Source organism: Pinus tabuliformis, chromosome 9, assembly GCF_031772625.1.
Source record: "Pinus tabuliformis cultivar Carrire ecotype Pingquan chromosome 9, CPIR1, whole genome shotgun sequence".
NCBI classification, from domain to species: Eukaryota; Viridiplantae; Streptophyta; class Pinopsida; order Pinales; family Pinaceae; genus Pinus; species Pinus tabuliformis.
The window spans coordinates 1,001,887,415-1,002,031,593 of record NC_142307.1 but is presented as its reverse complement, the minus strand read 5'-3'; positions in this window follow the sequence as shown (position 1 = coordinate 1,002,031,593).

Genomic DNA, 144,179 nt, shown 5'->3' with positions numbered 1-144,179 from the left:
AATCCTGCATGCAATCTCATGCACCTTGCACGCTCCATGATTGTTCTGTTCATCCTTTCTGACACGCCATTTTCTTGTGGTGTTCTTGGAACTGTCTTCTCTCTGCGAATTCCATGTTCTGAACAGTACCTATCAAACTCTTTGCTGCAATATTCCCCTCCATTTTCTGATCTAAGACACTTCAATTTCTTTCCTGTCTCAATCTCAACCAAATCTTTCCATTTCTTGAAAGTATCAAATACATTAGATTTATTCTTAATATAATAAATCCAAGCTTTTCTAGTTGCATCACCAATAAAAGTAACATAATAACGAGAGTCACCGAGAGATGATACCTGAGCAGGTCCCCATACATCTGTATGCACAAGCTCTAATTTTTCGCTCTTCTTTTCTTTCCCAACTCTGAGAAATCTGACTCTCTTCTGTTTTCCATAAATGCAATTCTCACAGAAATCCAAATCAACATTCTTCAAACCCGACAACAAATTCCTTGAATGAAGAATCTTTATCCCCTTTTCACTCATGTGTCTAAGCCTATGATGCCATAATGCTGCATCTGCTCCTTTGGAAGTTAAAGCATTAACAAAGTTAGAAATACCATTGCATAAATACAATGTACCAACCTTTTCGCCTTTTTCTATTACCAAGGCTCCTTTGGTGACCTTCCAAACTTTATCTGTGAAAGTTCTCACACAACCTTCACCGCCTAACTACCCTGTTGAAATTAGATTTTTCTTTAGATCTGGAACATTCCTTACCTCCTTTAATAGCCATTGATTTCCATTCTGCTGTTTTACAAGAACCTTACCCATTCCAACGATTTTATAGGGTTTATCATCACCCAGACGAACTTGTCCAAAATCTCCTTGAACATAGTCATGAAAGTATTTCTTATCAGGTGTGGCATGGAATGAAGCCCCTGAATCTACCACCCAGGAATCAGTAATATTTTCGAAAGAATTAATCAAAGCATCTTGTAACACCTCACTTGTCACATTTGCTTCATGATTGTTTTCTTGCTGTGCATCTCCTTCTTTTCCCTTCTGAGATCTACAGTCTTTCTTTAGGTGTCCTTTCTTTCCACATTTCCAGAACACTATCCCCGATCTGGACTTGGATCTGCCTTTCCTTTATTTACTGCGATATCCTGAGCTCTTTCCTCTTTTCATTTTTCTTCCTCTAGACTCTGCACTCAAATCATTTCCCGATGTCTCACCGGAGCTTTTCCATCACATTTCCTCGCTAAGGATAGCATCAACAACATCATCAAACTTTAAAGTACTAGATCCAGAAATGCAGTTACTAATGGCCATTACCATACCATTCCAACTTTCTAGTAATGAGCATAAGAATAACAGAGCTCTAACTTCATCATCAAAGTTTACCCCTACAGAACTTAACTGACTTGTAACTGTATTAAAATCATTTAAATGGTTTGCAACAGATCCACCTTTCGACATATTCATATTAAATAACCGTTTCATAAGAAATACCTTGTTTGAGGTTGAGGGTTTTTCATATAGTTTCAATAACGTCTGCATCAAACCCTCTATCGTGGTTTCATTCGAAATGTTGAAGGCGACTGAAGCATCAAGGCACAACCGTATTGTTCCGAGTGCCTTTCTATCGAGAAGGTTCCATTCTTCGTCTTTCATACCCGTCGGCATCTTTGTTTTTCCGCCCAATGGTAGGTATAGATCTTTCTGATACAGATAATCTTCCATCTGCATCTTCCACAGTGAGAAGTTTTGGCCGTTAAATTTCTCGACCCTAAACGGACCATCTTCCGCCATTGCTCCCACTCGAACCAGGAACCTTATTTCCTGCGAGTTTATCAGCCAAATAGACCTTCGTCTCTGATATCGGTTGTTAGAAAATTATATATTACGGAGCAATGGAACACATAAAATATTGCAGAAATATAAACACAGAGAACGCATAAAACAAGAGAGACACATATATACGTCGTTCACAGAGTTTGGGCTACGTCCACCCCGAACAGCCAGTCCTTCCTTTCTATTATCCAACAAAATGAAGAGACACAACCTACAGCAAATCCGCTGTAATATCCTCTGTTTTCTCTCACAGTCTCACCTCTCAGTTTCTCGCTCACAGAATACACCTCTATATCTCAGCCTCAAATACAATGCCCTCATACAAAGAGAGGGGTTGCCTTCTAGGGCAAAAAACCCTAAACTAAACATAAGTTCTACCGTCAGATCATCTGCCTAATGAACGGCCCGGATTGACTAGAAATTACTATACTTTTACAAGGAAAATTTACATTTGTTTTTAGCTTCGGGGGCGCTGCCCTCGAGGCCCCACCGGGGGACCGCTGGCCCCCGAACCCCTGCGGGGGGGACAAGTCCCCCCCGTACCCCCCCCCCCGCATGGAGGGGTTTACAAACTTCCTGGGGTATGCATCCGGCTGAAACAGAGACCTCTAAACAATCATGCTCCACACACAACACTTGAAAAGGAAGGAAAAAGCATATTGGAACGTGAAGCATTTACAGAACCGAGAAGTCGACTGTTATGAAACCAGCGCACAAAAAGATAGAAAAGAGAGATCCACGCCTTAGAATTCAGCCTCTTCGAGGGGGCAACGTCCTCTACATTACATAAATGAACAATTCTTGGATGATACAAATGACAAAACCTCCTTACTATATATAGGAGTCTAGGGAATCACAATATAATCCAGCCGACCTAACAATAATAATATAAAGCCACAAAAATAGCAATAGAGGGATTCTATGGGGCACAGAAATAACAATATGGGGGTAATAGGGGCACAACAATATAAATAAGGGGTATAACTACAATAGTAATGGGGTAATCACTAGTATTATAGGGACCCAACATGCCCCTCTCCTTCAAAAAAGTGGTGTCCTCAACGCTTGAGTAGTTCTGGATACTTCTGCATAAAATTCTCATCCTCCCATGTGGAATCTTCAGCGGATAAGTTATTCCACTTGATAAGATACTCTGAAATTGATTGATTTCGTAGCTGTCGAGTTCTTGTTTCTGTGACTACTTCCCGTTCCAATATAATTTTTCCTTCCTCGTCGAGTCTGGCAATATTGTTTGAATTGGGAGCTTGTCACCTATAACCTTCTTTAAACATGAAACATGGAAAACTGGGTGTAATCGAGAAGCTGCAGGAAGCTCCAATTTGTATGCCATAGTACCAATCTTTTGCAACACCTTGTATGGACCATAATACTTTGGTGATAATTTATTATCCTTCTTAGCTTGCTTTAGGGACATTTGCTTATATGGTTGTAGCCGTAGGAATACACAATCACCTACATCAAAACTTCTTTCGCTGCGATGTTGATCTACCTGTTGTTTCATTCTATTTTGTGCCAATACGAGGTTATCCTTTAAGAGTTGGAGGACTTGTTGTTGATGTTCAATGTGATGTTCAACTGCCTGAACCTTAGAATTTTCTCTTAAATATGATGTGATGGATGGTGGTTGATACCCATAAAGTGCCATAAATGGGGTCATTTTTGTTGCTGTATGGAAGGAAGTGTTATACCACCATTCAGCCAGAGGAAACCATTTGACCCATTGTGTCTGCTTATCAGATACAAAGAAACGAAGATATCCTTCCAAACATTTGTTTACTATCTCAGTTTTCCCATCAGATTGAGGATGATAAGATGAGCTATGAGCTAACTGAGTACCAAGACAAGAAAATAATTCTGTCCAAAAATTTCCAGTGAAAATGGGATCTCTGTCACTTACAATAATCTTTGGGTTTCCATGTAGCTTTTGAACTGTTTCCATAAATGCAGTAGAAACTGTACTGGCTTTAAATGGATGTGATAATGCACAAAAGTGTGCATACTTGGTAAGTCTGTCAACTACCACCATGATGACACTCTTTCCCTCAGACTTGGGTAAACCTGTGATAAAATCCATTGAAACCTCCTCCCAACGTTGGCTTGGAATGGATAAAGGTTGTAATAGACCCGGTGTCTTAATTGTTTCAACTTTATTTTGCTGGCAAACCAAACATTCTGCCACAAACTTTTGAATATCTGATTTAAGGCCATCCCAAAAAAATTCATTCTTAACCCTGTGGTAATTTTTTAAAAATCCTGAGTGCCCTCCTAAGGAAGAAGTGTGCAATTCCATAAGAATCTTTTGTTTTAGCTGGGAATTCTTACAGAGGTATAAGCGATCTTTGTACCATAACGAATCATTTTTCTAGCTAAATGTATCAGAAGTACTGGAATCTTGTTGTAGCTTTCGAATAAGTGCCCACACTTCTTCGTCATTCTTCCATTCCTCCCTTGCTTCATTTATCCAATCTGGTTGGATAATAGAAATGGCACACAACAATGCTTCCACATCCTCATCCTTTCTTGAGAGTGCATCTGCCACCACATTTTGCTTCGCTTTTTTGTAGATGATTTCAAAGTCATAACCCAACATCTTTGTGACCCACTTTTGTTGCTCTTCAGAGGATAATCTTTGTTCTAAAAAGTATTTAAGGCTATCATGATCCGTTTTTACCTTGAAGTGTCTTCCCATTAGGTAGGGTCACCATTTCTTAAGTGCATGGAGTATTGCCAACATTTCCTTCTCATAAATAGCTTTGCTTAAAAACTTTCCCTTGATTGGACGACTTTCAAAAGCAATGGGTCTTTCATCTTACATTAGAACAGCACCAATTCCATTCCCTGAAGCATCACATTCCACAATAAAGGTTTTTGTGAAGTCCAGTGTAGCTAAGACTGGTGCTTGGCACATTTCCTATTTAAGATGTTCAAAGGTCTTTGTTGCTTCTGGAGTCCATGAAAATGAATCTTTCTTCAATAATGTTGTTAGAGGTGCTGTTATTCTCCCATAATTCTTAACAAACTTGCGATAATACCCTGTCAACCCAAGAAATCCTCGGAGATGCTTTATGGATGTGGGGATTTTCCATTCCTTAATGGCTTTAATTTTGCTAGGGTCTACCTTAACTCCTTCATGAGATACAATCTGTCCCAAATATTCCACCTCCTGGACTCCAAAGGAACATTTGGATCTTTTTGCATATAATTGTTTCTCCTCCAATAGTTGTAGCACCCTGTCAACATGTTCAACATGATCCTTCCAAGACTTGCTGTAGATTAGTATATCATCAAAAAATACTAACACAAATTTTCTAAGGAATGGTTTGAAAATTGAATTCATCAAACCTTGAAATGTTGAAGGTGCATTGGTAAGGCCAAAAGGCATGACCAAAAATTCATAATGACCCTCATGAGTTCTAAATTTCGTTTTCGAAATGTCTTCAACCTTCATTCTGATTTGATGATATCCCGAACGAAGATCCAACTTGGTGAAGTAAATTGATCCATGCAATTCATCCAGTAATTCATCAATAACAGGAATGGGGAACTTATCTTTAATAGTGAGCTTGTTGAGCTCCCTATAATCCGGACACATGTGCCATGATCCATCCTTCTTGTGCACCAATACTACTGGAGCTGAGAAAGAACTTTGACTCGGTTGAATTATACCAACCTCTAGCATTTCTGCAACCATACGTTCAATTTCACTTTTTTGGACATAGGGATATTTGTACGGCCTGATGTTTGGAGGAACACTTCCTGGAATCAGATGAATAGCATGATCATGATCACGCATAGGTGGGAGACCCTTGGGAGTCTCAAATACCTTGGAATGATTGTCCAGGACTTTTTGGAGATCTGGAGAAATAGATGATTCCAATGTGGAAACATCTAGCGAGCATAATTGTGCAATTACACCTCTTTGCTCCTTCTTTAGAAGCTTTGTCATACCATGAGATCTGATTATCTTTCCTGGTTTCCCTGCAATACCCCTTAATTCAACTTCCTTTCCTTCCGTAGAAAATTTGATGAAAAGTTCTTGAAAATTAAAAGCTATTGTACCCAAGGGTTGTAGCCATTGGACTCCTAGTACCACATCCGCACCTCCCATTGGAATGGAAAGCATTGGGCTAGTCAATACATATTCTCCCATGGATAGCTTGATATTATGGCACTTTCCAGAGCAATTTATTGTTCCTCCATTTGCAATCATCACTTGACACTCTGGTGCTGGATATAGGAAGCAATTCATTTCTTTTGCTACCCTACAATGAATAAAATTGTGGGTGCTTCCTGAATCAATCAACACTATTACCTTTTTCTTCTTGATTTGTCCTTCTATCTTGATGGTTTGAGGAGTGGTAATTCTTTTTAGACTGGTTTAGTAGAGCGAACTTGTACGACGTGCCATGAGTAACTGTTTCAACCTTTGAATCTTAAACACACACAAAGGAAACTACAGTCCGTCCTCTTTCTATACCTTCTTACGAAATTTCAATCCGATCCCCAGAGAGAAAGTTATGACGATTTTCCCCAGGTCACCTATTTTGAATGTAATTCAGGAGTCTGCAAAAAGGCCAACTTCCTCAGATCATATCTCCGCAAATATCGTGCGAAAAGCTCTGAAATTTGGGCCCAAGGTTCAGTACGATTTCTTCTAAAATGGTTTTTTTTTTATGACTTTTGAAACGTCACAGAGAAAAGGTTATAGTGAAAATGCCACGATGACCTGTTTGGAGCAGCGAAAACCCTAGAATCCAAAGCTCTGATACCAAATGTTATGAAACCAGCTCACAAAAAGATAGAAAAGAGAGATCCACACCTTAGAATTCAGCCTCTTCGAGGGGGAAACCTCCTTTACATTACATAAATGAACAATTCTTGGATGATACAAATGAAAAAACCTCCTTTCTGTATATAGGAGTCTAGAGAATCACAATATAATCCAGTCGACCTAACAATAATAATATAAAGCCACAAAAATAACAATAGAGGGATTCTATGGGGCACAGAAATAACAATATGGGGGTAATAGGGGCAAAACAATATAAATAAGGGGTATAACTACAATAGTAATGGGGTAATCACTAGTATTATAGGGACCCAACATCGACAGCTACGAAATCGATCAAATTCAAAGCATCTCATCAAGTGGAAGAACTTACTTGTTGAAGATTTCACATGGAAGGACAAGAATTTTATACAGAAGCATCAATAACTACTCAAGCATTAAGGACGACACTTTTTGAAGGAGAGGGGCATGTTAGGCCCCTATACTACCAGTGTAACCCCTTATTGTTTTTAGTACAACCCCCTTATTATATTGTTGTACCCATGTAGTCCGCATATTGTTATTATTGTGCCCCATAGAAGCCCACTATTCTTATTATTGTGCCCTTACATTATTATTGTTATGTCGGCTCTTATTATATTATGATCCCTTAGACTCCTATATATAGAAAGGAGGTCTTGTCATTTGTATCATCCAAGAATTGTTCATTTATGTAATGTAAAGGAGGTTGCCCCCTCAAAGAGGCTAAATTCTAAGGCATTGATCTATCTTTTCTATCTTTTGGTGAGCTGGTTTCATAACATATTTGGATTGCATTTGATATATGAGATAAAACATGACCAATGTCACAGTATTGTGACCATGTTTGTAAACAATAGCCAATGAAGAACTGCAAATCAAACACTGAGCTAGAATCACTAAAGAGAAACAAAACTCTAATGAATCAGACTAGACTAACTGTGAAAGCATGGAATGATGTAAAGGAGATCTACTTTATCGAATTGGAAAATGAATGATGCTTGAACTCAGTTGCTAAGAAAATATTGTTACTCTGAACTATTGCAGCTTCACTCAATGCAAAAGTAAAAACAAGAACGAGATTGATAAGCTACGAAATAACCACACTATGAAATGAAATGACTAAATTATACTAGGTAGAAAGCAAATGAAATGATCAAGTTATGATAGGTATAAAGAAAATGAAATTATTGATTCAGATGTTAATTTAATTGTGAACTCCATGTGGTGTAGGTAAATTCTCAGTGCGGACACAAATAATTCCTCTGGCACGAGAGAGCGGGTCGAGCCAAAAATAAACAATCTATGGAAAATCTCCTTAATCTAGAATCAATTAAGAGGGACTACCTCTTAGAACGTTATTCCGTTTGGTGATAATCCTTCTTCCTCACTCCAACTATCTTTTGTTTCCTTCCTTTGAATACCTGAAACAAGCAAAAAACAACAACAACAAACGTGATAGCATACAATATTGTATTCAACCTACTTAATAGGTCAAGGAAAATTAAGCCATAAAGATGTAAAATGAAGCTTCATGTAGAAAATCAATCAATAGTTGCATTTATATAAATCAGAAAGAGATTACAGTCGGTGCCTTGCCATTGCTGGTCTCCTCTGACATATTCAGGTTCCCACACTTCTGCTAGCACTTCATGGATAGCCACAACAATATAAGTTTTCAGGCCTCTTTCCCTCTAGTCTCAAACCAAACGAAAATCACATTGTTCTCCCTCCAACATACACTAGAAAGCTACAAGCTATAGATGACTTGGTGATTATTCAAACTTGCTCCAAAACTCCAACTAGCTTTTGCTTGGGAAAAAGAGAGGCTTATATAGCTTGGATGGATGGGAGATGGTTCCTCTAATCATTGAAGAAGGTATTATCTCTTGAGGTTGTTCAATCCTAATAGGGGAAGGGAGCCCAAACTAATTTCCTTGGCTCTATCCAGCCCAACCATCTACCAGACTTCCGTTACGAAGCTTATAAACATGGAAGCTTTGGATCCTTATTTAAAAAACCTTCCAAAAGAGTATCGACATGACTGGAAAAGGGCTCAGTTGAGCCAAATAGCGTGAGGTCTAGTTTTAACCTCTGTAAATTGGTGCGAGGAGAATACTGGTCAGTAGTGTTGGTCTTGTAAAATGAGATAGAAGGAAGATTCTTGGGAAATGATGTAAAGGGGAATTATTCTGCTCATGAAAAGGGACATACTGGGAGTTTCTTCATGATGGGAAAGCATGTCAGGTACACTATAGAGGTCTTCTAGGATCATAGATGGGAAGTACAAGGATAGTGACAAATTGTTGTTCAACAGATGCCCCCTAAAGCATGAAGGCCAGACTAGAGTGAGGGGTAAAATGCTTTACAAGTTGAAGTGGGGAACCAGAGTGCATCATCAGAAAACCTACAAGCAAGCATAGAAGCATATACATCACTGAAAACTCTGAATAATGATACATGAATCATGGTATGGATGCATCCATCCAGAGAATGATCATGTAAATGGATCCAAGGCATGGGCACAACCATCCAGTAAAAAGGATCATAACGAAACCAAGGTATGGTCGCAGCCATCTAATAATGAGAAGGATCACATATAACAACTCATGGTATGTTTAGAGAGTTTGAAAAAGACATGAAAATAAAACTCCACATGGTCTCTTTCCATAAATTTGTCTCTCAAGCCAAAAAGGGTAGAAAACGATACTTGAGAGAACTGCTTGACCATTTCAATCAAGGAGTAACTTTTTTATAAATAGTGGATCCCAACCTAAAAAAGGGGTAAACAACATTTCATAGCCTTTAATGAGTTCAAAACGATAAGAGCTTGACAACCTTTTCGTGTTTAAAGAGTCAGAAAAGAGCTTGAAAGCAAAACCCCCATTTTATTCTCTTTATGAGTCAAAAAGGGAGAAATACTCGGTGATATTTTCATTTGAGTTTTACGAGTCGAGAAAAGATCTTAAACATGACTCTAGTACCATCATCGACAATATTTCATGTTTCGCTGCAGAAAAAGGTAAATGCATTATCAAGTTCTCAGGCAAAATTGGTAAAAAATACTCAAAAACCCTAATATTTCATGAAAAAATGAATAAAATGAGGAAAAAGTGATTATTATTTTTTACCATTTACCATTTTACCTTTGTGTGAAGATCTTTTTACCCACTTGTACCCTAATTTTTCCAGAGCAAATTGTGGGAGATCCGAGAGGTCATTCGTCGAGCCGTTAGTGTTAGGTAAGAGCCAAGACCTTAAGCTACATGTTCATACTTATTTCACCTATTTTTATCCAATTTTTGGATTTCATGAGGAGGTTTTGGAAAAACTTTTTTGCCCTCGGTTAGCACGATTTCTGGGCATGAAATTGCGCCGATCGGGGATTGCTAACATTGCCAACCTTGCCATCAGTGCCATTGTTTTTAAAATAGTCACGTCGTCGCCATGAACAAATAATTTTCATGTTTTTGCTCAATTCGACTATTTGAATCCAAAATTTTTTGGCCAAAGATGATCATTGACTTGATTATATGGTTTTTGCAGAGAAAAAATCATGAAAAATGGTGGATTAGAAGGAACATGAGCATGAGGATATTGACACACAAGCATTGGCTTACCCAAATTGCTTGGATGCTTTAAGGAACTGTGGGATCCTCTAATTATTTCTTACACCAGGTCTATGGGCTCAACTCAAGTTGCTATGGTACCTGATCAATCTTTGGGACGTGAATCACGAAATTTTCATCATTGGTGACCAAGAGCTAGAGTTGGAAACTTCAGACATTTATTTTATCACGGGACTGTCCTAGAGAGGGGAGCCAGTCAATCTATATGGGTCGAGGCCGATTGGGGCAAGTGTGACCATGCTACTTGCCGAACATTGCCCAGAACCTCTCAAATCAAAAAGTGGCAAGATCAAGATTATGATTGTTCAGGATCTTGTGTTGAGAGTGTTATTATTGACCATCAACAGAGTGGCTGGGTCCCAAGCGCCACATAAGACCAACAATTTGAAGTTTCAATATTCTATCGACTCCACAACATCCACTATCTTCAACTTGGTGGAAGCTATGAAAATCAACATGAAGCACCAACTATCAAAAGCTAAGGCAAGAAACCTGAAGTAGTTTTGCTTCGGGTCTGTGCTAGTGACCTTCTTCCTAGAGCGGGTTCCATTGTTCCAATACCAACTAACTGAGGTGGAACCATCGATGCCACGAGACCCACGGATGGTCCGTTCGAGTGAGTTGATGCCTAGGGTTATGGGGGACCAACAGATGTCCTATAAGCCCACCTTTTTCTCATGGCTACGATGACAACTGGTCGTAGTGGAGGATTGGCCTTACAGTTGTACCGAATTATGCAGAGATCTAGATATGATGCTCCTAAAGGGGGAGAATTATGATGATGGAGGTAAAAAACAAACAATTTTAAAATTTTTGATGTTTTTTTATTGTTTTTGAGATATATGTGTTCATGACATTTTGATTTTATGAATGCAGATGTTGGACCAGAACGCCCTACCGAGATGTCCCTGATTTCTAGGTGCATCACTCGACAATTGGATGTCACTCCTGACTAGGAGGGAAGCGACAACGAGGAGGATATTGTGTGGAATCTCAAAGGTTTGACCCATGGGATCCCATAGTACACCTGGATGGGTGATGTCCAACGCTAGTACCAGAGGCATACGCTAGGGGTGTCAGATCAGATCCATCGAATGCTGACTCGCGTAGTCTGAGCAGTTACATGTTATCATGAGCATCATGTTGTTTAGTGCATAGGTCTAGCATTCCACATTTTTTAGGCCTACAAGCCACTGATATATAAGGCCTATGAGCCACCGATGTATTTTGAACACACATATAATTTTTTGGGGTTTCGATGTATGAAAAACATTACCAGCACACACATATATATATGTTGTACTTCGTTGCTTACTATGGTACAAATGCTTTTTTTTGAGTTTTCACATGTTTCACAAATGTCTATCCAACACATATTTAGCTAATGCATCTATTAATGTATTCATGTGTCTAGGAATATGATGCTATGCAATGTAATCAAAATTTCTTCCTAGTAGATGAATACATAGATATATTCTAGATATATGAGGGTTTCTAATGGAATTTTTCCCGTTGAGTTAAAGGACGACATGCTGTGAATCAAGGTTGACAACCAATTCCCGGATGCCAAGAGCGATAGCTTTTGAAAATTATTTGATAACTGCGCTATACTCAACAATGTTATTAGTTGTTTGACCTAGACATATACCATGAAGGTCAATCAACTCCCCATCGGGGTCATAAATGGCCCATGCCATGGATGATAGTTTCTAGGTACTACGGAAGGCACCATCAGCAAAATCGATGTGAGGAAACACCGACATCTACAAGGCAGGTCAAAAACATAATAAGCAGGAAAGCTGCTTGCAAAATAACACACCAAACCACATTGTACAAAAATGAATAACGAACTATTGTACAAAAGTAACCATGAAAGATGACCTAAGCATAGTACTTTTTGAGAGAGTCCATGCTTGGACTCGAGTAAGCAATCAACCAAGATGAAAACTATAGTTTTACCATTGACATGATGAGTAAGCGTTGACTCAGCCAAATAATAGAGTAGAACTCATATAAGGTTGTGCCCCCATGCCCCCTGGGTGAGGGAGTGCTACGAGTCAGATGCCAACCCTATTGCAATAATGGGCAATCAGTAAAAGCTCAGGGAGGGAGAAAAAACATGAATCCATGAAGAGATAAAGGTGTCCTCGTAAAAAACTCTTGATAATGTGAGGAGAAAATGACATGTCAATAAGTAGCGGAGAAGAGAACTTCTCAAGACACATAGAGATGATTGTCGGGCCAGGAAATAATGAGGAACGATGATGAGTTTCATTCCAAGGTACTTCCTCCAGAGACATTACTTCCATGATACTCTCACCAAAAAGAAAAGTCTCGAATAAGGGATCAGGAGATTCTGAAGAACCAAGCCACGGGGATTGAGAATACGCTTCGAGAGATGTTCTCAAAACAGGATGATCAGAGGATACTTAAGGTGAAGTTGAAAAAATTTCCATGTAATCAATTTCGGTGGGACTTAACAACATAAACTCACCTCATGTATCAACAAGATCTGGTGAAGGAATGACCCAAGGACTTGGTAGAAATCATGTTGATAGAGGCAACATGAGGAGGTGGGTGTAGAAATATGCCCATCAAGGCAGGAGCTTTGAGAAGTCCTACAACCACACTCTCATAAGGAGCACCGATGTGCTTGACATACAGAGCATTGCCATACGAGGAGGAAGAGGCAAAGAAGTATAGTTGGTCAACTGTGACTATCTTCCATTGATGGGGAAAATGAATCACGTGGAAAAGGGAGGAGGCTAGAGTATGAATGTGTTGAGGGCCCTGAAATCGGGTCAACAACAAGGGGGATACCCACCCGGTCCGGAACTTGGTTGGCAGCTCCTTGTCCGTTTGGTATAGCGGGTCCGACTGGGGATAATGGGACCAGTTTCCCAATGTAAGGGGTGTGTGTGTGTGTGTAGAGTTTGATGATGCTGATCTAGAAGTATTTTAAGCTAATTTAATTCTAACTTCTAAACTGAATATATGCTATTGTAATCTAACAAAAACAACACATCTAATCTACGCTAAACCGGGGTAGATTTCCTCTGTTATGCGATCTAAAAAGATTTCGAACAATAACTAGTAGTAAAGATCATTCAGCTATCATAAGAATAGAAATCAATTAAGATAAACCATTCTGCATAAAAAGTTATTCATATGTCAAGCACAAATAAATGACTCCAACGTACAGAAGTGCCAAATGGTAGCCCACACATTCATACATTAACATATAAACAACTCAGCTGCATATCACTCTAAGAATATAAGCAGAAATTGGTCAAGAGATAAAAGTACCATTTATGACTGATTTCACTCACAAACTTCAAGCAATAACGATTTATCCCTACTTGTTCTAATATCTACTAAGAGTACAGAAGTGCAACATCAGTAGCAGACATTAAAATGCAAATATAAATAAATCTCGATCCATCCATTCATCAAAAACCCCCTCCGAGGGTGCAAAAGTGCATGTTCTGAGGACACATTTTTTGACAAATTTCCGGACCCTTCTCCAAATGCCATGAGAAGGGTTAAATACTACTAACTAATTAATCTTAATTACACAAATTTAGGAAACGACTTCAAATGACCGCCCTTTTACTAAAACAAATTTATTTCTAAAAATTGAATCTAATTTCTAACCGTTTCTGTATCTGCTCCTTAGTGCTGTAAGAAATGAAACGTTCACCTGGAAAGAGTCGGTTGGTTGTCTTTTCCTTTAGTTCGAGCGATAAAAGTAGAAATAACAAGAGCTGGCACCTCTTTCTGACAAACTAGAAGATATTTTCAAAAATCTTCCTCTGGCTGGGTGTATTCGTTGTGTGTATACTTAGTATAACCCAGATTTCTTTCAAACTGATTGTGTTGTTGCTATTTCGGTTTCCGGCCATGCGAATGACTCAATGAGTTAGGGATTTCGTTGCTTGAACAATCTTCTGTATTGAAAATTGCTTCCATTCTTTGTTCCAGGCTTTTCTGGAGCGTACTCCCTCTTTAGCGTTTTTCTTTTTGCTTTACCCAGTCTGAGCTTCAGGATCTTTTGTAAACATGCTGCTTTTGTGCGCCTTTGACTCTGAGTCTTGGATAGTCTATTTCCATCAGTATCTGTTGAGTGATACTCTGGAATCCGCGGTCCTGTAGCATGCGGCAACCATTTGCGAAGGCATCTCCTCTCTGTTCTCCTAGTATTGGCGCTTTGCCCTTTTCCTTAGATGTTTCCTGCATATTGATTTATATTAGTTTCTGCCTTACAATTTACGCAAAGGAAAAGAGAAATGACAAAAAGATTGACATGAAAGCTTTAAGTTCTAATGAATGCATAATCATGACACTCATAATGACTTGACTCTTCGAAAAACGTGACACAATCATTCTTGGATACTCAGGCGTATAATCATTAATTTCCCTTAAGGTGCGCGCTCAATTTTGGGTTTACGGACTATGTCGAGGAAATCTTGCGATGAGTGGTTTCTGCGATTCGCATCGCAGTATCAAGGATTGCGATGTCAAGAAGTGTCATCGCAGGAATTGATAGTCTCATTCATCGCAGATCGCAGATCGCAAGATCGCAGATTGTAAGATCGCAGATCGCAGATCGCAAGATCGGAGATCGCGTTTTTCATTCAATCACTGTGTGCTGCTTATGCGATGTTGCGATATGTGACGTCGCATATTGGTCGTCGAAGATTCCTTAAGTTTCTCATTTAAGGGCACTTTCAATATATGCGATGCAATGAATTTCGCGTCGCTTCTTCGCATCTTATTTATGCGCATAGGAAACACTTCACTCTCTCTTCGCAATGTGATCTAGCTTTGGGGAGTTAAAATACAAAAATTTTGATAAAAATATTTTTTGGATTTTTTGTTAAGGGTCCCCCTTTGCTTGGTGTTATTTCTAATATCAAACAAAGAGGGGGGTTGTTGGTGACCACAACAATGGCGATTCACTGTGAAGAACTAGTTATCTCTGCTTTTCTATTGAATTTCCACTTCCGAAACAGAAAAATTTTCATATGCCTAAATTTTGTTATGGACAGATAGAGTACATTACTCTTTATCCTGTCAATGATACTTTGTCACAACCTTTTCATATTCCAATTGTCTGCTTCCTCAGGCTTAGTTCTTGCATTCATACCAGACATTACTCGGTCTTTTTAAAGATAAAATAAGGTCTTCTCTGCGTACTGGCTTTTAAAATATGCTCATTTGTCATAGGTAGAGCCTCTGCTGCCCGCAAGCGTTCATAGCCTCGACAGGGTTACCTGTTATCCAGCAATGATCCTTTATCCTGCTTGAGGTTATTTACAACATTTCAGAGAAAAATCTTTTTGACACTTTTTCTTTTTTTATTCTCTAAAGAACAATGTCTTGGTTTGGTGGCCAAATTATGACACAGTCATTCACTTGATTTACACTTTTGCTGAACAAGCTGGCTCGTGATGAGACCCCTTGTCTTTTGATTGCAACAATCTTGAGTCGTTGCCCTGTTTTGATAGACAGTATTGGCAAAGTCAGCAAGTTATAATATTTGTGATCATGATAAGCCGGCTCGTGATGAGACCTCTTATTCTTTGAGATATAGTGTTTTCTCGGATTGTTTCTCTGAATGTTGCGATTTCTTTTAGCAGGGAGGAAGTCATTGTTTTTCCTTAAGAAAGCTCTGGACGACAATAATAGAGTTTGAAAACAGCAGCTTTACAGAGAATATTTATTTATTATTGATGATACCTTTCATTGTGCTGACACAAAACAATTTTTTACCAAAGGTTGCTTTCACCAAAGTTTTTTGAGGTTGAAACTAACATCATATTCAGGCTAAAGTTAACTCTATTTGTCAATAATAAAAATCAGATTTTTCGAAAAGTTTTGCTACTTGTACAAGTGAAATCAAAATCTGATAGAGAATCGGTGTGCTCTTTCATGAATCCTTTTTGATGATCATTTACAACCGGTTTTATTTATAAGAAAGATAAAAACAAATAAAAAAAACTAAAACTATCCTACAAAAATAGAAGAATGATCTTCTATGGAAAATATATTTTAAGAATCTGTCCATTCACAGGCAAAGAATCTCTTGTTCCTGCCAAATCCTGCAACACAAACGTCGATGGGCCTATGACTTCTACAATCTGAAAAGGACAAAGCCACAACTTCTGAAATTTCGTATGTTTGCCCTTTTCTTCATGAGCCTTATCCCATTTTAAAACTAAATCTCCCATCTGAAAGCTTTTTCTGGTCATTATGATTGAGTCAAAAGAGGATTTTATTAGCGCTTGGTGGTGAGCATGGGTTTTCTTAGCTTGTTCTCGTCATTCTTCTAGTTTGATTATTTCCATTTGTCTCAATTGTAAGGAGGAAGTAGATACTTCATCGATGTATTGTACTAAAGACAAAGAGGGAATGACTAAGTGAGTTGGAAGAACCACTTCTTTCCCATAAACTAAATTAAAGGGAGAAGTGCCGATTGAAGCTTTCTTCGTAATTCTATCTGCCCATAAAGCATTTACCAGTGCTTTGTGCCAATTCTTTTGGTTTTGGTCGACTGTTCTTTTAATAATCCTTATTAGGTTTTTGTTTGTTGATTCAGCCAACCCATTACCTTGGGGATAGTAGTTGGCAGAATACTTCAGTTTGAACCCTCTTTTAAGTGCAAACTCAGTCATTGTATTTCCAGAAAAGTATGATGCATTATCAAACATTAAGGCCGTTGGCAATCCAAACCTAGTGATGATAAATTGATCTATGAATTCAATAATGTTTTTAGAATTAGCTGTCTTGAGAGGAACTACTTCTACCCATTTAGTAAGATAATCTGTTGCCGTGAGGATATACCTATGTTGCTTAGAAGAGTGAGGAACGATCTCACCTATTATGTCCAAGCCCCATTAGCTGAATGGTTGCTCGATGTCAACCGGCTGTAGTGGCATGGACGATTTCTTTTGTTTCCCTGCAGCAGTTTGGCAGACTTGGCATTTCCTTACGTAATTGCATGAGTCTTTGAACAGCGTGGGCCAATAATATCCTGCACGTATGATTTTATGTATAGTAGCTTCTCCAGCATAGTGTCCACCTGCTGGTCCATCGTGGAGTTCCTGCAAAACCTTTTCGGCTTCAGTTTTCTCAAGACACCTAAGAAGCACATAATCGTAATTCCTTTTAAGTAGAACATCATTTATGAGCTGGTATTGTTTAGCTTTCAATCTCAGAGCTCTTTTCTTGGTGTGGTCCAGGTGTGATGGAGCATACTCGTTCTTAAGATAATAAATGGTGTCAGCATATAATGATTCTGCGTCGTTTAGGCTTACCTCATACGTATGTACCTCTTCAGATGAGTTCTCAGGAATTTGCGATGCTCCAGCTAACATCTTACAGAAGCCTTGACCTCTTACGATGTTTGCTGGCTTGATCTCAAGATCGTATTCTTGTAAGGTGGTAATCCAATTTTCTCTCTTTTCGCCCACATCCTTCTGTATCAAAAGGTTTCTTACCACTGGAAACGGTACTACGACTTTGGTATGGGCTTTAAGTAAGAAAGGTCTGAAATATTTGATTGCTATGAAAATAGCATATGCCTGTTTCTCCACATCTGAATAATTGAGTTCAGCACCTTGTAACTTCGAGCTAAAAAATGCAATTGGAGCTTCCGCCTTCTCTTGATTTGCTTGAGTTAAAATCAGGGCATAAGATTTCTCTGAGGCAAATGTGTATAATATAAAAGATTCTGAAAAATTTGGGGTCGCTAAAGATGGAGTGTTGATGATAGCTTGTTTGATCAAGTTGAATGCTTCATGCTCATCTTGACCCCATTTAAAATTTGAATTCTTTTTTATCATATTTTGTAAAGGAGAAATAATATGTGAAAAATCCGGGACAAACCTTTTTACAAAATTGATTTAACCAAGGAAAGATTGCATGGCCTTTTTGTTATGGGGCATGGATATTTCAGGAATTTCTTTGATTCTGTCAGATTCAATGTGAATACCAGATTTTGACACTATGAATCCTAGCAATTTCCCTTCACTTAATGCGAAAAAAGATTTCTTTGGGTTAAGTGAAATCCCATACCTTAAACATCTTTGAAAGATTTGTTTCAAGTCTTTGAGATGGTCGCTTCGCTTCTTGGAGTACACTGTTATATCATCCAGGTAAATCACTACAGATTTATTGACTAAACCTTTAAACGCGATGTCCATGGCTCTCTGAAAGGTAGCGCCGACATTGATCAGACCAAATGGCATCTTTTGATATGCGTATGTGCCCCATTTAGTTCGGAATGTGGTTTTTAACTGATCATCGAGATGTACCAGCACTTGATTGTATCCTGAAAATCCATCCAGAAAAGACATTAATTCTGAGCCTGCTACTGCCTGTAATATTTGATCCATAGGTGGAAGGGGAAAATTGTCTTTTTGACAGGCTTTGTTGAGATTCTGGAAATCGATACAGATTCTAATATCTCTGTTTTTCTTTCTAACGGGCACCATATTGGATACCCATTTGGAATGTCTGACAGGGAAAATTATTCTGGCTCTCAACAACTTATTTAGCTCAGTCTTTATCTGATTTTATAAGTTGGGGTGGATTTTTCTGAGCTTCTGCTGGACAGGTTTTTCATTGTCAATCATAGGGATAGTGTGTTGAATGATAGAAGTGTTGTATGTCTTCACCTCATCGTAATTCCAGGCAAAAACGTTTTTGTATTGTCTTAGAAGACGGATATATGCTGATTTTTCTTCAGGGGCTAGGTCGTGGCCTAGATTAACGTTTTGAGGCTTCTCATCAGTTCCTAGGTTCACTAATTCATAGTTCAGAGTCGAACTGTAGAGTTTAGAATTGGCAGACCTTTTAAACCGAATTTTTAAATCATATAAGGCTTCTAACTTAACCACCGATTTAGGTATAACATTATCAGTGCTATTTTGGTGTATTTGGTGATCATGATGGTCTTCGTCAATTATTTGACTTGATTAGGATCCTTCAGAAGTGAGGAAATTTACAATGTCAGGATCGTCGTTGAATACTCTTCAGTTGGTGATGTTGTCAGGGATGGACAGTCTAAAGATTAATTCTATTGAGAATCTATCTGGACTAAAATCTTCGGAGGGAATAAGTCTAGAGGCTACGTTAGCTAACAGGTTTGTGCTCGCATTTTGGAGTCTTAGAATTGACGAAATATTGAATGCTATGAAATGTGCAGTCAGATCTTGTACTAAAGATTGATAGTGCTTCAAATGACCTGATAGGCAATGTATGGTGTTACGTACCTGTTTGACAACAATCTCAGAATCTCCAAAAACTTGAAGATACTTAACGTTCAGTCCGATTGCTTTGTATAGGTCTTGCACCAAGGCCTCGTATTCCGCTGTATTGTTTGTGCAATCGAACTCAAGTCTGCACGTAAGCATGGTCTTATTTCTGTCTGGGCTAATCAGAACGCATCCTGCTCCTGCTCCCTCGTTCGATTTAGATCCATCAAAATAAAATTTCCAAAACAAAGATGTATTTACAGGGTTATCTAAAAAATTAACACACTTTGAATTATCAGTTTGGGAAAAAATTTCAACTTGGGACAAAACTGAATTTTCTAAGTAAGGTGAAATATCAGCATTGAAATTGCCGAGGAAAGAGTCTACCGAGTAATTGCCTATGATACTGTTGTTGTATGCTATTGCTTCATTCTCTCCTTCCAATTCCGTGACTATGTACTTTTGGTGCAACTCACGTTCAACCTTTATTTGATTCGGTTTACCGTTGTATGGTAACCACATGTGCGACCAGTCGGTTGAGAAATATCCGTGGAGTTTTTCGGACCAATCCATGCTAAGAATCCAACCATAGAATTCAGGGATATCAGCTACTAGAATGTCGATAACCTGGCATACTTTCGGGTTAGACGACAATCTTATGGTCACCTGATTAATTTCACCAATCACTTCGACTTGAGATCGATCAAGTTGAACTATGCGCACTGCGGATTTTTGTGGTTGAACATTTAATTTGGCACATATTGATCTGGGTAAAATATTCGTTGAAGCACCAGAATCAACCAAGCAATTGTGCACATTTTTATTGAGATTTTCATAAGTGAGAAGAAAAGGAGGAGTATGAGATCTTGATCTTCCTCCAATCAAGGCGATGTCATTTGGATCACTCTTATTGATCGTGTCGGTTGGAGGTCTTCCCATGTTGTGGGAAGCTACAGCTGTAGGTAAAGATGTAGTAGGCATGGCATGTAATTCTTTCATCATTATTTTCTGTTGATGTTTCAATTTGCTCAACTTGTAAAGAGTGATATTAGCCCTAGTCTTTTTCATGTCATTGATAATGTTATACTCCATTTCATCTGACACTATCAGTGTTCTTGATGGAGGTGCTTGATCTGATTGGACTAGGTTAAATTGGGTCGCTCTAGCAGTTGTTTTCTTTGTTGCGACCTTATCTTTTGTTGCAGGGCTTGCGCCCTTCTGTTTAGGGGTAGTTTGGGGAGGATCAAGTTGATTTTTGCTTCGTGTGCTAACCGGAAATGCTTCTTGATCTTCTTCTTGTGGGAGGATGAAATCCCACATTCCTTGTAGTTCCACAACTTCTTCATCATCGGTCTGCCCTTCACTGGTATTCTCTTCTTCTTCAGATTCGACGTTTGAGACAGCATTGGGTGGTTTCACATCCATGGGAGGATTTCTTTTAAAAGCTCTGTAGGGCTTTTTTGAAGAAGTTTATGCTACTTGTTTTCTTATGTCAATCATCTCGTTGGACATGGCCTTTAACACTTTTTGTAATCCTTCCATATCGAAAGGATCTTTCGTTTGTTTCTTCTTGGTGTCTTCTAAGTTGAAAGAGATTTTCTTATATTTGCGTTCCTCTATTGCAGATCTCTTTTCTAGGGCTACTACGCGCTTTTCTACTGCTAACGCCTCTGTCAAGTTTTCAACTAAGGCCGTCTTGTTTGCCCTATCTACGAAGATAGCCAATTTTGATGGTAAGGCCGTGATATACCATCCACATCTTACTTCCTCGTTGGGTTGAGAAGCAGCGGGAATTTTGTTGAGGATCTTATTGAACCGTAAATTGAAATCTTTAATGGGTTCTCTAGCCTCAGCTTTAAGATTGGATAGGTCATTGATCAATGTCACTGTTGATCTGTCACCGCCGAACTTGGTAAGGAATTGACTTTGAAAAATGTCCCAACTTGTGATATACCCGGAAGGTAACGAAAAGTACCATGACCCGGCTGTTCCTTGCATTGTATAGGGAAGAAGCCAGACAACAACATCTTCGTTGGTAACTCCATTGAGATTAACAGAAAGCATGAAATTATTGATATGCTCTTCAGCTAGCATGCTTGTTTCTGGATTGAATTTAGGTAGCCATTTCTCAGGATGGACCGGTATTGGGCTCAGGGGTGGAGGCATTAAAACCGCCCCAGGATTGTTCCATGGAGACTGGGCCATCGTTGAGCTGCTAGTTAATGAAAGTGCAGAGGATGGTCCCTGATGCTGAGAAAATGAAGATATTATGATCTTTGATGATTGAAGAGGAAGGGTTGTGGAAGATGGATGAATGATTTGGGGTGAAGATGTGGGTGGTTGACTTCGCGGTGAGGGAGTTGAAATGGACGAAGTAGATGAAAGAGTCTCACTGTCAGACTCTGGTGGTGTTTTCCTTGCTCTTTTCCTGGTGGGGAGAGGAAGTTCAGTTGGCTGGATGCCAAACTTTTCACTTTTCAATCTGGTCAGGGGATGAGCAGGATTGTACTGCGAAGTCACGCTGCTTTGAGATTTATCAGACCTCTGAGTAAAAATAGAGAATCCCTGGAGTTTACGAATCAAATTTTGAATTTCAGGGGGTTCAATGATAAGTTGGTCTGATATATTAGGGTATGTAGCAGCGGTGGATACTCGAGCGACTTCTAACTCCAGGTTTAACCGTACTGGAGAAGTCGGGGGAGTTTATGAGGGTGATTTACTCTTAGAATGGTATTTAGATTTTGATTTCGGTGCCATTCATAGTTCGTGCCCTCCTAGCGCCAAATATGTTGAGGGCCCTGAAATCGGGTCAACAACAAGGGGGATACCCACCTGGTCCGTAACTTGGTTGCCATCTCCTTGTCCGTTTGGTATAGCGGGTCCAATTGGGGATAATGGGACCAGTTTCCCAATGTAAGGGGTGTGTGTGTGTGTAGAGTTTGATGATGCTGATCTAGAAGTATTTTAAGCTAATTTAATTATAACTTCTAAACTGACTCTATGCTATTGTAATCTAACAAAAACAACACATCTAATCTACGCTAACCCGGGGTAGATTTCCTCTGTTATGCGATCTAAAACGATTTCGAACAATAACTGGTAATAAAGATCATTCAGCTATCATAAGAATAGAAATCAATTAAGATAAACCATTATGCATAAAAAGATAGGCAAAACAGTTGTGAACATCATATCACATAATAAGTTATTCATATGTCAAGCACAAATAAATGAATCCACTGTACAGAAGTGCCAAATGGTAACCCACACATTCATACATTAAAATATAAACAAATCAACTCCATATCACTCTAAGAATATAAGCAGAAATTGGTCAAGAGATAAAAGTACCATTTATGACTGATTTCACTCACAAACTTCAAGCAGATTTATCCCTACTTGTTCTAATATCTACTAAGAGTACAGAAGTGCAACATCAGTAGCAGACATTAAAATGCAAATATAAATAAATCTCGATGCATCCATTCATCAAAAACCCCCTTCGAGGGTGCAAAAGTGCATGTTCTGAGGAAAAGTTTTTTGACAAATTTCCGGACCCTTCTCCAAATGCCATGAGAAGGGTTAAATACTACTAACTAATTAATCTTAATTACACAAATTTAGGAAACGGCTTCAAATGACCGCCCTTTTACTAAAACAAATTTATTTCTAAAAATTGAATCTAATTTCTAACCGTTTCTGTATCTGCTCCTTAATGCTATAAGCAATGCAACGTTCGCCTGGAAAGAGTCGGTTGGTTGTCTTTTCCTTTCGTTCGAGCAATAAAAGTAGAAATAACAAGAGCTGGCACCTCTTTCTGACAAACTAGAAGATATTTTCGAAAATCTTCCTCTAGCTGGGTGTATTCGCTGTGTGTATACTTAATATAACCCAGATTTCTTTCAAACTGATTGTGTTGTTGCTATTTCGGTTTCCAGCCGTGCGAATGACTCAATGAGTTAGGGATTTCGTTGCCTGAACAATATTCTGTATTGAAAATTGCTTTCGTTCTTTGTTCCAGGATTTTTTGGAGCGTCCTCCCTCTTTAGCGTTTTTCTTTTTGCTTTACCCAGTCTGAGCTTCAGGATCTTTTGTAAACATGCTGCTTTTGTGCGCCTTTGACTCTGAGTCTTGGATAGTTTATTTCCATCAGTATCTATTGAGTGATACTCTGGAATCCGCGGTCCTGTAGCATGCGGCAACCATTTGCGAAGGCATCTCCTCTCTGTTCTCCTAGTATTGGCGCTTTCCCCTTTTCCTTAGATGTTTCCTGCATATTGATTTATATTAGTTGCTGCCTTACAGTTTACGCAAAGGAAAAGAGAAATGACGAAAAGATTGACATGAAATCTTTAAGTTCTAATGAATGCATAATCATGACACTCATAATGACTTGAATCTTCGAAAAATGCGACACAATCATTCTTGGATACTCAGGCGTACAATCATTAATTTCCCTTAAGGTGCACGCTCAATTTTGGGTTTACGGACTATGTCGAGGAAATCTTGCGATAAGTGGTTTCTGCGATTCGCATCGCAGTATCGAGGATTGCGATGTCAAGAAGTGTCATCGCAGGAATTGATAGTCTCATTCATCGCAGATTGCAGATCGCAAGATCGCAGATCGCGTTTTTGATTCAATCACTGTGTGCTGCTTATGCGATGTTGCGATATGCGACGTCGCATATCGGCCGTCGGCGATTCCTTAAGTTTCTCATTTAAGGGCGCTTTCAATATATGTGATGCGATGAATTTTGCGTCGCTTCTTCGCAGCTTATTTATGCTCATAGGAAACTCTTCACTCTCTCTCTTCACAATGTGATCTAGCTTTGGGGAGTTAAAATACAAAAATTTTGATAAAAATATTTTTTAGATTTTTTGTTAAGGGTCCCCCTTTGCTTGGTGTTATTGCTAATATCAAACAAAGAGGGGGGTTTTTGGTGACCACAACAGAATGTCATGGGTCCAAATTCATCCAAGTAGAAGATTGTAGTTAAGATTAGTGTCAACGATCTCTACTTCGACATGTACCTTATTTCCCTCCAACATAATTGAAAGGATGGGAAGGACACTAAATGGTCATGAATCGTGCCCGTCAAAAGCTTCCAGAGGGTTAGGGGACTGGTTCAGAGTAGGAGAACCAATTTCCTTCAAACAAGTGACAGGCATGATTAAGATAGAAGCCAAATTCGGAACGTGGTTTTCCAAGTCAAAAGAGATGACCTTAGAGTCAGCTGGATTAATACCCTCAATAGTCGACAGTAATGATTTCCACTGAGAAGGATAACTTTGAAGGACATCGAGAGTATACATAGCTGATGGCACTTGAGACAAATCTTCAAAAATGTTATAATATTGAGTGGCTTGAGCATTACGATTGTACGAGGACTTTCGAAGCACACCTCAAGAAGCGGGTCAAATGGTGGAATTAGGATTAGGTTGCTCTATATGGAGAGGACCAAAACTGGATGGGGCAAAAGAAGAAGGAGTACCTTCTTTCTCTTGCCCTACTGACGAGCTAGGAGTTTGATAATCTTTTGACCTGGTAGCCATGTTGATCAGGGTACTCATCATGAACACTTGTGAACCCAAGGAAGTGGATGATTGAGGCTGGTCTACCATTTGAGTCTACTGATGTTATAGACATTTTTGTGCCTTGCAGCTCCAAGCATGAAATGTCCATAAACCAAGGGCTCCTAAGTCCCTAAAAGTGTTGTTCTAACCCCTAAAGGAACAAGGTCAACCAATTACAACTTCTCCCAGAAGTTCTCCACCAGAAACTGCTCAAAATAAGTCAAAACAGGATCATTTCAGCTACTACACTGGCTAGGTGCGTTGCATAGCACCTAAACACACTAGCTAGGTGCGTTTCAACGCACCTAAATGCACTATGAGGGTACGTTGAGCGGGAAATGACAAATGGCAGTGCCACTCCGCGAGGTGGAAAGACAATGGAAGCTTCCAGAATCTTCTCCTATGACACTTGCCTCACTGAATTCGACAAAGGATGAGTAAGAGGCCTTCAATCTCCAAGTGGAAGCAAGAACTGACAGAGAGAAGACACTAATCAAATCACAAGCTGACTCATCCTCCTTGCATACATCTATATATGGATCCCTCATCCCAGAGATCTAGAGGCTGGAATTTTGCACATTGTAAGGAATTGTTGTTGGTTTTGAGATAGATATCAGAGTATTGGGTGATTTATGCTTTGTTGGAGGTGAAGAGGGGCTTCTTTGCTGGGAGGTTGATGCTGGGTCAGGAATCATCGGTTGTAACTCCTCCTGGATCTTCTTGTATATCAATGAAAACTATTTGAGTTTTTCCTCCATGCTTTTGTATCATTGATGCATGTTACATTTGTATGGTTAGCTTAAATCTGATCCTAAGCTGTTTATGAATATAGATCCATGTCTTTGTATAGTTTTCTTCTTTTGTGATCTTACAGGTACTTAGCGAAGCTGGGCAAGTAAGGGAGCAAGTAGCTGGAAGCTGTCAAATAAGAGAGGGATTGGATCAAAGGATTAGCGCAAGACATAGGTCGGTTCTTTCTATCCCCCTCTATCTTTAATTCATAAAGGAAATACAAAAGTAGTTTTTCTCTGTTTGTTTCTCTTCTCCCAGAAGTTCTCCACCAGAAACGGCTCAGAATAAGTCAAAATAGGATCATTTCAGCTGCTACACTGGCTAGGTGCGTTGCATAGCACCTAAACACACTAGCTAGGTGCGTTGCAATGCATCTAAATGCGCTATGAGGGTGCGTTGAGTGGGAAATGACAAATGGCAGTGCCATTCCGCGAGATGGAAAGACAATGGAAGCTTCCAGAATCTTCTCCTATGACACTTGCCTCACTGAATTCGACAAAGGATGAGTAAGAGGCCTTCAGTCTCCAAGTGGAAGCAAGAACTGACAGAGAGAAGACACTAATCAAATCACAAGATGACTCATCCTCCTTGCATACATCTATATATGGATCCCTCATCCCAGAGATCCAGAGGCTGGAATTTTGCACATTGTAAGGAATTGATGTTGGTTTTGAGATAGATATCAGAGTATTGGGTGATTTATGCTTTGTTGGAGGTGAAGAGGGGCTTCTTTGCTGGGAGGTTGATGCTGGGTCAGGAATCATTGGTTGTAACTCCTCCTGGATCTTCTTGTATATCAATAAAAACTATTTGATTTTTTCCTCCATGCTTTTGTATCATTGATGCTTTTACATTTGTATGGTTAGCTTAAATCTGATCCTAAGATGTTTATGAATATAGATCCATGTCTTTGTATAGTTTTCTTCTTCTGTGATCTTACAGGTACTTGGCGAAGCCGGGCAAGTAAGGGAGCAAGTAGCTGGAAGCTGTCAAAGAAGAGAGGCATTGGATCAAAGGATTAGCGCAAGACACAGGTCGGTTCTTTCTATCCCCCTCTATCTTTAATTCATAAAGGAAATACAAAAGTATTTTTTCTCTGTTTGTTTCTAAGGCAGCTGTCACACCTTAGTGGGATAGAGCAGTTCTAAATAGACACTTTTCCCGGTAACAACTGGGATGGAAATGGCTCTTTCAAGATAATGGGGATCCCTTTGAGCAAACGAATAACTTCAGACCGTCTGGGACAATCCTTAGTATAGTGATCCTCCTCATAGATGAGGCATGGATACTTAGGTTTCTATTGGGAATTATCACTAGCAGATGACTTAGGAGGACCCTATTTTGGGGCATCATACTTACCCTTTCCTTTGCCTTTCTTCTTACCTTTAGAGGATTTATCACTGCAATAGACTGGACAGCGTTGTTAGGACCCCACTATGTACCATTTTTGCTATATATTTTGACACCACTCTACTCTTAAACTATGAACTTCAATGTCTTTTTCATCCATTTTATCCCAAGGTATATAGAAACCTCTTCTTTATTATATGATTAATCTGTCTTACATTTAATTCAGCAATACTCTTATATTTTATCATTAATTGAAGTGCATTGTTGCTAACACAAGTCAAAGATCGCAGATAAGTTATATGCCTTGTTGGGAACGAGCGGTCGTTGCTGAAACAGCTGACTCCGTTGCTGAAACAGCTGGCCTCGTTGCTGAAACAGCTAACTCAGTTGCTGAAACAGCCGTCAAGCACGCAAAACCCGCTATGCGTAATTTGCGACTCTGGAAGAACTTTTTGTGGATAGTAGCAGCAACCCGAAGATACGGTTACCTGGATTATCCTGAAGATAGCACTTCTGTTGTCTCGGTTGTAACAGTATCTCTTTTTAAAGAACAGAATAGTCCTGTTTTGGAGAAGAAAACAGAATCGAGATATTCGCTCTCATGAAAATTGTAAATGATGTCTCCTCTTTAAAAAGAGGAGACATCATCATTAGAAGGGGATTGAATTGTAAGTTACAGGACAGTATTGTGGAGGATTGGAGCTAGTCTCCTTCTGTAATGTATCAGTTACTTTGACAGATGAATAAAAACTTCTTTTGAGCATTTCAGTTTAATTCTTTCTCTAGGGGAATCTTGTGAGAAGGAAAGGGCCCGCCTTCCTCACAAGATTCACCCCTTTTGGTTCCTGTAGTTTGTTTATTTATTTATGTGTTTGCACTTCTCTTAATTCTGTTGTTGAAACACTAGTTACATGGTTTGCAATACTCTGTTTCTTAGTGCTACACGTATTGAATGCACGAGTGAATGATGTTGAGAGCATGTGCTGAAGATCCCTGCATAAAGGGATAGGGTCTTGCTCCCATTGATTGCTTTCCTTTGCCTGCAGTGTGATTAGAAACAAGAGGACAAGTGCTGAAGGTTCCTGTTCCTGGGAATAGGGTCTTGATCTCTTGAAGTACTTTTCTTACAGTGTGATTAGTGCCAGGCAGCAGGTGCTGAAGTTCCTCACCAGGGAATAGGGTCCTGTTCCTGCTATGGTTGAATGATTTCCTTTCTTGTAGATTGATTTTCCTTTACTGTAACAGAGAAATCGTTTCTGCTATAATTTGATTGACTTCAGCTTTAATTAAGTAGAGTATGAATTAGTAGATTAATGAAATTAACAGGTGTGTGTCTTTCTTTCACTACAACATTGATCCCGCTTTTGAAATTGAGCATATCCAGTGCGCCATTACCTTTGAAATAAAAAGACCTTCTCGGGTTGACAATTTATGTGGAGCTCGAATTGTGAAAACAATTAGAGCGACCAACATTTTGGCGCCGTTGCCGGGGAAGGTAATTATAGATTTCAAAAGCATTTATTTATTTTTCCTTTTAATGTGCAGATTGTATGAGAGGACGAGGAAACCAGAAGAAAAATAACCGCACAGGTGGCAAGGGCTGGGGAGGACGAAAAACGTTTATTGACGAGATTGTATCGAAGGCTGAATCATCACAAAGATTAAGTTCTCGGAAATCAAAATTTCAGCGTTCTCCTCAGTCAGATTACAGAACAGAGGAAGTTGTGGGTCCTGAAAATACAGAAGAACCAGCAGCCAGCGCTGAAGAGTCAGAGGGAAGTATTAGCAGATCAGTAGAACACATTGAGGAAATAGTAGAAAGTGTTGGACGACCGGTAGAAAACATTGAAGAACCAATAGAGGATTCTGACGATCGACAAAGTGCAGTAGGAGGGCCAACAATGGAAGATAATAATGATGCATTCCTCTTTGGAGGAGGACGTGCAGGTCCTGAAGAAGAAAGAAGGGATGAAAATTCCCTTTCTACATTGGGATTTCCCATCAGTGATCTTCCTGCAGGAACAATGAAAAATATCCCATTGTCTGCCCTACCTAACTTTCATGGTTTATCCACTGAGGATCCTGACGAATTTCTTTTTGAATTTGATATTTTATGCAGAAGTTATGATTATGTTACTAATGCTCAAAAGTTGAAACTGTTTCCAGCCACCTTAAAAGGGAATGCTTTAAGGTGGTTCATGAGCCTTGGAAGTCAGGTAATCACAACATGGGAGCAAATGAAACAAAAATTTCTGCTTAAATATCAAGACTACTGCCGGACGAGAGAGAAGAAGGATGAACTATTCAATATGGCACAAAAATCGGATGAAAGTCTGGAGGATTACATAGAAAGGCTGCAATACAACATACAGAGATCCGATCACCCGGACATAAGTAAGGAAATTCGTAAAACAATATTACTTAGAGGTTTAAGGGATGATTGTTTAAATATGTTAAATATGCTTGCTAAGGGAGATATATCCAAAGAATCATATGATGAGATTTGTGAACTTGCTAAAAGGTGCTCTAGGGGAGCTGCAAGAAACAGAATAAGGGATTCCACCTATTCAAGGGTACAGAAATCAGCCAATGGAGGAGCAACAAGAGCAGAAATAGGTAATCTACTTGAAGAATTTAAAACCGAAATGTTAAGTTCTTTTGCTTCGCAGATTGACACTTTGCAGGTTAAGAAGAAGCAGGCCGAAGCAGAAGCAACTCTGGCTGTCTTTTGCCCGAAATGTAGAGACAAGCATCCACTAAGGGAATGCCCAAGAGATAAAGTACCAGTTTGCACCCTTTGTGAGAAAGATCATGAGACAGAACAATGTCCATCTCTACCAGGAATAAAAGCAGCGTTGCAGCCAACGGAAGAAGAAGCTGAGGCAGTTTACCTGCTAACTCAAAGAAGACAATGGCAACCTAAAGGGCAAGGTACGAACTCTGGTATGCCATTTAGTCGTTGGAACAATTATTCTGCTTTTGGCCAAACAAGTTACCCCCCCTTCAACCAAATGCAATACCCACTTTTCATTCAAATGAATTTCCCACCCATGCAAATGCAAAACCCTCCCTTTGTTGACCCTTCAATGTGGACTCCTTGGCCTCCACAGCAACCACCTCCTTTCAATCCTTGGAACCCAAATTGGAATAGTCAATCACTCCCGTACCCAAATCAAATGCCTCAATTCCAACAATCACTCTCTCTACCATCAAATGCTCCACCAAACAACCAAATGAGACCCCAACTACCTGCGCAACCAAATCCTAACCCCAATAATAAAGTTGTGCAAGTCATTGATATTCAGAATCAGTCTATATTTCCTACTATGCAATGTAATGATATTCATCTGAGATCTGGAAGAATAGTAGAGCCTATTATTGATGACATAACTGATTCAGATAAGAATGAAACCGAGAAACAAAAAGAAGCTCAACCACCTCCTAACAAAAATGTTGAATTAACAGAACCACCATTCCCCGAGCGTTTGGTTTTAACCAAAACAGCTGAAACACCTGCTTTCAATTTTATGGGGGAATTGCAAAATTTGTATATTAAAATTCCACTTTTACAAGCATTAAGAGATGTACCAATTTATGCCAAAACATTAAGGGATATTTGTGTTAAGAAACCTGGTAGGAAAACCAAGGATCCCCTTACAGTACATGTGATGGGAGACTTGTCTGCATTAATGTCCGAAAAAGCCCCTCCTGTAAAATATGGTGATCCTGGCCATCCTACTGTCACAGTTCAGATTGGTAAAGCAGTGATTCCCCGAGTTCTGGTAGACTTAGGTGCAGCAATTAATATAATGACTCTGGAAACTTCACAATTGTTATAGCTGAATAACACAATCAGAGATACACCCACCATCTTAGAGTTAGCTGACCATTCCACAATTAAGCCAGAAGGGATTGTTGAAGACCTGCTCATTTCAGTTGAATCCTAGAAATATCCAGCTGATTTTGTTGTATTGCAAACTAAAACAAAGCTGGGGGGACATCCCTTAATTCTAGGAAGGCCATGGTTGGCCACAGCTGATGCATTTATTAGTTGCAGATCTGGTTCAATGACAATTTCTAATGGTTATGAAACAAAACAATTAACTCTTTATCCTCACGCTACGCTAGTAGTCAATAATGAAGATTCTATATGGATGGATTATGATGATAATGCTGTTCAGCCGATTCTAACTATAGGACAAGCTTTAACTCTTAAAGACAATACAGAGGATGAAATAATCAATAATTTCATTTGTGAGCCTTCTTCTGTCATTGCTGAAACACACAACCAATTAACTGCAATTTTTGAAACTGATGCACAAGAGAAGATTGAACCTGAAGATTCATCTCAAACTTTAACCACGATCTCATCTAAAAGCATAACAGTCGAAATTGAACCCGGTAAGACATTAAACATAAATCCTGATCTAACAGATGCTGAAACACAACAACTAATGAAGTTATTACACGAATATAAGGAGGCATTTGCCTGGGATTACACGGACATGAAAGGTATCTCTTCTGAATTATGTACTCACAGAATTTACATTAAAGAGGGATGCCGACCTGTTTGTCAACCCCAAAGACGAATGAATCCTAATTTACGAGAAATTGTTAAAGAAGAACTTCAAAAACTGCTTAACGTAGGATTTATATACCCCATATCTGACAGTGAATGGGTTTCCCCGTTAGTAATTGTTCCTAAGAAAAACGGGAAATGGAGGGTATGTGTCGACTATAGAGCTTTAAACAAAGCTACTCAAAAGGATCACTTTCCCTTACCTTTCATTGATCAGGTGTTGGACAGTCTTGCAGGGAAGAAATTCTTTTCTTTTCTAGATGGATTCAGTGGGTATAATCAGATAAAAATTGCACCCCAGGATCAAGACAAGACCACTTTCACCAGCCCCTGGGGAACTTTCGCCTATAGAGTTCTTCCATTTGGGTTGTGCAATGCACCAGCAACTTTTCAAAGAGCTGTTATAGGAATATTTTCCGATATGCTGAATGATTGTATGGAAATATTTATGGATGATTTTACCCCCTATGGTGTGTCTTTTGAAGAGGCATTACAAAACCTTGAGAAAGTACTTAAAAGATGTATTCAAGCTCACCTCTCCTTAAGTACCGAAAAATGCCATATGATGATGAGTGAGGGAATAGTGCTTGGACATTTCATTTCATCTCAAGGTATTCAGGTAGATCCATCTAAAATATTGGTCATTCAGAATCTTTCTGTTCCTAAAACTCAAACTGATGTGAGAAGTTTTTTAGGACATGCTGGTTATTACAGGAGATTTATTAAAGATTTCTCTAAAATAGCTTCTCCATTATTTGTATTGCTTATGAAAAATGCTGAATTCAAGTGGACTAATTCTTGTCAGAAAGCTTTTGAAGAACTGAAGCATCAGCTGTCTACTGCTCCTATTTTGAGGGGGCCTGACTGGAATCTTCCATTTCACATATCTTCTGATGCTTCAGACATTGCTATTGGAGCGGTTTTGGGACAAGAGGAAAATCATCTTCCTTATGCTATATACTTTATCAGTAAGAATATGACCTCTGCTGAGCTGAACTATACAGTTACCGAGAAAGAGTTCCTTGCAGTAATCTATGCCATTAATAAATTCCGACACTATATTACGGGTTATCCTACTTTTGTGCACACTGATCATTCAGCTATTAAATACTTAATGAACAAATCTGTCACAAATGCTAGAGTTACCAGATGGCTATTACTATTGCAGGAATTTGATATTACAATTGTAGATCAGCCTGGTAAAGAAAATGTGGTGGCTGATTTTCTTTCACGGTTAAAAACTGACAATGATATTCCAGTAGATGATAGTTTTCCTGACGAATATTTGTTTGCAGTTTCTGCTCATTCTCCATGGTATGCAGATATTGCTAATTACTTGGTTGCAGGAAAACTACCAGCACACCTGTCATATAGAGAAAAGAGAAGAATTGTTCAACAAAGTGCCAGGTATAGCTGGATAAGTGGGTGTCTCTTCTATACTGGGCTTGATCAGGAGATCCGAAGATGCATTAGAGAAGATGAAGTGTATGACATATTGAAAGCTTGTCATGATGGCCCTTGTGGAGGCCATTTTCCTGATAAAAGAACAGCACATAAAATTATGAGGATGGGTTACTATTGGCCCTCATTATTTAAGGATGCAAAGAAGTATGTAAGGGCTTGTGACAGCTGCCAGAGAATGGGTCAACCCAATCATAGAGACCAAATGCCATTAAATCCCTAGGTAGTTTCTGAACCATTTGAAAGATGGGCCTTGGACTTCATAGGACCCATTAACCCTCCATCCAATCAAAGAACCTATATATTAGTCTGCACAGACTATATGACTAAGTGGGTGGAGGCCAAAGCACTTATTAGAGCTAATGAAGAGGCTGTTCTAGCCTTCTTGTTTGAAGACATTTTCACTAGATTTGGAATTCCCAGAGAGCTAGTTACTGATGGAGGACCTCCATTCAATTCTCATGGTTTTAAATCTACCCTTCACAAATATCATATTCAACATAGAATGACTACACCATACCACCCCCAGGCCAATGGGCAGGTGGAAAGCACAAACAAAGTTTTAGAGGCCATTCTAACTAAAACAGTGAAGGACAACCGAAAGGATTGGTCCCAAAGGCTCCCTGAGGCATTATGGGTTTACAGGACTACTTGGAGAAACACTACAGGTTTTTCTCCCTATGAATTGGTTTATGGTAAAAATGCTGTTTTTCCTGTGGAATTTGAAATTAAAACTTTAAGGACTGCTTTAGCTGTTAATCTTGATTTGAATGATGTGCAGACAGCTAGATTGCAGCAGCTTTTGGAGTTGGATGAAAAGAGATTAGATGCCATTCATCAAACAAACATGATTCAGCAACAAAGGATGAAGTGGCATGACAAAATTATCAAACACAAGCAGTTCCAAAAAGGTAATTGGGCCTTGTTGTATGACTCTCGGTTTGAAAATTTTCAGGGAAAGCTACGTACACGTTGGCTTGGACCATATGAAGTAGATGATGTCTTTCCAAATGGAACGGTAAGGCTTGTAACAATTGATGATGCTAAAACACCTCTACTAGTCAATGGCCATAGACTCCGTCTATATAAGCGCCCTGTTTCTAAAGAGGATTTCAAGACTGCTTGCATGACTGATATTCATTATCTTTTTCTAGGGGAGTCTTCTGCTCCTCACAGTACTTAATTTTCTGCACTATATTTTTAGTATTAGATTAGACTTAGCACTAATAATCCCTGTCAAGGATTGGCATATTACAATTGAATTTTGCAGATTCTGGAAAAGCAATAAGGAGGACAGATTCATCATGAGAAGATCTGAAGCTTTAAATCAAGAAGCTTCTCCCCATCATTTTACCCTTTTTTTGCAATATCCCTCCATACCCTATTAGTTCCACTCCCACCACCCCTGAAATATCCTCCTTCAGCCAGTATTTTCCACCCCTTACTGCTGAAATAATCCCTTATCATTCACGGACCTAAGTCAGTTATCCCATTTCATTGATTTTTCCCGTTGCTGAAACACCTGTTTCAGCAACGTATCATTGATTTTTCCCGTTGCTGAAACACCTGTTTCAGCAACGTATCATTGATTTCTCCCGTTGCTGAAACACCTGTTTCAGCAACGTATCGTTCATTTTTCAGTTGCTCAAACACCAGTCTCACCAACTTGTTATCATCAAAACAGTATCTCTCTTTGCTGTCATATGAGCTTTCTGGTCCTCCACGATTATACTTCAGATCCTTTTGGTAAAAACTATTCAGCATGTACCAGATTCAATTACACCTCCGTTCTAAAAATCTACAAATTCTTCCATGAACATTAAAGCTATTTTGAAGCAACCGACACTTCGAATTATTAAATCAAAGGTAAAATGTAAGGTATAAGGTTTTAATGTAATTCGGTTAAATCATATTAAAGAGAGGATTTCATTTCATAATAATTGCATATCTTTACACGTCCAATCATTATTACACCATACGTAGGGGGGGGAATTCCGAAAATAGAATAATCATTTCGCATGAACCGAGCAGCCGCCCGTTGTCATATCCATTTCTGCCGTCATTTAGACTATGCAGCCTCTGTTGCAACAACTAGTGCGATCACGGTCTGAGTTTACTGTGTTGGTGCCTCTGCGGAAAATTCAAAGCTACAGCCATGGGTGGGTCGGCCGTTAGACATGAGCCCGGCTCCATAAGTCTTCTTCAGCTGTTTCCTGAAGTTTATCAGATCTTCCAACAAGCGGGTTGGACAGTTTATTTCGAAAGGTTGGGAGAATTCAACCAGGAACAAGTCTTAGAATTTGCACAAAACCTTGAAGACAATTTTTCAGTGGTCCAAGGGGTTCGCATTCCAGTGACAGAGGATGACATAGTTCAGGTATCAGGGTTGCCAGCTGAGGGCACTCGCTGGTTTAGCAGGAAGCAGGTCGTTCTTAACGCACAGCAAGAATTTCTGCGCCCGGACGAGCAAGTGGAACCCAGAGGCCGCGGGGTTAGTCTGCACTCACTTCCTCAACCATGGCCATCAGTGGCAGAGTTCATCAAACACTACTTAACATGTGAGGGGCGTTATCAGGTAGTGTACAATCATGATTTTGTTTTGATGAATCACTTGAGGAATGGACGACTGATTAATATCCCCTATTATCTGCTTGGTTGTATTAAAAACATGTCTTATTATTGTAAACGAGCCAAATCTCCAATGTCATCCCTTACCCATCACCGTTTATGCCAGTTGCTGATACAGAGGGGTTTTGCTCAGCAAAATCCCCCTCTGCAAGCCCCACCTGAAATTCCCCAACCACCCGAAATCCCTCTGCAAGCCCCACCTGAAATTCCCCAACCACCCGAAATTCCTCTGCAAATACCTAAAATTCCCCAGCCGGCCGAAACCCCTCAACAAACCCCAGTATCCCAACCACCCGAAAATTCTCAGGATATTCCGGAAATTCCTCAGCAGAGCCAACTGCCTCCACTATTCCTGTCCCTAGTGACGATTCTCTAACACCCCCTTCTTCACCTGTTAAGAAAAAGAAGAAAACCTCAGCAGTCGCAGGCTCCAGACCACGGACAAGGTCTACATCTCAAATTCTTACCCCTCCGGAAAACCCTGTCCCCAGAAAAAAGCCCTCCCTTTCAAAGAAAAGGAAGGGCAGCAATTTTGCTGCCTTCCTACCAAAAAGAAAAAGGAGAACGACTGTTGAGACAAAATCCACCTCCATTTTCCCTGACCCTGCCACTATTCTACTAAAACCTTTATCCCCATCCCAAACTTCCCCACCCGTCTCGTCCGAAGGCACTGCCACACAAGAACCAGTGCCCCGGGATAATATGACATTGTTTATGGGTCAAGAAGTGACTGCCCCACAAGAACCAGTCACTAGCCCAGTGACTGAAACACAAGAACCAGTCACTGAGGCACAAGAACACACCAAGCAGGATGATAGTGGGAAATGCCCAGTGACTGAAACACAAGAACCAGTCACCAGCCCAGTGACTGAAACACAAGAACCAGTCACCAGCCCAGTGATTGAAACACAACAACCAGCCACTGGAGCACAAGAATCCATTCCTAGTCCGGTGGATGAAACACAAGAACCACCCACTGTGGTGCCAGAACCAGCTACTACCGTGCATCAACAAAATATTCCAACAGAGCCAATCAGCACACAAGGTCCACATACTATGACATCTCTACTGGAGGAAAATGAGTTCCTGAAGTCTGAATTAGAAGCTTACAAAACTGAATTAACCATGGCTCGAGAGGCTTTTGAAAGAGAACTCAATCTCCATACATTAGCACACGTAGCCTCAATGCAAAATAGGGAGCCATGTATGGAATATATGTGCAAGGAGTGTGGCAGCATTTATCAGGATGCAGGCTACAAAGTAGTTAAGATTCAGCTCCCTGAAACATCTACGACAGGTGGAATAAAAGAGGAATGCCCTACTGCTCCACAAGAACCAGTAGGACCCTCTATAAAGCAAGAAGAAGAAGTCAAACCACAGATATCCCATCCTTTGCAGGCGGATGCAGCCATCCCGACAGAAGAAACGATGCCCCAACACATTCCTTCTGATGCAGCCATCCCGACAGAAGAAACAATGCCCCAACGCATTACCTCTGAGGTAGCCATCCAGACAGAGGAAACAGAGTCCCAACCCACTACTTCTGTCAAAAAGACACAGACTCTGCCATGGAATCCATTGGAACAGATGAACAGATGGAAGAAGCAATATGCTGAAGAACAAGATATAATATTACGACAGCATAAGTTGCAATGGCAGAACTATGCATATGCTAACTGGGATAGCTGGGACCAAATACTGCAAGAGCACAGGGAGTATAAGAAGGAAGCCAGACAGTCTAAGGCACGGATAGCCTTGATGTTCTCATTAGTGCGGAAATTGATGGTTACACGTAAACCCTCTGTAAATTACTCTCTCTTTCTTTCTGAACGATTAGTTTATTTTCAATTAAAAGCAATAGCAAATGGCAGACCATATGAGTTAATGACTTCAGAGAAATTTGTTGAGACCTTTAAGGAGGCCCCTGAAAGTGACCAGCATCTGTTGTGCGAACTTTACCTTCATAATGAGGCCATTCCTGAAGATAGGAGAGTTAATCTTATTCCAATTGCAGGCGATATACAAATCAGGGCATTTGCTTCATTTTTGTCTAACCAGCTTACTTGGCAGACTGCGTTCACTGCAAGCAGTCATAATGAGGAAAATAAACTCCTGTGGATTAGACCAGAGCCTGTAGGCCCAGCCACGTTTACAGCACAATATTGTGAATTCTTGCAGAAGCCAGGAATGAAGGAGCACATACAGCAATTACAGGCTTCAATACTTTTTAAGTGTCAAGAGCACATTAGAATGAAGGGTACTGCTGCATTGAAAGCCAATGATATCTTTTGGCAGCAGTCATGTAAGGAAAGACAGGATTATCATCCTTTTAACCCGCTCAATCTTCAAGCTGCATTATCCAGGGTCCCTAAGTACATTGATTGCATTCAACATTGTGGAGTAAACTGGATTGGGTATCATTTCCGTTTTCCAATTTTATGGCTGCCTTCAGCCGAATATCAATGTCATTACCAGTTGACTGACAGAGAGGAAGCCTTGGCATGGCAACAGTTGCAGACCAACAACGGATTCCGAGCTCCTACAGATGCCACCTTCTCCAGCTACTGCTTGAGTAATTTGCATGCTCAATCCCAGTACTCAGACTCTGATTCAGACTAGGGGTTGCCTGAGGACATGCAACATTTTTAGCTGGGGGGGATGTTAGGACCCCACTATGTACCATTTTTGCTATATATTTTGACACCACTCTACTCTTAAACTATGAACTTCAATGTCTTTTTCATCCATTTTATCCCAAGGTATATAGAAACCTCTTCTTTATTATATGATTAATCTGTCTTACATTTAATTCCGCAATACTCTTATATTTTATCATTAATTGAAGTGCATTGTTGCTAACACAAGTCAAAGATCGCAGATAAGTTATATGCCTTGTTGGGAACGAGCGGCCGTTGCTGAAACAGCTGACTCCGTTGCTGAAACAGCTGACTCCGTTGCTGAAACAGCTGGCCTCGTTGCTGAAACAGCTAACTCAGTTGCTGAAACAGCCGTCAAGCACGCAAAACCCGCTATGCGTAATTTGCGACTCTGGAAGAACTTTTTGTGGATAGTAGCAGCAACCCGAAGATACGGTTACCTGGATTATCCTGAAGATAGCACTTCTGTTGTCTCGGTTGTAACAGTATCTCTTTTTAAAGAACAGAATAGTCCTGTTTTGGAGAAGAAAACAGAATCGAGATATTCGCTCTCATGAAAATTGTAAATGATGTCTCCTCTTTAAAAAGAGGAGACATCATCATTAGAAGGGGATTGAATTGTAAGTTACAGGACAGTATTGTGGAGGATTGGAGCTAGTCTCCTTCTGTAATGTATCAGTTACTTTGACAGATGAATAAAAACTTCTTTTGAGCGTTTCAGTTTAATTCTTTCTCTAGGGGAATCTTGTGAGAAGGAAAGGGCCCGCCTTCCTCACAAGATTCACCCCTTTTGGTTCCTGTAGTTTGTTTATTTATTTATGTGTTTGCACTTCTCTTAATTCTGTTGTTGAAACACTAGTTACATGGTTTGCAATACTCTGTTTCTTAGCGCTACACGTATTGAATGCACAAGTGAATGATGTTGAGAGCATGTGCTGAAGATCCATGCATAAAGGGATAGGGTCTTGCTCCCATTGATTGCTTTCCTTTGCCTGCAGTGTGATTAGAAACAAGAGGACAAGTGCTGAAGGTTCCTGTTCCTGGGAATAGGGTCTTGATCTCTTGAAGTACTTTTCTTACAGTGTGATTAGTGCCAAGCAGCAGGTGCTGAAGTTCCTCACCAGGGAATAGGGTCCTCTTCCTGCTATGGTTGAATGATTTCCTTTCTTGTAGATTGATTTTCCTTTACTGTAACAGAGAAATCGTTTCTGCTATAATTTGATTGACTTCAGCTTTAATTAAGTAGAGTATGAATTAGTAGATTAATGAAATTAACAGGTGTGTGTCTTTCTTTCACTACAACATTGATTCCGCTTTTGAAATTGACCATATCCAGTGCGCCATTACCTTTGAAATAAAAAGACCTTCTTGGGTTGACAATTTATGTGGAGCTCGAATTGTGAAAACAATTAGAGCGACCAACAAGCGTGAACCTCTGAATTTTTACTAGGGCCAGATGCATTGCGAGAGGAATCATTAGGAGCGGTGTTGGAGACCGAATTCTATTTGGAAGAAGATTTTGTAGGGGTCTGAGTCACTAAACCAACTACTCCATCAACAGGAGGGATAACCAGAGACTTAGATGTCGTCAGATCAGATGATGGTTCGGGTGCATTGGGTAACACATCATATAATGTGTTGTACTGTGAATAGACAAGGTCTAGATATTGGGTACACGCAATGGCTTGTTCCTCAGTGACGCATCCACCCGTAGCAATATCCTCAACAATCTGTTGACAAATGATTTGGTGAACCACTCAGTCAACAATTGATCAACAATTTCAAACTTAATCAGATGGCGCCTACGTCTCCATTCATGGATGTGATTAGAGATGTGAGTCGTATTGTCTTGCTTGAGTGACATTAACAGATGGGTGCCACTTTCATAGTGAACCATCAGCTGGAAATGTGTGAGAAAGGCCATGGCGAGAGTGTTAAAGTCATTATAGCTATTTCGAGGTAGCTCGATATACCATTTGGCTACAACCACTGTATGATTTTGTTGGAAAAGATGAAGATGAATGGAACCATCAACATAGGAATTTGAGGAGCACCAGAGGTGATATGTCATCACGTGGACTTGAGGTTCCTCTTTCACTTTTCCTTCAAACTTTGGAAAATTTCTTGGAATCTTTAATGGAACTAGAGGCCAGTATGGCAAATGAAGAATCAGGTCATTTGTGAGTCTAGACACATATGGAAATTCTAGCGTAGCCAAGAATGGCAATTGGTTATTGAAAGGCATTTGAGGTTGATAAGGGGGCCCAACTAGCAGGGCCCATCCCTGCTGGTAATGATTTTGTCCCAAAAGTGGATGATTTTGTCCATAAGGCATTCGATTTTTCCCCCACTATAGGTTACCTTTCCCATAGGAAGGATTCTAACCTTAAAAGCCTTGAAATTATCTGGCCAAAGCCTATTGATAAGAAACATATTGTTTAAAAGGTTGTTGGGCCCACTGGCCTTGAAAAAATGGATTTTGCACCTGATGTCCCTCAGCATAAGGGTTTTGGACCTGCTGCCCCTAGACGAACGGGTTTTGGACCTGTTGTCCTTGGACATAAGGATTTTGCACTTGATGTCCTTGGACATAAGGATTTTGGACCTTTTGTCCTTGGATAAAAGGATTATGCACCTGTTGTTGCAGGACTTGACCCTCGCCTTGCCCTTCCAAGGGTTGACCTTGTGGCTCCAATGGTTGACCTTGTGGCTGTAAAGGTTGCCCCTGCAGCTGCAGAGGTTGACCTTGTGAAGCCATAGGCTGGGAGGATTGTGGCACATACTGCATTTGCGGCTGCATGGTTTGCTACAACTGTTGCGAGGGTTGCCCCTGCGGTTGTTGCAATTGTCCTTGCTGTGACATCATCTAGCCTTGCTGCTGCATGGATGGCCCTTACTGCAATGAAGGTTTCCCTTGTTGCTGCATGGATGGCCCTTACTACAATGAAGGTTTCCCTTTCTACTGTAGGAGTTGTCCTTACTATTATAAAGGTACTTGAACAATTCTCGGAATGACAACTTGAAAGTTACTGAACTGTATCTGGCCATACCCACCAGGTGCGCGGATGGACCAGGTTGGACATAAGGTTCAAGCTGAGGAATTTATTATAGATGAGCCATCACTTGTGAACCATATGGAACATAAGGAGGTTGGTACTGACCTTGAGCCATATTGGGCTGCTGGTACTGGACGTGACTTGACCCAGATAGACCAACATTGGGCTGTTGGTACTGGACATGACTTGACCTAGATGGACCAACATTGGGTTGTTGGTACTAAACATTACTTGATCCAGGAGGACCAGCGGGATTTGAAATCTGAGTCTCCTTTGGAATTATCCCCTCGAACAGACGATGTCGGACTACCAAATATGTTCGAGGGGATAATTCCAAAGGAACACACTGCTGATCGTACGAATTGTACGGATGCTATGGTGATATCACAAGAGGATTGAACAAATTATTAAGAGGATGAACAACCAGTCCATGTTGACCTTTAGAAGTTGGCAAACTCTTGGGAGTCTAGATAGGGTTATCCAGAGCTTCTAAGCCAATGTCAGAAAGTGACCTAGTATCTGAAGGGGGAGGACAAGATGGAAAAGGTTGAATACTCATAACAGTTCCAAGATCAACACCTTGGTCCTCAAGCGACTATGGAAATTTAGGAAAAGGATCCTCAGAAAATCTTTCAGATAGAGGAGAGGAAGACGAACCAGGTGAACGAGTTGGTTCAACTACGATGATTTTGTCTCAAATAACCAAAAGATACATTGATTTCAAGGGCTTTAAAATGTATTTAAAGGTATACTCATGATGTCATCTAAAGAAAGACTAAGAGGGGTGTTATAAGATCGTGGGAAACAATTTTTTAAGATGCAAAGACAAAATGGTGCTCTTTCATATTTTAAGAGTTGAGAAAGAAGCAAAGGTGACTCTATCACTTTCGGTTTGAAACGAGCTCGAAAGGACAACTCATATTTTATATTTAGGGAGTCAAAAAGATCAAAATGACTACTCAGGATGATCTAGGTAAAAAGGATTACCAAGTAACTGTGAACTGTAGAATACCTCCTAGCGAACCGAGAAGTACGGGCAAGAAATCTCCCTGAATGTTGTGTTTGGTGTATCACATTTACAAGGCGACGGACTCGGCTTCCTATGGATAAAGGATTGCAACCTAGAGGGTATCCCTTTATATACTCGACAGTATGGTGAGCACAAGTCCGTACTAGCATTGTCTAGTGCCGAAGCGAATGACGGCTGCTAGGTTTTAAGACGTCAGAACATGTCTCTAGCCTAGACTTTCTAAAATGTGATCGTTAGATTTCAAATGCGCCTTAGGTTAATTGAGCACATTTTAGAGTTTATCTTGAAATTATGTCTCAGTTTTCAGGTCTTATCGATATGACTCAAAAACACATATATGGAGCTAAAAGAGACAATACCCTTTCAATTCGATGAATTGTCTTCACTAATGAGAGTCGAAAGCACACTCAAATACAACAAAACAAGCAATTGAAAGAAAAATTATTTTTTCACTATTTCACCTTTTGAAAACAAAAATGATGAAAAACTCTTTCCAATTCCTAACTTTCCTATCAAATGCCCTTCTAGTGGCCCTTTCACTAGCAAAGAGAATTCATTTCTTTTCCAATGCAAGTGATGATGCAACTCTAGCCTTCAATGATGTTAACTAACATAACATATTGATTCAGTAAACTAGAATTATGTATTTTTCAGTGAAATGACAGAATGAAATTTCAAAAACACTTCAATGAAATATTCCTAATACAATAAACCGCAAGGAAACACAAAGCAAAAAAGATAATTCCTTTCAGAACTAATGAAGCAAAGACTGAACCAAAAACAAGACTGGAAACATGATCTATGCCCGAAAAGAGACACTCAAATACTAAACGAAACTTTTCAAACTTGTTAAATGGAAATCAAAGCAACAAAATGACTAATCAAATGAAATGCAGGGAGAAAATTTGACTATCGACTTGACTTTTTGAGTACACAAACAAGTGAATGGATGATGACCTAGATGCCCTAGGGTTATACACCATCCAAAAACTCAAGAAACCAAGCAAAGAAAATGCAAATCAACTAATCATACAAGCCAAGCTAAAAGAGATTTACAACGATGGAGAACACAGTCACAACACGCTGAGAGACAGAATCAGAAGGGAAAGACACATTGGCTATGATATAGGGTAAAATCTGATCTTCACCTACAGGAATCGGCGTGACTGCCTAACTAACAACACGCGCCAAAAAGGGGTCAACGCAACTGTTTTTGAGAAACTCGAGATGATCAGCGCGACTGTTAGAAAAATAAACACGCTAACCGAGGAATCAAGACAAAAATAAAAATTTTCAAAGGCTAAGACCAAACCTGCCACTGTAAATTCTAGGCTTAGAGAAATAAACCAGGAAAAGCAGAGAACACTAAAGGAAAATGTTGATACTAGAAAAGTTCACACAAAACCATAAAATGAAAATCAATGAAACAGAAGGATTGGCTCCTTAGTGGAGTCGCCAATTTATGGTGCAGGTAAATTCTCAGTGTAGACACAAACAATTCCTCTAGCCTGAGAGAGCGGGTCTATCCACAAACAAACAATCTATGTAAAATCTCCTTAAGCTAGAGTAAATTAAGAGGGCCTACCTCTTAGAACGTTATTCCGCTTGGTGATGATCTTGCTTCCTCACTCCAGCTATCTTCTATTTCCTTCCTTCGAATACTTGAAACAAGAAAACAACAACAACAACAAACGTGATAGCATACAATATTGTATTTAGCCTACTTAATAGGTGAAGGAACATTAAGCCATAAATATGTAAAATGGCACTTCATGTAGGAAATCAATTAATAGTTGCATTCATATAAATCAAAAAGAGATTACAACTGGTGCCTTGGCATTGCTGGTCTCCTCCAAAGTATCCGGGTTCCCACACTTCTGCTAGAACTTCATGGATAGCCCCTACAATATACGTTATAAGGCCTCTTTCCCTCTAGTCTCAAACCAAACCAAAATCACACTATTTTCCCTCAAACATACACTAGAAAGCTACAAGCTATAGATGACCTGCTGATTATTCAAACTTGCTCCAAAACTCCAAATAGCTTTTTCTTGGGAAAAAGAGAGGCTTATGTATCTTGGATGGATGGGAGATGGTTCCTTTCATCATGGGAGAAGGTCTTGTCTCTTGAGGTTGTTCCATCCTAATAGGGGAAAGGAGCCCAAAGTGATTTCCTCGGATCTATCTAGCCCAATCATCTACCAGACTTCCATTACAAAGGTTCTAGACATGGAAGCTTCGACTCATTATTTAAAAAACCTTCCAGAAGAGGATCGGTGTGACTAGAAAATGGCTCAATCGATCCGAATGGCGTAAGTGCTAGTTTTAACCTCTGTAAATCGGCGCAAGGAGAAAACTGGTAAGTAGTGCTGGTCTTGTAAAATGGAATGGAAGGAAGATTCTTGGGGAATGATGTAAAGGGGAATTATTCTGCTCATGAAGAGGGACATACTGTGAGTTTCTTCATGATGGGAAAGCATGTTGGGTACACTGTAGAGGTCCTCCAAGATTGTATATGGGGAGTACAGGGACAACGACAAAATGTTGTGTAACACTCCATTGGACTACATCCTAAAACATAAAATAGAGCATCCATAATTCAATTCTCAGAAACCAAAGAAAATATTTTTGCAGTGAGTGAAAGACCTGATCTACATGTAGGGGCCCTCCATGAGGCAATCATCAACTTTAATGAATGCAACATGAAATGTATGAACCAAGATTTATTAATCAGAAAATAGTTTTAACAGGATGCTTTCAAAATTACAAACAGAGGCACACACCCAAAACACAAAGCGACCATTGTTCTTATAATGTTTTCTTAATTAAAAACATGAGAAATTCAGGCTAAGAATCTTCATTACAGTCCTTGTCAAACCAAATCATATCACTTAATCATCAATTTTCTATTTGAAAAAGAAACTCAATGATATTTTGTGAAATCCGGACTTTGTTTCAGCACATTATCTTGCAGTTGACTGCATTGTAGTGCAATTTCCTTGATGGATTGGTTTGAGTAAACATGAAGAAATCCATGAGGGGTTCATTCTTCATCTACCCATATACTCCTTTGCTGAGATGGCACACTTGAACCCTGTCAACAACGGAAGTAGTTGTAGATCTGTGGATTAGCTGCAGAATCAGGTCAATTCTGTAGTTGAATGCAAACTTTAATAAAAGAATAAGGTATATGGAAAAAATATGAAAAAGAGGACATATAAGTGCTTACCTTAACAAAACCTTATATTTATTACATTTATTTGGATGATAGGAATAGGAAAAAGGAGGAAATATGGGCAAAAAGGGTGTCAAGGTAAAGCAGTTCTTGGACTGTACATTCCCCCACACTAGAGGTTTTGTATGTCCTCATACAACTCAACATTGTCATTCTCTTGCACATATTTGCTATCATATTCAGGATTCACTTGCTTCTTCTTTTTGGTAGGCACTGCCATTATTGGTTTCTTCATGAGGATCTTATACTTTAGGTTGATGATTTCTCTTTTCATTGCCCTATTTTCTTTCTTCAGCTTCTTGTTCTTTTTGTACCATAGACTTAAGTGAAGAATAAGGTTGTCACTCTTCGAAATTTGAATTCCATTATCTTCCTTCAGTGTTTGATTTTCATTCTTGCGGTATCCATTTAATGTCTCCGGCTCAAATACCCTTGGTGATAGTCTGAGTGACTCTCTTGGAGAGTCCTTGAGGTTTTCGATTTTCTCTTTCGACTCAAGATTGATATATTCTACAAGTCCTTAAGCTGCTTTTTGTAATGTGTTCAATCCGGTACTTGTTCTTAAACCTGTAGTTTGCAATCCCTGCATTTTATTCTCTTTAGCTTTTGGATTTTCTCTCTGACGAAGGATCTTGGTTTGGGATAAAAATTTTGTTTTATTTCCGTCTTTCTTTCTTCTAAGATTTCATTTTACATCTTCTAAAAAATATCTACAATGGGTAGTTCATCCTCTGATAATTCTTGTTGGGACTAGGGTTCTTGTTATTTTATTGTTTCCATTTTTCTCTTCCTTCCTTTGAGGGTTCTACTACCACTTGACTCCTCAAGAATTTTCTTTTCAAAATGATTTCTTACTAGAAAGTTTTCCCAATTGTCACTTTTACTATGAAGGTGAAACTCAATCAAGATTTTTATCATTCCTAGATGGTACATTGTATTGTCTATAGGCTGAATTTTCTTTTGAACATTCATTGACATTTTCTTAAGGCTATGCAAGAGGAATTATGGAAGATTCATTTGTTGTTCTTCAAGGAAATTCATCATTATCCTAATGTGGTAGAAGAACATGCATCCAAATCGACCTTCGAAGGTAATAAATTTATGAAGTACAAGGAGAAAATTTCTCCATTTACTTTTAAGGGATGAACTAGGAATACCTTTTCTGAAGATGGTAGTGTCCATTTTTTGATTTTTCAAGAATATTTCCAATCTTCTCCTTCGATTCCTCTATTTTTGAACCACTTTTCTCCACTTCTAGGCAATTCGGTAGCTTCTACAATCAGGGACATTGTTATGGCGAACTTGACATCACCTATTTCAACCTAATCAAAAGAATGTGAAAAAGTCTTCGTTACCTCCCTATGGAACCCATCAAATTTTTCTATGAATTTTAACCACTGTACTTTCTACAACAGTTCCCTGGTTTTAGGATATCCTTCCAAGAAATTTTTTCTTATTGGTTTTGTTTGGACAATAACACCCATGGTGAAAGATGCTTTGTCTCAAGAATTTTTCACTTAAAAAGGGAAAATGGTGTTGGTAGGGTTCGTTCAGTGATGGAGAGAGATGGAGAGGCTGTATGAATTTGGAGAAATGAGTGAATGAGTGAATTATAATGAAGGCTTGCGGAAACGAGTTAGTTGTTGGAACACATCCAATTCAATGATTTGGTGATTAAATCGATGGATTCATAATGAGGATGAGACAAGAATTAAAAATGGTGGATTATAATGGATTTGACAAGTGACTATCACCCATGATTTGAAATAATTTCATTTTATTTCAATAGTACTAAGTCCACATAATTCATATATGCAATATATTAATCCTTATTGTAAAATTAAAGTATTACATACCTTCAAATGATTTGCTAACCTTTATTTTTCCTTTGATATCTTCTGTAGGTACTTTGCACTTAAAAGGAGTCATTTATTCTTCAATATGAGCCACCAAGTGTTCCTGTCAAATTGGCTACAAAAATCTTATTAGAGTTGCAGAAACTTATCCTAGCTATAGAAAGTCACTAATTCTGTAGTTGAGAGATTTTTTTTTTCTTTCAAAATAAAGGGAGACATAGGAAAAAGGAATACATCTTTTTTTTTAAGGAAGAAATGGGAAAGAGAGAAAATTTAAGGTGCCAACAAGAGTTGGTTTTCATGTTTATATATATATATATATATATATATATATATATATATATATATATATATATATATATATATATATATATATATATATATATATATATATATATATATATATATATATATATATATATATATATATATATATATATATATATATATATATATATATATATATATATATATATATTATATTTTTATATTTATCTTTTTATATAGAGAAAAATAAAATTTCTAAGGTGGAAAAGAAGGATAATTCTTCTCAATCAACTTCAATTTTGAATTTCTTGGGAAAATTTTGACAAATTTTTCTTTTGTCAATGGTTTCTGATCAAGTCTAAGTCGATGTCCATTCGCTAAAGAGGAATTTTCTCTTCATCAATAGTCATGATTCTAACTGCACCATTGTCAAAGACATTTTCAACTTCATAAGGTCCAAGCTAGTGAGTTTGGAATTTTCCTTGGAAATTTTTGAACTTTGAGTCAAAGAGTAATGCCTAGTCTCCTGAATAAAAATTCATTTCTTTAATGTACTTATCATGCCATCTGGATCTCTGTTATTGAACTAGGTTGGTCTTCTAGAGGGCTTCTTGTATTATTTCATCAAGATCATTGAGTTGTCCCATCCTTTGCGTGTGTGCTTCTGATAAGTTAAGATCCAACTGGACTGTCGTTTTATAGGTCTAGATCTAGAACTCTATTGGAAGTAAGATCTGCTTACCATAAAAAAGTTCATAGGGAGTATGTCCTATAATACTTCTCCATGTAGTTCTATAAGCCCACAAAGCTTCTGGAAGCTTTTCTACCCAGTCCTTCCTATGTAAGTGTACATTCTTGGTAAGAATTTCTTCAATCACCTTGTTTATAGACTCAAATTTTCCATTAGATTGTGGATGGTATGGAGTGGGCTTCTGATGCTTGATTTTGTACTGCTCCACAAGTTTCTGCACTAATTTGGATGTAAATTGTGTTCCTTGATATGTTACAATTTCTCTTGGAACACCAAAACGAATAAAATATCCTCAAAAATAAACGAAACTACAACATTTTTAGTAGCAAAAGGAATTGCTTTAGAGTCTGCCCATTATGTGACATAATCAGTACATACCAAGATATACGTTTTTTTCTTTGAAGGTGGATTGATTTGACCAACAAAATCTAGTGCCCATTTTTCAAATGGTTCAATGAGTACCCGCAGCTATAATTGAATTTCATTTGAAAGAGTAGGTTTGTCCATTCTCTGACAACTGTCACATCTTTTAACATATTCCTTGGTATCCTTGAAAATGGAAGGCCAATAATATCCTAAAAGTAGGACCTTATAAGCAGTTCTTTTGTCAGAAAAATGTCCTCCACATGGTTCATCATAGTATTTCTAGTATCTCATCTTCTCGAACACATCTTTTGATGATGAGATCTGGTCTTGTTTTGTATAATTCTTCGTTTATCCATTAATAAGATGTGCTATTGTGAACTATCCTCCTTTTTTCTCTAGGAGACAACTGAAATGGTATTTTCCCTGTAGCTAAATAGTTAGCAATATCTGCATGCCAAGGTGATTTAGTAGATACTGCAAAAGTATATTCGTTAGGAAATTTATTCTCCATGGGTTGATCATTATTATCATTCTGAATTCTAGATAATTGTATTTTTTTCTCCGGGTCTATATAGAATGGTGATACTGAATTCTTGTAACAATAACATCCATCTAGTTATTCTTCCATTAGTGATCGGTTTATTCATTAGGTATCTGATGGAAGAATGGTTTGTGTGAATGAAAGTTTCATAGCCAGTTATATACTGTCTGAATTTGTTAATGGCATGAACTACAACTAAAAATTCCTTTTCAATTACAATATAATTTAGTTTTGTTGGAGTTATATTTTTACCGGTGTAATATATTGCATAAGGACTAAGGTATTTTTCCCTAACACAAATCTGAGGATGTATCTAAAGCATTAGTTGATATATGGAAATGAAACTTCCAATTAGGTCCTTTTAAGATAGGTGCTTCAAAAATTTTCTTTTTCAAAGTTTCAAAGGAAGCTTGACAATTAGAATTCCAACTAAATTCATAGTCTTTGGAAAGTAGTTTAAAGAGTAGATATGCAATTTTTGTGAAGTTTTATATAAATCATCTATAATATCTAGTAAAACCAAGAAAATCCTTAACATATTGTTAACAGTGTAGCACTGCTAATTTAGAAATGACCTTAACTTTAGATGAGTCTACCTTAATTCGATCTCCCGAAATATGGTGACCTAAAACAATTCCTTCATTAAACATCATAAAACATTTCTCATGACTTAACGAAAGATTTTTTTCTTTACATATTATTAAAAGTTTTTCTAAATTTTCAAGTGCTTCGTTAAAAGAATCTCCATAAACTGTGAAATCATCCGTATACACTTTTGCACAATCATGAATAAGATCAGAGAAAATTTTGAGGACTTCTCTTTGGAATGTTGTCGAAGCATTGCATAATCCAAAGGGAAGTACTCAGTAAGCATAAGTTCCCCATGGACAGGTAAATGTGGTTTTATCTTGATCTTCAGGTGCTACTTGAATATGATTATATCCACTAAAACCATCCAAAAATGAAAAATACTTTTTTCCTACTAATGTGTCTAAGACTTGATCTATGAAAGGAAGTGGAATGTGGCCTTTTAATGTTTCTTTATTCAATTCCCTGTAAGCGATACATAATCTCCATTTCCCATTTTTCTCTGGAACAATTACCAGGGGTGAAACCCACTGACTGTCTGATATTGGATAGATGAAATTTACATTTAGCATCTTTTGTAATTCCTCCTTAACAATTTATTTTAGATTTGGGTTCATTCTTCATTTTGGTTGTCTAATTGGTCTTGCACTTTGTTCAATGTAGATATAATGTACGCAATTTTTAGGATCAATTCCTCTCATATCAGTGTATTCCCATGCATAAGCAGGAGAATGTTTTTGTAAAACTTCTACCAGTTGATTCTTTTGTAATTCTTCTAGGTTTTCATTAATATTCAAAGTTTTGTCTGGAAAAATTTCTATTGAAGAATTCCCAAATTTCTCCATAGAGAGCAATGATACTTGTATAGATGAGAGATATTCATTTCGACCACGGTCATAATGCGAGGAAGATTCATTATTTTCCAATAGATTTAAAATTTGGTCCTCCTCTCTTACTTTTTTAGTAGTGAAAATAGGTTGTATATCATATTCATCATCTATCCATTCCACATTCTCTATTTCTATTGTTTTTTTTGCAGGTGGGTATAATGTAGATTTCTTTGAATAATTTCCATCTGAGATAAACATGTCACCTGATCTACAACCGATGAAAGCATCAGTTGTAGCTAACCAAGGTCTTCATAGGATTAATGGATTTCCTCCTAGATTATTCTTGGGTGTTAAGATAATGAAATAAACAGGATATTCCCAAGAATCTAATGATACACAAATATCTTCCAACACACCATCAGGTTTAATTACAGACCTATTTGCTAATTGTAATAGTGTTGGTGTGTATTGAAGGTTAGGAAGCCTAAGTGAATCCATAACTTGTTTACTCATTATGTTTATGGTTTCTCCTAGATCAATCAGTGTGTTTGGTATTTCAATTCCATTGATGTGAATTTTCACAATGGGGCTCCCTGGATCTAGATATTTTTGTATTGTTGTTTTCCCCATCATGATGTCTACAATTTTCTCAACTAATTGAATTCTTTTTATGTCTTTTCTTTTTCTTCTTGGTCTTTGAGTACTTAATTCCTTAATTATTTTTGCAAATATTGGTATTTATTTTATGTCTTGTAATAAAGGAATTTTTATATAGACATTTCTTAATTCATCCATGATATTATAATCAGGCAATGTGATTTTTTTTTCTACTCCTTCATCAGTTTTCAATCGTTTAGGAAAAGGTGGTCTAATGTATACCAAGGGTTGTTCTATAATAGGAGTATTTATTAGAACATTTTATGTTTGATTATTCTCTTAGGGACATAGGTTTCTCCTTCTTCAGATTGATTTTTATGTTTTTGAAGACTTGTCCTTGCTTCCTAAATAACAATAGGTGGTTTTCTTTGCAATACTCTTCCAGGCCTTAATTGAACATTATTTAAATCTAGTGGAGTTATTACATAGGTTTGAGGATTTTGTCTTTCCATATTGTAAACAGGTTGTTTTGACATTATTATTGGGATTCAGAAGTGGTTGAGCGGGTAGTTGATTTGATTTTTTTGCAAATGGTGAGGAGAGTTGTCGATTTTGATTCTGAACTTGGACTTGAGGTAATTGATTGGCTTGAGGAATTTGATTAGATTGGGGTATGAATTTTGGTAGAAAATTAGGATAGGATGGTGAATATTGTTGATATTGAGCATAAGCCCCATAAGTATTTTTCCATCCTTGATTCCAAGATTGTGATTATGGTTGAGCCCAAGGCTGCCAAGATGGATTCCAATTATTTTGTGAAGACTAAGAAAATTGTTGTGATCTAAGACCTTGTGGTTGATTTGTTTGAGAGTTCTGCCATGGTCTCCTGGTAATAAAGTAAAGACGATCTACTTGTTCTGGTATACCTTCATCATTAAATACAGCCTTGAGACCTGGTAAAGAAGGACATTCCTTAGTATCATGGTTATCTGCACATAGGGCATAAATTTCTATAGTTTTTTAGAATAAAGGACATTCTCTTAGGACATGCTTCTTTCGACATATAGGACAAAAATTGGATAATGCAGCATTTTCAAATTTTTGCTTGTTCTGTATTTTAATGTTGTCTATTTGTTCACTTAGACTCCCTAAGATATCTATCTTGAAAGTATCAAGAAAGATTCATAATTATGCCCTACTGACTATCCCAAATGCAGATTTATTGATTCTTGATAAGGGAGGGTCTCTAGGACTTTTTCCAACTCATGTTTTACCCCTTGATATGTGTACACATAAATCATAGATATCTGCAAATGGTAATTGAGAAATATATCCTTTTCCTATTAAGTTAAGGAGATCAATCCATTCATCTTTGATAGCTTTGAGTAGGAGGGCTTTCAAAGTTTCCTCATCCAAATTATCCATTTTTTCTCTTTTAATATTATAGACAAATCTCTCTACTAAGTCTTCAAGATTTTCATCTTCCTTTTGTGTCATTTTGAAGACTTCATCTTTAATGTTATGAGGCATACAATAATCTCTATATTTCTCTAAGAAAGCTTCTTTCATTTGTGCCCATGTTCTTATAGAATTCATCCCTAAACTCATGAACCATTTTAATGTTTAATCCTTTAAGGTAGCAGGGAACAATTTTAGTTCTTGAGAATCATGCAGATATTCATATGATCTGCATAATACTTCAAATTCGAAGAGAAATGTCTCTAGGTCTTCACTTCTTTTTCCATGGAAATTAGGAAGAATAGAAGGTGAAATATTTTTCATTGTGAGGGTTGTATCTTCATCAAAAATAGGAAATCCAAAAGGATCTTGATTTCCTCTACCTCTACCCCCTCCTCTATTTCTATCTCCACCTCCTCCACTACCCCTACCTCCTCCAATCCTATTTTCCACACCATTAACATTGTGTAGCTCACCTACCCCTTCTTCAGCCATGACAAATTCTTTAGAAACAATGTAAGGTCTAATTCTTCTAGTTCCTCTCTCAATGGGTAACCAAAATAAGTTTCTTGTTCCTCTTCTTCACTGGGAATTTCTTATTTTTATCCTAGAATTTGTTCACCAGTGGAAGGTATAAAAACTACCCCTGTAGTTGAGGATTTAGGATTTTCTTAAATTACAACTTCAGTAGATGAAGTAGGTGAAGTTCCGGATTGGATTTTTGATCTTTAAGACTTCAAGAAGTCTTCATCGACTTGCAAATGGAACTCAGGTTTGAGTAGGTGGTGTGGAATTTCGAAGTTGTGGTGAAGTGGGTGGATTTGTGGGGATTAATCTTCTTCCTCATCCTACAAATCTACCTCTAGAGTCTCTATCCCTCCAGATATCATGTTTTGAATTGATGATTTTTTTTCTCTTTTTTTTTTCTAACTTCTATTTGTACTTCCTTGACAATGGTGCCAAAATGTTTAGTCAATTTAATGTTCTTAAATTGTAAGCATAAATTATCGACTAGGGCAGGTAAAGTAATGAAGTACAAGTGCACTGTATGTGCTAGAAGTTACTTATGCCGTTAAGGTGTTTATGTTTTGGTTAATGTCCAAATCTAGAATCGGTATGGAAATGATGTTACTGTCTATATTAAAGAATTATCCTTGAGATCTATTAGCTGGTTATTCTAAATTAATATTAATTGAATCAATATTTGTGGGATGGTTGAATAGTGATCCTAACACTACTATGTTAGACTGTTTTTTATTATGTATGGATTTTTATGCTGCAACCAAACCAGACTAACTATAAAAGAATGGAATGATGTAAAGGAGATATATTTTATCGATTTTGAAAATGAATGATGCTTCAATTTAGTTGCTAAGAAAATATTGCTACTCTTAACTATTTCAGCTTTACTCAATGCAAAAGTAAAAATAAGAACGAGATTGATAAGATATGAAATAACCAAATTGTGAAATGAAATGATTGAATTATACTAGGTAGAAATCTAATGAAATGATCAAGTTATGCTAGGTATAAATAAAATGAACTTACTTATGTAGATGTCAATTTAATCACTAAATCCATTGGACTGCATCCTCAAACATAAAGCAGAGCATCCATAATTCAATTCTAAGAAAACAAAGAAAATCTATTTGCAGTGAGTCAAAGACTTGATCTGCATGCAGGGGCCCTCCACGAGGCAGTCAACAACTTTAATCAACGCAACATGAAATGTATGAACCAAGATTTATTAATCGGAAAATATTTTTAATAGGATGGTTTCAAAATTACATACAACGGCGTGCATCCAAAACACAGAGTGACCATTATTCTTCTAATTTTTTTTCTTAATTAACAACATGAGAAATTCAAGCCTAATTATCTTCATTACAATCCTAATCAAACCAAATCATATCGCTTAATCATTGATTTTCTATTTCAAAAAGAAAATCGATAATATTTCATGCAATTCGGACTCTGTTCCAGCAAATTATCTTGCAGTTGACTATCATGGTTGACCACATTGCAATGTGATATCCTTGATGGATTGGTTTGAGTAAACAGGAAGAAATCCATGAGGGGATCATTCTTCATCTACCGATATACTCCTTTGCTGAGTTGGCGCACTCAAACCTTGTCAACAACGGAAGTAGCTGCAGATCTGTGGATTAGCTGCAGAATCAGGTCAATTCTGTAGCTGAATGCAAACTTTAATAAAACAATAAGGTATATGGACAAAATATGAAAAATAGGACATATAAGTGCTTACCTTAACAAACCTTATATTTATTGCATTTATTTGGATGATAGGAATAGGAAAAAAGAGGAAATATGGGCAAAAAGGGTGTCAAGGTATAGTAGTAGTGAGGATAGAGGGTTTAGATATATCTCAAAATTAATTATAAACTTTTAGATTGAATTAAAAAACATTATAAAATTAGATTAAATTAAGATATTTATAAAATATTTTGATTGTGAAACAGGTTATGGTTTTTGGGCATGTGGTATTAGTAAGCCATGGTATTGGCGCATGGTATTGTAGCAAAGCTTGTTTACAAGTTAATAATACCCAAGGTAAAGTGGGGATCAATATCCATGGTTAATAATCTTGTTAAATTGTAAGCTTATTGTAAGATAAGTTTTTATGTGCTTATTAATTAAAATTAAATATGGTTATTAAATCATTATTTTAATTTAAATGGTAAAATAGATCTTAACTAATAACTACTAATTATATGTTATACATTTTAATGTGATATGTATATTGTTACTTTCTTTTATCTAAATAATTGTTCATAATTTTATTAATAAAAATGAAATTACAATATAACAAATTTAATTTTACTATTTTTATTACTTTTAACATTTTATTATTAATTGATCCAACATTTAAATGTTTACACTCATTTATAGACAACAACATCTCCCCATATTGGATTTTATATTACTTTTAAACTCTTATTAGTTTTTAATTGACCCTGCATGTAACTATTTACAAACATTTACACCAGTACAATATCACCTCCATATTGAGCTTGGAATTTATAAATAACAATAAAAAAATTTAGAGATAAAACAATTCTTTCAAAAATGACAAAGATACAAACATAATGCTAGCAATAAACAAAGCATAGGGGCTTCATTGGGGGAGGAATACCATATCATGTGGGTTCATATTCGGGGATCTATATTTAGGAAAAATGACATAATATTTTGTGGGATATATAGGGGGTAAAGGGCTTTTATATTGGGAGGTAGAAAAATGGATCGCAAAGTTAATGGACAAATATAAAGGGGTATGAAAAATGTTAATGAAAACATGCATGCCTACGATATTTAGTGAAAGTAAGTGTTTTTTTAATTGGGAAAGTGCATTGGGTTTGTATTGGTAGGAGGTTAAATAATGTGATTTTTAGAGGTATTTTCCAATATGTAGTCAAATAAAGGGTATTGTTTAATATGTCATGAGCACACGTCATATGTCATAGGTTCATTGGGTGAAGCCCTCGTGATACAAAGTGACCACATATGCTTCTTTATTTCAGTTTTCTTTTACGAGTTGTAAAGTGAACTATTATGAATGAACTCTAGTTGTGACTTATCTCTATCAATTTTTTGTTCTTTCTCCTCCTAATACTATGGCAACATTTTTTCATCTCATTTTCCTTGGTCAGGAACACCATTTAGTTTAATTGTTGGTTCTCTTCCCAACAACCATTATGCTAACTTGGTTGTTTCATATATATATATATATATATATATATATATATATATATATATATATATATATATATATATATATATATATATATATATATATATATATATATATATATATATATATATATATATATATATATATATATATATATATATATATATATATATATATATATCAAGCCAGGTTTGTGTAACTTTGAATGAATTTTGATTTGAATTAAGATTATTGATATATACATTGAGAGAGAGACTCTTAGAATTCAAATTTCAGTGTCTCTTCATATTCTCTATTTTCCTATTTACAATATTTACACGAAGTTCCTAATCCCAAAGATTAGGTGTCAACATTCCCCCCTTAATTTGAAGGGATTTTGGTGAGTCCAAGCATCATTATGAATCATTCAAACTTTTATCTTCCAATCACTTTGGTGAAGATGTCTCCAATTTGCTCATTTGTGGAACAACGATGAAGTTGAATAGTCTTGGCCTCAACATGATGTTGAATTAGACGATACTTTGTATTGATATGTTTGGTTCGATCATGGAACTTTGGATTCTTTCCAACTTTATTGTAGAAGCATTGTCAATAAAAAGAGGAGTAGAATGCACTTAGTTCTCCTATAAATATTCTATAATTTTCCTAAGCCACACAATTTCCTCCTTTGCTTTAATTTCCTCACATATTTTTCCTCAGTTGTGCAATCTACTGGAACTGATGGTTTCTGTGACCTCCAGGAGACAATTCTGAATCCAAGACTCATGCCATAGCTTGAAGTAGATACTCCATTTTGTTTATCTCCATCAAAATATAAATCACAACTTCCGATCAAGCTAAAGCCATCCACCTATGATACTTGAGTCCAAAGTCTTGAGTTCCATTCAAGTACTTTAGAACTTTCTTTGCAGCAGACCAATGACCCTCACAAGGCTTTTGCACAAACCTAGAGAGGATTCCAACATCAAATAAAATGTTTGGTTTGGTAGTAGTCAGGTAGTAGAGACATCCTATGAGTTGTTTGTACTTTGTTTCATCCTGAAATTCATTTCCTTTAGTGGATATGAGCTTTATATTCTGTTCCATTGGAGTAGTCAAAATATTGCACCCAACCATGCGAAATTTGTTCAACAGATCTCCAATGTACTTCTTTTGTAAGAGGAATATAAACTTCAGATGTTGGTTACTTCAATACTAAGATAATAATGAACATATCCCAAATATTTTATTACAAAAACTTTCGATCATTCTTTCTTTATGTATTTTCATTGTTCCATGTCTTCAAAAGATCATCTACATACACCACAATATATACAACTATTTTTCCAACTTTCTTGACAAACAAAGTTGAATCATCAAGATCAGTGTTTGAAATTAATTTTCAGAAGATTCTCAGTCATTTTTTTGTACCAGGCTTGTGGTTCTTGATTGAGGCGATACAATTATTTTACAAGCTTGCATACTTTGCACTCTTTTACCTTCACAACAAATACTTATGGTTGGGACATAAAAACATTCTCTTTCAAATATTCATATAAGAAAGCATTTTCTACATCCATTTGATGGAATTTCCAACCATTTTTAGCTGCCAAGTAAAATGGATTTTGGATGGTAGCCCATTTTGTTGTGGGGGAAAAACTTTCCTCATAATCAACCCCTTCCTTCTATGTAAAACCTTTTTCCACAAACGTAGCTTTATGCTTGTCAGGTGAGTCATCTACTCTATATTTTCTCTTGAAGACCCACTTAAAACCTATGGGTTTGGCTCCCAATGGATGACCAACCAGCTTCCAGTTTCCATTATTAATTGGAGCATCATAGTCTTTTTTCATTGCTTCTTTCCATTTATCATGAGAAGCAACTTCTTTAAAGGAAGTTGGTTCAAAATATGTAGAAAATTTTAATTTACCGTCATAAGAAGCATCAATATCAACAGGTGAATTAGAATCATCTACATCACCTCCATTATATTGAGTAGAGCTTCTTGTTCCTTTGTTTATAACCTCTTCGTGACAAACACTTTTAAGTGTATTTGTGAGCCATTTTGGAGGACTTTTTTGAGATGGCCCAAGATGTTCAGTTGACTGATATGGGGTTGAATCAAGATTTAGCCTTCCAATTATCTCAATCACATCAATCAAAGTGTCTTCTTGATCAATGTTTGGGGATTCATGAGGGGGAGAGAGTACTTCAAAAGGATATTCCACAAATTGATCCAAGATAACCATCCCCCATTCTAGATGTGGAATATCATATCAAACTCCTGAAAGTATTTTTCATACCCAAATCTGTCCAAGAGATTAAGCTTCCACTCAACAACATTGTTAGTCTTGAAAGATTCAAGTAAAATTACATCTCTAGATATTATAAACTTCATATTTGCTTCATCATAGAGATGATATGCTTTAGAGGTATTCGACTTTCCCAAGAGGATACGTTGCCGACTCCTTGCACTAAGTTTTTTTCTCTATTCCTTAGATATCTAGGCATAATAGGTGGAACCAAAAACCCTGACATGCCTCATCGAAGGAATGTGGACATACCACATTTCATAGGAAGTCTTTTTTTTGAGAGCATGAGATGGAGACCTATTCTAAATATACATTACACATATAATTGCGTGAGCACAAAACATCAACTTAAAATTTTTGAAAACATCATTGCACATACCATATTTAATATTGTCACATTCATTCTTCTGGATAAACTGTTCTATTTAGGATTATAAGGCATGATTGTTTGATGCTTGATCCCATGTTGGGGAAGATAGTTTTCAAATTCATTTGAAGTATATTATTTTCCATTATCGGTACAAATAAATCCAATACGATATTGTGTATCATATTCAATCCATGCATTAAAGTTTTTGAAAGTTTCAAAATCATTATATATTTTTTTCAAAATATATACCCAACGCATTATGCTGTCATCATCAATGAAAGTCATCATATCTTCATTACCATTTGCAGAAGGAATAGGCATAGGGCCACAGAACTTAGAATGAATAAGCTCAATCTTTACATTTGCACTGGAATGAGAGTCATGAATATACTATTTATTGTTCTTTCGTAAGATAAAAACATCACATTGCTTAAGTTTCCTAGGAATGCTTGGAAAACCAATAACACCATTTCTCTTCAATAAATGAAAATTTTCATAGTTCAGATGTCCAAATCTAGCATTCCATAAGAGACTAGATGGTAGTGTACCTTCATCAAATTGAGAATTGTATGAAAAAATTTGTGCACGACTAGAGTTCCTTGTAACTTCAATAGTCTTTCTTCTTCTATCCTAGTCATGACAAGTGAGTTGTCTGATGCTTTTATGACCTCAACCTTTCCATCAAACATTTGAATGGATTTTTGTTGTTTGATGATGTTAACTAAAGAAAAGAAGTTTCTCCTCAAGTCTAGGAGGTATAGAACGTCATGTAGAAGAAATTCTATGAGACCATACAATTTGAGCTTGATAGTGCCAAGAAATGATGGCGTGAGTTTTGACTTGTTTACAAAGCAAACCGTTCCATCAACATTGTCAGTGAATTATTTAATGAAATCTCTTCTAAATGTCATGTGGCAAGTTTCTCCTAAATTAGGCAACCATGTATCTTTCCACATAGTAAGTAAAACATTATACAAGTCTTCAGTTACTCTAATATTGCAATGTGCCACAATATAGTGAGTGGATTTAGGTTCTCTACCTTTCCAATTCTCTAGTGATTTTCTTTTCTCTTCATCCCTTTCTTGTTTAATCTTTTCCTAAGAGAGATTCCATGAGGAAGCATCATGTCCATTTTTGTTGCATTGTATACAATGAAGATGAGGTATTACTCCTTAGTATTGCCTACCTCTTGCCTCTATTATTATTCCTTCCATTTCCTCTTCGACCACCTCTTCCCTTAGAAGAATCCTATGCTTGATTCTTCTCTTTTTGTGCAAGGTGCACAATGTCTTCAAAAGACTTGAGAACTTGCCTTCTTCTTCCCAAAATTATTCTCTATTTTAGTAAAATTCTCCACAAGAGAGTCAAATGAGATCTCCTTAAGTTTGCCACTAGCTTGTCATGACTCAAGATAATGAGAATAACTGGGATACAGTGCCTTGAAAAAAGCTATGAGAGGAACATCTATTTTAACACCAAAATTTTCTATATCATGCATAGTGACTCTTAATTAGAGGCTAAGGTAAGGGGATCATAATATTTCACTTCTAGATTAAGCTTTTTGATAATAAGCTGGAAAAATTCAAGCTTAGAGTGTGAGTCATATAAATATTTCATCTTCTTTTAGACTTCAAAGGAATTTGTAAATGGTGTAATACGATGGCGCACCTCCTCATTGACTGATGTTGCAATCAACGTGTAGCCCTTATTGTTCTTTCTCTCCCATATGGTGAGATTTTTGTCTGAAGTGGGATTCTAAGGAGGATTTTCTCCTTCTCCTTCACAAACTCCTTTCCACACCTCATTAAAAATTCAGGTATGATTTATTATCCTAGACCATTCATGATAGTTCTCTTTTCTAGAAAGCATTACTCCAATGATGGAGATGAGTGAATGCATCATCAAAAAATGACTATCTTATTTTAATATCCAAAACAATCACAACCTTAATCTATACCTTTTATATAAAAACCATAAAACAAATATGAAAACTAACAAGCCAAGCCAATGTGCACATAAATAAAGTGATATATATCTATCTCAACTCTCCTACAATACCAACGCTCATATTAATACCAATGCCATATCAATATATTCAACATACAATATATGGCTTAATGATCATATAATATTAATACTAATATAATATATATCATCCAATGTATACCATTATATACCCACAACCTTTCAATCAACGCTTTCAATAAAGAACCTTCTAATCTAATATATAAAGAGAATTCAATATAAAAATGGCCAACACACATTTCTCACATCACTTCATGGTATTCACAATGTATTTATGACCTTCAAAATGGTATTCAATGAAATATATAATCCATCATTCATGTTTTTCAAAAGCTATTCAATGCAGGGGAATATCATTGCACAGTCTTCAATGTGAGGCCATAAGAAAAATTCAATGGAGAGCTCAAATATGCACATATCAAAGCACCATATAACCATATGTAAAGAATATTCAATGCATACATATACCAATATTTAATTCACATACAATGGTGAATGAACCATTCAATGGAGTTCACAATATTCAATAGACTTTAACGCACCAACTCTAATAACAATGATGACTCGGACAAGCATAGCTCAACGCACTCTTCACAATTTTTCAATGTTGTTTCAAACATTCAATGCGGAGGATCCAATACAAATATGCCATGATGAGGAGTCTTCAATAGGGAGACTTTGAATGTAGAGAACACACATTCAATAAGGGAGTAGCACCACACGCAACACAGAGAATGATTCACGTCGGGTTCACCAACATTGTTCCAATGCTTGAACAAGATAAATGTAGATGGATAGAGAATAGAGGACAAAGAATGTGGTAGGGAATAGGAGTTATATAGTAGAAAAATGCTAAAAGAGGCATGTAGCTCTGATGCCATGTCATGTAAGGTTTGTGTAATTCCAAATTAATTTTGATTTGCATTAAGATATTATCGATATATATATTGAGAAGGAGACTCTTGGAATTCAAATTCCAATGTGTCTTAACTTTCTCTATTTTCCTATTTACAATAGTTTTTCCTAATCCCAAAGATTAGGTGTTAACAAAATATATAATATAGGTCCATCATGTTTATTTTTAATATAAATGTAGAGAAGTCAAAATTGATTTTTTTTCTTTAATATTAATAAGTCAAAATTTAGATTGAAAACTTTTGAATATCAAGTGATTGACATCTTAAATATTTTATTAAAAATAAGTTTTAATAAAATCCAACTGTACAATGAAGAATTTTTCGAAAGATAAATAAATATCACAATTTTTGTCGAGGTTGTAAAAATCCATTGATGCAACATTTGGTCGAAATTCGTTGAATCTGCATATGATATCCCTAGCTTGTAGGAATGTGAAGATATGAATTACTTGAAATTTGTTTATTTGAACCAAATAAGGCATTTCCTCCATCTTCTCTACAAGTGATCCGAGTTGACTCAACTTCCGGATTTAACCAAGATCTTTTGCTTCCGTGATGTCATTATAATTGCATTTTATAAGAGCATAAATGAACATAAATGCATGCTTAAACAAATGAAACATAATGACAATTAGCAAATCATAGATATGAGATGTTGATAACGGAGTTCATCCAGGGTGGACTACATCTCTGAGCACGATGTCAAGACGGTGTTGGTTGCTTCATTCAATGCTGGAAATGGTGAAGATGTACATGGACTATGTTTTCTGTCATACAAGGACATGTGCCCTCTACCTGAGGGGAAAAGTATCTCCACGAGACGTTCCTCTACAGGAACGATCACTCACAACAGACCTCGTATCAACATGACATAATCTTACACATGGTGACAATGAGTATCTAGGCATCATGGCAACAAAGGGATCTCAACCAAAACACCCATGGTGACAATGAGTATCTAGGCATCATGGCAACAAAGGGATCTCAATCAGAACATACATAACAATCCATTATGAATACATCTCACGTGAAATAGACATAAAGATTATGCATCATACATCAAGCATGAATCCAAACAACATAGTACATCTCATAGAAAATGATCAAAGAAGTACCTGAAAACAACACTGCATATACCTCAACTCTGATGTTGACTGAAGAATGGAATAATCAGCTGTTGGATCTGAATGCACCATCGAAATCGTGGTGTCGCATGGCATAAGATCGATTGTCCACACTCTAAAATTTGACATCGTCACTCCAATCTGGAAAATGGCCGAAAATAAAAGGCTCAACTGCAAAAATTAACTACACCACTGAATATTTTTCACCGAGAGGTGTAAAATCGACTATCCATTTTCTGAATTCTAACACTGGCAAAGTATGCGCCTATAGGAATATTTTAGATTCCCTTGTGATTCTCTAAAGATTCCCTCCTCTGCGTTGACTAGAGATCTGCAAGTCAAATTATAAAACTAATCCCTCCATTGATATCCTTGTGAAATTCTAAGTACAATGAGTATAAAGTTGATTGTATTTTGAATCTTGGAAATTCAGCCTCCAAGGAATCTAGAAGATTCCCTCAAGATTCTCCTCTACTAGGAATCTACGAATCCATTGCTCAAAAGGTGAATCTAATCTTGCCATTGCATTACCTGTGAAAATCTAAGGAAAATGATTGTAAACTTGATTACATTCTAACAAAAAGAATTTTTACCTCCCAAGGAGTCTTTTTAGCATCTTAAGATTCTTTGCAAAAATTCTATTTGGAAAAGTGTGCCATCATGGTTCCACTTGGGCATGGTTTCACTCAACTCTACAAATCATGGTTCTGTTTCTCCGTTTGGCGCTTCCATTCCTCCTCACAGATCCAATGGACTCCTCCAGTTGCATTGAGAAAACAATTGTTTATATAAAAACTTGGCAGCGGAGTTAATAAGGAGACCCCATTTGGGCTATTGGCAGCATGCTAAATTAGGTAGGAGGAGGTCTCATGGTTGAAACACTGCTCCGCCGATTCAACGACCTTTTGGCATTAATGGTTAATATTAAATGGTTGGTTGTGTGTTTTAAATGGCATGCAATTTTGTTGTATTGAAGTCAACAGAGTTTAATGTGGGATCGTCACATGGGCGGGGCTGACAGACCTGCCAGCCATGGGTTCAACTCCCACCACTTTCATTATTTTTTATAACATATATACGACGTCTCAAAAGGGTGGGGGGGTGGTCCGGGTCCACTAGAGGTGGCCGTCCACCGCCACACACACACACACACACACACACACACACACACACACACACACACACACACACACACACACACTATATATATATATATATATATATATATATATATATATATATATATATATATATATATAATGTTGTGATATGCGGGCTCGGCCAGCAGGGGTCACGGCGTGTCAGCCCATTTTAATTAAAATTTGTTTTTTAACATATTGTGGGAGGTTGATAGAGGTGGCCATAGCCCGCCACCTATCTTAATATTATTATTTTTTTTATTTTTATTAAATATAGGTCACTTTTTCGATTTTGTCTAATATAAGGGATGTTAGGCAAATCAAAGAGGCAACAATTGTGCCCACTCTCTAGAGCTAATTTTCCTCACCAGTTGACGGTGAATTTCTAGGACACTTAAACTTGGCCCACAACCCAACTTTGACGAAAACTTTGACTGGATCTATCTCCTCCATACGAGCTCCGATTTGAGTGTCGTTCACACCATTGGAATCAAAGCAACGAGAACTTCGATTTGGTGTTGGTTCGGAGCAATCTGATCACTTTGAATTTTGACCTTCTTTGTGTTCTCTGGGACTTCTGCATGTGTTTAGAGCCACTTGGATCAATCCTCCCCATTGAGGAGCTTTTGGTCCTCCAAAATCATGAAAATCATCTCCCACTTCTTTGTACCTTGTCTGCACTTACAAGTGTTTGATCAGTCACCCTTCCTTCTCCTTCACTTTTTTCCTTCGGAGCCATAAGTGATGAGTCGACGCCTACACTATCTGCAGACCTGTAGTACAATTTTGCAAATTACATGCTTGATTTACATGACCAACTAATGACCCAAGCATCCCATACTTTCCAAGAATTTATAACACATACTCGGTGGTTAAGTTTACATCATAATGGAAACAACACCCCAGCTATGAAAATAAGGCTAAAATATCTTTGTTGCTTCAACAAGTGATGGAAAAGACATCATCACTGCAACACATGATTTACAAAAATAAGGCCAAACATTATTTTTTCTTTAACAAGTGATGGAAACACAACATCACTTTCACAGCTTTAAAATGCATCACAAACTAAGGCCAGACATCATTGTTTCTTAACAAGTGATGGAAAACACATCATCACTTTTACATTCTAAATTGCAAGAAATGATTCACAAAAAAATGGCCATGACAAGCTAACATATCTAGAAAACATTTTTTAGTTATCAATGTGAATGGGTCAGCCCCTTGTGGTGGTTTTGCTTGTCGAATGACGTTTTCAACTGGTTCATGCACCGACGCTTTGTCTTTAAGGTGCTTCTCTAGATGGAGTCTCCAACGCGTGGATCTTTGATGGCCACCTCTATCACAATGACTACAGAAAGTCTTCTTCCTCTAGATATTCTTAACCTTCTTCTTTCTCTGCTATGGAGAAGGCCTTTCACTTTTCATCCTCTTTCGTGTTGCCATTCTCTTCTAGGACTCATTAAATACTTGGTTATGTAAACCACAAAAGGTACATTTTTCTTATGCCATGATTTATATCCATTATTAACAACATGATTATAATCAAAATGAACATTTGAATATTAAGACTTGTTATGCCTTTCCTTGTTGTCTCTGGTGTAATTATGGTGATGAGACCTTGCCTCAGCTCTTTCCCTGTAATGGGCACTACCATGGGATGATGGTGATGATTTCCTGTCATTCTCTTTCCTTGACGATTTCAACAATGTCGTGGAAGCTTCTGACACCTTCGAGCATTCTCCTTCGGTGTATCCCAAGCTTGCAAATCTAGGTCTCTGCTCAACCTCCAATGGCTGAGGAATTCCTTGGCCATTCACACCAAGTTCTTCATCTTCCTTATACCTCATTTGGGTAAGGAGCCTCATGTTTGTCCCTGTAATTGGTATCTCCACATTTCCAATAGAAATTATACTATGTGAAGATGAAACTGGAGGGAAATCAACATCTTTTACCTCCACTGTCGAGTTCGAAAGAATTGATGAGGGCTCCTCATCACCTGTTGTTGGTGGTTCGCTAGATGTCTTGGCGCATTCTTAGCTTCCTTCTCGACATACCCAAGTCCTTCCTAATGGGGTAATTCCTCTACTTTTATGGGGTTGACAATGCCTTGGCCATTAATGCCCAAGACGTTTCCTTCATAACCCATTTTCTTCAATAGTTTGGAGCCAATTCCTGTGGTATGATTTTCAAAAAACAACGAAATCATCATCAGGAAACATACATGAAGTCAGAGAATTACTTTGTACTTCACACGGATCATGCTGCAGCTTTTCCAAGGCCTCATCCTTAGCTTGCAGTTATCGTAGTAACCTTTCTTTCTCCTATTTCTCTCCTTATAGATGCATCTTCAATTTATCATTCTCTGCTTGAAGGCTCTTGTTGTTGTGCTTCAGTTCTTCCAGGGCCTCTTCCGTGGCTCACAACTGAAGCTGCAATCACTGCTTTTCCTTTGTCTCTTCTTGTAGAGCTTCATACATTATTTCTATATCTTAGAACACTTTGAGCATGGTCTCGTACATCTCTTTGTCATCCTCCATCATTGCACGTTCCATTGTTCACGCTCACAGTTCACATCCATGCGAAGACTACTCTGATACCAAACTTGATCCAAGTTGACTCAACTTCCAGATTTAACCAAGATATTTTGCTTCCCTAATGTCGATAGAATTGAATTTTATAAGAGAATAAATTAACATATATGCAAGATTAAACAAATGGAAACATAATTACAATCAGAAAATCATAGACATGAGACATTGATAGCGGAGTTCGTCTAGGGTGAACTACGTCTCCAGACCCGGTGTCAAGATGGTGTTGGCTGCTTCATTTAGTGTTGGAAATGGTGAATATGTACATGGACTATGTTTTCTGTCATAGAAGGACATGTGCCCTCTACCTGGGAGGAAAAGTCTCTCCACGAGACATTTCGCTATAGGAACTGTTAGTCCTTACAGTTTCCTAGGCTGAAAAGGAAATCGAGAAGGGTAGCCTCAAACCACTTCAGCTCAGTAGCTAGCCCTATTGAGCATGAGAGGGATCTATCTAAGTCTCTTATCACTGAGATGTCTTTAAAGCAAATTGTTTTTGGGATAGATATATATATTTGTTTTGTGTTTGTGAAAATTTGGGTTTTAGGGTTTGTTGAACTTAGGGTTTGGAGCCACAAATAGGTCTAGGTTGTAGGAGTGCAGGAGAAAATATGAGAAGAAGCTAGATATCATAAGCCATGGTGTATTCAAGATATTGTTAGTGTAGTATATAAGAGAAAGTGTAGAAGAAACTAGTGAGCATAAGCAAACATGATTTCATTAGCTTAGGAAGACATAAATATAACTTTGAAAACCAGATAATAGAGCTTGAGAAACAAGAATTCTGTATATTCCATTGTAAGGAATCCATAGAATGAAGAGATATCATGTAGATAAAGATGTTTAAACCATTAGAAAACAAATAGAATGAAGAAAAAGCACCATGAACTCACTGGGCTAGATTTCCTTGAAAATAGTTGCAACCTGTCTCTGTATTAGCTGATAAGATGATTACATTCAAGCCTCCTTCACAAAAAGCTAAACCCTTCTCTCTGGAAGGGAAATGATACATAAAGACTCTCCTAGACCACTTTCCCATCTTCAAGAGTTGAATTCCTTGGTGGAGGAGATAACTCCAAGATTCTCTCAACCAACAGGTGAGAGTGAGAAGGTGAAACTCAAACACTTCATGGACAGTTTTTTTAGGAGTTTGCTTCCTTTATGAGGCCTAATAAACATCAAAAACAACCTATGATATAAATTCATTCATTCCTACATCACCTAGCCTCAAAACTAGTACCATTACATAGAGAATATTGAATTTGACTAAGTCAAACTAGAAACTAGAAATTTGACATAGTGAAATTTACAAATTAAAACAAAAAAAAGTGTAGCAACATTGTTGGGTAGTGGAGGCCGCATGTAACGGGTTTGGGGCTTAAAGCCCACAATTTTGGGTAAAAATGTGGTAAAAGCTCCACGAAGTACGTGGAGCGTGAATGGTATTAGGTCAAGTCAAAGGGGTGTCTACCCGAAAATAATGTAAAATAATAGAAAGTGAGTCGGTTGCCCATGGTCCGCAGACCATGGGAAGGTATAAATAGAGCGAGGTTCTAAGGGTAGAAGGTAGTTTTTGCTGAGATCTTGAATGTTATGGTTTTATGAATACAATATTAACTCTAAGTTTGTAAGTTTGAGTCTTGGGTCGTAGTGGGAGATAGAGGCTTAACTGCTGTGTTCGGTGAGAGCTGGTAGAGTCCACAGCTGTGTGCGTGGACCCTTGTAGCTGTGTGTGTAGGGTAGGAAGTGGATTGTACTAAAGTGAAGACATTAATAAAGATAATTTGGTTATAATATATTATGGATCTAGTTATATTCTGGTTTATGCATCTGTTATGAGTTATATGTGTATGCTTATGTTCTATGCAAACATGTAAGATTTATGGGTGTGCGCACTGGTTATAATTGTTAAATGCTTGTTTAAAGACCTTAAGAATTAGATATAATCTATATGAAACTCATTAATATTAAGAATTAAGAAGCTCCTTGTTATGGATCTACGGGGAAGACTGACAACAGTGCAGATTGGCACGAGGGCGCAGATCGGTTCGCGACCCCTCCAGACCTCATCAAGACAACCCTAGGGTGCAGAAACCTAGTTATAGCACCCTCCCCTACTACCTTGGGTGAGACTTCAACTCGTGCTCTATGGACTATTGCCGAAAGGGTCGGTAGTGTGGGATTTGTTTGGCTAAAACACTTCCGAACCTGGGTCAGGCCCTAACAAGCCAACAAATGGTTCCATTGGCGAGACCAAGATTTGCATAAGGGATGTCTAGCGTCTGAACACTGGAACTCTACGAAGAAAGAGACTGAAGATTGTTTGGATCAGAAACTGCACAAGTTCATGGTATAGGAAAGTAAAAACCCACAAATATCTGAGGAGAGGTGGCTGGATCGCTACATATATATGGAGATCCACGATATCTTCTTTGTGACCCTCTTGTTAGAACTGTATGAGTGGATTGCGAGGCTAGCTGACAATCTGGGAAGGTGAAGACTTGATCAACCGATAATGTGAGACTCCAGAGTTGGTGCACAGGTTAGAGGCATCTGAAGACAAAATCATGCGGGTGGTAGATCATTGGTTGGATCGGACAATAGGAGGGTTTATCATTGAGTTCGCGATAGACACAACCATGAGTTACAGTGAAGCAGAAAGACATTTTCTCAAGGGACCGCAATGTATGTACATCAAATCGTTGAACACCTAGATTAAAATGCTATTATGTGAAAAGTTGGTTATGCAAATCCATTGATGTCTCAAGTAATGCAGAGGGGAAGAGGCTACCGAGGGACCGAAGGATTAGAGAACAGTCCCCAGATTTCACTTTCACGAGAAAGCGAGGAGGAGCTCATGGTGTTCTCTCCGATAAGCGTGGTCCGATTGAGAAAGCAACACATTCCACGGTTACCACCTCCATCCATGCCATCACCCACTTCACCTACATCACCCCTATCTTCACCTACCCTGCCTCCATTACCTCCAAGGGTTGGAATGGCGAGTGAGATCAAGTTGCCCATATTTAGAGGCGTAGGAAATGAGGAACCATATTAGTTTTGGTTCATGGAAAAGGTAGTGTGGGAAGCCCAAGGCGTTACAGATGATAACATTAAAAAGGCTACTTTGGTGATCACATTACAAGAGCATGCGTTGACGTGGTATATAAAGAAATCTAGCGATCATCCAAATGCCAGAATAGCGGAGATCCAGGATGCATTGAACAAAGAATTTTGCTGGTCGAAATCGAAGACGCAGTCGATCATCGGATTCAAGGAGATTGTGATGCTGCCAGGTGAGACCCCTTGGGATCTAGATCAGAGACTGAAGAGTATGATCCATGGGGCTAATGTGACACTGACGGATGCGCAGCACTACATGTGGTTTGTGGTGTCTTTGACACCACATCCGAGGACGACATTGTCATAGCAGAAGATCTCAACTCGGCCTGAAGCATTAGAGATAGAAATGACGTTGCATGAGACTCCAATACAGGATCCTGCGTTGGGAGTTCAACAAATCCACGTGCAACTACAAAATCTATGCTTGGAAATGTAAAGTCTGAAACAGGATAAGGCACCCCGACTAGAAGTCTGCGAAGAGGTGTGGTGCATAAAATGTAAAGGCCAGGGTCATGATATGGATCATTGTCTGGTATTTGCAAACTATTTGGTCAGGGGGGGGAATGATGCCATTGAGACCAGAGGCACAGGTGGGGCCAAGCGTGACGATCGTACTCTGGTGCACAATTTTCCAGGTGGGAGGAAAGAATACAACGGACAACTGTCATCTATTGCAAAAATTTACACAACCCACCCAGCAGCTATTTTGCAATTTTTGGAGATCGGTGGGCCACGATGAACGAAATTGCTGAAGTTATGAGTTGCTGATGGATTGGACACTTGCTTACATAATGTAGACTGAGGCGCGAGGTCAGGATCCAGCTGCAGTGATTGCACGTGGTGGATTCCAGGGACGGGGACAAGGACGAGGAGGAATGGGACCTGGATGAGGGCGTGGATAGTTAATCTACTACAATTGTGGAGGACCTGGGCACTACGCGCATGACTGTACGAATCTGACCAGAACATGTTACCTGTACTATTACCAATTTGGTCATGAAGTGGTAGATTGTCCCACACTAATTGCACAGATGCGGGAAAAGGGGGTGCTTCAGTCTACTCCAACACAAAATATTGAATTGATGAAGGCTGAAATGCACAAAGAGGACCCCAATGTGAACATGGTGCTCAAAAGTGGTGCAGCCACAGGGGAGGATAAGGGGAAACAACCAGAGGAGGATACATGGGTTTGTAAGGCCCCTACAAATCAACCTAAGTTTGATTTGGAATGTGCGAGGGAGACATTCATGGAAGCTAAGAAGAGCTTCGTGGAGGGCTCTACTTCAGGTAATAAGGATCAAACTAAACTAGAAATGGATCCTTCTATGCTAACTACCTTTTTAGAGACATGCATGAAGCTTCTACGAGACAATAAAGCAGTTAAGGGATTGCAAAAGCTAATAACTAGGTGCGCAGGGTCGGGTGAACCGCGCATGGTCCGGAAACTATGAAAGCATGCCTTGCACATTGGGTGGGAAATGAGATTGACTGCACAGATTGGTGACTATGAGATGGATTAGGTCATTTTGGACTTGGGGTCAGATGTGAATGTGCTACATAAATAGACCTAGGAACGTATGGGTAGGCCCACACTACAATGGTCTCCTATTCAATTATGGGTGGCGAACCAACAAAAGATCTTGCCCATGGGGAGATTGCAAGGAGTCACAGTGGACATCGAAGGCGTGAGCACACAAACAGACTTTGAGGTAATAAAAATTGCAGATGACAACAATCCTTACCCCGCATTATTAGGGATAGACTGGGCCATGGACATGAATGGAGTCATCAACCTAAAGAGATGAAAAATGATATTCGAGAAAAAGTCTATAAGTGTAGTAGTTCCGCTGGACCCAGCCGAAGGCACGTGCTACACTGAACCTATGCGCGATGAGGATAGCGACAATGAATTGGATTGCATCTACTAAATAAAAGTAAAAGACCTGGATTGGGTGAATCTGACAGTGGATGGAAGAATCTCATGGGAACATGATAGTTCCTACACATCGGATTCTGATGAAGAGATAGAGGGATGGCAGAACCGATTATAAGCAGTAACAAAGCTAAATTGTAATATGATGATTAAATCGCTGTGATGCGTGATGACTGAAGCAAAGGAACTACTAATCGATGAGGGTGCAGCATATGCAGAGGAATCCATAGACCACTATGAAAAGATGATACTGAAACGGAAGTGGCATGGTGTGAAAACAGGGGCACTGCGCGCGACAACTGCACCGAGAAGGAATACACATCAAAATACTAGGAGGACCTAGCGCGAATATAGAAGGTAGGCGCAATGTGGCATGAGCATCCCCTGGTGGCATAGGATGAAAATGTATGTTGTGTGACTGCCTACCCTACTAAGAATCAAAAATCAGAATCCACCACGACAGCAGGAAAAGCGATGCATTCCACCCACTGTTCATGAGAAAGAAACCAGGAAAACAGGTGGGAGTATGAACAAAATTCGCCTAATAAGACGAACCAATGGTAACTATGTGTACCAGGGGTACGATAGGCCTATAATACCATCAACAAAAGGAGGAGGGTGAAGTTGATCTTATCAATGGTGAGACAAGATGGAACCAAGAGGACAGAAGAAACTCCCCAAATTGAAACCTCCGCAGAGGTCCTAGGAAAAGGAATTCGACGACTGCAGAAAGCCATTAGGCACAACAGCAGAAGGCTTCACAAAATCGATGAAGAATGGGTGTGGCTGAGGAGGAAAATCATTTTGTTGGATGAAGAAATCAGCAAAATGAAAATCGGCATTACATAAGCGGGCCGTGCAAATCTGCAAATAAGGGAACTAGGCTTGGCTAGTTCTACCTTGGTTCTAGAACACGTTGTGACCCTGCTATCATGGCTGCGACCACACCAATAGAGGAGTGTACCATATGCAGCAAAGCACGATGGGCTAACGAGTACGAAGGCACTAGAAAGGTGCCCACAGCCCGGGTTAGCGGGGAAATTGAAAACTCGCACCTAGGGTGCGACCACCTGACTAGTTGTGGGAAGCACAGTCTGAGCACTCCAAGTAGTTGAGAGGAGGTGTGGGACTATAAACAAGTCTACAGGAGACCTGTGTGAAAAGAAGGTTTCGTGTAGGGCCAGTCAGCCAGCAAGATCGTCGTCGCGTCGAAGGGGCTGCACTACCGCGTGGGAAGGCTGGGAAGTGACCATTTCCATCACTATTCATCACAAGAAATCTGAGTTACGACAGAGAGGAGCGGGCGACGGGCCATTAAGACAGGAGTTCTGAGCTAGATACGAAAAGATCTGCTGCCAAAAAGATATTAATGAATCAAAAGTGGAGGGAAGGGTTGAATTCAAAGTCACATGTTCCTATAAAGACCGTTGGGGAAGCTCCACAACCACCCTTGCACATTTTAGATTCAAGCTAGTGTAGAGCAGTAAGCACCTACCTACCTGCCCCCCCGAGAGTATGTCCCTGAGTGAAGAAACCATGAGAACCAGAGTAAGGTTCGAGGAAGCACCCTATTTGACAAAGGAGGAGTTGGGAGAGACGACCGCTACCCCAGAGGTTCCAAAGTCCCCATGCATGCCACAACCTCAGAAAGACAAGCATACTAAGGGGCCAGTCCGTGTATCACCATGATTTAGTAAACTGTCGATGGCAGAAAAGGGAAAAGTAATTACCACTGAACTGGAGGAGGAAGAGGAAGAGTTACAAGCCCTGATCGATCAGATTGAAGCACAGGATGGGGAAGAGGAAAAGTAGCTTTGGTGATCATGCTACCCCCATATCTCTCTCCATGGAAAGGAACAACCAAGATACTGAAGGACTTGGAAGCCACAGAGAACACACTCCAGACCCCGCTCCGTCTGGACAAAATAAGGTTCGACGGTCTACCACTGGGTTAGGTACTGAATATCAAATTTGAAGATTGGGTCTCACAGACAGTGAGAAGTTCCCACAATTGGCCGAGGAGAAATTAATGCAGTACAAGTGGTTACGGGGCGTGGAGAAGGCGGGATTACTCAATTTGAGATGGATACCCCACTATCACCGCACGGCCATCAGAATTTTTTTTATCCGACAATTACTATGTCTAGTACATGATGGGTATCTTTGGCTAGAGGAACCGATTACTATCACAATTGACTTAATACACCGAATTTCTCAGCTACCTACTAAAGGGAATGATCTTGTAGACATAGCTGGAACAAGTAGTGGTGTGGGCCTCGTAGAAGCCATGAAGGCTAAGTATAAGCTCAAAAAGCGGAAATGAGGGTATGTAATAGCCAGCATCAAAGGCTGAGGGGTGTGCGTCGCCACCCAATTACTGGCTAGTAAGCTCATGAGGAAATGCCACGCAGATGAGGTGCCAGGCTCTGTTATTGCGCTCGCGGAGCAGTGTGTGGAAGGGGTTCATTTCAAATGGGCACAGTTTCTCTGTGAGGAATTGCAGGGAAGCCTAGGAAAAGGGAAAAACTTTCCGTTACACATGGTTCCTCATATCGATCTTGCTGGTTGCAGCAGAGCTTCCTAAGGGCAGCCAGTTTCCCAAAGTTAAGAAGAACCTAACTGAAGCCATGAGGTATAACTCGCTCTTGGCAAGAAAAGACGTCGCGCGGGTTCGTGCGATCAAGGTGTTTTGGATAATTAAGGAGGCGAGTATCCGAACGTGGATCGACTGCAAACCGTGGTTATCTCCAATAGTATACAACACTTTTCAAAGTGCACCCAAGTTCAAGGTGGATATGCATAATGTGTATATCTGGGTGCGAAAGGATCTCACTCAGTAATGGGTAAAGCTTTCATTCATTGCAACAGATGATGCAATTTTTGAGGTAATGGCAGCATGGCCTCGGAGTGGCGTGCCCTAGACTTAGCCGAATTGGACAAGATTGCAGCCCAATAGCGGAAGAAAGAAAATCAAGCTGTACAATCACAAAGCTGGCGAAAAGAACATGCCAGGAACAAAAAACACCCACACAGTGGGAGGCGACTGAAATAGTAGCTGAAACCATCATTGCACCCATCGAAGGGATTATGGAGGCTCCAGAACTATCCATGGAATAGAAATACAGGGGGAAGTGGAGACACAGGAACACATGGACCTGACCATCGCATCGACTCAACTTAAGAGGCCGCACGTCTAGGAGCAGCCACATGCACGCAAAAAGACTAAGATGGAAAAAGCCTTGTAAATAGATCTTCTTGCCAGCAGCAAACTAGCGTGGGATGGCACTAAGGGTACTTTGGAGGAGATGTTGACAGAGTAGACAACTGTGTTGGGGGAGCTCAGAGCACAGTTGCAGGCGTTACAGGTGCGACCCCCAGGAGGAATGATTCTGACCCTCGCGGAAAGTACACTTGCAACAAGCAGATGGTGCACACCCCCACAATGAACACCTTAGTATTACCAGGAGGCATTGTCTTAGTAGAGGCCGAAGGTGACAGGAGGAATTGGGGGTTGAATTTTGCCACCCTTCCTCAAGAAACCTTATACCAATTGTAGGATGGGGTAACCGCTGAGCTCTGCGCTAGGGAAGGTCGCGCCCTCCAAGTATAAATAGAGCAAAAAGGAAATTTGGAGCAGATCAGTTTACAATGCGACAACTTGCTTGCACACAACCAAGGATTGGAATAGGCTGTAGAGGAGGTCTATAATAGTGTACCAGAACTGGCTATGCCAGCGGAACTCCCAGCAGCCGAAAAGATTCATCACATGGTGGTAGGATTCTGTAGGGCCCAAGAGGAGGCTGCGAAAGCTCAGTGGGAGTTGAACTTATAGATCTCGAAGATAAGGATGACTGCACAACCTACTACACCCTCGAAAGTTAGAGAGCAGTGTCATCGTGCAATTCAAGCAGGATTGGAGGTGATAGAGCGCGTTGTACATGACTGCACGGGATTGTTCAATCAATCCCTTCTTACGCTCACATCACTACAAGAAGACCCCACGTTGCAGCAGGTAGAGACAGAAGCGTGGGAGTTGCAGTGGGCTTATGACAATGTCCAACGGACTATGCAAATGGTTGCCATCACTCAATGTTTGGCTAGGATGAGAGAGGCCAAGGCTCTGAAGGAATAGGTGGACGCTGCACGACAACGGGAAGCTAGGCTCAAAGCGCAAATCTAGCTTTGGCTTGAGGAATCGTTCATGGTTAGCATCACGATCGAGGGGAAGCTGACCCAATTACAGGACACATATGTGCTAAGGCAGGAAGGTACCCCTGAAAATGCGTTAGAACGCCGGGCAAAATTGATACAACAGATAGTGGAAGAAGTGTGGTAGATGTCAGTGCAGCACAATGGTTGTTGGAGGAACTATGATAAAAGATCAATGCACCAGCTGAGTGACTCGGGATGAGTCACGATGATTGTGTTGGGGGCATGTTAGGTAGCAAAGGCCCCACATAATGGGTTTGGGGCTTAATGCTCACAATTTTGGGTAAAAATGTGGTAAAACCTCTACAAAGTGCGAATGGTATTAGGTCAAGTCAAAGGGTTGTCCACCCGAAAATAATGTAAAAGAATAAAAAGTGAGTCGGCTTGCCCATGGTCCGCGGACCATGGGAAGGTATAAATAGAGTGAGGTTTTAAGGGTAGAAGGCAGCTTTTGCTGAGATCTTGAATTTTATGGGTTTATGAATGTAATATTCACTCTAAGTCTTTAAGTCTGAGTCTTGGGTCATAGTGGGAGATAGAGGCTCCACAACTGTGTGCGTGGAGGCTTGGTAGAGTCCACAGCTGTTTGTGAGGACCCTTGCAGCTATGTGCATAGGGCAGGAAGTGGATTGTATTGAAGTGAAGACATTAATAAAGATAAGTTGGTTCTACTATATTGCGGATCTGTTTATATTTTGGTTTATGCATCTATTATGAGTTATACATGTATGCTTATTTTCTATGCAAACCTGTAAGATTTATGGGTGTGCGCACTGGTTATAACTGTTAAATTCTTGCTTAAATACCTTAAGAATTAGATCTAATCTATAATAAATTCATTAATAATAAGAATTAAGAAGCACCTTGTTGTGGATCTACGCGGAAGCCTGATAGCAGTGCAGATTGGCACGAGGGTGCAGATCGATTTGCGACCCCTCCAGACCTCATCAAGACATCCCTAGGGTGTGGAAACCTATTTCCAACACCCTCCCCTACTACCTCAGGTGAGACTTCAGTCCGCGCTCCATGGACTATTTCCAAAAGGGCCGATAGTGTGGGATTTGTTTGGCTAAAACACTTCTGAACCTAGGTTAGGCGCCAACAAGCAAACAAGCATGGCGCTACATTTGAACTGATTTTTAGGTGCCTTCTAGGGGTCAAAATGCAAAATGGAGAGAATGGTCAACTCGCCCTTCAAGTCTAGTTTCTAGAACAGTTTGAATTTTCGAATTTGGACCATGGGAAGGCTTTCAAAAATCCATTCTCCCAGGGTTGCTCCCTATGCGCAACGCCTGTCAAAAAAGGTCCAGAATGCTATTTTTTTCCACTTTTTTGCATTTTTCTCCAAAACTAAGCCACCTCTGCAAAATCTAAGCAAATGTGTTTTTATAGAATGGAAAGAGATTTCCAAAAATGTATTTTTGCATTTTTCTCCAAAACTAAGCCACCTATGCAAAATCTGAGCAAATGTGTTTTTATAGAATGGCAAGAGATTTCCAAAAATGTATATATTTCCTGAAATAGATGCCTAGAGCTACTAATTTTCTGAATTTAGCTCAAAATTTCTCAAAAAGAAAAAAGTGCTCAAAATTTTCTCAAAATTGGCTAGAATCTGTAAAAAGATGTTTTTAAACCTTCATAGATGCTTCAACAAGAATCTCCAAGTTTCCCTCATCCTGTTGGTATTTTTTCACTTCCTTGAGCTTGTTTTCAAGTTGCTTTACCTTGACATTGGCGATCATGTTTTGAGCCTGATAGTGGTGCGCCATATGTCTAAGAAATAGATTATCTCTATTTTCCTTCTCAAGTAGCTTCTCCAAGTGTTCATTCACCCTGTTGAGTTTATACTCCTTATCTTGGTTGACCTCAAGAGCAATTCTATCTTCTAGGTCCATGTCTTCATTCGATAGGATGTGTTCCTCCTCTTCTTTCAATGCTTTCTTTAGGCCCTTTCTTCTTGGCCTTTTCCTCTTTCATTTCCCTTTTGATCCTTCGAGCTCACTTGATTCTATGATTTCTTTGCCTTTGCCAACCTGCTGCAACAACTTGGCTTGTTCTTTTTCCATGATCAATTCCTTTGCTTTGAGCTGAATATTCTCCTGTTCAAGGAATGAAATGACATATTTTTCTCTTTCCATATTGATTGCAAGCTCCTTGATTTGATAGTCTTTATCTCTAATTCTCTGTTGCATGCTTGAAGTTTGATCCTCTACCTCTGAATCAACTAGCTAAAACTCATGCTCAACTTTGTCTTTATCTTTCTCTGTCGGTCCATGCTTTGTTAATGAAGAAGGCTTGGCCCTTTCTCTCCATGAGAAGAAAACAAAAGCCTCTATCCTCTCTTGTACGCTTTAGTCACCTCAGGCTTAGGTACTTGAATTTTCTCAACTAATTTGCTAGAGGACCCCACTTCCATTTGTTGTTTCGGTGTGCTAGAGGTTTGAGCTGCTACATTGACCTCATGCCACTTCAGGGCGGTTTCCAAAAAGGTTTCCCAAGTCATGCCTTTCTCTGCAAGCTAGTGAAGGACTATGTTATCACTGAAAATGCTGTTGTCAAAATTTTTGGTCTAGCTTAAAGACCTGGTGTTTTCGCAGCGCCTGAATTCTTTTAGCAGTTTCGCAGCGCCATCTTTTTAGTGATTTCGTAGCAAAAGCACTGACTTTGCACTGGCTGCGCTACGAAATTAGGGATTTGCTCGAAGTTTTCAGTGAAGGCCCAAATTCTAAGCACGCCTATGGTATACTGGCTACAACTGCTGTGGATGAGGTTGAGGTGCTTAAAGGTCTAGTGTTGACTAAAGGATATAACTTTGATATTGTTTGCATACAATGCTCTGATTTATGGATTTTACAAAACAGGGAAGACACAACGAACAACAAGGGCTATGTAAATTTCATTCATTCTTATAGAAAGTTTCACGGTATCAGTTGGAGTTGATGGGCTCCTGAAATCTGCCCTGTTCAATTCAGGTAAATCACAGTTGACAGACTTGAAACAAATGAATGTGTAACACTCCTTTCTAATATTTCAAGGTTGTGTTGGTCATTTTGGATACTATTCATCACCTTCAAGCTTAGGAATATGCAATGCCAATTCTCAGACCCTACCTTCACCTTCGACGGGAAATTTTGACTTTTCATTTGAGATGAAGAACAGGGTGTATTTAAACAACATTTTAACTTGTAAATGGGTGATAAAAGAATTTTGCAGTCAGCTTCCGAGGATGCGCACCCTTTTAAAGGGCACCTGCAAACAAACATGTCTTTGTCAGTTGCAAGCAAGCATATTAATTAGCAGCCATTATTCAATGGTTCAGAGAAAACATTGATGGAGCAAACGCAAAGGAAGGACAGGCTGTGCATGTGTTGGACATGTTTTCGGTTGGTTTCATGGTATTTGTTTGATAAGTTTTGATAAATATGAAAAGCCAGCGATGTAAAAGTTGTCATTGAGAAATGAGAAGTGAAATTCTGGATGAAGCAGGCTCTCACGATAAGCTGCGCTGCGTTAAAAGTCATGAATGACCCCAAAGTCCTATTTCAAATCATCACAATCATTTTTTTTTCCATAACCTATTCCATGGCTACTGTTGTTAATCGCTGGGTTGCTTATCATAACGGACAGCGGCATGATAATTCTCCTGATCTGGTGTATTTTCGTTCTCAAGCATGACTTGGTCACTTTCGTTCCTCTTGTTCAGTCTTGAAAAGAGTCCCTTGGTCCTGTGGCAAGTTCGAATTCTTTAATTAATGATGTATTGTCGGTGACATGGTGGCACACCTGTCTTGTTCTAAGATAGCATTCGGAGATTGTAAATTTGTTGCGCAGATCAGAGAGGCACGTGCAGAGCATCTAATAAATAATCTCTGATAACATTTGGCGTCCTCAAATGTATATGCTTCTCATAATAAATAAACAATACCATTACAGTTACCAAATGTGACTCATATACATACGGCTTCACATGTTCTTACAAAGAAAGAGGCTTGTGATGTATATATGCCGATAAAGAAACCAAATTGTCATGAAATTGCCGCAACCAAGTGCAGAGTATTCGGGTGCCTTGATGGGAATCGAGCAGTAATGCAAAAATATTCAATTCTGAAGTCTTATCAGTTAGGGGTACATGGACCAGAAGCAGATGTTAATACTTTGTGTGTTGGACCAGGTTATACATTTCATTGTTTTAAGGACACACAAGAAGTTTCAGAGGTTCAATATGTGAAGAATGCAAATGTTCCCTTGAGTTATCGCACGGATACTTCAGTTGGTACCCAAAATTGAGAATTTCCGTTCCACCCTGAGATGTATTAAGTTTTGGGCAAACGATAGAGACGGTGGTGACTAAGCATGCCTGCAAACATTGGGAAATTTTGTCAGCGGCCATACATCAACACTGTGGGCGGTTTCTTTTGACTTTTCCAGAGACAGAATGGTCTCTTGCAGCGATGATTTAACATTGATGGTTTGAGATGCAAGCATAAACCCAGCAGAGAGAAATGGAAATAATGGGCCCTGGAAACATCTTCGCTTCATTTCTGGATATCATGACCGAACAACATTCTCAGTTCACTGGTCAAAGAACGGTTTTATTGACAGTGAAGCATCTGATGATTGTATCAGGCTTTTCAGTGAGAAACACTGTAATTTTTTAAAAATGCCTTTTATCTTTTGCCAAATATTAAATGAATTCAATTCAAGGAAGCTGGATCAGATGAATATATTTCGAGAATGTTTGCAAGCTGGAGGCTCTTGCAGCTGTTGATGCATGCGCCAACATTGGGAAGTCTAAAGGTCAGGAGGAGACTTGGGATGAATGTTTTGAAGAAATGCTCTCAGAAGTCGCCAGTGATGATGTTTATGAAGAAAATGATGAACCTGTTTCCTATATCTGAAGGATGTTGGATGGGCAAGCAGATGATGATTCACAATATAAAGATGGAGAATACAGAGATCTAATTCTTGTTATTAGGATGAAGACAATACTATTCAAAGGGTTAACTATCAGGTGGAGCCTCTAAATATTGACCTTGTATCTCTTGCAAACCATAGAGATTAAGACAATGAAACAAGTGAATCTCCATTTGGCGATTCATTTGAAACTCGTACCCAACCTTATGATCTTTTCCCAAACAGCAAATACTCCACCTGATGTGACTTCTCAGAAAGGAAGTTCATTTGTTCGTGATATATTCCAAAGCAGATCGAGGTTGCTTCCAGAAGAAATAAATGGATCCTCGGGTTTATTTAAGTCACTGGTTCATATCACAGCGCTGAAATTTGAGAATAAAATTAACCAAGTTCTTCATGGTCTAAAAACAAAATCTCAAGAAGCAGAATATAAGTTTGTCCAAGAAAAACTATATTTCTAGAAGGATTCTCTATTGTTCCTCTTTCAGGAGCTAGACATAGCAGACAATGAATTTACAAATGTTTCATCATCATTCTCTTTGGCAAACTTTGATGATTTGTTTGTAGGTGTTTCAGATCGAGTTGGAAGACTGAGGAAAGAGAGCTGGGACTAAATGCTAAACTAGTAAACTATGTTCTGGCCAAAGTATCTCCAGAAAGCAGAGGAATCCGGGCATGCTGTTTGAGTTTGTTTTTAGGAAAAGCTATTGACATTAAAGCTTGGCAGCTAAACAGGATTATTTGCAAATTGTTGTTCATTTGTTGGAATGAGGAGGTTATTAATAAATGTAGCACAGTGTTAGCAGAAAACTAGTGAGGAGGACTGTGTTTTTAAATCACACAGCAGTTTCGTAGCGCGCTACGAAACTGCTGTAGGTGATGATTTTAAGCGCAGGACAGCTAGTGTGATACTGTGAGCAGCTAGTGCGACACTGTGAGCGGGAGTTGAGGAAGAAAAACAGTTGTCTATCAATACCACCTACAGCACATCAGAAACCTGGCATCATTCCATACCCGGAGTTATTAAAAGATTTGGGAACATGCTGCTATACTTCAGGAGAATGTTGGGAGACAGAGACCGTGGATGTAGGGTGATCATCTTAACCAATTAATAGGCGGTCTATATAGCTAGCATCCGAGACCAGCTTGCTCGGTGAATGTTCCCTCAGCCATCTCAAACTCAAACAGCAAAAGGACATGTGTCAAGAGCCAGAAAAGTATCAAGCATACGAGGAGAAAGGAATTAATGTTTTAGTTTGATTAGGATTGTGTGCAATTACATTTCAGCACTTTGTAATAAATGCATTAATTAAATAGCATGTAGGAATAGTTAATAGCCACCTTCGAGGCTCCCCTCATGCTGGAGGAGGAAGCTCGAGGTGGTTTAGTTTGCTTGCCTATATATGGATCAATGTAGGATGTAAAAAGGGTTGGATACTTTATAGAAAAACAGTGTTGTTTTGGGCCATTGTAAGACCTTTTTTGACAGTAATAGTAAAACAGAGTTATTCTCTTCTCAAGATTCTCGAAGGATTGTCATGTTCAAATGTAGTGATGGTGTTTTATACTTTATGTTCTTTTATAGTCTTGTTGTAATGCAATCACTCAGAATTCATAATTATATGCTCTGACTTCCTGTGTATTCAGCAAGCTATGTTTTGGTGGAGTATGTTTGACATGTAATGCTAAGAGCCTTGATTTCCATGAGATCACTGTGTTTTCCTTGTTTACTTAATATTATAGACTCCATAGCCCAATGAGAGCCAGTTTGATGTGTTTCCAACCAGTTATGATTTCATAAGTAAATAAAGAGTTAGCCATCTAGTGTTTGAAGGATTTTATCAAGAGTTGTGAGAGAGCCCTCTCTGATCAAAGAGGCTAATCTTTGGTCTAAAGATAGGTTGAAATAGTTACATGAAATCTTACTTGGTTGCAGCCCTCAGTAGTGATTTTGTGATAACATTTTGGTGCGTCTGCCGGGAGCTTAAGATTGAATTTCTGAAGGTAGCAGAAGTTCAAATGATTTTCAAGGCTGCAAAACTACCTTGGCGACTCCACACATCAAAGAATAAATTAGAAGGTGACTCCACTGCTAGAAGATCAGTAGCTTGATGAAGTTTCAAGATGGATTCCACTGCAAGAAAGAATGCCAGGTATGCTCCTATGAATCGGTCTCATATCCCTGGTTTTCCAAATCCTATGCCAAAGGTTGATTGGTTAGATGATCTTCCAATATTCAAAGATGAAAAGAAGGATGATGCTGCTCTCCATTTGGTTAAGTTTCACATACATGTACGCAGTCTTAAGGTTCATTTCCCTGAAGATTGTCTCATGAGGATGTTTATGGCTACTTTAGAAGGAGAAGCATGGTCTTGGTATAAAAGTTTGGAAAATGATTCATTATCTTCTCTTGCTGATTTCCATGATGTGTTCTGTGAAATGTATAAAGAATGTTATCCTTCTTTGTTGCTGCTCAAAGATTGCTGTAGGCATTCTTTGAATCTTATTCAGTACTTGGAGGATTGTTATGGTGATGATGAATTTACAGATGAAGAAATTTTAGAGGCTCTTCATGACAATGTTTTTAAGCACCAAGGAGAAGGTATAACACTCCATGAAGCACAGCATGAAGAGCAGCAAGAGTTTACCTGTGAAAACCATGTTTTATCCTTAGATATTGATGTAGAGATGCAGCAGATTGGTCAGGCTTCAGATCATGATGAAGATGAAATTGATTGCACCCAGAAAAAAGAAATATTGGAGGAAATTTCCTATGACCCTCAGGCAGAGGAAAAACTTGCTCAATTTTGTAATTCCTTGCAGCAGCTTTCTTCAAATAACGATCATAATAGTGAGGAAAATTATATTTTTTATGACAATCATTCAGAAAAGCAGTTGGATAGCATATCAAAAGAACCTTGTGTGGTTGCGAATCAGTTGTCTAAAGATGTGGAATATTATGATGATCATCAACATAACCATGTCTTCTTGGACCCTGTAAGTGAATATATGGACAAGCTTTGCACTCCGGTCTTTCATTTTCATTTGCATTATGAAGATCAAGTATATTATGAGTTGAGTTGGTCATCCCACTACCATGGTTATGTTGAGGTTGAATGCAGTCAAGAGCCTCCCGTATCAGAAAAGACAATTGATTGGCTTTATTGGAAATATCATGTTGCTTGAGTTACAAGTGGAGCTTGCAGCTGATAGGGTAGGTAGGTAGGTAAATTGCAAATAAGCTCAAAGTTGGCTGAGCATTTATTTTTCAGTAGATATAATTTTCTTTCTCCTACAGTCATGCTGGTCAGGCAAATTTTTGTTTGTCAAATCAATGGGTAAGGCACTGGAGCTGCATGTTCTTAGCGCACCACAAGGGCACACTATCCCAAGTGGAGCCACTGTTATCACTGAAAATGCTGTTGTCAAAATTTTTGGTCTAGCTTAAAGACCGGGTGTTTTCGCAGCGCCTGAATTCTTTTAGCAGTTTCGCAGCGCCATCTATTTTAGTGATTTCGTAGCAAAAGCACTGACTTTGCACTGGCTGCGCTACGAAATTAGGGATTTGCTCGAAGTTTTCAGTGAAGGCCCAAATTCTAAGCACGCCTATGGTATACTGGCTACAACTGCTGTGGATGAGGTTGAGGTGCTTAAAGGTCTAGTGTTGACTAAAGGATATAACTTTGATATTGTTTGCATACAATGCTCTGATTTATGGATTTTACAAAACAGGGAAGACACAACGAACAACAAGGGCTATGTAAATTTGCCATTCTTATAGAAAGTTTCACGGTATCAGTTGGAGTTGATGGGCTCCTGAAATCTGCCCTGTTCAATTCAGGTAAATCACAGTTGACAGACTTGAAACAAATGAATGTGTAACACTCCTTTCTAATATTTCAAGGTTGTGTTGGTCATTTTGGATACTATTCATCACCTTCAAGCTTAGGAATATGCAATGCCAATTCTCAGACCCTACCTTCACCTTCGACGGGAAATTTTGACTTTTCATTTGAGATGAAGAACAGGGTGTATTTAAACAACATTTTAACTTGTAAATGGGTGATAAAAGAATTTTGCAGTCAGCTTCCGAGGATGCGCACCCTTTTAAAGGGCACCTGCAAACAAACATGTCTTTGTCAGTTGCAAGCAAGCATATTAATTAGCAGCCATTATTCAATGGTTCAGAGAAAACATTGATGGAGCAAACGCAAAGGAAGGACAGGCTGTGCATGTGTTGGACATGTTTTCGGTTGGTTTCATGGTATTTGTTTGATAAGTTTTGATAAATATGAAAAGCCAACGATGTAAAAGTTGTCATTGAGAAATGAGAAGTGAAATTCTGGATGAAGCAGGCTCTCACGATAAGCTGCGCTGCGTTAAAAGTCATGAATGACCCCAAAGTCCTATTTCAAATCATCACAATCATTTTTTTTTCCATAACCTATTCCATGGCTACTGTTGTTAATCGCTGGGTTGCTTATCATAACGGACAGCGGCATGATAATTCTCCTGATCTGGTGTATTTTCGTTCTCAAGCATGACTTGGTCACTTTCGTTCCTCTTGTTCAGTCTTGAAAAGAGTCCCTTGGTCCTGTGGCAAGTTCGAATTCTTTAATTAATGATGTATTGTCGGTGACATGGCGGCACACCTGTCTTGTTCTAAGATAGCATTCGGAGATTGTAAATTTGTTGCGCAGATCAGAGAGGCACGTGCAGAGCATCTAATAAATAATCTCTGATAACATTTGGCGTCCTCAAATGTATATGCTTCTCATAATAAATAAACAATACCATTACAGTTACCAAATGTGACTCATATACATACGGCTTCACATGTTCTTACAAAGAAAGAGGCTTGTGATGTATATATGCCGATAAAGAAACCAAATTGTCATGAAATTGCCGCAACCAAGTGCAGAGTATTCGGGTGCCTTGATGGGAATCGAGCAGTAATGCAAAAATATTCAATTCTGAAGTCTTATCAGTTAGGGGTACATGGACCAGAAGCAGATGTTAATACTTTGTGTGTTGGACCAGGTTATACATTTCATTGTTTTAAGGACACACAAGAAGTTTCAGAGGTTCAATATGTGAAGAATGCAAATGTTCCCTTGAGTTATCGCACGGATACTTCAGTTGGTACCCAAAATTGAGAATTTCCGTTCCACCCTGAGATGTATTAAGTTTTGGGCAAACGATAGAGACGGTGGTGACTAAGCATGCCTGCAAACATTGGGAAATTCTGTCAGCGGCCATACATCAACACTGTGGGCGGTTTCTTTTGACTTTTCCAGAGACAGAATGGTCTCTTGCAGCGATGATTTAACATTGATGGTTTGAGATGCAAGCATAAACCCAGCAGAGAGAAATGGAAATAATGGGCCCTGGAAACATCTTCGCTTCATTTCTGGATATCATGACCGAACAACATTCTCAGTTCACTGGTCAAAGAACGGTTTTATTGACAGTGAAGCATCTGATGATTGTATCAGGCTTTTCAGTGAGAAACACTGTAATTTTTTAAAAATGCCTTTTATCTTTTGCCAAATATTAAATGAATTCAATTCAAGGAAGCTGGATCAGATGAATATATTTCGAGAATGTTTGCAAGCTAGAGGCTCTTGCAGCTGTTGATGCATGCGCCAACATTGGGAAGTCTAAAGGTCAGGAGGAGACATGGGATGAATGTTTTGAAGAAATGCTCTCAGAAGTCGCCAGTGATGATGTTTATGAAGAAAATGATGAACCTGTTTCCTATATCTGAAGGATGTTGGATGGGCAAGCAGATGATGATTCACAATATAAAGATGGAGAATACAGAGATCTAATTCTTGTTATTAGGATGAAGACAATACTATTCAAAGGGTTAACTATCAGGTGGAGCCTCTAAATATTGACCTTGTATCTCTTGCAAACCATAGAGATTAAGACAATGAAACAAGTGAATCTCCATTTGGCGATTCATTTGAAACTCGTACCCAACCTTATGATCTTTTCCCAAACAGCAAATACTCCACCTGATGTGACTTCTCAGAAAGGAAGTTCATTTGTTCGTGATATATTCCAGAGCAGATCGAGGTTGCTTCCAGAAGAAATAAATGGATCCTCGGGTTTATTTAAGTCACTGGTTCATATCACAGCGCTGAAATTTGAGAATAAAATTAACCAAGTTCTTCATGGTCTAAAAACAAAATCTCAAGAAGCAGAATATAAGTTTGTCCAAGAAAAACTATATTTCTAGAAGGATTCTCTATTGTTCCTCTTTCAGGAGCTAGACATAGCAGACAATGAATTTACAAATGTTTCATCATCATTCTCTTTGGCAAACTTTGATGATTTGTTTGTAGGTGTTTCAGATCGAGTTGGAAGACCGAGGAAAGAGAGCTGGGACTAAATGCTAAACTAGTAAACTATGTTCCGGCCAAAGTATCTCCAGAAAGCAGAGGAATCCGGGCATGCTGTTTGAGTTTGTTTTTAGGAAAAGCTATTGACATTAAAGCCTGGCAGCTAAACAGGATTATTTGCAAATTGTTGTTCATTTGTTGGAATGAGGAGGTTATTAATAAATGTAGCACAGTGTTAGCAGAAAACTAGTGAGGAGGACTGTGTTTTTAAATCACACAGCAGTTTCGTAGCGCGCTACGAAACTGCTGTAGGTGATGATTTTAAGCGCAGGACAACTAGTGTGATACTGTGAGCAGCTAGTGCGACACTGTGAGTGGGAGTTGAGGAAGAAAAACAGTTGTCTATCAATACCACCTACAGCACATCAGAAACCTGGCATCATTCCATACCCAGAGTTATTAAAAGATTTGGGAACATGCTGCTATACTTCAGGAGAATGTTGGGAGACAGAGACCGTGGATGTAGGGTGATCATCTTAACCAATTAATAGGCGGTCTATATAGCTAGCATCCGAGACCAGCTTGCTCGGTGAATGTTCCCTCAGCCATCTCAAACTCAAACAGCAAAAGGACATGTGTCAAGAGCCAGAAAAGTATCAAGCATACGAGGAGAAAGGAATTAATGTTTTAGTTTGATTAGGATTGTGTGCAATTACATTTCAGCACTTTGTAATAAATGCATTAATTAAATAGCATGTAGGAATAGTTAATAGCCACCTTCGAGGCTCCCCTCATGCTGGAGGAGGAAGCTCGAGGTGGTTTAGTTTGCTTGCCTATATATGGATCAATGTAGGATGTAAAAAGGGTTGGATACTTTATAGAAAAACAGTGTTGTTTTGGGCCATTGTAAGACCTTTTTTGACAGTAATAGTAAAACAGAGTTATTCTCTTCTCAAGATTCTCGAAGGATTGTCATGTTCAAATGTAGTGATGGTGTTTTATACTTTATGTTCTTTTATAGTCTTGTTGTAATGCAATCACTCAGAATTCATAATTATATGCTCTGACTTCCTGTGTATTCAGCAAGCTATGTTTTGGTGGAGTATGTTTGACATGTAATGCTAAGAGCCTTGATTTCCATGAGATCACTGTGTTTTCCTTGTTTACTTAATATTATAGACTCCATAGCCCAATGAGAGCCAGTTTGATGTGTTTCCAACCAGTTATGCTTTCATAAGTAAATAAAGAGTTAGCCATCTAGTGTTTGAAGGATTTTATCAAGAGTTGTGAGAGAGCCCTCTCTGATCAAAGAGGCTAATCTTTGGTCTAAAGATAGGTTGAAATAGTTACATGAAATCTTACTTGGTTGCAGCCCTCAGTAGTGATTTTGTGATAACAGACTATATTATTAATTAGACTATGATGAAACAGTCTTGGGTACTGCTCCTTGTTCCTAATTTGTATTTTCTCTGACATTTTGGAAATGTTGCTGAATAGGTAGTTACACATGTTGAGTGGCTTTTGAGAGGTGAAGTGTGTTAGGAGGCAGAAATGATAAGCATGCAACCTGTAGAATCTCCCTTCACATGTAAAGAACTTCATCATAATCTTCATAAAAGGGGCATATTTCTCCAATAAGTATCTGAAAGGCATAGTGTGATCATGTTTCTCCTTGTATGGTGTTTTTAAGAAGGGCTTGTAGTATTCAAGATCTAGGCTCATTCCCTTGAACCAATATTCACCATTGTTTGGTAGCCCTGTTGCAAGTGAGATGGAGGCCACTGAAAAATGAACTCAACACCAGTGATGACAGCACTTTCAGCCTTCAACTGAGTTGCCACCCAATCTGTTCATTGTTCTTGAAAACCTACCTCACTCACCCTTTTGCAAAACTCCAAGCAATGTACATCTTCATAGCACTGTTTCATGAAAGGATAGGAGTTGATTTCATTACAATTTGATGGCTCATATCTGAGGATCTTCTCTCCCTTATTATGTATTTTCCTCTCTGGTAAAGATTCTGCCTCCATGATGACAAAAAACCTAGCAGCAGGCAATGAAAAGAAGTGTGAGGTATGAATGAAAATGAAGTGATGTGAAGGTGGATTTTGACAAAATTATAGAGGAGGTTTGGAAGAGATGGATATGAACTTTGGAAGCTGATGAAAATGAGTGAAGAAATAGTGGAAGAGTGATCTACTTGAAAGGAGGAAAGACAGGGTTTGTAATGAAAAATGCCCAAAAACCTATAGGAATGAGCTAGGGTTTTAATTTTTGAGAGGAAAAACCTTTTTTTGAGGTTGATTGAATGGTTAAAATGGTTTATTAAACATGTATGCAGGTGTAAAACAACATTTTACATGTTTTAGAAACCAAAAATAAAAATGGCCATTATCACCCTATCATTTCGCATGGAAAATTTCACTACAAACCCTAATTTGAATAATCATTGGCATGAGATGATTTTGAAAAGAAAATGAGGGAGAATGATGGTGTACTTACTTGTTTATTGGCTTAGAAATCAATGAAATTAATTTTTCAAGCCAAAAAATGAATTTTGGGAGAGATTTGGAGGTTTTCTGGACACTCTGTCCTGTGCACAATGCTTTGTTCCTATGTGCAGTGCAATTTCTTTGTGTGTAGTGCCTTGTTCTTGTGCGTAGCACCCTCAAGGTTTTCTTCAAATTTTCTTAGGAAATTGACTTTTCCACTCTTTTGTATGGGAGAGCTTGAATCTCAAGAGTTAATAGGAGGCAAATGAACCAAGTTTGGGGTCTTTTGTGTTTATATAGGAAAAATATTTCTCTTTTTGAAAAAAAATGGGACCGACAAACCTTTAGAAACTGATTTTTAGCTTTTGAAACCAGAGTTACGTTTACAACTAAAACCTGAGATACCTTTTCACTTTTTCGAGTGTTGGAATTTCTTTTTCTTGAAATTTTTGGCCATGAGAAGATGATGAATGTGTGATAACTCACAAATAAATACACAAGAGCTTTTTTTCATGCTCTATTCACTGCTGGATTTATTCATGAAAATGATGGACCTTGGAAACCCTAGAGACCTAATGGATGACCTGAAACTAAATGGGATGATGTTGATTACTAATTTTTTTATTATGACACCTCCATAAAAATGTGATAGTTGACTAGCATGAGTGAATTTCCAAAAGACTAACCTCATTTCTAGACTAACCAAATAGTAACCAAATTTTGTTGTGTAAACCTAGTGACATTAAAAATTTGATTTTGATAGTCATGACAAGCATAGTAAAAGCACATTTGATCCAGGTGACAGGCTAACAAGATTGACACTAACATTGGCTCCAACTGGGGGTGGTAGCTCCTTGGAGGTGTCAAGAACAACGTAGACCATGTCGCCTTATCCATTGGGCAATGGAGTCAACATGCGTGAAAACATACTTTTGACTTAAAACTGACTGACCTTCTGACATGAAAAAGACTGAAAAGTGAAATAAAAACCAAAACAGTGGTTGACCTAAGAAGCCTTAGGGCCTTCACTTCAGGCTTCAAACTCCTATGACAACCACCTAAATTGCTGGAAATAAAATACACACTAGTATATACAATGATGATGAATTTTCAGGACTTTTTTCAGACATAGTAGTGCTTGAGAAGCCTACCATTGGTTGCTCCTCCTGAATAATCTCCTCCATCCATTTCTTCCAATAAGAAAGCATTCTTCCCTCTGAAAGCATAAATTCTATAAGGTCCCTTCCATAAGTTTTCAAACTTTCCATGTTTGCCCTTTTCTTCATTTCTAGCATCCCACTGAAGAACCACATCTCCTAGATTGAAATTGTCTTCCTTGGTCTTGTGATCATAAATCTTTTTAATCTTCTCCTAGAGTTTTGATGTGTTCTGAAGAACCTCTTCCCTTGTTTGGTGTAAATGAATCATATGATTTATCCTCCTTTGTATTTCACTGGTCTCACTATCCAATTGTTATAGAATTTTCATGACCGGGACAACAAGAGATGAAGGAAACACTGTATCAACTCCATACACCAGCTGAAAAGGGGACATACCTATTGATTTTTTAGTGCTGACCCTATCTGCCCACAAGGCATTGATGAGATTTTTATGCTAGTTCTTCTTGTTCACCTCTAGAACCTTCTTGATGATGTTAACAAAGTATTTATTGGAAGATTCAGCAAGACCATTCCCTTGTGGATGATAAGCAATAGAATTTCCTAGCACAATATGGTATTTGGAATAGAAGTCCAGCATTCCTTTTGACTTGAAAGAAGCGGAATTTTTAGTAATTATTTTCCGTGGGCAGCCAAATCTAGAAAAAATATTAGATTTAATGAATTGAATGATGATAGAATGAGTAGCTTGCATGGTTGGGATTGCTTCAATCCAGTTTGAGAAGTAGTAAGTGACTTTCAGTATCCATTTGTGTTGAGTTGAGGATAAAGGATGGATTTCGCCAATGAAATCAAGACCGCACTGTGGAAAAGGAGTTGAGATTAAAATGGGTTGTAATGGTAATGGCAAAAGCTTTCTCTTTCCTTGAGAAATCTGACATTCATGGGAGCTCATGACTGTTTTGTATATATCAAAAAAGTGGGTGGGCCAATAGAAGCCAACTCTTAAGATCTTGTTTGTTGTAGTTTTAAAAAAGTGATGACTGCCACAGTATCCTTTATGGAAATCATTCATGACACCCTTAGCTTCATTTTCTACCAAACATTTTAGCAGCACACCACTAGGATCTTTCCAAAGTAAAACACCATCTAGAATACAATATTTTGAAGCCTTCAGTTTCAGCGATCTAGCTTTACCTTTGGTGATTTCCAGTGGAGGATTCAAGTGCTGCAAGACATAGATAATGTCAGAATACCAAGGTGAGGACATAAACATATCTGACACCTATAGGAAATGATCATCTTCTTCTTGTTCTTCAGAAAATGCAGCAATCAAATTAATGTCTAGTGCATGTAGATTTGATTCAACCACAAGTTTAGTTAAACCTTGTCCTTTGATGAGCTTTGTTGGGTTTATCTCCAAGTCATACTCTAGCATAGCTACAATCCACTTTCCTCTTCCGCCTTCAGGATCTATCTGCATAAGGATTTCTTTAACTGCTATAGTAGGAACATAAGAAAAGGTGTGAGAATGTAGAATATAAACTCAGAAATCCTTGAGAGATTTCACCAAATCCAATGCCTGCTTTTCAATGATATTGTATCTTAGTGTTGCATCTCTTATAGTGTGACTAAAAAACTCTATGTTTTGTTCATTTTTTCTAATCTTTCTTCTGCATTAGGACCACTGCTAATGTATGCTCATATGAAAAAGAAAAGATGATGAAATCTGAAGTGTAATATGGGCTAATCAAAATAGGAATAGTAGATAATGTGAACTTCACTGCATGAAATGATTTCTTAGCCCCTAAAGACCACTTTACCTCACTGTCCTTCTTCAGCATGTTTGTCATTTCCTTTAAATGCTCAACTAGATTACGAATGAATCTTCTCTGGAAATTGATTTTCCCATTTAAAAGACTGAATCTCTTTCTTGTTCCTTGGGAAGTCTAATTGTTGAATGGCCTCTACTCTTGCAGGATCAATGCGGATGCCATATTTAGAGATGATGTGTCCCAATAGCTTACCTTCTTCCATGGCGAACAAACTCTTCTTTGGGTTAAGTGAGATGCCAAATTTTATGCATTTCTGAAAAACAATTCTTAAATGATGTAAATGATCTTCATTAGATTTTGAAAACATTGTAAGATAATCTAAATAGATATCTAGAAATACATATTTTTCATTTGCAAAATCTATGTTCATAGCTCGCTGAAAAGTACCTCCTGCATTCTTCAACCCAAAAGGCATCTTGGCATACATGAATGTACCCCATGGAATGGTGAAGTCTGCCTTGAGTTGATCATCTTTGCATACCAGAATCTGGTTTTATCTGAAGTATCCATCTAACAATGGCATCCTAGAGGACCCAACTACCTTCTATAGTATGTGATCCATCTTGGGCAGGGGATAATTGTGTTTCAAGGACATCTTGTTCACATTTCTGAAATCAATACATAAACGAATTTCCCCGATCTTCTTTCTTACAGGCACTAGATTAGACATCTTCAGAAAATAGAATAGGGACTATGATTCCAGACTTATAAAACCTATTTACCTCTTTCTTAATCGATGGTTGCAAGTTGGGATTGATCCTCCTTAATTTCTGGCGAAATGGCTTCTGATTGGGCTTAATAGGAATGGTGTGTTGAATGATACTTTTTTCATAAACATTCAAATCTAAATAGTCCCAAGAAAGTACATCAACAAATTCTTTCATTAAAGACATGTACTTACTTTTTATTTCAAGGGATAAGGACTTTGATAACTTGACCATTTTAGGATTATCATTTGTGCCAATGTTAACATCTTCAACTCCTTTCTCTATAGGAACCATGGTGGGCTTCTTGGTGACATTATCTTGATCAAATAACTCTTCTGAAGGCACCAAACCTCTTGGAATGTTGTTCTCCTTGAGCTGTAATACATCAATCTCAACTGAGTGGATGTCCAGATCATTCAAATTGTATGCATCATCAATGTGAGAATTCTGAAATTCTCCTTCCAATTGCAGAAAAATTTCTATCTGTTTATCATCCCCAAACAATTGCCAAAATCTCATGTTCTTTGGAACAACTGGGCAATGTTTGACATGGATGGAGTACTTCTGATTACGATGAATAGGGATCTTCACCATACTTGCTGCAATGGCGAGCGATTCAGCTATGACATTCTGAGTTTTGGGAATAAGAGACAAAGTGTATTCTGAAAAAATCTCGGGGATGTCAAGTACAACATTGCGATAAGCTCTCATTCTTGGGTGATTGGCCTGTTATTCCCCTTTGACTTGTTTGATTACTAATTTGGAGTTGCCATAAACAAAAATATTTTTTTCGCCCAACTTTTTCAAAATTTTGAGGCCAACAATAAATGCGTCATACTCCGCCTCATTGTTTGAACACTCAAAATCCAACTTGTAAGATTTTAGGTCCCTATACTACTAGTGTAACCCCTTATTGTTATTAGTACAACCCCCTTATTATATTGTTGTTCCCATGTAGTCCCCATATTGTTATTATTGTGCCCCATAGAAGCCCACTATTGTTATTATTGTGCTCTTACATTATTATTATGTCGACTTTGATTATATTATGACCCCTTAGACTCCTATATATAGAAAGGAGGTCTTGTCATTTGTGTCATCCTAGAATTGTTCATTTGTGTAATGTAAAGGAGGTTTCCCCCTCAAAGAGGCTTATTTCTATGGCGTTGATCTATCTTTTTATGAGCTGGTTTCCTAACATTTGGTATCAGAGCTTTGGATTCTAGGGTTTCAGTGCTCCAAACAGGCCATCGTGGAATGTTTGCTATAACGTTTTTTTTTCCGATGTTGTAGACACTAAAAAAAAAACCCATTTGACAGGAAATATTTCTGAACCTTGGGTCCGAATTTTAGATCTTGCCTTGCTATTTTTTGGCCATACAATCTGAGGATGTTAGGGTTTGTTCAAGCTCCAGAATTTCATCTAAAACAGGTCATCGTAGAAGTTTCGCAAGTACATGTTCTCTACAAATTTTCAGAAGATAAGAACAAAACCCATTTGAGAAAAAAGTGGTCTAAACTTCAGATACGAATTTCATATCTTGTATCACTATAATTTAGGATATATGATCTGAGGAAGTTAGGGTTTTGCAGACTTCTGAATTACATCTTAAACAAGTGACCTTGGGAAAATCGTCATAACTTTCTCTCTGTGCATCAGATTGAAATTTCGTAAGAAGTTACAGAATGAGGATGGACTGTAGTTCTTTGATTATAGTTTTTAGATCTGAAGGTTGAAATAATGACACATGGTACTTCATACAAGTTTTCTCTTCTTAAAAGGTATATAATCAGGTCATCTTCAGAGATTGTGCATAACTCTTTCTTGGAGAATCCAATTTCGATTAGAATGATGGTATTGGAAATAGGAGGTAGAGGGATACTGTTGGTCATGATTTCAGAACTAGATAATATGAAATTACAGAGTTACAGATGTTTTAAGATCAAGTTCCTAAAATCAAGAAAGGGCAATATGAAGAAGTTTGATGGCAAGGATCGAGTAAATTGGATACTACAGATGGAGCAATATTTTGATCTACATGAGGTGCAACTATTACAAAAGGTACGTATTGCATCTTCATATTTAGAACCGGATCAATTTTTATGGTATAAAGGGTTGTGTTCTCATAAAGCACTTGTCACTTGGTCAATTTTCATGGAAGAAATGATAGCACATTATGAGGATACAAAGAGTAACACCTTCTTTAGCCAATTGATAAATCTCAAACAAAAGGGTTCAATGGCATAGCACATTGAGGATTTCAAAAAATTGAATATAATGGTAAATGATATTCTAGAGAAGAAAAGGGTTAATGTCTTCATAGGGACTTTAAAGGATAACATTCAACATGAGGTTCATCTTTGGGAACCTGATTCATTGGAGAAGGCATTTAGGTTGGCAAGAAAAATTGAAAGTGGAATTATGGAAACAAGGAATCCTACCACTCACAACTATAAATATGGAAGTGTTTTTCTTCTATCCTTCCACAACCTACAAGGTTTACATGACAACAATTGGAAGAAAAAATAGAAAAATGAATTTATTACATTTGTTATAGCAAATACGCTAAAGGTCATAAGTGTGTTGAGAAGAAATTATTTTATATAGATTGTGAAGAGGAGGAAGAAAAGGATCAAGAAACATCAAAAGAAGACGATATACACTAGGAACTAACCCCAAAGAAACAAGAAATGAATCCGAACATATCTTGTAAAGCATTGGAAAGAATTACCACTCCTCAAACTCTCAAGATAGAAGGACATATCAAGAAGAAAAGGGTTCAAGAAGTGAAAGATCACATCGAGAAAGAAGAAATGAACCTACCATATCTTGTAATGCATTAGCTAGAATTACCACTCCTCAAACTATCAAGATAGAAGGACATATCAAGAAGAAAAGTGTAATAGTGTTGATTGATTTGGGTATTACACATAATTTTATTCATTGTAAGATTGCCAAGGAATTGAATTTCTTACTATATCTAGCACCAAAGTGTCAAGTGATGGTTGCAAGTGGAGGAACCATGAATTTCTCTGGGAAGTGCCATAATATCAAGTTATCCATGGGAGAATATGTATTTAATAGCCCAATGCTTTCCATTCCAATGGGTGGTGTTGACGTTGTACTAGGAGTCCAATGGCTACAATCACTGGGTACAATAGCTTTTAATTTTCAAGAACTTTTCATGAAATTTTCTTCGGAAGGAAAGGAAGTTGAATTAAGGGGTATTACATGGAAATCAGGAAAGATAATCAACTCTAACAGACTAACAAATCTTTTAAAGAAAGAAAAATGAGGCGTAATTGCACAATTATTTTCGCTAGAGGTTCCCACATCGAAATCATCTATTTCTCCAGATCTCCAAAAAGTTTGGGACAATCATTCCAAGGTATTGGAGAATCCCAAAGGCCTCCCACCTATTCGTGATCATGATCATTCTATTCATTTCATTCCAGGATGTGTTCCTCCAAACATAAGGCCTTACAGATATCCCTATGCCCAAAAGAGTAAAATTGAATATATGGTTGCAAGAATGCTAGAGGCTGGTATAATCCAGCCTAATCAAATTTATTTCTCTGCTCCAGTAGTATTGATGCATAAGAAGGATGGGTCATGGCACATGTGTCTGGATTATAGGGAGCTCAACAAGCTCACCATTAAAGATAAATTTCCCATTCCTATCATTGATAAATTATTGGATGAATTGCATGGATCAATTTACTTCACCAAGTTGGATCTTTGTTCAGGATATCATCAAATCAGAATGAAGACTAAAGACATTCTGAAAACAACATTTAGAACTAATGAGGGTCATTATGAATTTTTGTTCATGCCTTTTGGCCTTGCAAATGCACCTTCTAGATTTCAAGGTTTGATGAATTCCATTTTCAAACCCTTCCTTAGAAAATTTGTGCTAGTATGTTTTGATGGTATACTAATCTACAAAAAGTCTTGGAAGGATCATGTTCAACATGTTGATAGGGTGCTCAAACTATTGGAGGAGAAACAATTATATGCAAAAAGCTCCAAATGTTTCTTTGGAGTACACGAGGTGGAATATCTAGGTCATATTGTATCTCATGAAGGTGTTAAGGTAGACCCTAGCAAAATTAAAGCCATTAAGGAATGGAAAATCCCCACATCCATAAATCATCTACGAGGATTTCTCAGGTTAACAGGGTATTATCGCAAGTTTGTTAAGAATTATGGGAGAATAGCAGCACCTCTAACAATATTATTGAATAAATATGCATTTTCATGGACTCCAAAAGCAACAAAGGCCTTCAAACATCTTAAAGAGGCAATGTGCCAAGCACCGGTCTTAGCTACGCCAGACTTCATAAAAACCTTTATTATGGAATGTGATGCTTTAGGAAATGGAATTGGTGCTATTTTAATGCAAGATGAAAGACTCATTTCTTTCAAAAGTCATCCAATCAAAGGAAAGTATTTACACAAAGCTATTTATGAGAAGGAAATGTTGGCAATAGTACATGCACTTAAGAAATGGTGACCCTACCTAGTGGGAAGACACTTCAAGGTAAAAATGGATCATGATAGTCTTAAATAATTTTTAGAGCAAAGATTATCCTCTGAAGAGCAACAAAAATGTGTGGAGAAGATGTTGGGTTATGACTTTGAAATCATCTACAAAAAATGGAAGCAAAATGTTATGGAAGATGCACTCTCAAGAAAGGATGAGGATGTGGAAGCATTGTTTTGTGCTATTTCTATTATCCAACTAGATTGAATAAATGAAGCAAGGGATGAATGGAAGAAGGACAAAGAAGTGTGGCCACTCATTCAAAAGTTGCAGAAGATCCTAGTTTAAACAATATTGCTTGAACTTGATGAGGAAGGAAAAATCATATTGGAGCCTGGAGCAGTCACAGAAATAAGAACCTGACAACTACAAAATCGTTCAATTTCGGAGTATGTCATCAAGTGGAAGAACTTACCTGCTGAAGATTCCACATGGGAAGACAAGAATTTTATACAGAAGCATCAAAAACTACTCAAGCATTGAGGAGAACACTTTTTGAAGTAGAGGGGCATGTTAGGTCCCTATACTACTAGTGTAACCCCTTATTGTTATTAGTACAACCCCCTTATTGTATTGTTGTGCCCATGTAGTCCCCATATTGTTATTATTGTGCCCCATAGAAGCTAACTATTGTTATTATTGTGCTCTTACGTTATTATTGTTATGTCGACTCTGATTATATTATGACCCCTTAGACTCCTATATATAGAAGGGAGGTCTTGTCATTTGTATCATACAAGAATTGTTCATTTGTGTAATGTAAAGGAGGTTTCCCCCTTGAAGAGGCTTATTTCTAAGGTGTTGATCTATCTTTTCTAACTTTTTTTGAGCTGGTTTCATAACATAAGAACTCATTCTCACATTTCAAGGGATTTTATTTGACTGATGTAATGGACCATGTATCCAGACACCAATACCTGCTCCTTCTCTTCTCGATGCACCATCGAACTCCATGGTCCAAAGACCATTTTCCTCATTCGGAAAAAGGATTTCTGAAGACTAAATTGTTTGCTTTTTAGGAATCTGACCAGCTATCTCAAAACTTTATGTTTTCTGCACTATTCCTTCGATTTCCTCAATAGGATTTGCTAGCTGAAAACACTCTTCACTAACCTCTTTACCTTCTGTTGTAATAACTTCATGCATGCTACTCATAACCTTGGGAACTTTTGAAATTTCCACTAGCTGACTTTCATCATCAACATAATTTATATTCCTAAATAAAATTAAAGAATCAAGATCAGTATGGACAGCATGTATAGGATGATAGATTGGCTTCTCCTTACTTTTTATCACAAATTTCATCTTCTTTTACCTATAAAGTTTTCGGAGCTAACCAAAAACATGGATAGTGGCATATTAAAATTAAAGCTGCAGAGTGACCTTTAGTTTTTCTCCCCAAGACCTTGAAAGAAACATGCCAAACCTAGGAGGAATATCATCAACTACTACATCCATGAGTATATTTTTGGCTAGGATTTGGTCCAAGGACACTACCAAGTCTTTAATGAGGGCAAGGCATTTCACTCTCTCAGAATCAAAGGAATAAAGATCATGGTAGGTTTGGGTGATACTCAGTCTTGGTTTATCCATGATGGCTTTAGGCATAAGATTATGTGAGGCACCAGAATCTAGCATGGAATTATGAAGGATAAAATCATGAAGTTTAAGACTCAAATAAAAAGGAGGGATTTCACTATCTTTTGGAGATCCTTCTATGGCTAGACCAAAAAGGATTGTCGGCTCATCATCAGCTAAATTAACTGTATTAGACATCTGGTCAACCTTAAGAATCTTTGCAATATGAAATTTATATTTGTCATTCCTCACTAATTCAGAGAGGGGAATATCAATCTTCAAATTGGAAATTTCATTTTCTAAACTAAAAAGATTAGAATGCTTTTCTACCTCTTTTGCAGTGATGTCCTTTTTTCTATTTGGCCTTTAGCTTGTGACTCCTTCTTGTGGCTTTCAGTTTGCAATTCTATGTCTTTCCTCACATTGTTGGTAGAGGCTTCATCTGTTCTATCCTGATTTAGTATGACAATTTCGTTCTCTTTATTCTGACCTGCAGGAGTAGTTTCCTCGCTTGGTGTGTCTTTTCATACATTTTTGTGTTTTTTGAGTTAGAGTAATAAGTACATTTCTATTCCTCAAATTTTACTGTTTTCAAAGATGACTAAGGGAATTATGATATCCTCTTTGGTACTCTTCAGTTTGAACAACCCACAGATCGTCACTTGCAAGCACAAATTTTTGATCACTTGGTATGAGAGAATCTTCAGAAAACTGATCTTCTTCTCTTAGGAAAGTAGGAAGTTCATCTTCTTGAAATAAGTGATTTTCTTCTACAATCTCTTCTTCATCTTCTTCTTTGGCTTTAGTATAATTTTTCTGAAATGGAGCTCTTACTTGACCTTGAGGATCTTGGTTTCACTGCTCTTTATGTCGATTTCTGAATTGTTGTTGTTGTTGTCCACAAAAGTTAGGATTCCTCACTGAAGGTTCTGCTTGTTGATCAGTTATGGATATTCTATCCATCATCCTCTCCATAGTTTTTATCAGATTATCAAGCTTTACATTAGAAGATAATGTAGGCTCTTCTTTAAAGACAACTTTCTTCTCAGCCCTCTCTGGCTTCCATTTTGATTTCTTGATGAGCAAAGTGGCTTCAACACTGACCGCATTCCGCTGCATCTCTTCAAGAGTAGTAGGATCTCTCTCTCAATATTGGTATGCCATGTCCAGATCGAAAGAATCAGGATAATGAAGAAGAGCCAAATTAGGACGAGGCTTCATATCATCAGGTATGGAATTGTACACTATGTTGAATCTCGCTATAAATTCTTGAACTGTTTCATTTGAGTTTCTTTTTATTGAATTATACTTAGCCAATATTTTCAATGGATTTTTCTTCTCTTGAAAACAAGCTAAGAATAATTCAATCAATCTTTGATAACTGCTAACAGAATTAGCAGCCATACTTCGAAACCATTTCTTAACATCTCCTGAGAAACTTTGAGTTATAATCCTCATCTTGGCATTATCTTCATCAATTTCTCCTAAATCAATGAAATATATTAACTTGTCAACATGTTGTTGAGCTGTAATTTCTGTACTTCCATCAAAGAAAGGGAGTCTTTGACCATAATTTTGAGGCAGAGCAGCAAGTTGAGCAGGCAGCAAGAGAGGTGCAAATCACATTGACTACTGGAGATAGTGGAGGTACTACAATGGGTTGTGTAGGTAAGGATGATGATACTGATGGGGGTGGCGGAGTACTGCAAATGCTTGTATAGGAAAATATGGAACAAATGGAGCTGGTATGAAAGATGATGAAACTGAAGTCTTGGGAGAGGTAACATATGTGCTTGGAGGTGAAACAGAAGATGACGTAGTGGCCAGGTATTCAACTTGATATTCGACAAAATAATTTTCATTAGTGATCTGGAGTTGGTCAACAAGGCTTTGAAGCTTTTCAAAATTCAACCATAGTTCATGATCAGTTTTAGCAGAAAAAGGTTTTGAAGAAATAGAGTGAGGTTCAACCTTTAAAGGCTCTAATGTTACTTTAGAAAGACAGGACTCAAACTTTGACCTAGAAAGAGATAATTCGATTTGCTCATCAAAAGGAATTTTCTCAAAGGCAAACAGATTTCTAGGAAGAGAGGTTGTTCTTTTAATTTTTCGAACTGCACTTTTAGTGATGGGTAATCTAAGTTTTCTGAGAAGTCTTTCTGGATCTTCAACAATGAAGGGTGGATTTGGGTCCGGGTTTCACCTAGTATGCCTTTTGGAAGCCAGAATGTATACACCATAAAATGATGAAATTTATGAATTCAGACTATCTTTGAATATTGGAAGCTGTGAACTACAGAACTAGTTCTTTGAAAGCTCTTAGATATCTCTCAGGAATGATTTAATAGTCATTCCCCGAAAATGGTGCCAAAAATGTTAGTCCTTACAATTTCCTAGGCTGAAAAGGAAATCGAGAAGGGTAACCTCAAACCACTTAATCTCAGTAGCTAGCCCTACTGAGCATGAGAGGGATCTCTCTAAGTCTCTTATCAGTGATATGACTTTAAAGAAAATGAGTTTTAGGCTATATATATATATATATATATATATATATATATATATATATATATATATATATATATATATATATATATATATATTTGTTTTGTGTGTTTGTGAAAATTTGGGTTTTAGGGTTTGCTGAACTTAGGGTTTGGAGCCACAAATAGGTCTAGGTTGTAGGAGTGCAGGAGAAAATATGAGAAGGAGCTAGATATCAGAAGCCATGGTGTATTTAGAATATTGTCAGTGTATTATAGAAGAGAAAGTGTAGAAGAAACTAATGAGCATAAGTAAACATGATTTCATTAGCTTAGGAAGACAAAAACATAACTATGAAAACCAGATAATAGAGCTTGAGAAACAAGAATTCTGTATATTTCACTATGAGACATCCACATAAAGAAGAGATATCATGTAGATAAATATGTTTAAACCATTAGAAAACAAATATAATGAAGAACAAGCACCATGAACTCATTGGGCTAGAGTTCCTTGAAAATAGCTACAACCTGTCTTTATATTAGCTGAAAATATGATTACATGCAAGCCTCCTTCACAAAAATTTAAACCCTTATATCTGAAAGAGAAATGATACATATAGACTCTCCTAGACCACTTTCCCACCTTCAGGAGTCGAATTCTTGGTGGAGGAACTGACTCCAAGATTCTCTCAACTAGCACGTGAGAGTGAGAAGGTGAAACTCAAACACTGCATGGAGAGTTTGTTTAGGAGTTTTCTTCCTTTATGAGGCCTCATAAACATAAAAAAACAACCTATGATGTACATTTATTCATTCCTACATCATCTAGCCTCGAAAATAGTGCCATGACATATAGAATCTCGAGTTTCACTGAGTCAAACTAGAAACTAGAAATTTTACATAGTGAAAATTTAAAATTAAAATACAGAAAAGTGCAGAAGCACAGTGTCGAATTTGAGTTGATTTTGAGGTGCATTCCAAGGGTAAAAATGAAAAAATGAGAGAATGGTCAACTAGCCCTGCAAGTCTAGTTTCCAAAATAGTTTTTATGTTTGAATTTGGACCATGGGAAGGCCTTGAAAAATCCATTCTCCCAAGGTCACTCCCTGTGTGCAGTGCCTGTCACGAAAGGGTCTAGAATGCTAGTTTTTGGCCAATTTTTTACATTTTTCTCCACAACTAAGCCACCTCTGCAAAATCCGAGAAAATGGGTTTATGAGGATGGAATGATCTTTCCAAAAATTTATACCTTTCCTGAAATAGATGCCTGAGGAAAAAGCGCAGCGCCATGGCGCTCCGTTTCTGGAGCTGTTAATTTTCTGAATTTAGCTCAAAAATTCTCAGAAAAAAATTCTTAGAATTTGCTCAAAATTTGCTGGAAGATGTAAAAATATGTTTTATAAACCTTCATAGATGCTTTAGCAAGCATCTCCAAGTTTCCCTCGTCCTTTTGGTCTTTTTTTACTTCCTTGAGCTTGTTTTTAAGCTGCTTTACCTTGACATTGGTGATCATGTTTTGAGCCTGATAGTGGTGTGCCATATGTCTAAGCAACTGATTATCTATATTCTCCTTCTCAAGGAGCTTCTCCGAATTTTCATTGACCCTGTTGAGCTAATACTCCTTGTCTTGATTGACCTCAAGAGCAATTCTATCTCCTAGGTCCATGTCTTCATTCAATAGGATGTGTTTTTCCTCTTCTTGCAAAGATTTCTTCAGGTCCTTCGTTCTTGGCCTTTTCCTCTTTCCTTTCCTTTTTGATCCTTCAGGCTCACTTGATTCTATGATTTCCTTTCCTTTGCCAACCTGTTGTAATAACTTGGCTTGTTCTTTTTCCATGATCAATTCCTTTGCTTTGATTTGACTATTCTCCTGTTCATGGAATGAAATGACATATTTTTCTCTTCCCATATTGATTGTAAGCTCCTTGATTTGATAGTATTTATCTCTGATTGTCTGTTGCAGGCTTAAAGTTTGATCCTTTGCCTCTAAATCCACTAGCTCAAACTCATGCTCAATTGTGTCTTTATCTTTCGCTGTCAGTCCGTGCTTTGTGGATGAAGAAGGCTTGGCCCCTTTCTCTCCATGAGAAGAAAACACAAGCCTCTATCCTCTCTTGTACACTTTAGTCACCTCAGGCTTAGGTACTTGAGTTTTCTCAACTGATTTGCTAGAGGACCCACTTCCATTTGCTGTTTTGGTGTGCTAGAGGTTTGAGATGCTACATTGGCCTCATGCCATTTCAGGGAGGTTTCCAAAAAAATTTCCCAAGTCATGCCTGTCTCTGTAAGCTAGTGAAGGAATATATTCTTAATTAGACTATGATGAAACATGCTTGGGTAGTGCTCCTTGTTCTTAATTTGTATTTTCTCTGACATTTTGGAAATGATCCTGAATAGGTAGTTACACATGTTGAGTGGCTTTTGAGAGGTGAAGTGCATTAGGAGGAGGAAATGATAAGCATACAACCTATAGAATCTCCCTTCACATGTAAAGAACTTCATGATAATCTTCATCAAAGGGGCATATTTCTCCAATAAGTATCTAAAAGCCATAGTGTGATAATGTTTCTCCCTGTATGGTGTTTTTAAGAAGGGCTTGTAGCATTCAAGATATAGGCTCATTCCCTTGAACCAATATTCACCATTGTTCAGTAGCCCTGTTTGAAGTGAGATGGAGGCCACTAAAAAAATGAACTCAACACTAGCGATGACAACACTTTCACCCTTCAACTGAGTTGCCACCCAATCTATTAACTGTTCCTAAAATCCTACCTCACTCACCCTTTTGCAAAACTCAAAGAAATGTACATCTTCGAAGCACTGTTTGATGAAAGGATATGAGTTGATTTCATTACAATTTTATGGCTCATATCTGAGGATCTTCCCTCCCTTATAATTTATTTTCCTCTCTGGTGAAGATTCTTCCTCCATGATGACAAAAAACCATAGCAGTAGGTAATGAAAAAAGGTGTGAGGTATGAATGAAAATGAAGTGATGTGAAGGTGGATTTCGACAAAATGATATAGGAGGTTTGGAAGATGTGGATATGAACATTGGAAGCTGATGAAAATGAGTGAAGAAATAGTGGGCGAGTGATCTACTTGCAAGGAAGAAAAACAGGGTTTGTAATGAGAAATGCCCAAAAACCTCTAGGAATGAGCTAGGGTTTTACTTTTTTAGAGGTAAAACTTTGTTTTGAGGTTGATTGAATGGTTAAAATGGTTAAATTATTAAACATGTATGTAGGTGTGGGACAAAATTTTACATGTTTTAGAAACCAAAAGTAAAAATGACCATTATCACCTTATCATTTCCCATGAAAAATTTCACTACAAACCATAATTTGAAGAATCATTGTCATGAGATTCTTTTGAAAATAAAATGAGGGAGAGTGATGGTTTACTTGTTGCTTGGCTTAGAAATCAATGAAATTAAGTTTGCAAGCCAAAAAATTATGTTTGGAAGATATTTGGAGGTTTTCCGTGCGCGGCACTTTGTTCCTGTACACAGCGCCTGTGCGTAACGCAGTTTCTCTATGCACAACGCTTTGTTCCTACATGTAGCGTCGAACCTATGTGCATAGTGCCTTGTTCCTGTGTGCAATACCCTTAAGGTTTTCTTCAAATTTTCTTAGGAAATCGATGTTTTTGCTCTTTTGGATGGGAGAGCTCGATTCTCAAGAGTGAATAGGAGGAAGATGAACCAAATTTGGGGGCTTTTGTGTTTATATAGGAAAAATTGTTTCTCTTTTTGAAAAAGAAATGGGACCCACAAACCTTTAAAAACTGATTTTTCACTTTTGAAAATAGAGTTACCTTTACAATTGAAACCTGAGCTGCCTTTTCACTTTCCTGAGTTCTGGAACTTCTTTTTCTGGAACGTTTTAGCCTTGAGAATATGATGAATGTGTGATAACTGACAAATAAATACACAAGAGCTTTTTTTCATGCTCTATTCATTGCTAGATTTATTCATGAAAATGATGGACCTTGGAGACCCTAGCGACCTAATGGATGAGCTGAAACTAAATGGGATGATGTTGATGAATGATATGTTTTTATTATGACACCTCCATAGAAATGTGATAGTTGACCAGCATGAGTGAATTTCCAAAAGATTGACCTCATTTCTAGACTGACCAAACAGTGACGAAATTTTGTTGTGTAAACCTAGTGACATAAAAAATTTGATTTTGATAGTCTTGACAAGCATAGTAAATCACATTTGATCCAGGTGATAGGCTGAAAAGACTGACACTAACAGGAATGATCACTCACAACATACCTCCTCTCAGCATGACATAATATTACACATGGTGATAATGAGTATCCTCACATCATGGAAACAAAGGGATCTCAACCAAAACACCCATGGTGACAATGAGTATCCTGCTGTTGGCTTATATGGGCCTGACCTAGGATCGGAAGAGTTATTTAGCCAAACAAATCTCGCAGCTACTGGCCCTTTCGGTAACAGCCCGTGGAGCACGAAATGAGGTCTCACCCGATGTAGTAGAGGAGGGTGCTGAAACTAGGTTTCCGCACCCTAGGGATGTCTAGATGTGGTCTAGAGGTTTCACGCACTAGTCTACAGCTCCGTGTTGCTCAGTATTCGCACAAATATATATTTATTATATCTTTCTTATTAGTGCACCATTCTATTGGAGCATGTGGTTATAAATCAGATCTGTTCAGTAGGTTCTTTAAGCAAACATTTAACCAACAAAACCAATTCGTGCATTAAAATGAACCCAGATTTACATACATTCATATAAAAAGTAGAGTAATTAAATAGATATTATGAAAGTCAGATTCACAATAGCTCAGAAGGAACACAGAATTTTCAGAAGAAGCTTATCTTTATTTCCACTTATCCTCAATACATCCAAATCTGCCTTATGCACTCAGCTACAGGGGTCTGTGCACACAGCTACGGACTTTCCAGGCCTCTGCACACACAACTGCAGAGCCTGTATCTACTACCCCAACCCTTGACTCAGACTTACAAATGATTTTAGACTATTTTCTTCAAAACCCATTACATATCATATTCAAGATTAACCACCAAAACGTAGCTATCTCTACCCATAGAGCCTCGCTCTATTTATACCCTTCCTTGGCCTATGATCCCTATGCGAGCCGACTCTATTTGCATTTCTTTACATTATTTTCCAGGCGCACTACCCTTTGACTCAACCAATTATAATTCGAGCTCCGTGCTTTGATTGGAGTCTTTCCCCTATCTTTACCCAAAACTTCGGGCTCCGAGCCCCCTAACCGTTGCACGGGGCTTCTGCTACCCAACAGTCCCCAACGCAATCATCGTGACTCGTCCCAAGTCACTTGGCTGGCACAGTAATCTTCTCGTGTAGGGAAATTAGTAGCCTTTGTGCTTCACTTGTACCAGTGGTAAATTCTTCCGTCATCTATTGCATCATTTCCACGCATGTGGCCGTCAACTTAGTCTCGGGTGGCATTGTCTCAATGGTGGCATACTCGCGTTGCATATGAACTAGCCTGCGCTCTATGGTGGTCGAAAATGCAAATGCCTCGTCCAGCCATGGTTGGAGATGAGCTTTAAACACGACTACCTTCTGTCGGGCCGCATCAGCTTGGACCTTTAGGTCTTGGGCCTCCCTTATCTTAGCCAAGTGCTACATAATAATGATAGTCAACACGATTCCTTTGATTGTATCATAGGCTTTCTAAAGCTCCCGAGCTTCAGTTTCCAGTCGCTGAAGGGTTGGATCAACTTGAAGGGCAATGAGCATGACAATCGACTGCGTGAACAGGTCCGTACATTCCTTCATTGTCCTAGTAAGAATTTCGCGAGTGATGGTGATGATGTTCTTGCACTATTCAATGATCTCAGGGGATGTTGCCAGCTAAGTCTGCAATTTTAACTCTGCAATCTGCACACTAAGCTCATGTTGGATCTGTGCAGCCTCCTCCTTTATGTTACGGAACCCAGTATCCAGCTTCTGAATTTAGGTCTCAATAGGGAGATTAGCGCTAATCTCCAGCTCAAGGGCACTTGAGCAAGCTTCCACGACAATCTGCTACACTTGATGGTTTTGTGTGACAGCTTTGTCCCATTGGAGGTGCATCTGTTCAAGATTTATTTTCTGCTCCTGGAGTATTTGTTCGGTACAACCTTCCCGAGTGTAGAGCTCTATCGTGGCGTTGTCTTGGAGCTATTGCAAGCTTTCACATGGTAAAGCAGCTATGTTTAGTCCCAGTCCTATAAACCGTCCTAGCACAACTCTATCCTCCACATTGTTGTTGATCAACGTGTCTACTAGAATTGCAACAGAATAGGTGACTTGGGTCTTCAGTAATGGTTTTGTAGCTAACATACCAGAACCCCTTGTAGCAGTTCTTTCACTTGTTGGCGCGACGTGGATTCCTAGCATCTATAGCTATGTACAGAGCTTCCCCAACACAATCTGTTGCTTGGACATGGCTTCGTCAATTGCATCACGTGTGGCATCGCGAATGGCATTTTTGATGTCATTCAGGTCACCCTTGCTTAGGGTGGTCACTTTGTTGTCTGTCTCAGATGCCTTTGCCTTCTTTTGTGGCTTCAGCCATTCTGGTGTCACTGAGCACTTTAAAGGGAAACCCAGAGTAGTGGATGGAGTATCTGTCGTGACCAATTGAGTTGTTTCCTTCTGACTACCTTTGTTCTTTGTTGATTTCTCCCCGCCTGGTTGTGTCTTGTCTGCTGCTGCGAGTGTCGCCTCCCAAGATGCTTTAACTTGTGTGGCAAACTATCCATGCCACTTTTGTTTTGCGGTGCGCTCAACTTCCTCCTTTTGTTTCTGAATGGCGGCCTCATCACGCTCTACTTCCAAGGGTCCACGCCAGGCCACTGGCCAAGTATCCATAATTCCATCAATAATGTCATTAATGGTAATAAACCAGAGTGAGGTCCATGCTTGGGCTAGGTCCTTTCGTGCCCTGATGTAGACATGACACATGTCTACATTAAATTAGGCAATGTGCTTCATGCTTTCATAGATATCGTCAGTCAAGCGGGGTAACTCATTAATCCACTAATGCACAGTTGTGTCCATCAATACCCAAAATATTTTGATATTGTGAATTCGTGCCACATCCCTTGTCGCCAAAAGGGAGGCATATTGAGCAGCTTTAGGCCATTCCGGATCCAAGACTAGAAATTTTCTCTCCTCAAGTAAGTCAGTGGCGACTAACATGATGGACAGGAGTAGCCATGCACAATGGAATGTCTTGCCCTCCTCCTACATGTCACAGAAATTGGTCTGAAACTCTTCAAAAGGAAACTGTGACCAATTGAACTGTATGCCAGCTGTGCATTCCTCAGCAAGGGTGATAACTATGGTGGGGACCTCGGTGCCATGAAATTTCTTCATGACTTTCCCTGCCAACAACTGAGTGGTAACATGGACTGCATTGTCTGAGATACTGTCAATGATATACCCTCATTATCCCTTGGCGAGTTGATACTTCTTTTTCAGTCGCTCTATCATCGCGACATTGTTACCTTTATCAGTAATCTCTTGAGGGTCTCTTCCGTCATAGGGAAGGTGTGAAACCTGATGAACAAGTTCCACTGTGATACTGACGGGTTTACCAACCCATAATATGTCCTCATGAACTAAACAGAGCAACTGCTTTATGACCAACATGGTGATAGGGGGCCAGAGAAAGTGAGGAATCGACAAGAGACAGAGCAATCCAGCTTTGTCCACCTTCTGTAGCCACTCCTTTGGCTGTAGGGTTGTCACTATCCCTTCTACCTTCCAGTCCATTAGTTCATCCGTCACCAAGTGGGGAAATTTTACTATATCTGCAAGGTCCCAATCTTCGAACTTCATTGTCGCAACATGGCCAACCACCGAGTTTTCCACTGGAACAACTTTTGGTAGCGACGGGGTAATGATTACAGAGTCAACTTCATCTAGATTTGTAGGTACTTTGGCCTTCCCTTTGCTTGGCGGCACATACTTGGGTTGTCGTACTGGTTGTATGGGATCTTCTTCAGGGAGGACTTCTTTGACGTATGTGGGAGGACCCTCATCTTCTTCCTCACTTTCAATTATAACAGTTTTAGCCTTCTCCTCCATCATGAATTTTCCAAATTGCAGGTGTCATGGTGACCTTCTCACTGGCTCTGGGCTCTGGGGATCCTTCTTGGTCCGTGGAGTCGGAGGAGATTTGGGGAGCTCGGTGGTCTACAGCGTGGCTGTCTGCGGTAGGATTTTGTGCCTTCAAGACTGTGTCTTGGTAATACTTGGGAAATTCCTGAAACCATGGATTGTTTTTGAATTGCTCATCACTCATCATGTTGTTGACATAGGGCGGTTTTCTTGCAAAGTGGTAAGACATCATGGTGTAACCTTCACTCTAATTATATATGGTTTGACATTCAAAAGTGGCTGCTTGCCCTTGCAGTAGTTCTTTAATGTGATTTTGGTGGTTATTCTTTTTCCTTAATTTCCCACTACCAGCTTCATAGTGCTTTAAATGGGTCATCATATCATGAACAGCACCTGCAACGGTCACTTTCCATCTTTCCTTCGCGACAGCAAATCCCAAGGGATGCAAATGTGGTTTTTGTATGTATGCGGTGGTTTTGTCACGCAACTTCACAGCAACCTAGTTTATCATCCCGTGCCCTCTTCCAACTGCATGGGGTGCTGGGACTGGGCCTCTTATGGATAGTCAGGTGGGCGAACCCCTAGTGCGGGTCTTCCGTTTCCTGACTAGCCTGGGTCACGAGCACCCTATATGTTCCGTTGATTCTACTACTGAAGTATGGTGTGCGCAACCTTGTTCTCTCGGGTGAAATCACAACCATGCTAGTGCGGTCAATGCTTGTAGCAGGGTAGGAGAGCCAGCCACGTCGGTTTCCTTTGGTAATTCCTTTCCGTAATCTAGGTAGGCAACTTCTAACTACAATTCCGCAATCGCTTTATCAAGCTTCATACTTTGTGTGCAGAGTTAGGCCCCAATTTCTTCTAACTCATCAAGTTGTAGTTTTCCATGCAGAATGGTTGCCCAAGGCTACTAAAATCTATCGCAGACGTCGTCATCAGTGGAGTGAGCTACACCTGTAGTGGTTGGTTGGGCCGTAGAGAGATGGTCCCCCTCAGCTTTGTGACCCCGTGTTTCGCGTAGGTCTAGTTGAGTTGTCAGTCATCCACTGTGCACCTGTATCTTTCGAACTACTGCTTCATGCCATCGTGGCCACCGTGTACATCCTCTAATATAGACTCGAAATGACCACCTATATCTCAACTTTTGCGGCTCCTCTCCAGGTGCACACAACCTTTCTTTCGGCACACTGGGCTGCCCCTGTATTATTCATAATGTGCCAGGAGAGACGAGCTACGCTTTAGCTATCACGCCACTCTCCCCTGGTCGTGGTCTTTCTTCTGTCGTTACGCGCCGTACTGACCGAGTCACCATATTATAGTTGAGTGTTGTAACTTCTTACAATTGATTCTGCCATCACTCTGCCTCCTCCTCGAAATCCATGGTGCAGATGCTATCATGTTCCCACGAGGTTCTTCTATTATCGACGGACTGCATTCAATCTTGGTCTTGCGTTGTTATCTCATAAATGCAATCCAGTTCGTCATCACTTTCCTCATTGTGTATGAGTTTGGTATAGTGTTCCCCTTTCGCTAGGTCCAACAGAACTACTACCCATAGTGACTTCTTTTCAAATGTCATCTTTCGTCTTTTTAAGTTAATGATCCCTTTCATGTATGTGGCCCAATCAATTCTGAGTAGTGCAAGGTAAGGATTGTTGTCATCAACAATCTCTATGTCTTCGAAATCTGTCTGGGTACTTACACAGTCGATATCCACTGTCACTCCTTGCAATCAGCCCATTGGTAAGATCTTTTGTTGGTTGGCCATTCGTAATTGAATCGGGGACCATTGCAGTGTGGGCTTGCCCATACGCTCCTAGGTTTGTTTAGGTAGTATGTTTGAATCCGAGCCTAAATCCAGGATGACTTGATCCATTTCATAGTCACCGATTTGTGCTGTCAATCTCATCTCTCGTCGGGTGCACAGAGCATGTCTATCTATCTTCTGGATGACCTAGGGTTCGCTAGATCGGGCACACCTGGTGATCATCTCTTGAAACCCTTGAACAGCCTTATGATCGTGTAGCAATTTCATGCAGGTTTCAAGAAAGGTACTGATCATGGAGGGGTCCACTCCTAACTCCATTTGATCCCTCCTACCTGGGGTAGAAGCTTCTGCGAAGCTCTATTGAGCTTCTCTTGGTCCCGTCCTCCCTTATTTTGGCTCAGCGTTATGTTCATGCATAGATGTGTTACACCTCTTCCCACCTTCATTCCCTCCTACAGTTGTACCGCTTCTTAGTATCGTATTTATACTAGGGTCCTCTTCGCAAGGTTCTGCATGTATCATCTGGATATTCTGGGTTGGTGGAGATTGGAGTACTCCCTTTTCGCTCAATTGGGAAATTAAAGTTGGACAGTCTACCAATTTGTGATCAAACTACTCACAGTAGGGGCATGACATCTTGGTTTGGTTAGTGCAGTCATGAGCATAGTGTCCCTGTCCACCACAATTATAACAAATTAACTATTCGCGGCCCCATTCGGGCCCCAATCCTCTTCCCCAGCTATGTCCTTGAAATCCTCCCCGCACTTCAATCTACACCTAGTAGGCTGGGGTTCTCTCTATCATTAATTCATAACTTCAACACGTTCACTCATCATGTCCCACTGATCGACAAAAGTTGCAATACAACTGTTGTGAGGTCTGGGTATACTTTTGTAATATGTGGTAGTTATCTATTGCATGCTTCCCTCCCACCTGGAAAATCGTGCACCAGAGCGCAAGTGTGGCACTCAGTCCTACTTGTACCTCCACTTTTAACGGCATCGAGCCTCCTCCCACCAAATAGTTCACGAAGACAAGGCAATGGTCCTTGTCGTGCGCTTGGCTCTTACATTTAATACAGCCTGCCTCCGAACGTACCTCTGGTTGGGACATTCTTCCTTGCTTCAAGCTTTGCACTGCCAAACTCAAGTTTTGAAGTTGTGTGTGGATTTGCTGAACTCCTAACCTTGGGTCTAGTATTGGGGTCGCGTGTAACCTCATTGTTGTCTCCAGTGCCCTGGCTTGGGTTGAGATCTTATGTTGTGGCAAAGGCGTCCTCAAATGGGGTGTCAATGATGCCATAAACCACGCACAATGCTGCCCATCTGTCAAAGTCATGTTAGCTTTGCGAATAGTACTCTTTAGCCTTTGGTGCAGATCCCATGGAGTTTCGCCAGGCAACATTGCTATCTCCTTGAACCCAATGATCGGCTGGGCTTCAGACTTTTGTTGGCCAAACTCTTTATTAAACGCATCCTGGATTGCCACTATTCCCTCATTCGGATGGTCGGTTAAGTATTTTATGTACCATGTCAGTGCGCGGTCCTGTAGTGCACTGACCAGCGTAGCCTTTTTGATGTTTTCATCTGTTATGCCTTGCACGTCCCATACAGATTTTATCGCAAACCAGAATTGACTTGGCTCTTCATTCCCTACACCTTGAAATGTCGGTAACTTGACTGTGGTCACCATCCCAGCTTTTGGTGGTGGAGGGGGTGGAGGTGGTATTGGTGTGGATGGACTCGATGTGGGTGAAGTAGGTGGCAGTGTAGATGGAGGTGGTATCAATGGGAAGCATTCTTTAATTAATCAGACCGCACTTCCTGGCGTGAACCCAGTGAGATCCTCCTCACTCTCCCGCAAGATAGAAATTAGAGGGATTTTCTCTACTCCTCCTTCTCCTCGATAACCCTTTCCACTCCGTGTTACTCCAAACATCAATATATGCACAGATTTTTTGTTTTCACACAACAACATCTTAATCCAAGTATTCAATGATTTGATGTACCTACCCTGCGGTCCTTGGAGAAATTTCCTTTCTACTTAATTGTAACTTACGGTTGTATGTATCATGAATTCAATGATAAATCCTCCTATGATTCGATCTAACCAGTGGTCTATTGTGCGTGCAAGTTTATCTTCGGTGGCTTCTAGCCTACGCACTAGTTCTAGAGAACACACTATCGACTGGTCTAATCTGCACCTCCCCACTCTATCAGCTAACTTCACGATCCACTTGTACAATTCTATCAGAAATGTTGCGAAGAAGATTTCGTGCATATCCATGAATATATAGCGATCCAACCACTTTTCCTCCGATATCTGCAAGTTTCAGTTTTCCTAAACCACGAACTCGTAAAGCTTTAGATCCTACCACTCTCCAAGCTCTTTCTTCATAGGATTCTAGTGTTCCCACATTAGACACCCTTTAGGCAAATCCTGGTCTCAACAATGGAACCATTTGTTGGCTTATATGGGCCTGACCTAGGTTCGGAAGAGTGATTTAACCAAACAAATCTTGCAGCTATTGTCCCTTTCGGCAACGGTCCGCGGAGCATGGACTGAGGTCTCAACTGAGGTAGTAGGGGAGGGTGCGGGAACCAGGTTTCTGCACCCTAGGGATGTCTAGATGTGGTCTGGAGGTTTCGTGCACTGGTCTACAGCTTCGCACTGCTCGGTATTCGCATAGATCCAGATTAATTATATCTTTCTTATCAGTGCGCTATTCTATTGGAGGATGTGGTTATAAATCAAATCTATTCAACAGGGTCTTTAAGCAAACATTTAACCAACGCAATCGATTCATGCATTAAAATGAACCCAGATTTACATACATTCATATAAAAAGCAGAGTAATTAAACAGATATTATGAAAGTCATATTCGCGATAGCTCAGAAGGAACATAGAATTTTCAGAAGAAGCTTATCTTTATTTCCACTTATCCTCAATACATCCAGATCCACCCTGTGCATTCAGCTACAGGGGCCGCGGATACAGCTGCGGACTTCCTAGGCCTCTACGCGCATAGCTGCAAAGCCTCTATCTACTACCCCAACCCTCGACTCAGACTTACAAATTCTTTCAGAATATTTTCTTCAAAAACCCATTACATTTCATATTCAAGATTAACCACCAAAACTTAGCTATCTCTACCCATAGAGCCTCGCTTTATTTATACCCTTCCTTGGCCCACGATTCCTACATGGGCCAACTCTATTTACATTTCTTTAAATTATTTTCCGGGCGGACTACCCTTTGACTCAACCTATTATAATTCACTCTCCACGCTTTCATTAGAGTCTTTCCCCTATCTTTACCCAAAAATTCGAGCTTCGAGCCCCCTAAGCATTGTGCGGGGCTTCCACTACCCAACACCTGCCATCATGGAAACAAAGGTATCTCAATCATAACATACATAACAATCCATGATGAATACATCTCATGTGAAATAGACATAGAGATTCTGCATCATACATCAAATAGGAATTGAAACAACATAGTACATCTCACAACAAAAGATGAAAGAAGTACAAGACAAAAAAACTACATATACCTCAACTATGATGCTGACTGAAGAATGGAATACTCAGCTGTTGGATTTGAATGCACCATCGAAATTGTGGTGTCACATGGCATAAGATCGACTGTCCACACTCTGAAATTTGACACTATCACTCCAATCTTGAAAATGGTCGAAACATAGAAGGCTCAGCTGCAAAAACTAAATGTGCCGCTGAATTTGTGTCATTGAGAGGTGTAAAATCGACAATCCATTTTCTGAATTCTGACACTGGAAAATCTACACATGTAGGAATATTTCAGATTCCCCCATGATTCTCCAAAGATTCCATCCTATGGGTTGACCAGAGATCTGTAACTCAAATTAGAAAACCGATCTCACCATTGATATTCTTGCAAAATTCTGAGAAGAATGAGTATAACATTGACTACATTCTGAATCTGGGAAATTTCAGCCTCCAAGGAATCTTGAAGATTCCCTTAAGATTCTTGAAGATTCTCCTTTGTTGGGAACCTGCAAATCCACTACTCAAAATTTGAATCCAATCTTGTCATTGTGTTCCTTGTGAAAATATGAGAAAAATGATTGTAAACTTGATTACATTCTGACAAAAAGAATTTTTACTTCAAGGGAATCATTTTAGCATCTTAAGATTCTCTACAAAAATTCTGTCTCGAAAAGCATGCCATCATGGTTCCGCCTCTGTTCACTGTGTCATGGCTCCACCTGGGCATGGTTCCACTCGGCTCTACAAATTGTGGTTCCATTCCTCCGTTTTTTGGTTCTGTTCCTCCTCGCAGATCCATTGCACTCCTCCCATCACATTGAGAAACAATTTTTTATATAAAAACTTGGTAGTCGAGATAACAAGGAGAGCCTGTTTGTGCTATTGGTGACATGCTAAATCAGGCGGGTGGAGGTCTCATGGTCAAAACCCCGCTCCATCAGTTCAACAACATTTTGGCATTAATGGTTAATATTAAATGGTTGGTTGTGTGTTGTAAATGGCATGCGGTTTTGTTGTATTAAAGTGGGCAAAGTTTAATGTGGGACCATCGTGTGGGCGGGGCCAGTGGACCTGCCAACTGTGGGTTCAAATCCCACCAGTTCCATTATGTTTTATAACATATATACGACATCTGTCAAATGGGTGGGGCTGTGGGCCGGGTCCACCGAAGTTGACCTGCCCACCGCCACATAAATATATATCTATATCTATATATATATATATATATATATATATATATATATATATATATATATATATATATATATATATATATATATATATATATATATATATATATATAATGTTGTGATATATGGGTCGGGTAGGTGGGGATCATGGCCTGTCAGCCCATTTTAATTAAAAAGAAATTTAACATATTGTAGGAGGTACAATAGACATGGCGTGGGTCATGGCCCGCCACCTATTTTAATATTATTAATTTTTTTTCTATTTATTAAATATAGGTCACTTTTTCAATTTTTTCTAATATAAGGGATATTAGACAAATTAAAGAGGCAACAATTTCGCTTGCTCTCGGGAGCTAAGGTTCCTCACTAGTTAACGGTGAATTCTAGGACACTTAAACCTAGCCCACAACCCAACTTTGACCAAAACTTTGACTGGCACTATATCCTCCATACGAGCTCGGATTTGAGTGTCGTTCACACCGTTGGAATTAGGGAATTGAGGACTTCAATCCGGTGCTCATTTGGGAGCAATCTAACCACTTTCTGTTGGAAATAATACTGAGAGGGGGGTGAATCAGTATTATTAAATCAATTATTTTTCATTTCACAATCAGATTTATATGCGCTACTTCAGCTATGGGAAACTGCGTATATACGCCACTCTGTCTAAAGAAACCAGCGTATATCAGAAAACTTAAGATTCATTAATTGTTGATATTTAATTAGTGCATTAGGTCTTCATTAATCATAAGAACAGTAAACAGGAGCAGTAAAATAGAACAGTTCATCACACACATGGACACACAGATATAAGGTGGAAACCCAATGTGGGTGAAAACCACCTACTACAATTCGTCTCTATCTTCTTTTAATTAGACAATTATTTTTATAATGATTTTGTACTGGTGCAGTCTTATACCAGTATGCAGGCTACCACCTACAGAAGGCTACAACCTTCTCTCGTTCTCTAGCTTCTCCTGGAAGGGAGCTACAACCCCCTTAGCTCTTGTACTAGCTGAGGTACTAGTACATAGGTGCTGACCTACAGAAGGCTAAAACCTTCTCTTTTCTTCCAGGGACCACGTTTCATAAATTTTTAGACTGGATCCATGAATAACATCAATCAAACATCAAATATATCTGCATCAACCAATATCCTTTGCACCAAACAAACTAAATCAAATAGTCACTTCTTTGAATGCTATACCTAGAAAACAATAACAGTAACGAGGTGCCAATTCTGAACCCAGAATACTGTAGCAATAAAGAAAAGTAGCTAAACATATTTCAACAGACGTATGCTACTTCAATATGCAGAAAACTCCATGTATACACTTCTGTATTAAAGCCAACCAGTGTATACGCTGTTTTGATTTATTGAACTAGTGTGTATACGTGCCTCTGATGTGTCGAACCTGTGTACATATCTATAAAAGATAATTCACTCTTTCACATATTTAGACATTAGTTATACCCAGATTATCAGATTTATAGATCAAGTCATGCGCCAAATATAACAAATCAAAATCACACAAAGATACTAATATTCAAGACTTGAGTTTTGACCCATCAATAGAACTTATCCGTCTTCTTGTGCTCAGGTTCCTCCTTGATTTAGATTCAGCTATGCACCATAAACCAATCACGAGTATTCCAGATCTTGCTCTTCATAAGATATTCAATCCTTAAGTCAATACCTTTGCTAAATGATCTCCTCCTTTTTATAGTCTTAGGCCTTACTCAAACCATGGTCCAAAACATAGAGAACCAATACTAAGGACCCAAAATCTTAGTTCAATACTTCGGACGCAATACCAAGGTCAAAAACCATAGGTCCAAATACCATGGTCCTAAAAATAAGCTTTCCCACATCTATGTGCTTTTCTGTGCATGAAAGTGTGTGCATACGTATACGCGAATTTTGATCGGCAATCCCACGTGTATATGCGACTTAGTCACAGGAAACCTACGTATACCTCTTTTCCTTTCATTCTGAGAGCCTGAACAGTGATTTTCCATCTGAGTGAGTTTCCATCAAGGACAACACCTGTGTCATAGAGCCAAACCTGTGGCATAATGCCAATAATCTCACCCTTTGGACTTGATGGCAACCCCAAGACACTTAAAGTCATTCTCCCCCTTTGACATCAAGGGCAAAGGTTTATGCTCCCCCTGAGTTCATGCTGAAATCTCTACTCTATTGTGCTATCCATGCTCCCCTTGAATGTAGGCAAGGTTTGCAAGAAGATGTTCTACAAGAAGATTCATAACTTTATACATCATAAGTGACCTTCCTACCACCAAAGACTCATACATACATCCATTACCACCAAAGACTCATACATACATCCATCTCCCATCCAAGTGGGAATTGAGTCACCCACCCAACCAAGTGGGGATACACCAAAAGTTTACAAAAGATAAAACAATAACATTACATTATCCATCCCAGGCATAGTGGGGAAATCAAAGAAGGTCGTTACATGACCTTGATAAGAAAAGAAATACATGACATAAAGACGAAATATCTACAACCAGACTATGATAGTTATAAAAAAATATCATCAACAGCATCTGTCAATCATCATTCAGACCAACAACCATGTTCTCCTTCTGCACCTGCTCCTCCTGAAACCAAAACACTGAGATCTTGAACCAAGATCTTCTAGGATAATGCCAATAATGCATTATTAGAAGAATATATATGCTCCCCTTGAACTTGTGCTAGATGGTCTCTATCAGACCCATATCAGACTCCTTTCATGTTGAGCTTGGCCCACTGTTTGTCTTCAAACCAACATATACGTGACTATACCCACATAAACTGGTGTATGTACGCGGATCCTCCACATGAAACTCGCGTACACCCCCTTTTCTATGAAACAAACAAGTTTCAACAGCAAGATGATGCTTCGACTACTCCCAGCTTCTGTCTGAGGTATTCAAATGTGTCCCTAGGCAGTGGTTTGGTGAGTATATCAGCAACTTGTTCCTTGGAGGGAACATACTCTAATTTAACCTTTTGTTCAAGCACTTGTTCCTGGAGAAAGTGATATTTGATAGGTATGTGTTTTGTCTTTCAATGCATGACGAGATTCTTTGAAACACTGATTGCACTTGTATTATCACAAAAAATGGAGATAGGTGGAGTACAAGTGATTTACATGTCTTGCAATGTTTGCATCATCCAAAGGAGTTGTGTGCAGTAAGATGCAGCAGCTACATATTCTGCTTTAGCTGTAGATAATGAAATTGAACTCTATTTCTTTTTGAACCAAGATACTAATCTGGGACCCACGAAGAATGCACCACCACTAGTGATTTTTCTGTCATCCACACTCCCTGCCCAATCTGCATCTGTATATGCATGAAGTGTGAGATCTGTACCTTTAGGATACCATAAGCGATAGTTTTGAGTTCCTTGAAGATACTTGAAAATTCTCTTAACTGCTTAAAGATGAGTTTCTTTTGGATTTTCCTGAAACCTTCCAACTATTCTCACTGCATGCATAATGTCTGGTCGAGTACCTGTTAGATAGAGCAGACTACCAATCATGGATCTATAGGTTCGTTGATTCACTAATGTTGATTCATCATTTGCGCTGAGGCTGCATCCTGTTACTATAGGGGTACATACTGGTTTCGAATCCTCCATCCCATATTTCTTCAAGATCTGCTTGAGATACTTGGTTTGTGATAGAAAAATACCATCTTTGTTTTATTGGACTTATAAACCAAGAAAATATGTGAGCTCACCAAGCATGGACATTTCAAATTCTTTTTGCATCACCAAGGAAAATTTTGACTCATGTCTTCTTCATTGCTACCAAAGATGATATCATCAACATATACAACAAGTATTAGAAACTTATAATTGTCAAGTTTTATATATAAATTTATGTCTGTTGATCCTTTTGTAAAACCTTGTTGATGGAGGTACTAATCCAACTGATAATACCAAGCCCTTGGAGCATGTTTAAGGCCATAGAGAGCCTTTTTGAGTCTACATACAAGTTTTGGATCATTTCCAAGGATAAAGCCATCTGGTTGCTCAATATACACTTCTTCATCCAAGTCTCCATTTAGAAAAGCAGACTTCATGTCCATTTGAAATACTTTGAACTTTTGAAAGCTAGAAAGTGCAAGGAACATTCTTATGGCCTGAAGTCTAGCAATTGGTGCAAAAGTTTCTTCAAAGTCTATGCCTTCTTGTTGAGCATACCCTTTACAAACAAGTCTTGCCTTGTTTCTAATAACATCTCCATTTTCATTCAGTTTGTTTTTGAATATCCATTTTGTTCCTATTACGTTTTTATTTTTTGGTCTAAGAACCAGCTCCCAAGTGTTATTTTTTTCAATCTGCTCCAGTTCTTCATTCATGGCCTTGACCCAGCATTCATCTTTGCATGCTTCACTTACATTTTGTGGTTCAGTGGAGGAGAGCAATGCTAGGTAGCTTGAAGCTTCTGAAATAGTTCTTCTTGTTTGTACACCTGCCTTTTTCTGCCCCAAAATATGAGTTTCTGGATGATTCTTCTGAGCGTACCTGGATGGAGTATTTTCTTCTATCCTTATATGTTCTTCTGGTGCCTCATGCGTTTCTTCTTCATCAAGAGTCTGATTTGTTGTTGAAGGATAGTCCTCATCATCTTTGAAATCTTCATATTTTACTTGCCTAGGAATGTTTCCTTCTTCATCAACCACTACATCAATGCTTTCAACAATTTTTCCAAGTCTTTTATTGTAACACTTATATGCTTTGTTGTGGGGAGAGTAACCAAGAAGAATGCCTTCATATACTCTAGGTTCAAACTTACCAAGATTTTCATCAGTCTTTTTGATGTAACATTTGCTTCCAAAAATTTTGAAGTATTTTACAGTGGGAGTCTTACCATACCAAAGTTCATGAGGAGTTTGAGTGTTGTTTACCGGGAAGTTTGTCTTGTTGAGAATAGTAACAGCAGCAAATGCGGCTTCACCCCAGAAGGTTGCGGGAGTTCCAGACTCATCAAGCATAGCACGAGCCATTTGTTGAACCATTTTGTTCATCCTTTCCACTACTCCATTTTGTTGAGTCCTTGTCATAGTGAATTCCCTTCTAATTCCATGTTCTTCACAAACATCGAAAAATTCATTCGAGGTAAATTTCCCACCTCTATTAGACCTGAGGCATTTGATTCTGTGATCTGTTTCATTTTCAACCAAGGCTTTTAATGCTTTGAACTTTTCGAAAGCTTCGTCTTTATGCTTCATAAGTCCTATCCAACACATCGTGGAAAAGTTGTCGATGAACAATATAAAGTATTCTTCTCCTTGAGGTGAACTTTTCCTAGATGGAACACATACATCAGTATGGACAAGTTCAAGTGGCCTACTAGCTGATCCTTCCTTCTCAAGGAAATTAGTTCTGGTTTTCTTTCCAAACTGACATGATTTGCATATTGTATTGTCTAGAATTCTGATGTCAGGGAGATCATGAACCGCCTGATATTTGCATGCTTTCCTTATTTGAGAGAAGCTTAGATGCCCCAATATTTTGTGCCATAGAAAATGTTCATCATTCTTGCTTAGATAGCATTTTTTTTGTCCTCCCTTGAGTATGTATAAATTATTTGGTGTTCTTATGCCTTTGATCACTGTTTCTCCTGTATCAAGCTCACAAATAATACATCCATTTGATCGAAATATTACCTTATTTCCTTGATCACACATTTGACTGACACTTAATAGATTATGCTTTAAGCCATCAACATACATAACATTCCCAACTTTGACCTTTTCTTTAAAAAGAACAGAGCCTTGACCTTTTATGAATGCGGGAGTGTCATTTCCAAATGAGACCTTCTTTTCCTTTTCTAAATCACTGTATGATTGAAGTTTTTCTTTATCACCTATCATATGTTTCGAGCATCCACTGTCGATGTACCACTGGTTTTCCTGCCCTTCCGTATATAAGGCTATACCACATATTTTTGGTTGTGGTTCCTTCTTCCTCCATGTTTTGGGGCTCAATGAAGCTTGCTCCTTCTGAGTTGTTTGCCGAAACCTACTCCTACATTTAGAATCTTTATGACCAAAGTTGTTACAAATAGAACATTCTATTCCATTTTCAAGAGCAGAAAAGTTATTGTAGGTACTTTTCACGATTCCAGTCACACTCCTTTGATTTCGTGCTTCTCTGGTCATGATGGTCTTGTAGGCAACACATTGAGCTGCTTTATGTCCAAGGTTATGACAATAGAAACATTGGCCATTGAAGAAATTCCTGTGATCATCAAACCTTCCGTCTAGGAGATTGTACTAGCCATTCGTTCTTGAGGCAAATTGAGAATGATTTACCTATGGTTGGTTGTAGCTTCTATTCATCCTTGAAGTAGATTGCCCTCGATTTACTTGGTGATCTCTATTCATTCTTGAAGTAAATTGTCCCTGATTTACCTGATAATCTTCATTGTGCCTTTGATGTCGATTGTCAACCTGTTCACTTCTCCTTGCCGCTTCAAGATAACTTTTGGAGGTAGATGGCTTCTATGCTTGAGATGTTTCTTCAGTATACCCAAGACCAATCTTGATTAGAGGAGAACGCTGCATTTTGATAATCTCATCTAATGTTTCATATCCTTTAGCAAATCTAAGATTAAGAGCTTTTGTTTTCTCAATGTCCTTTCTAAGTCCCACAATTTCACATTCTAACTTTTCATTGTGTTTTTCCCTTTCAACAAGTTGGAATGTCAGAGTATCTATAATCATATTCTTTTCTTCTAAACAAATTTTGAGTTTAGAAATTTCTTCATAAAGACCTTCTTCATCTATAGCATCCAAGAAATCATCATCTTCAAAAGCCATCAAAAGTCTATAATCATTACCTTGTTCATCTTCATCACTATTTGAAAATCCATCACTGTCTTCATGTGTGTAGTAGCTCTTCTTACTTACATTCTGTTTTTTGTTCCATCTAACTGGTTCCTTACCTTTGTCAAGCTTATCTTTATGAGGACACTTGGCAGCATAGTGACCAACTCTTCCACAAGAAAAACATTTGAAAGGTAGCTTACCTCTGAATCTTCCAGAACCCCGTTGAAGGTTCTTGACAAAATTTGATTCTTCCTCTTCTTCCAACATATGTCTTGAGTCATTGTAATCTCCTTTTCCTGAGGATTTGAATGTGGCTTCTCTCTTGTCTGATGGTCCCCCTTTTCTCATTTCGTAAGTGGTTAGGATTATGTGTAGCTGTGACATGGTAATGCTCTATAGATTATGTTTTTCTTCTATGGAAAAAACTTTTGATTCAAACTTAAAAGACAAAGATCTTAGAACCTTTTCAACCAAAATAACTTCTTTTATTTCTTCACCCAAATTTTTTATACAATTAACAATCTCACATATATGTAGGAAATAGTTAGCCACACTTTCATCATTGTGCATTCTGAGATTTTCATATTGAATTCTGAGAGTTTGTAGTTTTGTTCATTTTACCTGATCATCTCCTTCATAGCTTAGAACGATCTTGTCCCATATTTATTTTGTGGTTTTGAGCTGCATAACCTTGATGAATTCTGATTGAGATAGACTCCCTAATAGAGTATTGACAGCCTTTGCATTTGTTTCATACTGCTTCTTACAAGTTGTATCTGTAGGAGTTTCTGATGGAAATGTGTATCATGTTTCCACGATGTCCCAGACTTCTGTACCAAGATATTGAAGATATGTTGTGATTCTTACCTTCAAATAGACAAAGTTGCTCCCATAAAATATTGGTGGCCTAATCGATGCTTCTTTCTCGTAGTTTCTCATGATGATAGATCTTCCTTCAAGCGATCAACCTTCTTCTGAAGGAGCTGCTCTGATACCAATTGTTGGAAATAATACTGAGAGGGGGGTGAATCAGTATTATTAAATCAATTATTTTTCATTTCACAATCAGATTTATATACGCTACTTTAGCTATGGTAAACTGCGTATATACGCTATTATGTCTAAAGAAACCAGCGTATATCAGAAAACTTAAGATTCATTAATTGTTGATCTTTAATCAGTGCATCAGCTCTTCATTAATAATAAGAATAGTAAACAGGAGCAATAAAATAGAACAGATCATCAGACACATGGACACACAAATATAACGTGGAAACCCAATGTGGGTGAAAGCTACCTGCTGCAATTCATCTCTATCTTCTTTTAATTAGAAACTTCTTTTTACAATGATTTTGTACTAGTGCAGTCTTATACCAGTATGCAGGCTACCACCTACAGAAGGATACAACCTTCTCTTTTCTTCCAGGGACCACGTTTCATAAATTTTTAGACTGGATCCATGAATAACATCAATCAAACATCAAATATATTTGCATCAACCAATCTCCTTTGCACTAAACAAACTAAATCAAATAGTCACTTCTCTGAATGCTGTACCCAGAAAATAATAACAGTAACTAGATGCCAATTCTGAACCCAGAACACTGCAGCAATAAAGAAAAGAAACTAAAACATATTTCAAGAGATGTACGCTACTTCAATATGCAGAAACCTGTGTGCATACGCTTTTGTATTAAGGCCAACCAACGTTTACATTGTTTTGATTTACTGAACCAGCGTGTATACGCACCTCTGATGTGTCGAACCTGTGTACAGATCTATAAAATATAATTCACTCTTTCAAATATTCAGACATTAGTTATACCCAGATTATCAGATTTATAGATCAAGTCATGTGCCAAATATAACAGATCAAAATCACACAAAGATACTACTATTCAAGACTTGAGTTTTGACCCATCAATAGAACTTATCCGTCTTCTTATGCTTAGGTTCCTCCTTGATTCAGATTCAGCTATGCACCATAAACTGATCACCAGTATTCCAGATCTTGCTCTTCATAAGATATTCAATCCTTAAGTCAATACCCTTGCCAAATGATCTCCTCCTTTTTATAGTCTTAGGCCTTACTCAAACCATGTTCCAAAACCATAGAGAACGAATACTAGGGACCCAAAACCTCAGTTCAATACTTTGAACGCAATACCAAGGTCCAAAACCATAGGTCCAAATACCATGGTCCTAAAACTAAGCTTTCCCACATGCATGCGATTTTCCATGTATGAAAGTGCGTGCATACGCATACGTGACTTTTGATCGGCAATCCCGTGTGTATACACGACTTAGTCAAAGGAAACCTATGTATACCTCTTTTTCCTTCATTCTGAGAGCCTGAATAGTGATTTTCCATCTGAGTGAGTTACCATCAAGGAAAAAACTTGTGTCATAGAGCCAAACCTATGGCATAATGCCAACACTTGCAATTCTAACCCTTTCTAAGTCATCTGGGACTTCTGCATGTGTCTGGAGCCACCTGGATCAACAAGGTACAATCTTGGAAGAGCTTGCGACTAGACCATTGAGATGGGCTCTTTACCATGTCTAACATCCTTGCATGAGGCTGAACTAGAGGACCCTTTGGAAGCCATTATTCCTCCATGTAGTCTCAAGGCTAAAAATATAATTTAATTCCTGGAGATGTTGTATGCACTCAACTAGCAAATATCAAACAATTGTTTTCCTAACAAATAAGATGTTTAAAGATTACAATAATTCCAAGACATTGTTCCAAGAGCTATTTTAATTCCTTCATATTAACTTTACATAAAACTAGAATGGCATAGATTTTCCACAAAGGGATTTAACAAAAAATTGAAACTCTTCCATGGATTACAGGCTTTCTGCGTTGTCCATCATCCCCATGGAAGGGGGATTTAAAGGGATCTTTCGTAAATATACTTATTTCCAAGTGAATATACATATATTGAGGAGACATGACTCTATAAGAAAAGGAAAAACACGTAGATATGCACATACAATCATGAAAATCCAAAGAGAGGGAGTTTGGCCCACAAAAACCCAACCAAAGGCTCGAAACGAAAAAGGGAAGGCATGCCATTCCACAAAAAATCAAAAAATTGCCCAACGTTGACCGAATATTGTAATCTAACCCTATTGATGCCTCTAAAATCATAGCACCAACAATGGGGGATAACCACTGTAGATCTATAAAAAGGGTCTCTTTCACCTCTAATTACCTCACATTAATATGTCAATTCAGGAAAGTTTGGTTATTTCAAAGAGTGACTCAATCCGAGGCTATTTTTCAGAGTAATGCAAGTAGTACAACGTCCTATAAAATACAAGAGTAAACTGATGCTTGTCTATAACTAAGTTCCTTCAAATGACTAAAGCACACACTCTCAAAATATTAGTCAAGGGTCTAACAGCAGTATTCCATCCCTTTAGAAACTGATGGAAAAGGAAACTAGAGCATGGATCACGGGTCTGGGATCAAGGCAGTAAATGCAGAGGCTCACTACAGCCACAGATCGTCTCTCACACCAAATGCGAGTAAATGAAACGGCAGATAGAAATGGAATGGCAAATAGGAAATTAAACAGTAAATCTAGAAAGGAACAACAATGCTTAAAATGGAACAACAATCACTATAACTAAACCTCGCGAGTAACAATCAAACTTTATCCTATCAACTCAAAAGCTCCTATCATAATTAAAACTCCAATCTTTCATTCTCCAAGCAAATCATGCAATCCACTAAAGGAACAACAATAACTCTCAATTATGGAACAACATGTGAAAGTCATACACACATAACACTCCAAGGAAGTAATCTGATTAACACCAATCATCAACAGGAATTACAACTGTGTTTCCAAATGGAACAACATGAATTCTGAATCATAAAGAACACACCTTTTAGATAATCACCTTAACACACATACTTAGCATAGAAGCTTCATAGCACAAGGATAACACTGTTCAGGTTAATCTAATAAGAGTTCATTCACTCTAAAAGTATTGATAATATAATGCAGAGTCAATGGAAAGAACATTAATGAATGAATCTTAGCAGAGCATGTGATGTAACTTATAAAGCATATCAGATTACCAACTAGCGACGATAAGCAAACCACGTAGAAATCAGATCGTAATGATACAGAAGCAAGTGTCCTCCGGGCCGGCCCTTAACCTCAAGGGTACACCGCTTTAAGCTAATCCAGACGCGAAGATGAGATAATCACCAAGTTTATATTAATGCATAAAACAGAAAATACAATGAGCCAAGTTTAACGAGACTCGATGATCAAAGTTAAGTCTTTAACAAAAAGCTACATAAAAACCTCTCCCCAGACTAACAGTGCCGCCCCTTTATATAAGGATAACGGCGGAGATGTCTAAGTGATAAGATAAATAAAGCAGCGATCCCTCATGATCGAAGATCTTGAGGGATTCGCAAAACTATTAATCCCTAATCACTTCTTTCTCTTCCGCTGAGCTGGTGCCTTTTCCTCCTTTTCCGGACCGGTTTGCTTCAACTTACTTTTCCTCATCTATACTCGGTCGTTCGTCAAAGGGACAACAGTTACCCTATTCTTATCTTCTTCTTTAGAACAACAGCTCCTCGTTTCTACCCTTTCCTGCACAGGAGAATGACAATTATCAGCGGATAAGTCTTTGCATACTAATTCCACGTATTCTACCACAATTCACTATTGTTTTCCTCATTCATGATGTAAAATATTCATAGGTCCTACTGAAAAGCCACTAAAATGATCATCAAAAACATACCTTTTTAGTACTCCACACACCCCCCTGCTTACCTTGTTTCATGCCGTCATGAAAACGTTGTAGTTGACATGCAAAGCAGTGAGAGAGTAGGCTGGAGAAGGAATCTCATGTGGAGGCCTACAACCATGGTGAGTGACTAGGTAGTCAAAGAACTGGCCTGTTTGACCCTTAGGCATCTCATATAGGACTTGATATCCAGGTGCAGGATGCCAGATAATTGGACTGTGAAACCTATATCCTAACCAGGATGGTCCTGCCCTCAAGATGCTTTCGCCATAGAGGTTCAAATGATTGGCGGCTAACTGAAAATTCTCATACTTAAATGGCTTCCTGAGTTGGATGTTTGGATTAGAGTTTCGGTACCAAAATTTGGCTGCATCAATGGCGAGGTCTTTGATAGAAAGAAAATATTCTAAACTTTGTCGGATGAGTGCCTCGTGCATCGGTCCTAATGTTTCAATGACACCCGGAGTTCTCATAAGGTTTCTATGTGCTCTCCATAGCTGTGATGGGTCCCTAGGCTCAGCCCTTACCCACAAGTCTAGGCCATTTTCCTGTCTCTGGAAAGTGTTATAGGCTTTGAGCCATTTAATCTGATTGACCCCGAATGAGATGAATGCTTGCAATTGAATGTCCCCAACAAAAGGGCCAGGGTTCAACTCAGTTTCCTGATCTAGCACAAGGTTATGCAAATAGAATTCACATAACAACCTCTGGACCTTCACTCCATAATGTTTACAACTATCTATAAAGTCATTGACATTATTAATTTGTATCGGGGCACCTGCTTTAACAGCCTTTATCTTTAATTGCAAGTATCATTCCAATAAAAACAAAGCATAGTTTTTAGCAGGGGCCCTACATGCTAAAACGTCATTGTATAAAAAACACAAGGTATCCATCTATTTGATAACAGCATCTAACCTACGGGTTACCTTTGCAACATTCTCCTGTTCCTTTTGCCACCCTTCAAAGACCTGGCTTTTAGATTGATTGACATTCCGTAGTTGCTGTTGGAGTTCTTCATACTTCTCACGAGGACTGTCTGCTCTCTAAGCCTCTCCATCTCTTACTGAGCCTCTTTCAATCCTTTGTGCAGGGTCCTTGTCTTTGGATCTCGTTTCCATGCATCAGTGGAGGACGGGAGTTTTACCTGAACTTTCTTATTTCGTTGCTTCTAGTTCAGAACCCTTTTCACCCCTGAGGGTGGTGCCTCTGTTTGAATCTCCTTGTTATCTTTTTCTTTTTTAACACGAATACCGGCCGACAGCTGTTCCTTTTCAAATGGAACAACAGTCTGTCCCTCAGCTTCATTTGGGGCAGCAGCTGAACTTTCAGCTTCATTTGGAATGTCAGCTGGGCCTTCGGCTTCATTTGGAATGTCAGCTGGGCCTTCGGCTTCATTTGGAACAGCAGCTGGGCCTTCAGCTTGAATTGGAACAACAGTTGGATTTTGGGCAGGGTTTTGATCAACAGAGCGATTTTTAGTCCTCCGCCGTTTTATCCTGCGGTTTCTTACTGCAATGGTCATGTTTTTCTTACTGGCGGTCTTCCTTGTCCTCTGCCTTGCTTTCAGAATCCTGATCTGCTGGTGGAGCTGGGCTATTATGCTCAATAGCCTTCGTTGTTCCTTTCGTAATTCTCTAATTTCCAATGTTTTATTAGAAGGAACATCAAGCTTTTTGCTGCGTTCTGGGCTGTGACTAGTCCCTTGATCTTTCTCCTGGGGTACTTCTTCACTATGTTGTGCTGGCTATTACGTGGTAAGAACCCTAGCTGATTCCGTGGCTTGACTTTCTATTCTCACTTCTTCTGGAATTTCTTCTGGTGCCGTGGGAATAGATTGTTCCCTCTTAGTATCTCCTATCTCTTTTTCATCATGAACGGGCAGATTTCCTTCCTCTGCCTCTTTTGCATGTGGTTTTTTGGGTGCATCTTCTTCCTGGGGTTTTTCGCGGAGGTATGGTGGAGTGGAAGGTTGGCCATACTCACCCATATTGGCCAAGATTGCGGCCAATTCCTCTTCTCCCACTGGGTTCTGTGGTGGCTATCTGCCTGTTGTCCCATTTCCTCCTCCTGCCTGGATTGTCGACCTTCTGCCTCAGGATGCTCAATTTCCATTTCAGGGTTCTTGGCTTCTATCTCAGGATGTTCAACTTCTGTCTCAGGGGGTTCAACTTTTATCTCAAGATGTTCAACTTCTGCCTCAGGGGGTTCGGCTACTTCATCGTTTTCTTCTTCGGATCGCTTAGCCTTCTTGGCCTCCCCTTCATTTTCTCCTTCAACTTGTTCTTCTTCTATCTCTAGTCGTGTGGGTTGTTCATTCTCAATTACCACTGGATGGCTAGTGCTTTCCTAGAGTTTTTCCAGCCTTCCTCTTATCCAGGCTAACCGGAATGATTTTCTGCGTTTCTCTGGCTATTTCGGTGTCTCAGTGTCATGTTTCCGTTTTGCTGACTCCTGGCGGGTTTCTGGTCGTTTGGATGTGCTTGCAACAGGTTTTTGTTTTCTTAATTCTCTGCGTTTTTCCGGACGTTATGGTGTGCTTAGAGTATGTTTACGTTTTGGGGAAGGTGCTGTCGCTCTCCCCTCAATTATTGCAATTAATCTTTTCCAGCTGTTTTGCTGCTGGGTGAGACTATGACTAACTATTAGTTGGATTAATCCATGGTGGCTGACAACTAATTCTACATGCTGCGCCTTTTTCAGGCTTCGTGCAGTGTCATGGAGTAAAGAATTCAAAAGTGCAGGAAGTGTTACATAGCATTTCTGTTTTAAAACAGCTAAGAGTTTAAGGTGTCGTGGCCTTACCAGGTCTTTTCTCCCCTCACAGGTAATGTAGCTTTGCACTGTTCTCGTTAGTTCTGCCCAGGGTTCTCCTAGCGTTGCTAGCAGGACTCCCTTCCCTTTAACTGTTAAGCTCTGGCCTTCGTCCTGGAAAATTTCCATGATCTTCTGGAGTCTTTCCTTCTTCAATGTCCATATAGGTCCAGTGGCTGGTAGTCCCGAGACTTCGACAATTATATCGTCGGTGACTGCTATTTGCTTCCCCCGCACTGTGGAGTGATCCTCCTGCAGATTCTGCAGAAATTCCATTGCTACTGTTTCATTGGACTCCTTCAGGCGACTGAGATAAGTCAGCCACCCTGCTCTTTCCAGGATCTCCTGAGCAGCAGTGGAGACTGTCAACTTTTGTGGTTTGCTTCGAACTGCCCTGCCTCCCATGGTTTCACTGTGGATTCACAATGGAACAACAGCTGCTTGTGCTACTTGAAACATAGAGAGAGTAGTGATTGTCGAATTTGGAAAAAAACACAGGGTTATGAGTTATGAACAGAAATGAGTTATGAACAGCAACTTGTATAGAAAAAAATAGAAATGTCATGCCGTTACACCGTGCCATTTCTTCGTATGCTATCTTTCCCGAATAGTGAGCTGACACATTACCTGGGGAATCATGAGGTGAACCTCCCCCCCGCAATTCGATAGGCTGCCCCAGCCGTCAAAGAAAGGAGCGGCACCTCGATCTATAACCAAGTCATAGAGGAACAACGTATGAAAATATGCCATGTTTAGAAAAACAACGGTTTGCCAAAATCGAGGCGTAAAGTTAGATCACCTATTACGTAAGAGGCTGTTGTGATATGATACAAGGCCGGGGGATAGGACATCTATCGTACTTGCCAAATCTCAAGTGGTCATTGTCACCTCCTTTGCCATGATTGGTGTAATAAATGTCCATGCGGTATATAAGTCGGGAGATAATGTATGATTGGTGCCTAGGATATAAGAAACAAAAGAGTATTAGTATCCTACCTATTGGTGTAATTAATGTGACCTCGATACCATTAACAGTGCTCTGCTGCCGACAGGTGTCCATAACCTTGGCAGAGTTGTTTATTTCACCCGCGGAACCATGATCCTTTATGTGCATATTAAGGAATGCGATGTCTAAATGTAGGCCATTATGCTGGCTTGGTAACCAGGTAGCCATAATGCCATTCACGAGGAGGGGGCGAAAAGTGGGCAGGCCGGCTCGTGATGAGACCTCATTTTCCAAGGTTTTTTCTTTTACTATACCTTTTGGACCATATCCTTGGTGTGGTGGCCATAGTGGGAATGCCACTTGGCTTCCATCCTCATGATCATGGTAGGCTGGCTCTCGATGAGACCCCCTATCCTGCATTTGACAATTTATAATTCATTTGCTTTTTCTTTCTCTTTTTTGATAAAGCACTATTCCTTATATATCCACAAAGGGTGGTTCAACACTCCTTAAGAGTAGGAATGGTGAAAGAAGTCTTATCATCTCATTAGGAGGATATAAACCCTTTGCTCTTATTCCTTAAAAATCAAAGAAAAGAATGGCATGATAAAAGATAACCAACCAGGGCAAGATTATAAAGATAATGATAGCAAAAGATAAATACATCCTTCCTTCTGTCCTCTTACCAATACATAGCCTTATAAAGATGGCGATTTATAATTTCCTGATTTCAGTGTGTTGTGATTTGGATTCATTGCATAAGTGCATCGCTTGTCTCTAAAATACTTTGAAAGAATAGGGGCAAGAAGCATCCTTACTTGGACCAGCAAGAGGTTAGCTATGTCACAAAGAGATAAGAAGTATACTAGATGAATAAAGGAGCATGAGTTCAAAAAGTGCAAATGTTGTGCCTTTTGGAAAATAAACAACAGAACACAGCAATGTTGTTCCTTTTGAAAAAGGAATAGCAAAAACCAACATGTGTTGTTCCTTTTGAAAAGAAACAGCAGAAAATCAAAACGTGTTGTTCCTTTTGAAAAGGGACAGCAGAAAATCAAAACGTGCCGTTCCTTTTGAAAAGGGACAGCAGAAAATCAAAATGTGTTGTTCCTTTTGAAAAGGAACAGCAGGAAATCAAAACGTGCTGTTCCTTTTGAAAAGGAACAGCAGAAAATCAAAACGTGTTGTTCCTTTTCAAAAGGAACAGCAAAAAATCAAAACGTGTTGTTCCTTTTGAAAAGGAATAGCAGAAAATCAAAACTTGTTGTTCCTTTTGAAAAGGAACAACAGAAAATCAAAACGTGTTGTTCCTTTTGAAAAGGAACAGCAGAAAATCAAAACGTGTTGTTCCTTTTGGAAAGGAACAACAAAAAATGAAAACGTGCTGTTCCTTTTGAAAAGGAACAACAGAAAATCAAAACGTGTTGTTCCTTTTGAAAAGGAACAGCAGAAAATGAAAATGTGATGTTCCTTTTGAAAAGGAACAACAGAAAATCAAAACATGTTGTTCCTTTTGAAAAGGAACAGCAGAAAATGAAAACGTGCTGTTCCTTTTGAAAAGGAACAACAGAAAATCAAAACGTGTTGTTCCTTTTGAAAAGGAACAACAAAAAATAAAAACGTGTTGTTCCTTTTGAAAAGGAACAACTGAAAATCAAAATGTGAGGAACATCAGAAAATAAAAAGTGATGTTCCTTTTGAAAAGGAACAACAGAAAATAAAAATGTGTTGTTCCTTTTGAAAAGGAACATCAGAAAATAAAAAGTGTTGTTCCTTTTCAAAAGGAACAACAGAAAAGGAATAGCAGAAAATAAAAAGTGTTGTTCCTTTTGAAAAGGAACAACAGAAACATGTAGATGCCATTCGTTTAAGGAACGGCAGAAAATTTGAAATCTATGTATGCACAACAAGTTTGAAAAAAAAGAGATTATGTACAAATTATGAAAAGAAATGAATTGGTTAATGAATTACGGGTGAGGAAGATTTCTCTTCCTCTCCTAAGATCTCCATATCAGCGTCTCTGCGTAGCTGTTGGAAGAAGGATTCCCGAGTGAGTGGTTTACGATAGAGACGAACCTGGTGGCCATTCACTTTGAAGGTATATCCAGACCCGTCAATGGTAGTTAAAGTGATGGTCCCATTGTCATGTACCTTCTGGATTTCGTATGGTCCTAACCAATGAGTCTGGAGTTTCCCAGGGAAATCCTGAAACCGAGAGTCATATAATAGGGCCCAATCTCCTTCATGAAAGACTTTGTTTTTTATAAGGGCATCATGCCATTTAGCTCGCTGCTGTTGAATCAATGCTGTATTTTGTAGTGCGGAGAGCCTGATTTCGTCCAATTCATTGATCTGTTGTAGTCGATTAATCTGTGCCTCAGTTAAATCTAACCCGACTTCCTGTGATGTTCGTAATGTTTGGATTTCAAATTCTATAGGGAAAATGGGTTGTTTTCTGAACACTAACTGATAAGGTGAGTAACTAGTGGTGCTTCTCCATGTTGTTCTATAGGCCCAAAGTGCTTCAGGTAGTCGGGAAGCCCAATCACGCCTATGTGAGGCAATGGTTTTTGCTAGGATCAATTCTATTATCTTATTTCTGATTTCTACTTGTCCGTTCGCCTGTGGGTGATATGGAGTAGTAATTTTGTGTTGGACATGATAATTATTAAGTGTTGCTGCTAATTTATGGCCAGCAAATTGTGGTGCTCCGTCTGTGATTATTTCTCTTGGAGGACCATAACGTACAAATAGATGGAAGAGGAACTGTATAACAGAGTCCTTTGTGGCCCTTGGCAACGCTTCTGCTTCAACCCACTTGGTGACATATTCTGTTTCCACCAAGATATATGTTCTCTGATTTGATGAGGGGTTGATGGGTCCAACGAAATCAAGAGCCCATCGCTCAAATGGTTCGATGACTAACTGAGGTTTAAGGGGCATCTCATCAGCTTGACCAGGATGTCCTGCTCACTGGCAGCTGTCGCAGGCTTGGACAAATTTCTTTGCATCTCTGAAAATCGTGGGCCAGTAATATCCTGTCTGTAATACTTTGTGTCTCGTTCTACGTTCAGCGAAGTTTCCCCCACATGGTCTGTCGTGATAGGCTTTTAGGATGTCAAATATTTCATCTTCTCGAACACATCTCCTAATATGCATGTCTGCGCCTGTATGAAATAAATAGCCCCCAATCTAGGAAAATCGAGTACTCTTCTGAACAATCTGTTTTCGCTCATTAGGGGTTAAGTGTTTTGGTAGTTTACCTACTGCAAGGTAATTGGCAACATCGTCATACCAGGGTGTTCGAACGGCAACAACAAACAGATGTTCGTCTGGAAATTGATCTTCAACTGCTGCTGCATCAACTGGCTTTGGCATTCTTGAGAGAAATCGGCTACAGGGTTCTTTTTTCTAGGCCGGTCCTTGATTGTGATATCGAATTCCTGCAATAAAATCAACCATATAGTTATTCTGGCATTTGTGACAGGCTTATTTGCTAAGTATTTTATGGCAGAATGATCTGTATACAAAATAACAGGATAGCCTGTAATATAATGTCTAAATTTGTTGACAACATGTATTACAGCTAGGAATTCCTTTTCAGTAACAGTATAATTTAATTCGGCACAGGATAAATTTTTGTTGATATAATAGATAGCATATGGTTTTTTATCTTCTTCTTGCCCAAGGACTGCGCCAATGGCTGTATTTGAGGCATCAGCTGATATTTGAAATGGCAGGTCCCAGTTTGGTCCTCGCAGGACTGGGGCTGTAGATACAAGCTTCTTTAAATCCTTGAAAGCACGTTCACATTTGTTTATCCAAAGAAAATCAATGTTACCAGTTAGTGCATATAAAGGTGTAGAAATATGTGAATAATGTTCTATAAATCGTCTATAATATCCAGAAAATCCAAGAAATCTGCCTACCTCTGTTTGAGTACTAGGAGTGGGAATAAGCAAAAGTATTTGGATTTTGGCTGGGTCTACCTGAATGCCGGCTGCTGAAATATAGTGTCCTAGAATAAGTCCTTCAGTCATCATCATGTAACATTTTTCGTGACTTAAGCAGAGCCTGGTAGCTATACAACGTTGTAGGACTTTTTCTAGGGTATTTAGTGCTGAATCAAAATCATCTCCATAGGGTGTAAAGTCATCCATATAGACTTCAAGTCCATCATTTATTAAATCTGCAAAAATGCTAAGGATAGCCCTTTCGAATGTGGCGGGAGCATTACATAGGCCAAATGGTAGGACTCGATAGGCAAATGTCCCCCAAGGACAAGTAAAAGTTGTTTTGTCCTGGTCTTCAGGGGCAATCTGAATCTGATTGTATCGACTGAAGCCATCCAGGAAGGAAAATAAATTTTTTCCTGCCAAAGTATCTAGCACTTGGTCTATGAATGGAAGTGGAAAATGGTCTTTTTGTGTTGCTTTATTGAGTTCCCTGTAATCCACACAAATTCTCCATTTCCCATTCTTTTTTGGTACCACCACAAGTGGAGAGACCCATTTACTGTTAGAAATAGGATAAATAAAATTAACATCTAACAGTTTCTGAAGTTCCTCTTTAACCACATCTTTTAAATGAGGATTGAGTCTTCTCTACGGTTGATTGACAGGTCTAGCATATTTTTCTATATAAATGTGGTGTATGCACAAATGTGGGTCGATTCCTTTCATATCAGGGTAATCCCATGCAAATGCCTGTTGATATTTTCTTAATACATGGATGAGCTTAGTTTCTTGTTCAGATGTGAGGTTGGCATTGATATTTAAAGTTTTTCCTGGTTCAATTTCCACAATTTTACTATTTGCGACAGAAGTAATAGGTATTGTTTGATCATGTGTGTCTTTCAGAGGATCTTCCTCTAATTCATTATCAAAGGCTGCTTCTATCATGTGACATTGTGTGCAGGATTCAGCTTCAGTTTGACTGATGAAATTATTAATGGCATCATCTTCTGTTTGATTTTTAAAATCAAGTGCCTCTTGCAACGTCAATGGAGATCTAATGTTGTCAGTAAGGTATGATACAGGATACTTGTTAGTTTTAATTATTGTGATACTTGGCTGCGCTGGAGGGTATAGAACAAAATTCTTAATATCAGGTCCTTTAGTTATGGTCATATTTCCTTGCCAGCAACCAATGTAAGCATCGGCGGTGGCAAGCCAAGGCCTTCCTAGGATTAGCGGGTGTCCATCAAGTTGGGTTTTTGGATTAATTATCAGGAAATCGGTCGGATATTCCCAGGAGTCTATAGAGACCATGACATCGTGTAGAGTACCTTCCGGTCTAATCACAGATCGGTCAGCTAATTCTAACAAAGTAGAGGTGGGTTCTACAGATGTAATGCCGAGTTTTTGACAGGTGGTGGTTGTTAAAATATTGATTGCAGCTCCTAGATCAACTAAGGCATTAGACAAGGTCTGACCGTAAATTTGAACAGTTACAATTGATTTCCTGGGTCTTCATATTTGATGGGTGTTTCTTTCTCAGATAAGAGATCAGATAAAGTACCGACTACTTGGACTCTTGGATTAGTTGTTATATTCCTCCTTGGTTTCTTTATGCACAATTCTTTAATAGTTTTTGCATATATGGGAATGTCTTGAATGGCTTGGAGGAACGGGATTTTTATGTACAAATTTTGTAATTCCCCCAGTATGTCAAAGTCAGTGTACTGTAAAGGTCGAGGTATGACTAATCGTTCGAGGAAGGGGGGAGAGGATGTGGTTTCTTGATTATGATACTGCTGATTATTTACATCCTCTCGTTGCAATTGATGTTATCTTACTAACTGATCTTCATTATGAACTATTTTATCTCCCTCATTTTGAATGATACGTCCAGATCGTAATTGAAGATCATTACACTCCCGCAAATCAGGTCCTATTTCTGGTGATTCAATGATTTGAAGAGATTGGACCAGTCCGTTATTTGGATTGGGGTTGGGTTGGGCTGGGAGGTGTGGTCTCAAATTAGACTGGGGATTTTGTTGTAGAGCTGGTAGAGTAGGTTGAGGGAGCGGAATAGTTCCTACTGGCTATTGCATCGGTCTTTGCCAGTTTGTCTGCCAGGATGAACCTTGTGAAGTAGGGGGAGTCCATTGCGGAGGATATGGGCTATTTTGCCAATATGGTGAATTATAAGGGAAATTCAGCCAACTAGATTGATTTGGATGATTCAGCCATGGGTTTGGAGAAGGAAACGGTGGTGGTGACCAATTCGGGAATGGGGGTGGGGGCTGATTTTTCCACATATTATATTGTTGAGCGTTATATTGTGGAGGCTAAAAAGAAGAGGTTGGATCTGAAAACATACCAGATTGTCTTTTCTGCCACTGACGGCGCTGGTTGATCAAGTACACTGATTCTGGTTCTTCCTCTGCTTCCTTATATACTGCCTTTAATCCAGGAAGTGAGGGGCAGCTTTCTGTAAGATGATCGTTTGTACAGATGGCACATGTTTGGACTGTATCCAGTGGACACTCCTTGTGGCTATGTTTTTTTCTACATCGGGGGCAGAAGATTGCCAAATTCTATTTTGCCTCCATCTGCTTCTGCTTGGCTTGCAAAATATCAAGTTGTGTAGTTAGTGTCCTTAGAATATCAGTTTTAAAATTTTCTAATAAATTTCCAATCTCCACACGTGTTACTCCTTCTGTTGCTATCTTATTGTCTCTTGCAAACCGATCATATTCTACCGGTTTTATTCTTGTGCTGCCTCTCGAACTCCTGATGCATAAATCAATGATGTTAGCAAAATTCTCTTGATAAATATCCCCTTTTCCCATAATGTTTAATGTTTCGATCCACTGTTCCTTCATGCCCCTTATCAATGTAGTTTTTAACACATTATCAGGTAAAGGTAGTGATGCATAAGGAGATCTATGTAAATTATATTTAAAACGTTCCACATATTCCTCTAATGTTTCATTTGGTTTGGCTGTCATTTGAAATATTTCATCTTTCAATTCTCTAGACCTACAATAATCCTGATATTTTTTTAAGAACGATTCTTTCATCTGATCCCAATTGTTGATGACCCCACCACCTAGTCCCATAAACCATCTTAGAGCAGCCCCTTTTAATGTTGAGGGGAATAATTTCAATTTCTGGGGATCGGTGGTGTAATCATATCCCCTACACAACACATCGAATTCGAATAAAAATGCATCCGGATCTTCTGATGTAAGACCGTGAAAGGTTGGGATATGTTGAAGAGGGATAGCTTTCATGGGTGCATTTGCTGCAGAATCCACTATAGGATATTGTAATGTAGAGGTTTGAGTATTTGGCTGATTCTGAGCCATAGGATCAAATATGTGCCAATAACCTTCTGGGATATCTAGGAGGGTATTCCTAGGTTGAGAGGGAACGATTTTAGCAGGGATAGTTTTAATGGCACTTCCTTTATCTGGGATAAGAGGAATACCTGATGTTTGAGGAGATTGAATTCCTTCAACAATGATTTTCACAGCACTCCCCTTATCTGGGCTGTTTAATGGCTGATCTGTTCCAATGGGAGATTTTGGTTCTTCTATTTCCCCTGTTTCTCCTTCTCCTTCACAAAAGTTACTGAAATTCCCTTCCTGCAATAGTTCTGGAGTAGAATTTTCAATTTCCTGAAAGTCGTGCTCTTCAGTTTGACTATGCAGCTCAGCAAAGGCTACAGATGGTGATCTTGTGGCCTGAAGGGAACTAGTAGGTTGCTTAGAAATGATTTTCTTGAAACCTATTGATGGTTGAGATTCTGTTTTCTTATAGATTTCATCTATGAATGTTGTTCGGCCAAGGGTCACCGACCCCTTAGCTTTTTCAGGTATGGATGGAAGCTTGATATTCTTTTCTGGTTTTTTCTGCTTAGTCATGCACTCAAATAAACTGCTAAATTCTATTCAATCAAAGCAAAAGCAAATATGTTAGGAAAGTGGACAATGGAGCAGGGCTTTTACATGCTCCATACACAGGTTCTTACCTTTCGTTTTTAAAATCCAACACTTTCTTAGCAGGTTCGTACACCACTCTGAAGAAACAAATGGCTACACTCTTCCCCCGGCAACGATGCCAAAATGTAGAGCTATAAAAAGGGTCTCCTTCACCTCTAATTACCTCACATTAATATGTCAATCCGGGAACGTTTGGTTATTTCAAAGAGTGACTCAATCCGAGGCTATTTGTCAGAGTAATGCAAGTAGTACAGTGTCCTATAAAATACAAGAGTAAACTGATGCTTGTCTATAACTAAGTTCCTTCAAATGACTAAAGCACACACTCTCAAAATATCAGTCAAGGGTCTAACAGCAGTAGTCTATCCCTTTGGAAAATGATGGAAAAGGAAACTAGAGCATGGATCACGGGTCTGGGAGCAAGGCAGTAAATGCAGAGGCTCACTACAGCCACAGATCGTCTCTCACACCAAATGCGAGTAAATGAAATGGAAAATAGGAAATTAAATAGTAAATCTAGAAAGGAACAACAATGCTTAAAATGGAACAACAATCACTATAACTAAACCTCGCGAGTAACAATAAAACTTTATCCTATCAACTCAAAAGCTCCTATCATAATAAAAACTTCAATCTTTCATTTTCCAAGCAAATCACGCAATCCACTAAAAGAACAGCAATAACTCTCAATTATGGAACAACATGTGAAATTCATACACACATAACACTCTAAGGAACTAATCTGATTAACACCAATCATCAACAGGAATTACAACTGTGTTTCCAAATGGAACAGCATGAATTCTGAATCATAAATAACACACCTTTTAGATAATCACCTTAACACACATACTTAGCATAGAAGCTTCATAACATAAGGATAACACTGTTCAGTTGAATCTAATAAGAATTCATTCACTCTGAAAGTATTGATAATATAACGCAGATTCAATGGAAAGAACATTAATGAACGAATCTTAGCAGAGCATGTGATGTAACTTATAAAGCATATCAGATTACCAACTAGTGACGATAAGCAAACCACGCAGAAATCAAATCGTAATGATACAGAAGCAAGTGTCCTTCGGGGCTGGGCCCTTAACCTCAAGGGTACACTGCTTTAAGCTAATCCAGACGTGAAGATGAGATAATCACCAAGTTTATATTAATGCATAAAACAGAAAATACAATGAGCCAAGTTCAACGAGACTCGATGATCAAAGTTAAGTCTTTGACAAAAAGTTACATAAAAACCTCTCCCCAGACTAACAGTGCTACCCCTTTATATAAGGATAACGATGGAGATGTCTAAGTGATAAGATAAATAAAGCAGGATTCACAAAACTATTAATCCCTAATCACTTCTTTCTCTTTCGTCGAGCTGGTGCCTTTTCCTCCTTTTTCGGACCGGTTTGCTTCAGCTTACTTTGCCTTTTCTGTACTCGGTCCTTCGTCAAAAGGACAGCAGTTACCCTATTCTTATCTTCTTATTTGGAACAGCAGCTCCTCATTTCTACCCTTTCTTGCACAGGAGAATGACAATTATCAGCGGATAAGTCTCTGCATACTAATTCCACATATTCTACCACAATTCACTATTGTTTTCCTCATTCATGATGTAAAAGATTCATAGGTCCTACTGAAAAGCCACTAAAATGATCATCAAAAACATACCTTTTTAGTACTCCACAACCACCCGGTCCGGACCTTAGTGTAGCTTCTTATCCATTTGATATGGTGGCTCTGACTGGATATTATGGGACCAGTTTCCCAATAAAGTATGATTTGCTGAATGGGTGTTTTGAATATGTAAAAAGATGATAGGTGGTTTAATCTATAAGCTCTAAAATACAGACATATCTATATAACCCATGTGATCTCATAATAATGCGATTCTTGATGATTCCTAGCAGACAAATAATAATATAGATTATTTATTTATCTACAGAAAGATACATTTAAATAATGATTACTTTGTTTAAGAAATTGAACAAAGTAATATGAAAACATATCGCATAACATACTAATATTTATTGCTGACATATGTATATAATATAAAAATTCTAAATCATTTAGAAGTGAAATAATACAGATTTGTTTGAGAACATGTGAATACATCAACAATAGCAAATTAATGGAATGTTAATAACACAAAACAAGGCAAAAGAGTAGTGATAGAAGTACAAATTGCAATTGAATCTCATTTATGCAAGTAGCACTCCGGTTCAATCTTCTTATTCTGGAAACTCCAAGGAGATACAAAAATGTGAGTCTTTATGAAGCTCTTTCACAAAAAGTCTGAACCTCGATCCACAGCTTATAAAAAATAAATTAAGAAGTGCAGAAGTGCAGAAGTGCAAACTTCTCAAGTCTAGTTTTATATGAATTGAGGACCCTTTCTCAAGTGACATGAAAGGGTCTTTATAGTAAAATTAAAAACAAATTGTCCATAAAAATAGTTGATAGTTGTTGGAACTACCTTTATCAAAATATGGGATTCTATTTCAAAAATAGAATTGTGATAAGCTTTGAAGAGATTCATTGCATCTAGGCTTTCTTTTGCACCTTTAACCGACAAATTGACAGCATGCTTTGGATCTCTGGAAGATGACTCATCCTGGAGTGTAACTATCCTGTGTATGTGGCATTTGAGATCTCAGGAATCATACAATCAATGGCATCAATAAGGCACTTGATATTCATCTGTTGGCTGTGTAGCTTGAACAGAAAGGACCAATGTGCATCCTAATTAAGACCTTGTATTTTTTTAAGCCGCTCTTCCTCGGTGTCCAAATCTTGTTTCCATTACTTCTCTAAAACTTTCACCTTCAGAAGTTTTCCTGGGGAAAAATCAGAAATTAAATTGGCACCATATAAGTTATCATTTACCAACTCAATAACATTATTCATTATAGCCCTGGACCTGGAGGTAGCCCTTTCTACTTTTATCAACTATGTTTCCCATTACGAAAATAATATCTCTTTATGAGACTCTTCAATCTTAGGTAAGTTAGCAGCTCTTCCATCTTCTGTGCTTTTACAGGAGAGAAAATTTGTGACTTTGTCATCTGCATCTTCAAATTCTAACCTGGTATTAACTGCTTGGTCAATCAGTGATGTCATTATGATGCATAATGGATCAATAAAAGATATCTCCTGGAAGAGTAGATTCAATTGTTGAGATAAAACCTTGTTTGCCTCTAAGGCTTCCTTTCTGAACTCTTCAATCTTAGAATAATCTTTAAATTGTCCCAAGGAGAATTGTAGCTATGTGATTTGCTCTTCTTTAGACTTAATTTCTTGTTGATGCATAATTTTAAGCTACTCGAGCTCTTGAGACAGTTGGTGTTGTCTCTGAATGGCCTGCTAGTCAATTTTATGTTTTTCTCCTGTTAACTGTTCCTCAAGCCGACTAACCTTTTGTTGCTTTGCTGCCAGTTGTTCTTCAAGCTGATTAATCTTTTGATCCTTTTCTTTGATCAGTTGATTCACTTCAGTTACCTTATCAATTGTAGTAGCCGTGTATGAGCCTGCAAATTGAGATAACTTATTCAAATCATCAGAAGGATTGACCTCTGAAACTTTCCATC